General features: G+C 49.6%; 2 protein-coding genes across 6 annotated transcripts; one reads left to right on the top strand and one right to left on the bottom strand.

Annotated features, from left to right (window-relative positions):
* Nucleotides 1–68,278: 68,278 nt before the first annotated feature.
* TRIM46 (tripartite motif containing 46) lies at nt 68,279–124,202 on the bottom strand. 3 transcript variants are annotated; one of them, XM_069949342.1, is made up of 11 exons: nt 124,124–124,202; nt 113,536–113,607; nt 103,729–103,972; nt 103,306–103,649; nt 99,472–99,615; nt 81,408–81,503; nt 80,405–80,658; nt 78,835–78,956; nt 75,759–76,058; nt 71,846–72,143; nt 68,279–69,035 (listed from the first exon to the last, which is right to left on the bottom strand). In XM_069949342.1, exons 2-11 carry the CDS (start codon nt 113,596–113,598, stop codon nt 68,657–68,659), a joined length of 2,244 nt encoding a protein of 747 aa, XP_069805443.1. In that variant the 5' UTR covers nt 113,599–113,607; nt 124,124–124,202; the 3' UTR covers nt 68,279–68,656. The 3 variants fall into 3 exon arrangements, with proteins under 3 accessions (XP_069805443.1, XP_069805442.1, XP_069805444.1); XM_069949341.1 differs by lacking the exon at nt 124,124–124,202 and adding an exon at nt 121,882–122,557; XM_069949343.1 differs by lacking the exons at nt 113,536–113,607; nt 124,124–124,202 and adding an exon at nt 113,323–113,405.
* Nucleotides 124,203–125,309: 1,107 nt separating this feature from the next.
* On the top strand, nt 125,310–139,756 carry KRTCAP2 (keratinocyte associated protein 2). 3 transcript variants are annotated; one of them, XM_069949279.1, is made up of 5 exons: nt 125,310–125,478; nt 129,001–129,152; nt 138,901–138,964; nt 139,329–139,395; nt 139,584–139,756. In XM_069949279.1, exons 1-5 carry the CDS (start codon nt 125,352–125,354, stop codon nt 139,702–139,704), a joined length of 531 nt encoding a protein of 176 aa, XP_069805380.1. In that variant the 5' UTR covers nt 125,310–125,351; the 3' UTR covers nt 139,705–139,756. The 3 variants fall into 3 exon arrangements, with proteins under 3 accessions (XP_069805380.1, XP_069805379.1, XP_069805378.1); XM_069949278.1 differs by having other exon boundaries at nt 125,315–125,478; nt 128,998–129,152; XM_069949277.1 differs by lacking the exon at nt 125,310–125,478 and adding an exon at nt 125,499–125,544.
* Nucleotides 139,757–144,179: the final 4,423 nt, after the last annotated feature.

Below are 144,179 nucleotides of genomic sequence, written 5' to 3'. Positions count from 1 at the left end.
TGCCCGCTCACACTGCCATGATGACATTCTGCGGTCTCCTTCCTCGGAGGGTTGGTGAGCTGCCAGCAGCTGCTATTTTCTATAAACATCAGGGAGTGGCACCTGCACTGTCCTCGCACCTGTAGTGCAGTGTGGGGCCCAGGTGACTCTTCAGGGGCCCCTAACATGTGTCGCACTGTACAGTCAATTCTCCACTATCTGTAATGTGTATAGACGCTCTATAGACAGTAGACAGCCCGCCACAGGAGCCGCTCTACAGAGAGGAGACAGCCTGCTACAGGAGCCGCTCTACAGAGAGGAGACAGCCCGCTACAGGAGCCGCTGTACAGAGAGGAGACAGCCTGCTACAGGAGCCGCTCTACAGAGAGGAGACAGCCTGCTACAGGAGCCGCTCTACAGAGAGGAGACAGCCTGCTACAGGAGCCGCTCTACAGAGAGGAGACAGCCTGCTACAGGAGCCGCTCTACAGAGAGGAGACAGCCCGCCACAGGAGCCACTCTACAGAGAGGAGACAGCCCGCTACAGGAGCCGCTCTACAGAGAGGAGACAGCCCGCTACAGGAGCCGCTCTACAGAGAGGAGACAGCCCGCCACAGGAGCCGCTCTACAGAGAGGAGACAGCCCGCCACAGGAGCCGCTCTACAGAGAGGAGACAGCCCGCTACAGGAGCCGCTCTACAGAGAGGAGACAGCCAGCTACAGGAGCCGCTGTACAGAGAGGAGACAGCCTGCTACAGGAGCCGCTCTACAGAGAGGAGACAGCCTGCTACAGGAGCCGCTCTACAGAGAGGAGACAGCCTGCTACAGGAGCCGCTCTACAGAGAGGAGACAGCCTGCTACAGGAGCCGCTCTACAGAGAGGAGACAGCCCGCCACAGGAGCCACTCTACAGAGAGGAGACAGCCCGCTACAGGAGCCGCTCTACAGAGAGGAGACAGCCCGCTACAGGAGCCGCTCTACAGAGAGGAGACAGCCCGCCACAGGAGCCGCTCTACAGAGAGGAGACAGCCCGCTACAGGAGCCGCTCTACAGAGAGGAGACAGCCTGCTACAGGAGCCGCTCTACAGAGAGGAGACAGCCCGCTACAGGAGCCGCTCTACAGAGAGGAGACAGCCCGCCACAGGAGCCGCTCTACAGAGAGGAGACAGCCTGCTACAGGAGCCGCCCTACAGAGAGGAGACAGCCCGCTACAGGAGCCGCTCTACAGAGAGGAGACAGCCTGCTACAGGAGCCGCTCTACAGAGGGGAGACAGCCTGCTACAGGAGCCGCTCTACAGAGAGGAGACAGCCCGCTACAGGAGCTACAGAGAGGAGACAGCCCGCTACAGGAGCCGCTCTACAGAGAGGAGACAGCCTGCTACAGGATATACAGAGAGGAGACAGCCCGCTACAGGAGCTACAGAGAGGAGACAGCCCGCTACGGGAGCCGCTCTACAGAGAGGAGACAGCCCGCTACAGGAGCCGCTCTACAGAAAGGAGACAGCCCGCTACAGGAGCTACAGAGAGGAGACAGCCTGCTACAGGAGCTACAGAGAGGAGACAGCCCGCTACGGGAGCCGCTCTACAGAGAGAGGAGACAGCCCGCTACGGGAGCCGCTCTACAGAGAGGAGACAGCCCGCTACAGGAGCCGCTATACAGAGAGGGGACAGCCTGCTACAGGAGCCGCTCTACAGAGAGGAGACAGCCTGCTACATGAGCCGCTCTACAGAGAGGAGACAGCCTGCTACAGGAGCCGCTCTACAGAGAGGAGACAGCCCGCTACAGGAGCTACAGAGAGCAGACGGCCCGCTACAGGAGCCGCTCTACAGAGAGGAGACAGCCCGCTACAGGAGCTGCTCTACAGAGAGGAGACAGCCCGCCACAGGAGCCGCTTTACAGAGAGGAGACAGCCTGCTACAGGAGCCACTCTACAGAGAGGAGACAGCCCGCTACAGGAGCTACAGAGAGCAGACAGCCCGCTACAGGAGCCACTCTACAGAGAGGAGACAGCCCGCTACAGAGAGCAGACAGCCCGCTACAGGAGCCACTCTACAGAGAGGAGACAGCCCGCTACAGGAGCCACTCTACAGAGAGCAGACAGCCCGCTACAGGAGCCACTCTACGGAGAGGAGACAGCCCGCTACAGGAGCCGCTCTACAGAGAGGAGACAGCCTGCTACAGGAGCTACAGAGAGCAGACAGCCTGCTACAGGAGCCGCTCTACAGAGAGGAGACAGCCCGCTACAGGAGCCGCTCTACAGAGAGGAGACAGCCTGCTACAGGAGCCGCTCTACAGAGAGGAGACAGCCTGCTACAGGAGCCGCTCTACAGAGAGGAGACAGCCTGCTACAGGAGCCGCTCTACAGAGAGGAGACAGCCCGCTACAGGAGCTACAGAGAGGAGACAGCCCGCTACGGGAGCCGCTCTACAGAGAGGAGACAGTCTGCTACAGGAGCCGCTCTACAGAGAGGAGTCAGCCCGCTACAGGAGCCACTCTACAGAGAGGAGACAGCCCGCTACAGGAGCCGCTCTACAGAGAGGAGTCAGCCCGCTACAGGAGCCGCTCTACAGAGAGGAGTCAGCCCGCTACAGGAGCCGCTGTACAGAGAGGAGACAGCCCGCTACAGGAGCCACTCTACAGAGAGGAGACAGCCTGCTACAGGAGCCGCTCTACAGAGAGGAGACAGCCCGCTACAGGAGCCGCTCTACAGAGAGGAGACAGCCTGCTACGGGAGCCGCTCTACAGAGAGGAGACAGCCCGCTACAGGAGCCGCTCTACAGAGAGGAGACAGCCTGCTACAGGAGCCGCTCTACAGAGAGGAGACAGCCCGCTACAGGAGCCGCTCTACAGAGAGGAGACAGCCTGCTACAGGAGCCGCTCTACAGAGAGGAGACAGCCTGCTACAGGAGCCGCTCTACAGAGAGGAGACAGCCTGCTACAGGAGCCGCTCTACAGAGAGGAGACAGCCTGCTACAGGAGCCGCTCTACAGAGAGGAGACAGCCTGCTACAGGAGCCGCTCTACAGAAAGGAGACAGCCCGCCACAGGAGCCGCTCTACAGAGAGGAGACAGCCCGCTACAGGAGCCGCTCTACAGAAAGGAGACAGCCTGCTACAGGAGCCGCTCTACAGAAAGGAGACAGCCCGCAATGTGGGTTCCCGGCTGGCGGGCAGCTACTTGGCGACAGGCATGTGGGTCCCTGCCCGGTAGGCAGCTGCTTGCCGTTGGGTATGTGGGTCCCCAGCCGGCGGGCAAAAGATTGGCGTCAGGTATGTGGGTCCCCACCCAGCAGGGAGCTGCTTGGCGTTGGGTATGTGGGCTCCCTGCTGGCGGGCAGCTGCTTTCCTGGCTGGCGGACAGCTGCTTGTGTTGATGTCATCCCCAGGTACAGCGTGGCTGGTAATAATTGACTTTTAGGCACATTCTTCAGCGCTGGGCGGTCAGGTTACAGCCGACACCTTTACTTATATTTATCTGTGGAGATTATACAGCACCTGGGAGTGATAGGTGCGGCTGACACACACCTGTGATATATACTGTATGTACACACACACACCTGTGATATATACTGTATGTACACACACACCTGTGATATATACTGTATGTACACACACACCTGTGATATATACTGTATGTACACACACACCTGTGATATATACTGTATGTACACACACACACACACCTGTGATATATACTGTATGTACACACACACACCTGTGATATATACTGTATGTACACACACACACCTGTGATATATACTGTATGTACACACACACCTGTGATATATACTGTATGTACACACACACCTGTGATATATACTGTATGTACACACACACCTGTGATATATACTGTATGTACACACACACACACACCTGTGATATATACTGTATGTACACACACACACCTGTGATATATACTGTATGTACACACACACACACACCTGTGATATATACTGTATGTACACACACACACCTGTGATATATACTGTATGTACACACACACACCTGTGATATATACTGTATGTACACACACACACCTGTGATATATACTGTATGTACACACACACACACCTGTGATATATACTGTATGTACACACACACACCTGTGATATATACTGTATGTACACACACACCTGTGATATATACTGTATGTACACACACACACCTGTGATATATACTGTATGTACACACACACACCTGTGATATATACTGTATGTACACACACACCTGTGATATATACTGTATGTACACACACACCTGTGATATATACTGTATGTACACACACACCTGTGATATATACTGTATGTACACACACACCTGTGATATATACTGTATGTACACACACACCTGTGATATATACTGTATGTACACACACACACATGTGATATATACAGTATGTACACGCGCACCTGTGATCTATAAGGGTTAATTGTGTTATGCCACGTGTGTTATGCTGACCAATCAGGGGTGCTTGTTGTTTTTTGTCCTATCTCTTCTCTCTTACACACTCAGCCCCACCACTCACAGGAGGGTTTAGATATAGCCCCTGGAGGAGGAGTTGGTTCCTGGTGTGAGGAAGCTGGGGAGTTGGTAGTTTGAGGTCCAAGTGCATGGATGTGTGAGAGACTACCTCCTTACAATTGTTTTCCACTAGACACTAAAGCTAGTATGCAATGCCGTCATTTGGGGAGGAGGTGTATACGGGGTAAGGGGCAGGATTGGGGTATAATAGGGTGTACACAGTCCATGGTCTCTTATAATCCTCTCAGCCGGTGGCAGGTGGAGACATACTGGGCCGGTACTTCCATGGTGGCCTCCTCTTCCCCCAGCAGAATGTGGAGTTTCCTCTCCTCATCTATGGAGGGGAAGTCCGGGACGATGGTGGAGGGTCTCTGGAAGTAGGTGACCCTGGTGGATGATGGTGGAGAGTCTCTGGGAGTAGGTGTCCCTGGTGGATGATGGTGGAGAGTCTCTGGGAGTAGGTGACCCTGGTGGTGGATGATGGTGGAGAGTCTCTGGAAGTAGGTGACCCTGGTGGTGGATGATGGTGGAGAGTCTCTGGAAGTAGGTGACCCTGGTGGATGATGGTGGAGAGTCTCTGGAAGTAGGTGACCCTGGTGGATGATGGTGGAGAGTCTCTGGAAGTAGGTGACCCTGGTGGATGATGGTGGAGAGTCTCTGGAAGTAGGTGACCCTGGTGGATGATGGTGGAGAGTCTCTGGAAGTAGGTGACCCTGGTGGATGATGGTGGAGAGTCTCTGGAAGTAGGTGACCCTGGTGGAGAGTCTATGGAAGTAGGTGAGCCTGGTGGATGATGGTGGAGAGTCTCTGGAAGTAGGTGACCCTGGTGGATGATGGTGGAGAGTCTCTGGAAGTAGGTGACCCTGGTGGATGATGGTGGAGAGTCTCTGGAAGTAGGTGTCCCTGGTGGATGATGGTGGAGGGTCTCTGGAAGTAGGTGACCCTGGTGGATGATGGTGGAGAGTCTCTGGAAGTAGGTGACCCTGGTGGATGATGGTGGAGAGTCTCTGGAAGTGTCCCTGGTGGATGATGGTGGAGAGTCTCTGGAAGTAGGTGACCCTGGTGGATGATGGTGGAGAGTCTCTGGAAGTGTCCCTGGTGGATGATGGTGGAGAGTCTCTGGAAGTAGGTGACCCTGGTGGATGATGGTGGAGAGTCTCTGGAAGTAGGTGACCCTGGTGGATGATGGTGGAGAGTCTCTGGAAGTAGGTGACCCTGGTGGATGATGGTGGAGAGTCTCTGGGAGTAGGTGTCCCTGGTGGATGATGGTGGAGAGTCTCTGGAAGTAGGTGTCCCTGGTGGATGATGGTTGAGAGTCTCTGGAAGTGTCTCTGGTGGATGATGGTGGAGAGTCTCTGGAAGTAGGTGACCCTGGTGGATGATGGTGGAGAGTCTCTGGAAGTAGGTGACCCTGGTGGATGATGGTGGAGAGTCTCTAGAAGTAGGTGACCCTGGTGGATGATAGTGGAGAGTCTGTGGAAGTGTCTCTGGTGGATGATGGTGGAGAGTCTCTGGAAGTAGGTGTCCCTGGTGGAGAGTCTCTGGAAGTAGGTGTCCCTGGTGGATGATGGTGGAGAGTCTCTGGAAGTAGGTGTCCCTGGTGGATGATGGTGGAGAGTCTCTGGAAGTGTCCCTGGTGGATGATGGTGGAGAGTCTCTGGAAGTGTCCCTGGTGGATGATGGTGGAGAGTCTCTGGAAGTAGGTGACCCTGGTGGATGATGGTGGAGAGCCTGTGGAAGTGTCTCTGGTGGATGATGGTGGAGAGTCTCTGGAAGTAGGTGACCCTGGTGGATGATGGTGGAGAGTCTCTGGAAGTAGGTGACCCTGGTGGATGATGGTGGAGAGTCTCTGGAAGTAGGTGACCCTGGTGGATGATGGTGGAGAGTCTCTGGAAGTAGGTGACCCTGGTGGATGATGGTGGAGAGTCTCTGGAAGTAGGTGACCCTGGTGGATGATGGTGGAGAGTCTCTGGGAGTAGGTGACCCTGGTGGATGATGGTGGAGAGTCTCTGGAAGTAGGTGACCCTGGTGGATGATGGTGGAGAGTCTCTGGGAGTAGGTGTCCCTGGTGGATGATGGTGGAGAGTCTCTGGAAGTAGGTGACCCTGGTGGATGATGGTGGAGAGTCTCTGGGAGTAGGTGACCCTGGTGGATGATGGTGGAGAGTCTCTGGAAGTAGGTGACCCTGGTGGATGATGGTGGAGAGTCTCTGGAAGTAGGTGACCCTGGTGGTTAAGTATTTGCTGCAGTGTAGAAAGAAGTGGGCCTCATCCTCTAGGGCCCCCTGCTCACAGTGCCGGCACAGTCGGCTCTCCCGTGGGTCCAAACAGATTGTAGAACATACATCCGATAGATATAGACAGCTCATCAATAGAGAGTCCTATTAGATATATAGAATGGGTACTCTCTCTCCAGGGGGACTTAATGAGATGCTAGAAAACACCAGAGTCTGAACTGTGTCTTATTTGTTGATAGGTCATGTTTATGTGGTATATATATTTGATTTCATTTACTTTTTATTATTTATTTTTTATTTTATATATATTTTTTATAATTTTTTTTATTTTATTTTAACCCCTTAAAGACAGAGCCAATTTTGATTTTTGCGTTTTCGTTTTTTCCTCCTTGTGTATATAAGGCCATACATAGCAGTTGCATTTTTCCACCTAGAGACCCACATGAGCCCTTATTTTTTGCGTCACTAATTGTACTTTGCAATGACGGCTGAATTTTTGCAAGTACACTGCGAAACCAGAAAAAAATTCAATGTGTGATGAAATTGAAAAAAAAAGCATTTTGTTTATTTGGGGGAAATGTGTTTTTACGCCATTCGCCCTGGGGTAAAACTGACTTGTAACGACTTGAGGAACATATATAATGATTACAACGATATGTAACATGTATAACTTATATTGTATCTGATGGCCGGTAAAAAATTCACACCATTGTTAGCAAATATACGTTCCTTAAAATCGCTCCATTCCCGGGGTTATAGCGCTTTTATCCTTTGGTCTATGGGGCTGTGTGAGGTGTCAGTTTTTGCGCCATGATGTGATCTTTCTATCGGTACCTTGGTTGCGCATATACGACTTTTTGATCGCTTTTTATTACAATTTTTCTGGATTTGATGCGACCAAAAATGCGCAATTTTGCACTTTGGGATTTTTTGGCGTTGACGCCGTTTACCGTGCGAGATCAGGAATGTGATTAATTAATAGTTCGGGCGATTACGCACGCGGCGATACCAAACATGTTTATTTATTTACTTTTATTTATAACCTGGGAAAAGGGGGGGGGGGGTGATTCTGACTTTTATTAGGGGAGGGGGCTTTTTTTTTTAACTTTTACACTTATACTAGAAGCCCCCCTGGGGTTAGGGTTATTCCCCCCCCCCTGGGGTTAGGGTTATTCCCCCCTGGGGTTAGGGTTATTCCCCCCTGGGGTTAGGGTTATTCCCCCCTGGGGTTAGGGTTATTCCCCCCTGGGGTTAGGGTTATTCCCCCCGGGGGACTTCTAGTATAAGTGCACTGATCTCTCATAGAGATCTCCTCCTCCTCTCTGCCCCCTCCATCTCCTCTCGCCCCCCCCCCCCATCTTGTGTTAGGGCTGGCTACTACATGGGGCACTAGTGTGTGTGGGGGGGTGGCTACTACATGGGGCACTAGTGTGGGGGGGGGTGGCTACTACATGGGGCCCTAGTGTGGGGGGGCTGAGTTCTATATGGGGCACCATTGTGGGGATTTATCATGTCATTTATTGTAGTGCAAAGTGCTTGGTGATGCACTCTGACAGTGCCAGGAACGCTGCACACCACTCTGAAAGTTCCACATATGCTGCTTGTGCGTTTCAATGAATATCAAGGTTGGCCCGCGAGTTTTTAATTTCGGCCTACTGTCTATTTGAGTTTGACACCCCTGATGTAGATGTTTAAGAGTGTTGGGCTCAGGCTGCAGCCTTGTCTGACTCCTCGGCTCTGCTGGAAATATGCCGTCCTCTTGCCGTTCACCTTCACGCTGCATTGGTTCCCAGTGTATGAGCTCTTGATGACATCATACGTCCTCCCTCCTATCCCACTCTGCAGGAGTTTCAGGAACAGGCCCGGGTGCCACACTGAGTCAAACGCCTTCCTAAAGTCCACAACACAGCAGAAGATCTATCTCTATCTCTCTACACTACCGTTCAAAAGTTTGGGGTCACATTGAAATGTCCTTATTTTTGAAGGAAAAGCGCTGTACTTTTCAATGAAGATAACTGTAAACTAGTCCTAACTTTAAACCAATCCACTCTATACATTGCTAATGTGGTAAGTGACTATTCTAGCTGCAAATGTCTGGTGTTTGGTGCAATATCTACATAGGTGTATAGAGGCCCATTTCCAGCAACTATCACTCCAGTCTTCTTATGGTACAATGTGTTTGCTCATTGGCTCAGAAGGATAATTGATGATTAGAAAACCCTTGTGCAATCATGTTCACACATCTGAAAACAGTCTAGCTCGTTACAGAAGCTACAAAACTGACCTTCCTTTGAGCAGATTGAGTTTCTGGAGCATCACATTTGTGGGGTCAATTAAACGCTCAAAATGGCCAGAAAAAGAGAACTTTCATCTGAAACTCGACAAGTCTATTCTTGTTCTTAGAAATGAACGCTATTCCATGCCAGAAATTGCTAAGAAATTGAAGATTTCCTACAACGGTGTGTACTACTCCCTTCAGAGGACAGCACAAACAGGCTCTAACCAGAGTAGAAAAAGAAGTGGGAGGCCACTAGAGAAATAGACGCCTCACAGGTCCCCAACTGGCATCTTCATTACATAGTACCCGCAAAACACCAGTGTCACCATCTACAGAGAAGAGGCGGCTGCCGGATTTTGGGCTTCAGGGCAGAGTGGCAAAGAAAAAGCCAATAAAAGAAAAAGATTAAGATGGGCAAAAGAACACAGACATTGGACAGAGGAAGACTGGAAAAAAGTGTTATGGACGATGGATGAATCCAAGTCTGAGGTGTTTGGATCACAAAGAAGAAGGTTTGTGAGACGCAGAAGAAATGAGAAGATGCTGGAAGAATGCCTGACGCCATCTGTTATACATGGTGGAGGTCATGTGATGGTCTGGGGTTGGTGCTGGTTAGGTGGGAGATTTGTACAGGGTAAAAGGGATTGTGAATAAGGAAGGCTATCTGTCAGACTAACACAGACACAACCAGACAGTGGGCCCTATCTGAACCACCCACTGTCCCTGCCTAATTGCCTCAGCCGACCCTAGGCGGTCGCGGACAACCACGGAGACGTTCCCTGCGCTATATACGTGATACACAAAACAATACGGACAGACGAACACAATAAGGAATAGTAAACCAGGCCGGGTCAAACCACACGGGCAACGTAGTACAAAATCAGTAATCCAAAAGAGTAGTCACAAGTCAGGCAGGAGGTCAGAAAAACGAGTCGAGCAGTAGGAGGGATAGGACGGGGAGCGCAGGAATATACAAGGGAGAGCTGGGACCAGGAATACACCTAATTAGCCAGCGCTGGGACTCAGTCTGTGCTTAGCTTTTATGCTGACCAAGAGCCCGGTCTGGATCCTCATTGGACCGGCGCTCTGATCTTCCAGGTACAGACATGCAGAGAAACCTGTCAATCACAGCAACAACACAGGTGTAAAATCAAGACCAGGAGCTTCTCAGCTTAACTCCTGCATAGCCAGAAGCTGAGAAGCAATCGGGTGTGGTACACAAAGGAAAAACACCAGGTCCAGTTCACACAGGCTACTGCAGATTCCTGACAGTACCCCTCCTCTTATGAGGGGCCTCAGGACCCTTATTGAACGGACCTGGCTTAGACGAATTACGTGCATGAAATTGTCGAACCAGACGTGGGGCATGCATGTCTTTCCCAGAAACCCACGTCCGTTCTTCTGGGCCAAAACCCTTCCAGTGGACCAAGTACTGCAAAGACCCTTGTACCCAGCGAGAATTTAGAATTTTTTCTACCTCATACTCCAACTCCCCCTGGATGACCAGGGGAGCAGGAGAAGACGGCGCAACCGGAGGAACATACTTTTTCAGAAGTGCTTTATGGAACACATTATGTATGCGAAATGATGCAGGCAGTTTTAATCTAAAGGTAACAGGGTTAATCACTTCCACAATAGTGTATGGTCCAACATATTTAGGTGCCAGTTTACCGGATTGTACCTTTAACCTCAGATTTCTCGTAGACAACCAGACCTTTTCCCCTACTATGTATTGATGGCCAGGTATACGTCTTTTATTAGCATGTTTTTTGTATTGCTCTTGGGCTTTAACCAGGCTCTGATGAGCTTGGGCCCAAACTGTGCACAGTTTAGAGAATATGGCTTCAGCTGAAGGGTTAACTGATTCAGCAGCATGAGTAGAGGAATACCTAGGATTAAAACCAAAATTACAAAAGAAGGGCGACATACCAAGTGAGCGTTGTTCATGATTATTTAAGGCAAATTCAGCTAGAGATGTAAAGTTTTTCCATTTGTCCTGGGCATCAGTCACGAAACACCTCAGAAATTGCTCTAGAGACTGGTTAATTCTCTCGGTCTGACCATTCGTCTGCGGATGGAAGGCAGACGAGAAAGATAACGAGATACCCAACTTTTCACAGAATTCTCTCCAAAACTTTGCCACAAACTGAACACCCCTATCGGAAACAACATTCTCAGGGATGCCATGCAAACGTAGAATATGATTAATAAATAGCGTAGCTAAAGTACGAGCATTTGGTAGCTTAGACAGAGGAATAAGATGGCACATCTTGAAAAATCTATCCACAACTACCCAAATGACAGTTTTTCCCCTGGACAGGGGCAGGTCAGTAATGAAATCCATCGATATGTGTCCATGGTCTCGTAGGCACCGGTAGCGGATGTAATAATCCTTCAGGTGGCCTTCGAGGGACCTTGGACCTAGCACAAGTCTCACATGCCTCAACAAAAGCTTTCACATCTCGGGCCCAGGAAGGCCACCAGTAGTGGCGCGAGAGCAAGAACTTGGTTCCTGCCACCCCTGGGTGTCCAGCCAACACAGGGCTATGAATCTCCTCCAAGACCCGGAGACGAAGATTCGGAGGTATAAACAAGCAGGAGTCCGGAGTATTTCGGGGTGCCAAGGACTGAGACTCAGCGATCTGGGTCACCAGGTCCTGTTGTAGGACAGACACCACCACACTGGGTTTTAAAATCGTATCGGGCTGGTTCATGGGAGAATTTTCTATGTCAAAACTACGAGACAGGGCGTCAGCCTTGACATTTTTGGAACCAGGCCGGTACGTGATCTCAAAGTTAAACCTTGAGAAAAACCGGGCCCACCTGGCTTGACGCGGGGTGAGACGTTTAGCACTGTCTAAGTACATCAAGTTCTTATGGTCAGTAAGCACGACCACCTTATTTTTGGCACCCTCCAGGAAGTGTCTCCACTCATCAAACGCCAACTTGATAGCCAATAATTCTCTATTGCCAATATCATAATTACATTCAGCCTGGGAGAACTTCCTGGAGAAGTAGGCAACAGGACGAAGGTTGGTAAAAGTGCTAGATCCCTGGGATAACACTGCTCCCACACCCACCTCAGATGCGTCCACCTCCACTATGAAGGGGCGCTCAAAATCAGGCTCTGCCAGCACTGGAGCTTCTGTAAAACATCGCCGAAGTTTATCGAATGCCATGATTGCTTCTGGGGACCAGTTAACTAAGTCCGCCCCCTTCCTAGTCAAATCCGTAAGGGGTTTGGCTACCAGTGAGAAGTCTTTAATACATTTTCGATAGTAATTTACAAATCCCAAGAACCTTTGCAGGGCCTTCAGGTTATTGGGTCGCTCCCAGTTTTCAATGGCAGTAACTTTAAGGGGGTCCATACCAAACAAATTAGGGGTAATGTAGTAACCAAGAAACGAGACTTCCTGGATACCAAACTGGCATTTCGACAACTTGGCATACAGATTATTCTGCCTCAGAAGCTCCATTACTGTATGTACATGTAATATGTGAGACGCCCAATCAGGTGAAAAAATCAGAATATCATCCAAATAGACAACAAGGAATCGTCCCAAATGTTCATGAAATACATCGTTCACAAAGTGTTGGAAGACCGCCGGAGCATTACATAACCCAAAGGGCATAACAAGATACTCGAAATGGCCCTCTGGGGTATTAAAGGCGGTCTTCCACTCATCCCCCTCCCGGATCCTTATAAGATTATAAGCTCCACGTAGATCCACCTTAGAAAACCATTTGGCACCAACAATTTGGTTAAACAAATCCGGAATGAGGGGTAACGGGTGTTGATTTTTAACCGTAATTTTGTTCAACTCCCGGTAGTCAATGCAAGGCCGAAGCCCACCGTCTTTTTTGCTGACAAAAAAGAAGCCCGCCCCCAAAGGAGAGGAGGAAGGACGAATATGGCCTTTACGTAAACTATCCCTTATGTACTCTCGCATGGCCTCCCTCTCAGGACATGATAAATTAAAAATACGACCTCTAGGATATTTTACACCAGGAATTAAATCGATAGGACAATCATACGGTCTATGAGGAGGCAATACTTCTACTGCCTTTTCATCGAACACATCCGCGTAGTCAGACAGGAATTCTGGAATCTCTCCCTCCCCAGGGGAACATTCTGCCAGCGACACCGGGATACAATGGGAACTACATTCAGGACCCCACCGAGTAAGTTCCCTACTAGACCAATCAAAAACAGGGTTATGCAGTTTCACCCAAGGCAATCCCAGAATCACATCTGATGACAAATTATGCATAAGGAGAAAATCAAGATGTTCCACATGAACAGATCCCACCTTGACTTCCAAGCGTGGGGTTATGTATCGTACGTCCCCCTGGGCAAAAGGAGCCAAGTCAGCCCCAGTAACATTCACTGGGCACCTGAGCCGGAGGGGACATACCTCTAAACCGGAAAAAAACATGGGGTTAACAAAGTTCGCTGACGACCCAGAATCGATCTGGGCGTAACCTGAAACACTCCTATTCCCTATTACCAAAGAAATAGGTAACAATAATTTATTCTTGAAGGTTACCTGTGCGCCTGAGAGACCCCCTCGATAGTTTCTCAGGCGCTGAAGTTTTCCGGCGGTGATCCGGGCCTGAAGGGACACTGCCGCACCCGATGTCCTGCCTTCCCACAATACAGACATAAGTTGTTCTGTAACCGATGTGTTCGTCTGGCCTTGGCGTCAGTGGAGTCCACCTGCATCGGTTCTTCTGGTGTGGGCGTAACAGGAGGGGAAGGTTTAGGGTAGGAGCTTGGAGTCACTGGGGTTCTGGGAAGGTCTGGGGTATCTCTCTCTCTCTCTGCCTGTCTCTCAGACGTCGGTCAACCCTGATGGCTAACGTCATACTCTCCTCGAGTGAGTCAGGAGTGGGGTAAGCTACCAGCATGTCATTTAGTCGGTCACTTAACCCTGCCCAGAACTTGAATCGCGGGGCTGAGTCATTCCAAGTGGAGAGGACGCTCCACTGTCTGAACTCAGAACAATATTCTTCTACGGGTCGCCTGCCCTGCCTTAACCCTGTCAGCTGACGCTCAGCATTGGCGGCACTGTCAGGGTCGTCGTACAGTAGACCTAATGCTGCAAAAAACTGGTTGGGGGTCCGTAGGTCAGGAGAGTCAGGTGATAGGGAGAATGCCCACTCCTGGGGTGGCCCTTGGAGAAGGGACATGATAATTCCCACCCTCTGAGTCTCATCTCCTGAGGAGTGAGGGCGCAACCTAAAGAATAATTTACATCCTTCCTTGAAAGCACGGAATTTCCTCCTGTCCCCCGAAAACTTATCTGGGAGCTGAACGGGTGGCTCAGGAGGTGGCGGAGGGGTCACCGTGATTTGTCGGGGTGTCGTCTCCTGATCCTGAACCCTTACAGCAAGCTCCTGCACCATGGTGTTGAGCCGCTGCATTTGGTCCACGATGTTCGACATGGCGGTCCTATTGTCCATGGGGCAATGGCAGTATATAGGGCTGGCTAATATGTCAGACTAACACAGACACAACCAGACAGTGGGCCCTATCTGAACCACCGACTGTCCCTGCCTAATTGCCTCAGCCGACCCTAGGCGGTCGCGGACAACCACGGAGACGTTCCCTGCGCTATATACGTGATACACAAAACAATACGGACAGATGAACACAATAAGGAATAGTAAACCAGGCCGGATCAAACCACACGGGCAACGTAGTACAAAATCAGTAATCCAAAAGAGTAGTCACAAGTGAGGCAGGAGGTCAGAAAAACGAGTCGAGCAGTAGGAGGGATAGGACGTGGAGCGCAGGAATATACACGGGAGAGCTGGGACCAGGAATACACCTAATTAGCCAGCGCTGGGACTCAGTCTGTGCTTAGCTTTTATGCTGACCAAGAGCCCGGTCTGGATCCTTATTGGACCGGCGTTCTGATCTTCCAGGTACAGACAGGCAGAGAAACCTGTCAATCACAGCAACAACACAGGTGTAAAATCAAGACCAGGAGCTTCTCAGCTTAACTCCTGCATAGCCAGAAGCTGAGAAGCAATCGGGTGTGGTACACAAAGGAAAAACACCAGGTCCAGTTCACACAGACTACTGCAGATTCCTGACACTATCACTCTGCACCGCCATGCCATACCCAGTGGGCAGCGCTTGGTTGGAGCCAATTTCATCCTACAACAGGACAATGACCCTAAACACCTCCAAATTGTGCAAGAACTATTTCCAGCAGAAGCAGCAGCTGGTATTCTATCCTAGGTAATGGAGTGGCCAGCGCAGTCACCAGATCACCACCCCATTGTGGGAGCAGCTGGACCGTATGGTACGCCAGAAGTGCCCATCCAACCAATCCAACTTGTGGGAGCTGCTTCTAGAAGCGTGGGGGGCAATTTCTCCAGCTTACCCCAACAGATTAATAGCTAGAATGCCAAAGGTGGGCAATGCTGGAATTGCTGCACAAGGAGGATTCTGGGACGGAAGCAAAGTGTGATGGAAGAACAATGTTATTTCACATACAAATCATTATTTCTAACCTTGTCAATGTCTTTACTATCTCCTATCTATCTATCTCCTATCTATCTCCTATCTAGTCCCCAAATGTAATAAATACCTGCTCTGGACCCCTGAGCTAGGTAGCTGAGGGGTCCTGAGCAGGTATTTGTACATTACTCAACTGTCCCGGGGTCCTGATCGGCGTCTTCCGGGTTCGCGGCGTCCTCGTCTTCTCGTCGGGTCTTCGGCTTATTCCGTGATGTCCCGTTCGGCTTTTTTCGGCTCCAGCGTCGTCTTTTTTCGGATTTTGCGCTCTGCTGCCCTCTAGCGGCTGATAAGTGTAATACAGTTATCAGCAGCTATAGGGATGTTCAGAATGTAGTAAAAGTAGTTTGTTTGTTTTTTCCTTCCCCAATTTTTTTTTTTTCTATTTTCCGCACCCTATCGCCGCTGAATGTTGATCAGCATCCTGCTAATCAGGAACTCCTCCTTTTTGGCGTAGGGTGTTTTTTTTTTCTATATCCTACTGCCACGGTCTGCTGATAAGTGCCGCACATAAGTGCGGCATTTATCAGCAACGCCATTTTTGGCATACCCCACCCCCCATCCTCGGAGTTAGTGGGAAGATCGTTGGGGAACTGATCTTCCCACTGCTGGATAAAGGTTACCACTACCCGTACGGGGATAACTTTTATACCAGCACCCCCTCTTCCGGTCCCTCGCTGCCCGAGCTACTGTAGCTTGCGGCACGATCCGAACATATCAGAAGCAGTAATAGAGCCCTAATATTTAGCAGCCATGGAGCGGACCCAGCACTTCTGGATATGTGGTACCCCGTATCGCACCAGGGAAACATTTTCCAGGTGACGTCCCCCACACTGGAGAACGGGAGACCCCAGAAGAAGTGCAGAGTGTTGGGTAACAGGGGGATCAGGAAGGACACCATTTTCCAGTGTGACACCTGTCCTGATCCCCCCGGCCTCTGCATACTGGATCGCTTCAAGGCGCACCACACGTCATTGGGGTTCTACATTATCTAAATTCTGTCCCTTATTCCTATTTCAGGGGTCACGTTGGTCCAGGGATTATTCTGATCGCCATTATGGAGTCGGGAAGGAATTTTTCTCCTGTGATGAGGCTACTGTCGTCTGCCTCACGAGGATTTTTTGCCTTCCTCTGGATCAACACAGGTTGAATTTGATGAACACCTGTCATTTTCAACCTTATAAACTAATAATTGGCCTAATACCCCCAAATAAATTAGAATGGTCCCTTTTCCCCAGCTAAGTAGGTATGGCCGCCATTCCCATTAGAGGAGGCCATGATGCAATTACAAAGCCTCTGTGCGGCCAGGACAGTAGAAACCCCCCACAAGTGACCCCATTCTGGAAACTACACCCCATAAGGAATCTAACAAGGGGGGCAGCGGGGATATGGCCCCCTGGTGACGGGCACATTTGTGCCTTGAAAATGAAAAAAAAATTATTTTTTATTTTCACGGCACATGTTCTACATAAGTGCCCGTCACCAGTGGGGTCCATATGCTCACTGTACCCCTTGTTGGATTCCTTATGGGGTGTAGTTTCCATAATGGGGTCACTTGTGGGGGTTTCTACTGTCCTGGCCGCACAGGAGCTTTGTAATTGCGACATGGCCTCCATCCTCCATTCCAGCCTCTAAATGGCGCTCTGTCCCTTTGGTGGCTTGCCCTGTGCCCATATGGCACATTATATCCACATGTGGGGTATTTTCGTACTCAGGGGAAATTACCCTACATGTTTTGCATTTATTTTCTTTTTTTCCCCCTTGTGGAAATGGAAAAAATCAAGGCTAGACCAACATTTAGTGTAATTTTTTAACATTTTTACTCTAAATCATTGATCTTGTCATGATTTTTTTCATTTTCACAAGGGGCTAAAAGATAAAAAAAACACAATGTGTAGAGCAATTTCCCCTGAGTACGGAAATACCCCACATGTGGACATAAAGCGCCATGCGGGTGCAGGGCAAGCCTCCGAAGGGACGGAGCGCCATTTGGCTTTTGGAGACTGGATTTGGATGGAATGGATTTCGAGGGCCTTGTTGCATTTAAAAGGCCCCTGTGTTGCCAAGAAAGTTGAAACCCCCCACAAGTGACCCCATTATGGAAACTACACCCCTCAGGGAATGTAACAAGGGGTGTAGTGAGCATATGGACCCCACTGGTGACGGGCACAAATGTGGAACAATGTGGCATGAAAATGAAATATTACATTTTTTACACTGTATTTTTACAATGTTGGTTTAGCCTTAAATTTTTCATTTTCACAGAAGGTTATTAGAGAAAAAAAACACACAAAATGTGTAGAGCAATTCCCCCTGAGTCCGTAAATACCCCACATGTGGACATAAAGCGCTGTGTGGGCGCAGGGCAAGCCTCCGAAGGGAAGGAGCGCCATTTGGATTTTGGAGGCTGGATGTGGCTAGAATGGATGATGAACGCCATGTCGCATTTACAGAGCCATCGTGCTGCCAAAACACTGGAAACCCCCCACAAGTGACCCCATTCTGGAAACTGCACCCCTCAGGGAATCTAACAAGGGGGGCAGTGAGGATATGGACCCCTTGATGACGGGCACATTTGTGCCATGAAAGTGAAAAAATGAAATTTTTCCCTTTCACGTCACATTGTTCCACATTTGTGCCCGTCACCAGTGGGGTCCATATGCTCACTGCCCCCCTTGTTAGATTCCTTGAGGGGTGTAGTTTCCAGAATGGGGTCACTTGTGGGGGGTTTCCAGTGTTTTGGCAGCACGAGGGCTCTGTAAATCCATTCCAGTGAAATCCAGCTTCCAAAAGCCAATTGGCGCTCCTTCCCTTTGGAGGCTCGTCCTGCGCCCGCTTGGCACTTTATGTCCACATGTGGGGTATTTCTGTACTCGGGAGAAACTGCGCTACACATTTTGTGTTTTTTTTTCCTTTTATCCCTTTGTGAAAATGAAAAATTGAAGGCTAGAACAACGTTTTAGTGTAAAAAATAAATTTTTCTTTTTTCACGCCATATTGTTCGGAAAATCTGTGAAGCACCTGTGGGGTCCAGATGCTCACCGCACCCCTTGTTACATTCCTTGAGGGGTGCAGTTTTCTAAATGGTGTCCCTTTAGGGGTGTTTTTTAGGTTTTGGCACCCCAGAGCCTCTGCCAACCTGAAGTGGTACAGTCAGAAATGACCAAATATAACGGAGCCATTGAAATTCACTAGGCGCTCCCTTATATCTGAGGCTTGTGGTTGCGTCAAACAATGGATTAGGGCCACATATGGGGTATTTCTATAAACTGCAGAAACGGGGCAATAATTATTGGGGTGCATCTCTATGGTAATAGGTTTATAATTATGAAAAATATTGGATTACAATAAAATATCTGCACAGAAAATTAAAATTTTCAAATTTCTTACACACTTAGCTTTTATTTCTGTGACTCCCCTAAAGGGTTAAACACTTTCTGGATATGCTTTTGCAGAGTTTGGGGGGTGCAGTTTCTGAAATGGGGTGCTTTGTGGGGCTTTTGTAACACACAGTCCCCTCAAATACACTTGGCGGCTGGGTTCACACTATGTATATTTGAGGCTGTATTTGGTCCTCATGTCAGGTCCTCATAGCAACCAAAACCAGGAGTGGATTGAAAACACAGAAAGGATCTGTTCACACAATGTTGAAATTGAGTGGATGGCCGTCATATAACAGTAAATAACGGCCATTATTTCAATACCACAGCCGTTGTTTTAAAATAACAGCAAATATTTGCCATTAAATGGCGGCCATCCACTCAATTACAACATTATGTGAACAGAGCCTTTCTGTGTTTTCAATCCACTTCTGGTTTTGGTTGCAATACTGACTGTAATATACTGACTGAAATATACGTAGTGTGAACCCAGCCTAAACCTGAACAGGTCCCTAAAAATATCTGATTTTGAAATTTTACTGAAAATTTGGAAAATTGTTGCTTATGTTTTACGCTTTCTATTGTCTAAAAAAAATGAAAGATAGTTTAATAAAAGCCGCCAACATAAAGTAGACATGTTGCTAATGCTATTTAATATATAATTTATGTGGCATAACCATTTTCTGTATAAGCAAAAAAGTTTCAAAGTTTTTGTTTTTTTTTCATAAAGATTCGTTATGAGTTTCGACTCCATTTTACCAGAAATGTAAAGTACAATATGTCACGAGAAAACAATCTCAGAATCAGCCGATAGGTAAAAGCATCCCGAAGTTATTAGTGACTAAAGTGACACTGGTCATATTCATAACATTTGTCTCTGTCATTAAGGCCATTTCAGGCCCTGTCCTTAAGGGGTTAAATAGTGAGTATCTCCATACATCAACAAAATACAATTAGTGCAAAAAGTAATAAGTACAGTGCAAAGATAATCATGGTGAGGTTGTACATGACAATTTCATTCAGAGTACGAGTTCAACAGAAGTGTCATCTATATCATAAAAATCAAAGTCTGTCTGTCTGTCCTTCTGTCTGTCTGTCCTTCTGTCTGTCTGTCCTTCTGTCTGTCTGTCCTTCTGTCTGTCTGTCTGTCTGTCTGTCCTTCTGTCTGTCTGTCCTTCTGTCTGTCTGTCCTTCTGTCTGTCTGTCCTTCTGTCTGTCTGTCTGTCCTTCTGTCTGTCTGTCCTTCTGTCTGTCTGTCCTTCTGTCTGTCCTTCTGTCTGTCCTTCTGTCTGTCTGTCCTTCTGTCTGTCTGTCTGTCTGTCCTTCTGTCTGTCTGTCCTTCTGTCTGTCCTTCTGTCTGTCTGTCCTTCTGTCTGTCCTTCTGTCTGTCCTTCTGTCTGTCTGTCCTTCTGTCTGTCTGTCCTTCTGTCTGTCCTTCTGTCTGTCCTTCTGTCTGTCTGTCCTTCTGTCTGTCTGTCTGTCTGTCCTTCTGTCTGTCTGTCTGTCTGTCCTTCTGTCTGTCTGTCCTTCTGTCTGTCTGTCCTTCTGTCTGTCTGTCTGTCCTTCTGTCTGTCTGTCCGTCTGTCCTTCTGTCTGTCTGTCCTTCTGTCTGTCTGTCCTTCTGTCTGTCTGTCCTTCTGTCTGTCTGTCTGTCCTTCTGTCTGTCCTTCTGTCTGTCTGTCCTTCTGTCTGTCCTTCTGTCTGTCCTTCTGTCTGTCTGTCCTTCTGTCTGTCTGTCCTTCTGTCTGTCCTTCTGTCTGTCTGTCCTTCTGTCTGTCTGTCCTTCTGTCTGTCCTTCTGTCTGTCCTTCTGTCTGTCTGTCCTTCTGTCTGTCTGTCTGTCCTTCTGTCTGTCTGTCTGTCTGTCCTTCTGTCTGTCTGTCCTTCTGTCTGTCTGTCCTTCTGTCTGTCTGTCCTTCTGTCTGTCTGTCCTTCTGTCTGTCTGTCTGTCCTTCTGTCTGTCCTTCTGTCTGTCCTTCTGTCTGTCTGTCTGTCCTTCTGTCTGTCCTTCTGTCTGTCTGTCTGTCCTTCTGTCTGTCTGTCTGTCCTTCTGTCTGTCCTTCTGTCTGTCCTTCTGTCTGTCTGTCCTTCTGTCTGTCTGTCCTTCTGTCTGTCTGTCTGTCCTTTTGTCTGTCCTTCTGTCTGTCTGTCCTTCTGTCTGTCTGTCCTTCTGTCTGTCCTTCTGTCTGTCTGTCCTTCTGTCTGTCTGTCTGTCTGTCTGTCCTCTATAGACTTCCAAACGCCTGAACCGTTTGACCCCAAATTTGGCCCACAGATACATTGGTGCCCGGGAAGGTTACAGCGACGGTCCCGTCCCCGCCAGATGTACAGGAGGGGAGGGGGAGGGGGAAGAGCGGAACCCCATAGAGATGAATGGGAAAATCTCCTCACTGCACACACAGGTGATATAATTAGCTGCAGCAGACACGGCAGTTGGAGCCTTAGCAACCAATAGGATTACTGCTTTCATTTTCAAAGGGAGCAATGGTTGCTAGGGAAGCTGCCTCACAACATCCACAGTAATAACTGGTAGACCCCCTACTCCATCTATACAGTACATGTATACAGGACCCCCTACTCCATCTATACAGTACATGTATATACAGGACCCCCTACTCCATCTATACAGTACATGTATACAGGACCCCCTACTCCATCTATACAGTACATGTATACAGGACCCCCTACTCCATCTATACAGTACATGTATACAGGACCCCCTACTCCATCTATACAGTACATGTATACAGGACCCCCTACTCCATCTATACAGTACATGTATATACAGGGCCCCCTACTCCATCTATACAGTACATGTATATACAGGACCCCCTACTCCATCTATACAGTACATGTATATACAGGGCCCCCTGCTCCATCTATACAGTACATGTATACACAGGACCCCCTACTCCATCTATACAGTACATGTATATACAGGGCCCCCTACTCCATCTATACAGTACATGTATACAGGACCCCCTACTCCATCTATACAGGACATGTATATACAGGACCCCCTACTCCATCTATACAGTACATGTATACAGGACCCCCTACTCCATCTATACAGCACATGTATACAGGACCCCCTACTCCATCTATACAGTACATGTATACAGGGCCCCCTACTCCATCTATACAGTACATGTATATACAGGGCCCCCTACTCCATCTATACAGTACATGTATACAGGACCCCCTACTCCATCTATACAGTACATGTATACAGGACCCCCTACTCCATCTATACAGTACATGTGTACAGGACCCCCTACTCCATCTATACAGTACATGTATACAGGGCCCCCTACTCCATTTATACAGTACATGTATATACAGGACCCCCTACTCCATCTATACAGTACAGGTATACAGGACCCCCTACTCTATCTATACAGTACATGTATACAGGACCCCCTACTCCATCTATACAGTACATGTATACAGGACCCCCTACTCCATCTATACAGTACATGTATACAGGACCCCCTACTCCATCTATACAGTACATGTATATACAGGACCCCCTACTCCTTCTATACAGGACATGTATATACAGGACCCCCTACTCCATCTATACAGTACATGTATACAGGACCCCCTACTCCATCTATACAGTACATGTATACAGGACCCCCTACTCCATCTATACAGTACATGTATACAGGACCCCCTACTCCATCTATACAGTACATGTATACAGGGCCCCCTACTCCATTTATACAGTACATGTATATACAGGACCCCCTACTCCATCTATACAGTACATGTATATACAGGACCCCCTACTCCATCTATACAGTACAGGTATACAGGACCCCCTACTCCATCTATACAGTACATGTATACAGGACCCCCTACTCCATCTATACAGTACATGTATACAGGACCCCCTACTCCATCTATACAGTACATGTATATACAGGACCCCCTACTCCTTCTATACAGGGCATGTATATACAGGACCCCCTACTCCATCTATACAGTACATGTATATACAGGCCCCCCTACTCCATCTATACAGTACATGTATACAGGACCCCCTACTCCATCTATACAGTACATGTATACAGGACCCCCTACTCCATCTATACAGTACATGTATACAGGACCCCCTACTCCATCTATACAGTACATGTATATACAGGACCCTCTACTCCATCTATACAGTACATGTATATACAGGGCCCCCTACTTCATCTATACAGTACATGTATATACAGGACCCCCTACTCCATCTATACAGTACATGTATACAGGACCCCCTACTCCATCTATACAGTACATGTATATACAGGACCCTCTACTCCATCTATACAGTACATGTATATACAGGGCCCCCTACTCCATCTATACAGTACATGTATACAGGACCCCCTACTCCATCTATACAGTACATGTATACAGGACCCCCTACTCCATCTATACAGTACATGTATATACAGGACCCTCTACTCCATCTATACAGTACATGTATATACAGGGCCCCCTACTTCATCTATACAGTACATGTATATACAGGACCCCCTACTCCATCTATACAGTACATGTATACAGGACCCCCTACTCCATCTATACAGTACATGTATATACAGGACCCTCTACTCCATCTATACAGTACATGTATATACAGGGCCCCCTACTCCATCTATACAGTACATGTATATACAGGACCCCATACTCCATCTATACAGTACATGTATATACAGGACCCCCTAATCCATCTATACAGTACATGTATACAGGACCCCTACTCCATCTATACAGTACATGTATATACAGGACCCCCTACTCCATCTATACAGTACATGTATATACAGGGCACAACAGGTATACCAAACTGTCACTGGGTAACACTGCCACACCAGACCTGACCAATACTGCCATACTGTGACTGGATAACACCATCATATCAGACCTGCCCAATACCGCCATACTGTGACTGGGTAATACCGCCACACCAGACCTGACCAATACCACCATACTGTGACTGGATAACACTGCCACACCAGACCTGACCAATACCGCCATACTGTGACTGGATAACACTGTCATACCAGACCTGACCAATACCGCCATACTGTGACTGGATAACACCATCATATCAGACCTGACCAATACCGCCATACTGTGACTGGATAACACTGTCATACCAGACCTGACCAATACCACCATACCGTGACTGGATAACACCGCCAGACCTGACCAATACCGCCATACTGTGACTAGATAACACCGCCATACCAGACATGACCAATACTGACACACTGTGACTGAATAACACTGCCATATGGGTAAATACAACCCTGCAGGTATACAGGACACTACAGGTATACAGGACCCCAAAACTATACACTACAGGTGCACGGGACCTCCACAAAACTATATACTACAGGTATATAGGACCCCAAACTTTACACTACAGGTATACAGGACCCCAAAACTATATACTACAGGTATACAGGACCTCAACCAACTATATACTTTAGGTATACAGGACCCCAAATATACTACAGGTATACAGGAACTCCACCAGCTATATACTACAGGTATATAGGACCCCAAACTATACACTACAGGTATACAGGACCTCCACCAGCTCTATACTATAGTTATACAGGACCCTCAAACTATTTACTACAGGTATACAGGACCCCCGAACTATATACTACAGGTATACAAGACCTCCACCAATTATACACTACAGGTATCCAGGACCCTCAAACTATAAACTACAGGTATACAAGACCTTCACCAACTATACATTACAGGTATACAGCACCAACTATATACTACAGGTATACAGGACCCCCGAACTATACAGTACAGGTATACAGGACCACCAACTGTACACTGCAGGTATACAGGACCTCCCTCAACTATACACTACAGGTATACAGCCCCTCCCAAATACACACTACAGGTATACAGGACCCCCCCCAACTATACACTATAGGTATACAGACCCCCCCAACTATGCACTACAGATATGCGAGACCCCTAAAAACTATACATTGTGGGTATGCAGAACTCCTGCAACTATGCACTACAGGTATACACTAATTCCACTGATTAACTCAGATGAAACAATACCTTTAGCTTGGCCTCCTGGGCACCTTAGAACAAATCTAATTAACACACTGACGCTTTATACCCGGGCAGCGCCGGGTACATTTTCTAGTATAATATAAAGCATAGTGTACAGTGTATAAATGTGTTAATTATAAGATAATATACATACAGAGCAGCTGGGGAACTCACCACGCGTCATCAGTGAGGAAATAAACAACTGTTAAACATCCATGAGAGTGAGAGACCATAATGAAAAGGTGGAACGCACGCCAGTATACACCGCATTGCTCAGTGGAACGCATGCGCATTAATCACAATCATGGAGCGCATATCGCGTCTCATGTGACCAGTGAAGCGCAATGCACGCCCTACAGGGAGCGGACCAATGTTGAGCAGGCAGCTCTGGATATAGAGTAAATGGGCAGGATTATGCAGATGACCATAAGATCTCAGGCTCAATTGGTAAACAAGGTATATGGACACAAGATGTAATTAGCAGTGTAAAATAGTGAGCAACCATTCACACCTAGAGCACAAACACTAAAGCACACCAATTAACACAGGATGCAAAGGATAGCGCCAACCCACTGACTCCGGTATCCGAGAACCTCCTCAGCAGAAGTGGATTCCGGACTCCGGTTCCTGTGGGGGCTATAGGGTGATGTGTCTAGAACCTCATTCATACTACACCGCAAAGCGAGCCTTTTGGAATAGGCTTTGTGAATAAACATAATCCAAAACTCAGGTTATGGACAAAGTATCTCACAGCCAAGAATGTACATTGTGAATAACTGATGATCAATCTTGGCGATTCCCCATATTGCTGCTCCGAAGAATACGCTTGATTTAGAACTGTAAAAAATGAGAAAATATATTAATATATGATGTTGATAATGTGTTCAATAACTCCTACAGGGAAGACTAAGGCATATCATAAAACACAGGAGGGTTCACTCAGTTCTAAACACGGCAATATCTTGGTAATATTTTATAGTCAACATTGAGACCTCGAGGTCTCAGAGTCTGAACTTGGAATATCCACGATAATTCCCTCTTTTTTATCATGGAAAGACGATCCCCACCATGTGGCAAAGGTGGGATGTGGTCAACTATCATGGCCCTAAGGTCACTCGCTTTGTGTTTAAACTCAGCAAAATGCTTTGATACTGGTAAATCCATTTTTTGTTTGCGTACTGTATATCGATGCTGTGTAAAACGGGTTTTGAAGTCATATGTACTTTCGCCTACATAAAGAAGATTACAAGGACATGAGAGCACATATATCACCCACTCAATTTAGAAAGAAATTAATCTTAAATGTTTGTCCAGTCTGTGGATGTATGAAATGCTGCCCTCTTTGTATATACCTGCAATTGATACAGCCGCCACATGGGTAGCATCCTAGTTGTCGTGGTCCCAAACATGCCAATCTGGTAGTAGGAGAAGTCTTCACTTCACTGTTCTCCAGTCTATCTCTCAGATTCCTCGCCCTTTTATACGACATGAGGGGTCTATTCTATAATTCCTCTACATCGGGGTAGCTATTTTGCAAGATGGGCCAGTGCCTATTGAGGATTCTAGCGATTTTATCGCTCTGTGAATTATATGTGGACACGAATGGAATTCTCTGGCTCGTCATCCTGTCTGGTCTGGGAGTGAGAAGATCGTCCCTATTCAAAGAAGACACTGTTCTAATGTGTTCATTTATCAGCGCGTGTGGATATCCTCGTTCTGCAAAGTTACTGGCCAACTTTTTAATGGCCCTATCACGTGCCTGGTCGTCACCCACAATCCTTTTTGCGCGCATTAGTTGGCTTTTGGGGAGACTACGTACCATATTGGTGGGATGGTTGGACGTGAAATGTAAAAGTGTGTTTTTGTCTCCTTTGTGAGAAGGTCTGTCTTCAATGTTTGTCCGTCTATATAGACTAGTGTATCCAGAAAAGAAACTCGTTCCCTTGAGTGTGTGATCGTGAATTGAATGTCAGGATCAATGTTATTAAGGTATTCCCAAAAGGCAAGTAGTTCACTTTCCGTGCCTCCCCAGACGAGGAAAACGTCGTCTATGTATCTCCACCAGCCAAGCAGTTTGCTGGCATGGTGGGACACATAGGCAAAGTCCTCCTCAATCTGTTCGACAAATAGATTTGCATATGCTGGTGCCATGTTGCTACCCATGGCTGTACCGCGTAGTTGCAGAAAAAACTCAATCTCAGTCTATGGCTGGCAGTGAAGTATTGTGCTGCTATGGTCGCTGTAGTCTCTTCTTCCCCCAGCAGGATGGGCAGTCTCTCTTCCTCCTCCATGGTGGAGAAGCCTTGGAGGAGATTGGAGAGTCTCCTGAAGTGAGTGTCCCTCACTGCTGAGTATTTGGAGCAGTGTAGCAGGAAGTGGGCCTCATGCTCCATGGCCTCCTGGTCGCACTGCTGGCACAGTCAGCTCTCCCTGGGCTTGTACGTCTGTCGTGATTTCCAGTTTCAATGGCTACGTTGTGGGCGCTCAGCCTGTAGCGGCTCAGGGTTGTCCGGTCTCTTGGGTTGGTCAGTTTCTCCAGATATGGGGCCAGTCTGTACTCTGTAGTCTCTGGTATATGGTCAGTCTGTACTCTGTAGTCTCTGGTATATGGTCAGTTTCTGGGATTCTCTGATGTCGTTCCTCCAGACACTGATGTAATCCTCCTTCCTCTTGTCTTTTGTCTCCTGGATTTGGCTTTTCGTGATGATGTGCTGGTTGGCGGCTTGGTCAGGTTGGGTTTGGATGACATATTCCCGGGGTCTTTGTGTTCCTGGAGTTTCTTGGTGCAGCAAGGCCTTGTGATGGTAGGAGCTGGGACTGCTGCTGTGTAGGTGGGCCCTGAATGATAGCGCCTTCTTGTGGACAGCTAAGTATAGCGGGAACCTGCCCAGCTCTGCCTGACAGGCGCTGTTTGATGTGCTCCGATGGACCTGGAGAAGGTATTTACAGAATTCTAGGTGGAAGACTTCTGTGGGTCCGGAGTCCCACTTTGACCAGTCTGGGTATATATCGGGGCCCCAGACTTCACTGACATACAGAAGGATTGGGGCAATGATGGTGTCGAATATTTTCAGCCACATGGTCACTGGTGGTCTAAGATGGTAGAAGCGTCTTCTTATGGCATAGAAGGTTCGGCAGGCTTTGTCTTTTAGGATTTCTGTGGCTTGTTTAAAGCTCCCTGATTGGCTGATTTCCAGGCCCAGGTAAGTGTACCGGTCTGTTTCTGCGAGTGGGCGGTTGTGCAGCAGGAAGGTAAGAGGCCTGTCTGCTTTACGTTTTCTCCTCTGGAACACCATGACGTTGGTTTTCTTCGGGTTGATGGGCAGAGGCAACGTAGTGCTGAATTTCTCCAGGATGAGCAGCTGGTCTTGGAGACCTTTCTCTGTTGTGAGAGGAGGAGAAGGTCGTCTGTTTACAAGAGAAATCTCACCTGGGTGTCATGGAGGGTGAGGCCTGGTGCTGAAGAGGACTCCAGGGCTCCTGCCAGCTCATTGATGTAAATGTTAAAGAGAGTAGGACTGAGGCTGCAGCCCTGTCTGACTCCTCGGCTCTGCTGGAAATAAGCCGTTCTCTTTCCATTTACCCTCACGCTGCATCTGTTCTCAGTGTACAAGCTTCTGATTCAAAGGCCTTTTTGATGTCTACAAAGCAGGCATAGATCTTTCCGTTCTTTGTATCATGGACGTGGCTCTTGATGAGTTGTTGCAGGGTGAAGATGTGGTCGGTGGTGCGGTGATTTGGCATGAACCCTTGGCTCTTGCTGAGAACGTTGTGCTCGGTGAGGAACTGAGGATCCTCTTATTTAGGACACTATTAAAGAGTTTCCCCAGGTTGCTGCTGACGCATATCCCTCTGTAGTTGGCCGGGTCGTACCTGTCTCCACTCTTGTGTATGGGGGTTATTAGGCCGTTGTTCCAGCTCTGGGGGAAGGAGCCGGCACTCAGCACGATGTTAAAGAGCTTGGCTATGGCTGTCAGGATTACTGGCGGGCTGTATTTTATCATTTCTGGGAGGATCCCATCTGGGCCGCTGGACTTTCTCCCCTTTATTGATGGGATCCTCTTAGTTATCTCCTGCACTGTGATCGGTGTATCTAGTGGGTCCTCTCTGTAATCTCCTGCACTGTGATCGGTGTATCTAGTGGGTCCTCTCAGTTATCTCCTGCACTGTGATCGGTATATCTAATGGGTCCTCTCTGTAATCTCCTGCACTGTGATCGGTGTATCTAGTGGGTCCTCTCTGTAATCTCCTGCACTGTGATCGGTGTATCTAGTGGGTCCTCTCAGTTATCTCCTGCACTGTGATCGGTGTATCTAGTGGGTCCTCTGTTATCTCCTGCACTGTGATCGGTGTATCTAGTGGCTCCTCTCTGTAATCTCCTGCACTGTGATCGGTGTATCTAGTGGGTCCTCTCAGTTATCTCCTGCACTGTTATCGGTGTATCTAGTGGGTTTTGGAAATCTTTGATTGTCTTCTCCATGTCCTTTAGCTTTTTCTCGATCTCCTTTTGTTCTGGGCTTAGGTCTTCCTTTGGGATGTTTTTGTACAGGTCACTGAAGTATTGGAGCCAGATACCTTCATTTTGGATGTGAAGGTTGTTGTTTTTACATTGTGGGCCCGTTTGGTTCCATAATTCCCAGAACGAATTGTCTTAAATGACGTCTTGGAGTTGAAGGAGTTTGGTGGAGATGTGGCCTTGCTTTTTCCTTCTGAGGATGGCTTTGTATTGTTGTTGGAGGGTATAATAGGCCTCTCTCAGCTCGGGGTTGTTGGGGTCTCTGTGTTTTTTATTTGAGGCGGTTCTTAGGGCCTTCCTTACAGTTTTACATTCCTTGTCGAACCAGCTGTTGGGATGTTGTCTTCTTGGTCTTTTGTTAAATTTTTTCAGCTCGGCCATTTCTGCCATGGTATGGAGTATGTCGGTCAGGTTTTACCGCTAGGTTTACTCCTTCAGGGTTTGGCTCATACACATTATTGTGGAAGCTGTGGAGCATCTCTCTGATCTCTGTCCTGTTGATGGTCTCTATGTATTTCGGGCCGATATCTTGGGCCATTTGAAAGTTGGAGTCCGGTCTGTGGGGTCTGTGTGGGTGGCTTGCCTCCCGCCAGCCCAGGAGTAAGCAGCGCTGAACATGAGCTCCTAAGTTTCCAGCAAATTATACCTTATAATGGGCACCTTTTAAGACAAAACCTGGACAATACCATCTCCATAGAAGGCAGAAGTGAGCAGGAACTGAATACCATCAAGAAAAAGGCAAAATAACGACATAAAGAGGACTTAAAGCACAAGAGTAGAATCCTACCTACAGGATAGACTATAAGCCACAGGGAGCAAACACCAAGCCCACAGCTGAGCATCCAAAGGTAAGGCCACCTGGCTGCTGCTACACTACAATAGCATCCCATAGACACCGCGCCCCATAGACACCGCACCTCATAGAAAGAAGAAATATGGAGAGCCACCAGAAAATGGGATTATTAGAAAATAATAATTTGGAACAAGAAGTTCCCAACAATGCTATTGACTGTAACACAGAGCTGGGGTCCCTGGGCTCAGCAGACAGCAGGGGGTCAGACGTCCTGGAGATCACATACTGGGAGGACCAAAGAAGCAACCAAGGGAGAAAAGCCATAAAACACAACAGAATTAGAGAGAATCCAGAAACCCTCTTTGCTGACTTTACCCTCAAAGAGGAAGATAAGAGAAAAACCAATGTCCTGTTCTACAGCGAGCAGCCGGACGCCTGGCATACAGCTATATCCAATTATTATAAGAATGTCACAAAGGGCGGCATCAACAGGGGCCGACAAATAAGAGTCAAGGACCCGCAAAATGGCAACGACATTGTACTCACCTGTAACCTGTACAATAATGGCACCATTGTCATACAGGGCAGTGAGGACAGACTGGGCCAGTTTGAAGTTTATTCAGTTCAAAGAAGTCTGGGTGACAACAATGTAAACAAACAAATAGCCAAACTGAGGTGTGAACAGGAGTCAGCTCTGCAGGAAATAAGATGCAGATTTCAAGAACTGCAACAAGAGAACTCCGAGCTGAGAAGAGAGATAGCCAAGCTAAAATCCCAAATACACCCCCCAACCCAGGCAGGGGGCTCAGCATCAGGAAATAATAGGGGTGCAGAGAAAATGAAAGACCCCACCACATCAAGCACCTGCCAAATGGAGATCATAGGAAAGCACAAAACAATAGAATAATACAAGAAGGGTCAGAGCCGAGCAACACCACAACCCCAAGAGCCACACCACAACCCCAAGAGCCACACCACAACCCCAAGAGCCACACCACAACCCCAAGAGCCACACCACAACCCCAAGAGCCACACCACAATCAACAACAATATTACCAGAGAACAGCAGCCAGGACCGGGACATGAGACAGGACGGGAGCAGGAAACCATCATGTCCTGACACCGTCCTGATCATAGACGCTAATGGCAAATACCTCAAAACAAGGCGACTCTTCCCAGGAAAAAGAGTCACCAAAATCCTCCTGTCATCCCTGCTCCCAAGAAGCCGCCGACTTCCAGGCCCTGGGCAATGTCCTCCTCTATGGAGACTTCAATGTAAGAACCGGGAGAGAAAGAGACTACTGCACCACTGATATCAGACAAAAAGAGAGAGAGAAAGCGGCTAGACTAACCAGGAGTAATGCACACTCAATAGGTTAAATAATGAAAAATAGTTTATTAACAACAAACAACAGCAGATATGTTAAAACCACTTAAAAAGGCCTAATAGACCATGATGTAACTACACACGTGCCCTTACAATACACAGGGCAACAAGTAATGTGCCAGACGAGGGAAAACCCTCACAATAACTATCCTGCCAATATTGCACTACACATATTAGAAAGCATAATAGAAAAAAGGAAAAATTCTAAATATATACAACAAATGGTCAAGGAAATCAAATGATACAACAATAATCTACCCTGGCACACAGCAACTACACCCCATGCGTTCCGTTATGCCACCATAACTTCATCAGGAGTTGTGATGATAGACTGCTAGGGTCGGTATATATATATATGCTGTTACATAGTTAATTTCATGAATACCTGCTGAGGATCCCGTCCGGCCATGGAGCGCACGCCACGGTGAAACACACGGAACCGGAAGTGACGAAAGTCCAGTCACGTGAGCGCAATACCCAACATAAATATATATAAGGGTCAAAAAATGTGCGAAAGTTACGGCGCCTGCCCGGAATCAGACGGCGAAGTTATCCAATGTAATACCCTTGTGAAAAATCAAGCCAATAGACTCAGTACATGTTAATAGAGCGATCACGTGATCTCTGCGTCATGCTGCCTTGATCACAAGGGAGGCCGGTCACCAATTGTAATCACGTGACCAATGTGTCATCCGTCACGTGGTAAAAATAAAACAAAAATCCCTTACAAATGATCACCGACCGGCTGCCCAAATCATATAAATGACGATCACACAATAAACCCTGCCCCATTCGGCATAAAATAGGGATAATCACAAACTTCAAGTGTCAATTGCGCATGCGCGAAAATTATTACATCATTAAAGCAAGAAGAGTACTGATGCTAATAATTATCACAGGGCAAAAAGTCCATGTAAATAATGCAGGGAAATGGAAGCAGTCCAGGGGGAAACGTCCAAGAACAAAGTCCACAGATCCCAGGAGTGTCACGTGGCACACAACTCCCAAAGAGGGGGACCATCGATCCACCAATATAGATGTCCAAACCACAAGGAATGTAAGATCCAAAGGTCACCACATATAGTAATCCCATCAAGCGGTCGTGGCTGGAAAGAGGGCAGTGTTGCCATGAAGTGGACGAAGACGGATAGGTGAGTATACATCCCATTCCAATCAAAGCAAGTTCTCTAATAGACAGTGAGGAAATGTACAAAAGGGTAAATACGCCTAATTATTAAGGCCTGAAAACAATTGGTAAAAAAGATATATAAGTGAAGACCAAACCCCACTTGTCACCGTGATGAAAAGATCTGCAGACCATAACGGTCTGAAAAATAAGGGAACCTGTTAGACAAAGAGTAATAATGTGACAACCATTGTGTAATAATCATATAGGTGTGCAAATACAAATTAATAGAAAAACGTGAAAATGTATAAAAAGTAGTATTGTAAAAAAAACAATATGTGACATGCAAACTGCACCCGGATGAGTGCAACCTTACTAAACTAATACTAATACTACCAAGGCCATAAAATAAATACTACCCATAGTGTAACAAGAGGGGAAATACAGTTAAAAGATTATTCTCGATCTATCTCACCACACATTAGTAACCCACAAAGCCAGTGAACAACAGCTCCTCTTTCAGTCCAGAAGGTGCCTCTGAGCGCAGTTGGTAAATCCATCTCCATTCCTTCCTTAAAAGCAAGGGTTTGACATTATCACCCCTGATATCCATCTTAATCCCTTCAAGCCCCACAACCTGCAAACCAGCCAACTTACCACCGTGATACATCAAGAAATATGCTGCAACCGAGGTTGTTGATCACGTTTAGCTAGTGAAATGGTAGAGATGTGCTTTTGTACCCTCTTCCTAAGTTCTTGTGTCGTTTGGCCCATGTATACCAAATGAGCGCATAAATGACATTCCGTGTCTTACAATTAATGTATTCCTTGATAGGGAAATTTGCCGAGTCAAGTGGATTGACAAAAACTCTTGTGGGCTGTAGAAACTGGCAAATACTACCAGCACCACAGGCAAATGAGCCCGCAAACGTATTTCTGTTTGTACCACAGTTGGTCCTGGTGAAGTGGCTTATGGTCAACTTGTCACGTAAATTCGGTGCCCTTCTAGCGACCAACTAATGGGAACATCTACATACTAGGAGCAGGCAGTGACTGTGACAGCTCAATCCAGACCGAAAGAAACAGCTTTGACAGCACAGTCAATAAAAGTAGCAGAAAGCTGCTCAATCTATGTGGAAGCCTCGGACTTCGCATTCTTAATGGCCGGACAAAGGGAGACTCTTTAGAAAGACACAGCATGAACTCCCATGTAGGCAGCAGTGTGGTAGACTACGCCATCACTGACATGGATCCTACAAACATTGGCGGCTTCACAGTCACCCCTCAATCTCACCTGTCAGATCACAACCAATTGCTCCTATACATCAAATCTACAAACAAGCCACCCACACAGACCCCACAGACCGGACTCTACAGCCTACCCCCAACCTTCAAATTGCCCAAGATATCGGCCTCAAAATACATAGAGACCATCAACAGGACAGAGATCAGAGAGATGCTCTACAGCTTCCACAATAATGTGTATGAGCCAAACCCAGAAAGCGTAAACCTGGCGGTAAAAGACCTCACCGACATACTCCATACCATGGATGAAATGGCCGAGCTGAAAAAATGTAACAACAGGCGGCCAAGAAGGCAACATCCCAACAGCTGGTTAAACAAGGAATGTAAAACTGTAAGGAAGGCCCTAAGAACCGCCTCAAATAAAAAACACCGAGACCCCAACAACCCCGAGCTGAGAGAGGCCTACTATAACATCTATATCAATGAGCTGGCAGCAGCCCTGGACACCTCCTCGGCACCAGGCCTCACCCTCCTCGGCACCAGGTCTCACCCTCCATGACACCCAGGTGAGATTTCTCTTGTAAACAGACGACCTTCTCCTCCTCTCACCAACAGAGAAAGGTCTCCAAGACCAGCTCCTCATCCTGGAGAAATTCAGCACCACGTCGCCTCTGCCCATCAACCCGAAGAAAACCAGCGTCATGGTGTTCCAGAGGAGAAAACTGAAACCAACCGGGCCTCTTACCTTCCTGCTGCACAACCGCCCACTCGCAGAAACAGACCGGTACACTTACCTGGACCTCGGGAAGCTTCAAACAAGCCACACAAATCCTAAAAGACAAAGCCTGCCGAACCTTCTATGCCATAAGAAGGCGCTTCTACCATCTTAGACCACCAGTGACCGTGAAGCTGAAAATATTCGACACCATCATTGCCCCAATCCTTCTGTACGGTAGTGAAGTCTGGGGCCCCGATATATACCCAGACTGGTCAAAGTGGGACTCCGGACCCACAGAAGTCTTCCACCTAGAATTCTGTAAATACCTTCTCCAGGTCCATCGGAGCACATCAAACAGCGCCTGTCAGGCAGAGCTGGGCAGGTTCCCGCTTCACTTTGCTGTCCACAAGAAGGCGCTATCATTCAGGGCAGTGGCGTAGCTACCATGAAGGCAGGGAAGGCAGTTGCTATGGGGCCCTGCACTACAGGGGGCCCGGGAGCCCGCCTGGCCTGTCTCCCCTGTCTTCAAGGTAGCTACGCTACTGATGGTTAAGCACCCTGCCAGAGACGCAGAAGGGAGCGTCTGCAATCCCCTCTGAAACACCTCCGCACCTCCCCCTGACACAGGCTCAGAGCGACCTGCACCAGTGTCCCCCTCTCCACAAGTGGAACAGTCCCGGGATGTTCCGCTTAGCCCCGCCCCCATCGCGGCAAGCCCCGCCCCCAGCGCCCACCGCGGGTGGGATATTCTCATCGCACAGGGCCTGAGGAGGAGACACAGCAGGAAGATGGTAACTATCACTGCCAGCTGGAAGTCACTAGCTTCCCTGGCATCCTGTATAATGGGGTCACTCAGCTTCCCTGGCATCCTGTATAATGGGGTCACTCAGCTTCCCTGGCATCCTGTATAATGGGGTCACTCAGCTTCCCTGGCATCCTGTATAATGGGGTCACTCAGCTTCCCTGGCATCCTGTATAATGGGGTCACTCAGCTTCCCTGGCATCCTGTATAATGGGGTCACTCAGCTTCCCTGGCATCCTGTATAATGGGGTCACTCAGCTTCCCTGGCATCCTGTATAATGGGGTCACACAGCTTCCCTGGCATCCTGTATAATGGGGTCACACAGCTTCCCTGGCATCCTGTATAATGGGGTCACTCAGGCTCAGCTTCCCAGGCATCCTGTGTAATGGGGTCACTCAGCTTCCCTGGCATCCTGTATAATGGGGTCACTCAGCTTCCCTGGCATCCTGTATAATGGGGTCACACAGCTTCCCTGGCATCCTGTATAATGGGGTCACTCAGGCTCAGCTTCCCAGGCATCCTGTGTAATGGGGTCACTCAGCTTCCCTGGCATCCTGTATAATGGGGGTCACTCAGCTTCCCTGGCATCCTGTATAATGGGGGTCACTCAGCTTCCCTGGCATCCTGTATAATGGGGTCACTCAGCTTCCCTGGCATCCTGTATAATGGGGTCACACAGCTTCCCTGGCATCCTGTATAATGGGGTCACTCAGCTTCCCTGGCATCCTGTATAATGGGGTCACACAGCTTCCCTGGCATCCTGTATAATGGGGGGTCACACAGCTTCCCTGGCATCCTGTATAATGGGGGTCACCAGCTTCCCTGCATCCTGTATAATGGGGTCACTCAGCCTCCCTGGCATCCTGTATAATGGGGTCACACAGCTTCCCTGGCATCCTGTATAATGGGGTCACTCAGCTTCCCTGGCATCCTGTATAATGGTGTCACTCAGCTTCCCTGGCATCCTGTATAATGGGGTCACTCAGCTTCCCTGGCATCCTGTATAATGGGGTCACCAGCTTCCCTGGCATCCTGTATAATGGGGGTCACTCAGCTTCCCTGGCATCCTGTATAATGGGGTCACTCAGCTTCCCTGGCATCCTGTATAATGGGGGTCACTCAGCTTCCCTGGCATCCTGTATAATGAGGTCACTCAGCTTCCCTGCATCCTGTATAATGGGGGTCACTCAGCTTCCCTGGCATCCTGTATAATGGGGTCACTCAGCTTCCCTGGCATCCTGTATAATGGGGTCACTCAGCTTCCCTGGCATCCTGTATAATGGGGTCACTCATCCTCCCCGGCATCCTGTATAATGGGGTCACTCAGCTTCCCTGCATCCTGTATAATGGGGTCACTCAGCTTCCCTGGCATCCTGTATAATGGGGTCACTCAGCTTCCCAGGCATCCTGTATAATGGGGGTCACTCAGCTTCCCTGGCATCCTGTATAATGGGGTCACTCAGCTTCCCTGGCATCCTGTATAATGGGCTCACACAGCTTCCCTGGCATCCTGTAAAATGGGGTCACCAGCTTCCCTGGCATCCTGTATAATGGGGTCACTCAGCTTTCCTGGCATCCTGTATAATGGGGTCACTCAGCTTCCCTGGCATCCTGTATAATGGGGTCACCAGCTTCCCTGGCATCCTGTATAATGGGGGTCACTCAGCTTCCCTGGCATCCTGTATAATGGGGTCACTCAGCTTCCCTGGCATCCTGTATAATGGGGGTCACTCAGCTTCCCTGGCATCCTGTATAATGAGGTCACTCAGCTTCCCTGGCATCCTGTATAATGGGGTCACTCAGCTTCCCTGGCATCCTGTATAATGGGGTCACTCATCCTCCCCGGCATCCTGTATAATGGGGTCACTCAGCTTCCCTGCATCCTGTATAATGGGGTCACTCAGCTTCCCTGGCATCCTGTATAATGGGGTCACTCAGCTTCCCAGGCATCCTGTATAATGGGGGTCACTCAGCTTCCCTGGCATCCTGTATAATGGGGTCACTCAGCTTCCCTGGCATCCTGTATAATGGGCTCACACAGCTTCCCTGGCATCCTGTAAAATGGGGTCACCAGCTTCCCTGGCATCCTGTATAATGGGGTCACTCAGCTTTCCTGGCATCCTGTATAATGGGGTCACTCAGCTTTCCTGGCATCCTGTATAATGGGGTCACTCAGCTTTCCTGGCATCCTGTATAATGGGGGTCACTCATCCTCCCTGGCATCCTGTATAATGGGGTCACTCAGCTTTCCCAGCATCCTGTATAATGGCGGTCACTCATCCTCCCTGGCATCCTGTATAATGGGGTCACTCAGCTTCCCTGGCATCCTGTATAATGGGGTCACTCAGCTTCCCTGGCATCCTGTATAATGGGGTCACTCAGCTTCCCTGGTATCCTGTATAATGGGGTCACTCAGCTTCCCTGGCATCCTGTATAATGGGGTCACTCAGCTTCCCTGGCATCCTGTATAATGGGGTCACTCACCTTCCCTGACATCCTGTATAATGGGGTCACTCACCTTCCCTGGCATCCTGTATAATGGGGTCACTCACCTTCCCTGACATCCTGTATAATGGGGTCACTCAGCTTCCCTGGCATCCTGTATAATGGGGTCACCAGCTTCCCTGGCATCCTGTGTAATGGGGTCACTCAGCTTCCCTGGCATCCTGTATAATGGGGTAACTCAGCTTTCCCGACATCCTGTATAATGGGGTCACTCAGCTTCCCTGGCATCCTGTATAATGGGGTTCACCAGCTTCCCTGGCATCCTGTATAATGGGGATCACTCAGCCTCCCTGGCATCCTGTATAATGGGGTCACACAGCTTTCCCAGCATCCTGTATAATGGGGGTCACTCAGCTTCCCTGGCATCCTGTATAATGGGGTCACTCAGCTTCCCTGGCATCCTGTATAATGGGGTCACTCAGCTTTCCTGGCATCCTGTATAATGGGGTCAGTCAGTCTCCCTGGCATCCTGTATAATGGGGTCACTCAGCTTCCCTGGCATCCTGTAAAATGGGGTCACTCAGCTTTCCTGGCATCCTGTATAATGGGGTCACTCAGCTTCCCTGGCATCCTGTGTAATGGGGTCACTCAGCTTCCCAGGCATCCTGTATAATGGGGTCACCAGCTTCCCTGGCATCCTGTATAATGGGGTCACTCAGCTTCCCTGGCATCCTGTATAATGAGGTCACACAGCTTCCCTGGCATCCTGTATAATGGGGTCACTCAGCTTTCCTGGCATCCTGTATAATGGGGTCACTCAGCTTCCCTGGCATCCTGTATAATAGGATCACTCAGCCTCCCTGGCATCCTGTATAATGGGGTCACTCAGCTTCCCTGGCATCCTGTATAATGGGGTCACTCAGCTTCCCAGGTATCCTGTATAATGGGGGGTCACTCAGCTTCCCGGCATCCTGTATAATGGGGTCAGTCAGTCTCCCTGGTATCCTGTATAATGGGGTCAGTCAGTCTCCCTGGCATCTTGTATAATGGGGTCACTCAGCTTCCCTAGCATCTTGTATAATGGGGTCACTCAGCTTTCCTGGCATCCTGTATAATGGGGTCAGTCAGTCTCCCTGCATCCTGTATAATGGGGTCACACAGCTTTCCTGGCATCCTGTATAATGGGGTCAGTCAGTCTCCCTGCATCCTGTATAATGGGGTCACTCAGCTTCCCTAGCATCTTGTATAGTGGTCAGTATAATGGAGATCACCCCCTGAACTCAGAGCTGCCCCAACCAGCAGGGACTCCAAACGGCCTGCTACCACTCACCCCCCCCCCCCCCCCAGGGCACAGCGTCTCAGAGCTGCCAAATGCAGGGGGACAGCTCCATATCGCTGGTACAGGTAATATGTTGGGGGGGCCCCATACCAGGGCCGGGACAAAGAGTAGGCAGGGGTAGGCGATGGCCTAGGGCGCAAAACTACAGGGGGCGCAGTCTGGATGGGTAATTAATTTTCTTACCCATCCATCCTGTCCCCCGCTCGCTCGCCCGCCAGCCCACCCTGCACTGTAACCAGGGCCGCAGTGACGGGAGTGCTGTAGGGGCCAGGTGACTCACAGAGAGGGGACGGTGCTGCTGGCTGTATACTGCATTGCTTATGGCCCTATTCCACGGAACGATTATCGTTCATTTTCGGACGATATCGACCGCTACGGACGATAATCGTTCCGTGGAATAGAGTGCAACGATCAGCCGACATCGTTCATGTCGGCTGATCGTTGCAGTCGCTTGTTGTACAACATGTTGAAAAACAAGCGACTGATATAGCAGCGATCTGCTGACGTCGCTCCGTTGAATAGAAGCATCGGCAGCAGACGCTGCTATATCCTATGGGCTGCCCGGACGATCAGCGATCCCCCGGGCAGCCCCCCCGCAGCTCCCCGCCGCCCCTCCCGCACTCACCCGCTCGCTGCAGCCGCGTTGAATAGCGGCGGCAGCGAGCGGGGAACGAGGAGCAAACGAGCGCTAATAGCGCTCGTTTGCTCCTCTAAAACGGCCCGTGGAATAGGGGCATTAGTGAGAAGAACAGACTATTACAGAGCTGTCCTTCTCACTAGGATGCAGTCTGGGGTCGTGCTCCCTCCCCTGTCAGCAGTCTGTAGGTCTCACCGGCTCTCACCTCATGGCTTCAGTCTCCTGTCTGTGCAGGACAGGAGGGGGAGGGGCGGGAGAGCATAGTGCCGGGGAGGAGGACGACAGAGGAGCTGCAGGTGCTGGGAAGATAGAAGGAGATCCCTCATGAAATGTAAGTGCCTGCATGGGAATGTGTGTGTGAGAGTGGATGTATGCATGTATGTGTGAGAGTGAGTGAGTGAGTGTATGTATGTGTGAGAGTGAGTGAGTGAGTGTATGTATGTGTGAGAGTGAGTGAGTGAGTGTATGTGTGTGTATCCCTCCAGTACTTGCTGGCAGTTGTAGTGTTGTCACAGGTTAGCTGTCAGCCTGTGACAACACTACAACTCCCAGCATGTACTGACAGCTAGCCTGTGACAACACTACAACTCCCAGCATGTACTGACAGCTTGCCTGTGACAACACTACAACTCCCAGCATGTACTGACAGCTAGCCTGTGACAACACTACAACTCCCAGCATGTACTGACAGCTTGCCTGTGACAACACTACAACTCCCAGCATGTACTGACAGCTAGCCTGTGACAACACTACAACTCCCAGCATGTACTGACAGCTTGCCTGTGACAACACTACAACTCCCAGCATGTACTGACAGCTAGCCTGTGACAACACTACAACTCCCAGCATGTACTGACAGCTTGCCTGTGACAACACTACAACTCCCAGCATGTACTGACAGCTAGCCTGTGACAACACTACAACTCCCAGCATGTACTGACAGCTAGCCTGTGACAACACTACAACTCCCAGCATGTACTGACAGCTTGCCTGTGACAACACTACAACTCCCAGCATGTACTGACAGCTAGCCTGTGACAACACTACAACTCCCAGCATGTACTGACAGCTAGCCTGTGACAACACTACAACTCCCAGCATGTACTGACAGCTAGCCTGTGACAACACTACAACTCCCAGCATGTACTGACAGCTAGCCTGTGACAACACTACAACTCCCAGCATGTACTGACAGCTAGCCTGTGACAACACTACAACTCCCAGCATGTACTGACTCCCAGGATCCCAGTGCATGCTGGGATTTGTAGTGTTGCCACAGGTTTGTAGTGTTGCCACAGGTTGCCAGTACATGCTGGGAGTTGTAGTGATGTCATAGGCTGTCAGTGCATGCAAGGAGTTGTAGTGTTGTCACAGGTTAGCTGTCAGCCTGTGACAACACTGCAACTCCCAGCATGTACTGACACAACACTCATCCATACCGGTACTACTACACCCCTTATCTGTACCTGAACTATTACACCCCTTATCCACTCTACCTCCACTACTACACCCCTTATCTATACCTGAACTACTACACCCCTTATCTGTACCTGAACTACTACACCCCTTATCCACTATACCTCCACTACTACACCTCTCATCTATACCTGTACTACTACACCCCTTATCCACAATACCTCCACTACTACACCTCTCATCTATACCTGTACTACTACACCCCTTATCCACAATACCTCCACTACTACACCTCTCATCTATACCTGTACTACTACACCCCTTATCCACAATACCTCCACTACTACACCTCTCATCTATACCTGTACTACTACACCCCTTATCCACAATACCTCCACTACTACACCTCTCATCTATACCTGTACTACTACACCCCTTATCCACAATACCTCCACTACTACACCTCTCATCTATACCTGTACTACTACACCCCTTATCCACAATACCTCCACTACTACACCTCTCATCTATACCTGTACTACTACACCCCTTATCCACAATACCTCCACTACTACACCTCTCATCTATACCTGTACTACTACACCCCTTATCCACTATACCTCCACTACTACACCTCTCATCTATACCTGTACTACTACACCCCTTATCCACTATACCTCCACTACTACACTTCTCATCTATACCTGTACTACTACACCCCTTATCCACAATACCTCCACTACTACACCTCTCATCTATACCTGTACTACTACACCCCTTATCCACAATACCTCCACTACTACACCTCTCATCTATACCTGTACTACTACACCCCTTATCCACAATACCTCCACTACTACACCTCTCATCTATACCTGTACTACTACACCCCTTATCCACAATACCTCCACTACTACACCTCTCATCTATACCTGTACTACTACACCCCTTATCCACAATACCTCCACTACTACACCTCTCATCTATACCTGTACTACTACACCCCTTATCCACAATACCTCCACTACTACACCTCTCATCTATACCTGTACTACTACACCCCTTATCCACAATACCTCCACTACTACACCTCTCATCTATACCTGTACTACTACACCCCTTATCCACAATACCTCCACTACTACACCTCTCATCTATACCTGTACTACTACACCCCTTATCCACAATACCTCCACTACTAAACCCTACCTAAATGGAGGCACAAAGAAGATCTCCTATACTGTATGGGGGCACATATTTGGCAAACCAATTTATATGGGGTGCTTTGGGGGCTTGTCTACTACATGGGGGCACAGGGGGAGCACTGGCACAGTGGGAAGCAATACAGTTGCTGTCTCAAACCTTCCCCGCTGCTGTGTGATCCCGTGTCTTGCTAAAAAACATTTTTATCCCAGGGAGGTGGGTCTGTGGTGGGCAATTTGGGTCTGAGGTGGGCAATTTGCCTTCTCTGCCTAGGGCACCAAAACTCCTTGTCCCGGGCCTGCCCCATACACTTTTTTGCTATGGGGCCCCATGAATCCTAGTTACGCCCCTGATTCAGGGCCCAGCTACACAGCAGCCGTCCCAGCACAAGGCCTTGCTGCATCAAGAAACTCCAGGAAAACAAAACCCCCGGGAACAAGACACCCAAAGCCAACCTGACCAAGCCGCCAACCAGCACAGCATCACGAAAAGCCAAATACCAGAGCCTACAGAGTACAGACTGACCATATACCAGAGCCTACAGAGTACAGACTGACCATATACCAGAGCCTACAGAGTACAGACTGACCCCATATACCAGAGCCTACAGAGTACAGACTGACCATATACCAGAGCCTACAGAGTACAGACTGACCATATACCAGAGCCTACAGAGTACAGACTGACCATATACCAGAGCCTACAGAGTACAGACTGACCCCATATACCAGAGCCTACAGAGTACAGACTGACCATATACCAGAGCCTACAGAGTACAGACTGACCATATACCGGAGCCTACAGAGTACAGACTGACCATATGCCAGGGGCTACAGAGTACAGACTGACCCCATATACCAGAGCCTACAGAGTACAGACTGACCATATACCAGAGCCTACAGAGTACAGACTGACCATATACCAGAGCCTACAGAGTACAGACTGACCATATACCAGAGCCTACAGAGTACAGACTGACCATATACCAGAGCCTACAGAGTACAGACTGACCATATACCAGAGCCTACAGAGTACAGACTGACCATATACCAGAGACTACAGAGTACAGACTGACCATATACCAGAGCCTACAGAGGGAGTACAGACTGACCCCATATACCAGAGCCTACAGAGTACAGACTGACCATATACCAGAGCCTACAGAGTACAGACTGACCATATACCAGAGCCTACAGAGTACAGACTGACCATATACCAGAGCCTACAGAGTACAGACTGACCATATACCAGAGCCTACAGAGTACAGACTGACCATATACCAGAGCCTACAGAGTACAGACTGACCATATACCAGAGCCTACAGAGGGAGTATAGACTGACCATATACCAGAGCCTACAGAGGGAGTACAGACTGACCATATACCAGAGCCTACAGAGTACAGACTGACCATATACCAGAGCCTACAGGGTACAGACTGACCATATACCAGAGCCTACAGAGTACAGACTGACCATATACCAGAGCCTACAGAGTACAGACTGACCATATACCAGAGCCTACAGAGTACAGACTGACCATATGCCAGGGGCTACAGAGTACAGACTGACCATATACCAGAGCCTACAGAGTACAGACTGACCATATACCAGAGCCTACAGAGTACAGACTGACCATATGCCAGGGGCTACAGAGTACAGACTGACCATATACCAGAGCCTACAGAGTACAGACTGACCCCATATACCAGAGCCTACAGAGTACAGACTGACCATATGCCAGGGGCTACAGAGTACAGACTGACCATATGCCAGGGGCTACAGAGTACAGACTGACCATATGCCAGGGGCTACAGAGTACAGACTGACCATATGCCAGGGGCTACAGAGTACAGACTGACCATATACCAGAGCCTACAGAGTACAGACTGACCATATACCAGAGCCTACAGAGTACAGACTGACCATATGCCAGGGGCTACAGAGGGAGTACAGACTGGCCCCATATACCAGAGACTACAGAGTATAGACTGACCCCATATACCAGAGACTACAGAGGGAGTATAGACTGACCCCATATACCAGAGACTACAGAGGGAGTATAGACTGACCATATACCATAGACTACAGAGTACAGACTGACCATATACCAGAGACTACAGAGGGAGTACAGACTGACCATATACCAGAGACTACAGAGGGAGTACAGACTGACCCCATATACCAGAGACTACAGAGTACAGACTGACCATATACCAGAGCCTACAGAGTACAGACTGACCATATACCAGAGCCTACAGAGTACAGACTGACCATATGCCAGGGGCTACAGAGTACAGACTGACCATATGCCAGGGGCTACAGAGTACAGACTGACCATATACCAGAGACTACAGAGTACAGACTGACCCCATATACCAGAGACTACAGAGTACAGACTGACCATATACCAGAGCCTACAGAGTACAGACTGACCATATACCAGAGACTACAGAGTACAGACTGACCATATGCCAGGGGCTACAGAGTACAGACTGACCATATACCAGAGCCTACAGAGTACAGACTGACCATATGCCAGGGGCTACAGAGTACAGACTGACCATATGCCAGGGGCTACAGAGTACAGACTGGCCATATACCAGAGCCTACAGAGTACAGACTGACCATATACCAGAGCCTACAGAGTACAGACTGACCATATGCCAGGGGCTACAGAGTACAGACTGACCATATACCAGAGCCTACAGAGTACAGACCGACCATATGCCAGGGGCTACAGAGTACAGACTGACCATATGCCAGGGGCTACAGAGTACAGACTGACCATATGCCAGGGGCTACAGAGTACAGACTGGCCATATACCAGAGCCTACAGATTACAGACTGACCATATACCAGAGCCTACAGATTACAGACTGACCATATACCAGAGCCTACAGAGTACAGACTGACCATATACCAGAGCCTACAGAGTACAGACTGACCATATGCCATGGGCTACAGAGTACAGACTGACCATATACCAGAGCCTACAGAGTACAGACTGACCATATGCCAGGGGCTACAGAGTACAGACTGGCCATATACCAGAGACTACAGATTACAGACTGACCATATACCAGAGCCTACAGAGTACAGACTGACCATATGCCAGGGGCTACAGAGTACAGACTGACCATATACCAGAGACTACAGAGTACAGACTGACCATATACCAGAGCCTACAGATTACAGACTGACCATATACCAGAGACTACAGAGTACAGACTGACCATATGCCAGGGGCTACAGAGGGAGTACAGACTGACCCCATATACCAGAGACTACAGAGTACAGACTGACCATATAGTCCAAATAGTCTGTGCCTCGGCCCCAGTGTGTGCCTCCAAATAGTCTGTGCCTCAGCCCCAGTGTGTGCCTCCAAATAGTCTGTCCTCTGAGCCTCATATTATAGGCTTTCTCTTATAGTATAGGTCCCCCTGTGTAGCAGCCCCTATATAGTATACTAGAAAATGTACCCGGCGCTGCCCGGGTATAAAGTGTCAGTGTGTTAATAAAATTTATTCTAAGGTGCCCAGGAAGCCAATCTATGCCCTTGTTTTTTGTTTTTTTTTTTGTTTAAGGGGAAATCGCCAGTAGCCCTATATACCTGACAGTTCTGCACTGTTTATGTAAATTGTAGCTTATGCTCATTAGAAATAAACTAAAAACTTCAAACATCCGTCCTGTATACCTGTAGTGTATAGTTGAGGGGGTCCTGTATATCTATAGTGTGTAGTTGGGGGGCTGTATACCTGTAGTGTATAGTTGAGGGAGGTCCTGTATACCAGTAGTGTATAATTGGGGGGGTTGTATACCTGTACTGTATAGTTTGGGAAGTACTGTATACCTGCAGTGTATAGCTGGTAGATGTCCTGTGTACTTGTACTGTATAGTTGGGGTCCTGTATACCTGTAATATATAGTTGGTGAAGGTGCTGTATACCTGTAATGTATAGTTGGTGGAGGTCTTCTATACCTGTAGTTTATAGTTAGGGGGTCCTGTATACCTGTAGTGTATAGTTTGGGGGTCCTGTGTATCTGTAGTTTATAGTTGGTAGAGGTCTTGTATACCTGTAGTGTAAAGTTTGGGGGTCCTGCATACCTGTAGTATAAAGTTGGTGGAGGTGCTGTATACCTGTAGTATATAGTTGGTGGAGGTCCTGTATACCTGTAGTGTATAGTTTGAGGGTCCTGTATACCTGTAGTGTATAGTTTGGGGTCCTGTATACCTTTAGTATAGAGTTGATGGGGGTCCTGTATACCTGTACTATAGAGTTGGTGGAGGTCCTGTATACCTGTAGTGTATAGTTTGGGGTCCTGTATACCTGTAGTATATAGTTGATGGAGGTCCTGTATACCTGTAGTGTATAGTTTTGGGTTTCTGTATACTTGTAGTGTATAGTTTTGGGTTCCTGTATACATGTAGTGTATAGTTTGGGGTCCTTTATACCTGTAGTATATAGTTGATGGAGGTCCTGTATACCTGTAGTGTATACTTTCGGGGTCCTGTGTACCTGTAGTACAGAGTTGGTGGAGGTCCTGTATACCTGTAGTGTATAGTTTTGGGGTCCTGTATACCTGTAGTATATAGTTCGTGGAGTTTCTGTATACCTGTAGTGTATAGTTTGGGGTCCTGTATACCTGTAGTATATAGTCTGTGGAAGTCCTGTATACCTGTACTATAGAGTTGGTGGAGGTCCTGTATACCTGTAGTGTATAGTTTGGGCTCTTGTATACCTGTAGTATATAGTTGGTGGAGGGCCAGTGCACCTGTAGTGTACAGTTGGGGGTCCTGTATACCTGTAGTGTCCTGTATACCTGCAGGGTCGTATTTACCATTAGGCACTCGTGGTCTACCTAGGGGGCCCTGTATACCTGTGCTGTGTAAATGGAGTAGGGGGCCCTGTATACCTGTACTGTATAGTTGGGGTAGGGGGTCTACCAGTTATCTCTATGAATCTGTTGTGAGGCAGCCGCCCTAGCAACAACAGCTTCCTGTGAAAATGAAAGTAGTAATCCTATTGGTTGCTGGGGCTGCCATTACAGCTGGAGAGCTGCAGCTAATTATGTCACCTGTGTGTGCAGTGTAGAGATTCTCCCATTCATTTCTATGGGGCGCCTCTCTTTCCCCTCCCCCTCCCCTCCTGTACATCTGGCGGGGATGGGACCTTCACTCTAACCTTCCCGGGCACCAATGTATCTGTGGGCCAAATTTGGGGTCAAACGGTTCAGGCGTTTGGAAGTCTATAGAGGACAGACAGACAGACTTTCATTTTTATGATATAGATGTTATGCCCGGGTATAAAGTGTCAGTGTGTTAATTAGATTTGTTCCAAGGTCGCCCAGGAGGCCGATCTATACCCTTGGTTTTTTTTTTGTTTAAGTACAACATTGGTAGTGTTAGGCTTAGCCTGGTTTTTTATAACATTGGCAGTGTTATACAGTATACAGCCTGGTTATATACAACAATAGCAGGGTTATACTCAGCCTGGTTATATACAACATTGGCAGTGTTATATACAGCCTGGTTATATACAACATTGGCAGTGTTATATACAGCCTGGTTATACACAACATCGCCAGTGTTATATACAGCCTGGTTATATACAACATTGGTAGTGTTAGGCTTAGCCTGGTTTTTTATAACATTGGCAGTGTTATACAGTATACAGCCTGGTTATATACAACAATAGCAGGGTTATACTCAGCCTGTTTATATACAACATTGGCAGTGTTATATACAGCCTGGTTATATACAACATCGCCAGTGTTATATACAGCCTGGTTATACACAACATTGGTAGTGTTATATACAGCCTGGTAATATACAACATTGGCAGTGTTATATACAGCCTGGTTATACACAACATCGCCAGTGTTATATACAGCCTGGTTATATACAACATTGGTAGTGTTAGTGGAGGTCCTGTATACCTGTGGTATATAGTTGGTGGAGGTCCTGTTTACCTGTAGTGTATAGTTGTGGCATCCTGTATACCTGTAGTGTGTAGTTTGGTGGTACCCCCCGCCGACTGCAAACCATAAGTAAGGTGTGTGTGCAGAAAACCTGCAGCCTATAATAATAAGTGCATACACAATCCTGCATCATCATAATCTGTATACACTCCCCCCCCCCCCTGCAGGTAGCCTCCGTACTGTATACACTCCCCCCCCTTGCAGATACTCCTATACTGTATACACTCCCCCCCCCTTGCAGATACTCCTATACTGTATACACTCCCCCCCCTTGCAGATACTCCTATACTGTATACACTCCCTCCCTGCAGGTAGCCCCCATGTTGTATACCCCCCCCCCCCCGCAGGTAGCCCCTATACTGTGTAAACCCCCCACCACTGCGGGTAGCCCCCATACTCTATACACCCCCTTGCCCTTGCAGGTAGTCCCTATATTGTATACACTCCACCCCCGCAGGTAGCCCCCATACTCTATACACTACCCCCCTATTCTTGCAGGTTGCCCCCATACTGTATACACTCCACCCCACAGGTAGCCCCCATACTGTATACACTCCCCACCCCTGCGGGTAGCCCCCATACTGTATACACCCCCCACCCCTGCGGACCGTATACATCACCTGTTCCTTGCTCTGGCTTCCTTCAGGGATTCCCGGCATGTCCCACTCAGCCAATCAGTGCGCTGTCCCCGGCTGAGCGGGACGTGAAGACACCGGGAGCCCTGAAGTAGGCCGGAGCGGGGAGCAGGTGATGCATACGCTCTGGTGGCGGGGGGTTAACGGGGAGGGCTGCTGACAAACTCGCAGCGGGATGTACAGGGCAGAAATCTGCTGCGGATACGCCCAGTGTGTTTGTATCCTTACTGTATTTATTTCTGTGGATCTGATGTGAGGCAGCCGCCCAAGCAACCAATCAGATTCCAGCTCCCTGTGAAAATGAAAGCAGTAATCCTATTGGTTGCTAAGGCTCCCAACTGCCATTACTGCTGCAGCTAATTATATCACCTGTGTGCAGTGAGGAGATTCTCCCATTCATCTCTATGGGGCGCTCTTTCCCCTCCCCCTCCCCTCCTGTACATCTGGCGGGGGCGGGACCTTCGCAATAACCTTCCCGGGCACCCAATGTATCTGTGGGCCAAATTTGGGGTCAAACGGTTCAGGCGTTTGGAAGTCTATAGAGGACAGACAGACAGAAGGACAGACAGACAGACAGAAGGACAGACAGACAGACAGAAGGACAGACAGACAGAAGGACAGACAGACAGAAGGACAGACAAAAGGACAGACAGACAGACAGAAGGACAGACAGACAGACAGAAGGACAGACAGACAGACAGAAGGACAGACAGACAGAAGGACAGACAGACAGACAGAAGGACAGAAGGACAGACAGACAGAAGGACAGACAGACAGAAGGACAGACAGACAGAAGGACAGACAGACAGACAGAAGGACAGAAGGACAGACAGACAGAAGGACAGACAGACAGAAGGACAGACAGACAGAAGGACAGACAGACAGACAGAAGGACAGAAGGACAGACAGAAGGACAGACAGACAGAAGGACAGACAGACAGACAGAAGGACAGACAGACAGAAGGACAGACAGACAGAAGGACAGAAGGACAGACAGACAGAAGGACAGACAGACAGAAGGACAGACAGACAGACAGAAGGACAGACAGACAGAAGGACAGACAGACAGAAGGACAGACAGACAGAAGGACAGAAGGACAGACAGACAGAAGGACAGACAGACAGAAGGACAGACAGACAGACAGAAGGACAGACAGACAGAAGGACAGACAGACAGAAGGACAGACAGACAGACAGAAGGACAGAAGGACAGACAGACAGAAGGACAGACAGACAGAAGGACAGACAGACAGAAGGACAGACAGAAGGACAGACAGAAGGACAGACAGACTTTGATTTTTATTATATAGATATTTTAATATGTATAGACCCTTTAGAGTAGTATCCCCTCCATGAAGAACAGCCCCCTCTGTGTAGCATCCCTCTATGATAAATAGCCCCCCCCCCCATGTAGCATCCCCCCATGAATAGCCCCCGTGTAGCATCCCCCCATGAATAGCCCCCGTGTAGCATCCCCCCATGAATAGCCCCCGTGTAGCATCCCCCCATGAATAGCCCCCCTGTAGCATCCCTCCATGAATAACCCCCCTGTAGCATCCCTCCATGAATAACCCCCCTGTAGCATCCCTCCATGAATAGCCCCCCTGTAGCATCCCTCCATGAATAGCCCCCCTGTAGCATCCCTCCATGAATAACCCCCCTGTAGCATCCCTCCATGAATAGCCCCCCTGTAGCATCCCTCCATGAATAGCCCCCCCATGTAGCATCCCCCCATGAATAGCCCCCATGTAGCATCCCCCCATGAATAGCCCCTGTGTAGCATCCCTCTATGATAAATAGCCCCCCTGTAGCATCCCCCCATGTAGCATCCCCCCATGAATAGCCTCCCTGTATAGCATCCCCTCATAAATAGTCCCTCTGTATAGCATCCCCCATGAATAGCCCCCTGTGTAGCACCCCCATGAATAGCCCCCCTCCCCCTGTGTAGCATCCCCCCAGGAATAGCCCCCCCCCCCCCTGTATAGCATCCTCCCATAAATAGCCCCTCTGTATAGCATCCCCCATGAATAGCCCCCCTCCCCCTGTATAGCATCCCCCATGAATAGTCCCCCCCCTCCCCCTGTATAGCATCCCCCCATAAATAGCCCCTCTGCTTTGCAGCCCCCAGTGGGAAAAACAAAATAAAAATGTACTCCCCTCTCACAACGCTCCCCAGCAGCATCTCTCCTGCAGCAGCATGGTGAGGGACTCCGCTTTTGGCTCCTCTCGCTCCTCCGCGCCGGCGCCTCCAGGAAGTGACGTCAGCGGTCAGAGGACGCTCTTGCAGCTGCGCCTTTGTGCGGCACGTCTGCTGGAGCGTAGTTTAAAGGGGCAGTAAGGCTGCATGCAAATCTGGCGGCCTCGGTCCCTCAGTGCACACAGTGGACCGGGGCGGTTCCCCAGATTGCCCTCATTATAATCCGCCTATGACTGTTCTACCTGAATCATCCTGCAGTAAAGTATTATATTTTTATTTACACGCACAGGACTCTGGTCTACTGTCAGCACCTGCACCCACACACCACCGGATACTTGGGTTATCCTCTATTTTGTACCAACAACCGTGACAAGAGCCCAAGTGACCCTAAACACTCCCGGAGGTTACCGACCATTGTGGGAAGCCAAGGGCACTAACATTTAGTTTTACCGAGTAATCTAGGCTAAGGCCAAAAGGAAATGATAGGAGCCAAGTATAATCCCTCCATATAGAATGTCGCATCCCACAGCGCAGAGAGTCCCACACGGAGCAGAGAGTCCCACACGGCGCAGAGAGTCCCACACGGCGCAGAGAGTCCCACACGGCGCAGAGAGTCCCACACGGCGCAGAGTCCCACACAGCGCAGAGAGTCCCACACGGCGCAGAGAGTCCCACACGGCGCAGAGAGTCCCACACGGCGCAGAGAGTCCCACACGGCGCAGAGTCCCACACGGCGCAAAGAGTCCCACACGGCGCAGAGAGTGCCACACGGCGCAGAGAGTCCCACACGGCGCAGAGAGTCCCACACGGCGCAGAGAGTCCCACACGGCGCAGAGAATCCCACACGGCGCAGAGAGTCCCACACGGCGCAGAGTCCCACACGGCGCAGAGAGTCCCACACGGTGCAGAGAGTCCCACACGGCGCAGAGTCCCACACAGCGCAGAGTCCCACACAGCGCAGAGAGTCCCACACGGTGCAGAGAGTCCCACACGGTGCAGAGAGTCCCACACGGCGCAGAGAATCCCACACGGCGCAGAGAGTCCCACACGGCGCACAGAGTCCCACACGGCACAGAGAGTCCCACACGGCGCAGAGAATCCCACACGGCGCAGAGAGTCCCACACGGCGCAGAGAGTCCCACACAGCGCAGAGAGTCCCACACAGCGCAGAGAGTCCCACACGGCACAGAGAGTGCCACACGGCGCAGAGAGTGCCACACGGCGCAGAGAGTCCCACACGGCGCAGAGAGTCCCACACAGCGCAGAGAGTCCCACGGGGCGGTCCCACACAGCATAGAGTTGTATCCCACCACGGGTGTTGTTAAATATATACCCCAGTAAGTCATGCAGTGGTGGATGAAGTACCTTAGTTTCCCCACTAGGTGTCACTATTATTTATTTGTATTTCTATTCACAGCTGAGTTAATGGGTTAATTGTTTGTCATGTGTTTGTGTGCTGGCCACTAGTAGGTCTGTAGGAGGAGTTAGCTTCATGTGGGAGGAAGTACAGAGAGTTAGTGGTTGGAGGTCCAAGAGGACAGATGTGAGACCAGCTCAGCTAGAGATTGCTTCTACAGGAGCAACCACTATTTCTAATGTGCAGTGCTAAGTCCAAGTAGGGGAGAGCAGCCACTTAGGAATACCCTAGCCCACGCCAGGAACCTCTCAAAAATGTGCAGGGCGTTCTCCTGTTACTAGAGCCACCGATCCCAGTAGGACAAAGCTACCAGAGTGAAAATGTCTACGTATCCTACTGCACAGTGCAGGGCAACTGGGAAGTTTCGGGAACCTGCTACACCCAGATAACCGACGACTGGGCATGTGCGATCCACCTAGGATGGGTTCTACGATACTAGGGGGCAGAAGGCGGTCAGACATTGTCTAAACGTAGGTACTGGTATCACTTATCTACCTCTATACACCACAGTTCTGACAGAGTACAGGATCTACACTGGGCAAGGGCTCCTTTGTCTACTCCTCTTCTTTCTACCTCTACAAGGCACTACTACTTCTACCAAAGTTCTTACTACCTTCCAGCACCTATTCCTGAAAGTACCAAGTCTACTTCATTGTCAGCACCCAAGTTTGTGTCAAGATTTGCACTAACTGCATAGCGTGTACTGTCTATTTGCACAGTTATACAGTGAACTGTTTTATTTTTGTACGAAACACACAGGACTTCCTCTGCTTCCTCTGTTTGCACCTGCTCCTATATACACACCACCGTCTTCCCTTATCGTCGCCCGGCGTCTTCTCTCTTGTTGTCGCCTGGCAATGTCTCGTTTGTCGCCCGACGTCTTCTCCCTTATCGTCGCCCGGCGTCTTCTCCCTTATCGTCGCCCGGCGTCTTCTCCCTTATCGTCGCCCGGCGTCTTCTCCCTTATCGTCGCCCGGCGTCTTCTCCCTTATCGTCGCCCGGCGTCTTCTCCCTTATCGTCGCCCGGCGTCTTCTCCCTTATCGTCGCCCGGCGTCTTCTCCCTTATCGTCGCCCGGCGTCTTCTCCCTTATCGTCGCCCGGCGTCTTCTCCCTTATCGTCGCCCGGCGTCTTCTCCCTTCTTGTCGCCCGGCGTCTTCTCCCTTCTTGTCGCCCGGCGTCTTCTCCCTTCTTGTCGCCCGGCATCTTCTTCCTTATCGTCGCCCGGCGTCTTCTCCCTTATCGTCGCCCGGCGTCTTCTCCCTTATCGTTGCCTGGCTTCTTCTCCTTTCTCGTCGCCCGAAGTCTTCTCCCTTATCGTCGCCCGGCGTCTTCTCTCTTATTGTCGCTTGGCGACGTCTCATTTGTCGCCTGACGTCTTCTCCCATTTCGTTGCCCGGCTTCCTACTGCCTCTCCTTTCGCACAGTCAGTATGATCTAAAGGCCGCCACAGTGTGTCAATCTTGGACGGTGAATCTGCCTGATTCAGTCTTATTCCTTCTCGACGCCCGACGTCTTCTCCCTTATCGTCGCCCGGCGTCTTCTCCCTTATCGTCGCCCGGCGTCTTCTCTCTTATTGTCGCCTGGCAATGTCTCGTTTGTCGCCTGACGCCTTCTCCCTTATCGTCGCCCGGCGTCTTCTCCCTTATCGTCGCCCGGCGTCTTCTCCCTTATCGTCGCCCGGCGTCTTCTCCCTTGTCGCCCGGCGTCTTCTCCCTTATCGTCGCCCGGCGTCTTCTCTCTTGTTGTCGCCTGGCAATGTCTCGTTTGTCGCCCGACGTCTTCTCCCTTATCGTCGCCCGGCGTCTTCTCCCTTATCGTAGCCCGGAGTCTTCTCCCTTATCGTCGCCCGGCGTCTTCTCCCTTATCGTCGCCCGGCGTCTTCTCCCTTATCGTCGCCCGGCGTCTTCTCCCTTATCGTCGCCCGGCGTCTTCTCCCTTATCGTCGCCCTGTGTCTTCTCCCTTATCGTCGCCCGGCGTCTTCTCCCTTATTGTCGCCCGGCGTCTTCTCCCTTCTTGTCGCCCAGCGTCTTCTCCCTTATCGTCGCCCGGTGTCTTCTCCCTTATCGTCGCCCGGCGTCTTCTCCCTTATTGTCGCCCGGCGTCTTCTCTCTTATTGTCGCCCCCGGAGTCTTCTCCCTTATCGTCGCCCGGCGTCTTCTCCCTTATTGTCGCCCGGCGTCTTCTCCCTTATCGTCGCCCGGTGTCTTCTCCCTTATCGTCGCCCGGCGTCTTCTCCCTTATCGTGGCCTGGCATCTTCTCCTTTCTCATCGCCCGAAGTCTTCTCCCTTATCGTCGCCCGGCGTCTTCTCTCTTATTGTCGCTTGGCGACGTCTCATTTGTCGCCTGACGTCTTCTCCCGTTTCGTTGCCCGGCGTCCTACTGCCTCTCCTTGCGCACAGTCAGTATGATCTACAGGCCGCCCCAGTGTGTCAATCTTGGACGGTGAATCTGCCTGATTCAGTCTTATTCCTTCTCGACGCCCGACGTCTTCTCCCTTATCGTCGCCCGGCGTCTTCTCCCTTATCGTCGCCCGGCGTCTTCTCTCTTATTGTCGCCTGGCAATGTCTCGTTTGTCGCCTGACGTCTTCTCCCTTATCGTCGCCTGGCGTCTTCTCCCTTATCGTCGCCCGGCGTCTTCTCCCTTATCGTCGCCCGGCGTCTTCTCCCTTATCGTCGCCCGGCGTCTTCTCCCTTATCGTCGCCCGGCGTCTTCTCCTTTCTCATCGCCCGGCGTCTTCTTCCTTATCGTCGCCCGGCGTCTTCTCCCTTGTCGCCCCGGCGTCTTCTCCCTTATCGTCGCCCGGCGTCTTCTGCTTTTTCGTCGCCCGGCGTCTTCTCCCTTATCGTCGCCCGGCGTCTTCTCCCTTGTCGCTCGCCGTCTTCTCCCTTATCGTCGCCCGGCGTCTTCTGCCTTATCGTCGCCCGGCGTCTTCTCCCTTCTTGTCGCCCGGCGTCTTCTCCCTTCTTGTCGCCCGGCGTCTTCTCCCTTCTTGTCGCCCGGCATCTTCTTCCTTATCGTCGCCCGGCGTCTTCTCCCTTATCGTCGCCCGGCGTCTTCTCCCTTATCGTTGCCTGGCATCTTCTCCTTTCTCGTCGCCCGAAGTCTTCTCCCTTATCGTCGCCCGGCGTCTTCTCTCTTATTGTCGCTTGGCGACGTCTCATTTGTCGCCTGACGTCTTCTCCCATTTCGTTGCCCGGCTTCCTACTGCCTCTCCTTTCGCACAGTCAGTATGATCTAAAGGCCGCCACAGTGTGTCAATCTTGGACGGTGAATCTGCCTGATTCAGTCTTATTCCTTCTCGACGCCCGACGTCTTCTCCCTTATCGTCGCCCGGCGTCTTCTCCCTTATCGTCGCCCGGCGTCTTCTCTCTTATTGTCGCCTGGCAATGTCTCGTTTGTCGCCTGACGCCTTCTCCCTTATCGTCGCCCGGCGTCTTCTCCCTTATCGTCGCCCGGCGTCTTCTCCCTTATCGTCGCCCGGCGTCTTCTCCCTTATCGTCGCCCGGCGTCTTCTCCCTTGTCGCCCGGCGTCTTCTCCCTTATCGTCGCCCGGCGTCTTCTCTCTTGTTGTCGCCTGGCAATGTCTCGTTTGTCGCCCGACGTCTTCTCCCTTATCGTCGCCCGGCGTCTTCTCCCTTATCGTAGCCCGGCGTCTTCTCCCTTATCGTAGCCCGGCGTCTTCTCCCTTATCGTCGCCCGGCGTCTTCTCCCTTATCGTCGCCCGGCGTCTTCTCCCTTATCGTCGCCCGGCGTCTTCTCCCTTATCGTCGCCCTGTGTCTTCTCCCTTATCGTCGCCCGGCGTCTTCTCCCTTCTTGTCGCCCGGCGTCTTCTCCCTTCTTGTCGCCCAGCGTCTTCTCCCTTATCGTCGCCCGGTGTCTTCTCCCTTATCGTCGCCCGGCGTCTTCTCCCTTATTGTCGCCCGGCGTCTTCTCTCTTATTGTCGCCCCCGGCGTCTTCTCCCTTATCGTCGCCCGGCGTCTTCTCCCTTATTGTCGCCCGGCGTCTTCTCCCTTATCGTCGCCCGGTGTCTTCTCCCTTATCGTCGCCCGGCGTCTTCTCCCTTATCGTGGCCTGGCATCTTCTCCTTTCTCATCGCCCGAAGTCTTCTCCCTTATCGTCGCCCGGCGTCTTCTCTCTTATTGTCGCTTGGCGACGTCTCATTTGTCGCCTGACGTCTTCTCCCGTTTCGTTGCCCGGCGTCCTACTGCCTCTCCTTGCGCACAGTCAGTATGATCTACAGGCCGCCCCAGTGTGTCAATCTTGGACGGTGAATCTGCCTGATTCAGTCTTATTCCTTCTCGACGCCCGACGTCTTCTCCCTTATCGTCGCCCGGCGTCTTCTCCCTTATCGTCGCCCGGCGTCTTCTCTCTTATTGTCGCCTGGCAATGTCTCGTTTGTCGCCTGACGTCTTCTCCCTTATCGTCGCCTGGCGTCTTCTCCCTTATCGTCGCCCGGCGTCTTCTCCCTTATCGTCGCCCGGCGTCTTCTCCCTTATCGTCGCCCGGCGTCTTCTCCCTTATCGTCGCCCGGCGTCTTCTCCTTTCTCATCGCCCGGCGTCTTCTTCCTTATCGTCGCCCGGCGTCTTCTCCCTTGTCGCCCCGGCGTCTTCTCCCTTATCGTCGCCCGGCGTCTTCTGCTTTTTCGTCGCCCGGCGTCTTCTCCCTTATCGTCGCCCGGCGTCTTCTCCCTTGTCGCTCGCCGTCTTCTCCCTTATCGTCGCCCGGCGTCTTCTGCCTTATCGTCGCCCGGCGTCTTCTCCCTTATCGTCGCCCGGCATCTTCTCCCTTATCGTCGCCCGGCGTCTTCTCCCTTATCGTCGCCCGGCGTCTTCTCCTTTCTCGTCGCCCGGCGTCTTCTCCCTTATCGTTGCCCGGCGTCTTCTCACTTGTCGCCCGGCGTCTTCTCCCTTATCGCTCGGCGTCTTCTCCCTTATCGTCTCCCGGCGTCTTCTCCCTTATCGTCGCCCGGCATCTTCTCCCTTGTCGCCTGCCGTCTTCTCCCTTATCGTCGCCCGGCGTCTTCTCCCTTGTCGCCTGCCGTCTTCTCCCTTATCGTTGCCCGGCGTCTTCTCTCTTATTGTCGCCTGGCAATGTGTTGTCTGTCGCCCGACGTCTTCTCCCTTATCGTCGCCCGGCGTCTTCTCCCTTATCGTCGCCCGGCGTCTTCTCCCTTATCGTCGCCCGGCGTCTTCTCCCCTATCGTCGCCCGGCGTCTTCTTCCTTATCATCGCCCGGCGTCTTCTCCCTTATCGTCGCCCGGCGTCTTCTTCCTTATCATCGCCCGGCGTCTTCTCCTTTCTCGTCGCCCGGCGTCTTCTCCCTTATCGTCGCCCGGCGTCTTCTCCCTTATCGTCGCCCGGCGTCTTCTCCCTTATCGTCGCCCGGCGTCTTCTCCCTTATCGTCGCCCGGCGTCTTCTCCCTTATCGTCGCCCGGCGTCTTCTCCTTTTTCGTCGCCCGGCGTCTTCTCCCTTATCGTCGCCCGGCGTCTTCTCCCTTGTCGCTCGCCGTCTTCTCCCTTATCGTCGCCCGGCGTCTTCTCCCTTGTCGCTCGCCGTCTTCTCCCTTATCGTCGCCCGGCGTCTTCTCCCTTATCGTCGCCCAGCGTCTTCTGCCTTAGGCTACGTTCACACAGAGCAAAAGGAGCAAGGAAATATTTCCGCCTGAAATCAACTGACGCTGAATTCCGAGCAGAATATAAGCAGAATGTAAGCAGAATCCCTGCGTATTCTGCTAGGAAAGTGTTCAGCTCGTAATCAGCTCTTGACAAATTCAGCGCGGAATACTCGAGGAATCCGCGCTGAATTCGCATGCATTCAGCGCTGAAATTCAGCGAGTATTTGGTGAGTAAACTAGACTATACCAGAATATATACTAGAATCCTCCTCCCCCCCCCCTTTTCCCCATTTCCGCGCTGATTCAGCGAGTAATTTTCGCTTGTATTCCGCGCTGAAACAGAAAATCAGAGCCCCATTGATTTGTATAGGCTTCCGCTAGCGGAAGAATGAACATGATCATTCTTCTGGCGGAAAGCGGATTAGTTCAGTGTGGAAATTCCACTGTGTGAACTGCAGAGCAGAATTTCCATTCAACACAATAGAAATTAGCTCTGCACCTATTTTAACGGCTGAAATTTCAGCGCTGATTCAGCGCAGAAATTCAGCTGCTTTTGCTCAGTGGGAACGAGCCCTTATCGTCGCCCGGCGTCTTCTCCCTTATTGTCGCCTGGCAACGTCTCGTTTGTCGCCTGACGTCTTCTCCCGTTTCGTCGCCCGGCGTCCTCCTGCTTCTCCTTGCGCACAGTCAGTATGATCTACAGGCCGCCCCACTGTGTCCATCTTGGACGGTGAATCTGCCTGATCAGTTTGCAGTAAAGCGGATGAGGCCTGTATAGACTGCTGTATATTAGTGACTAGTCTCCAGGATACGTACACCTATCGGATGTAATTACGTGGCCAGTATGTAGAGAGCTCTGTGGACTCCACATCGGGCCGTGTCAGGGGCTCGCCCAGCATCTTCCCTGTGGTGCAGGAGGCCCACGGTAAGGAGATGGTGGCAGGTACATGGGGGAGGAGGGTGGGAGCTCCATCGCTGCATCCTGGGACTTTTGGTTGCCGTGGAGGAGATATAGGAACCCCCACATGGTAGGTTACTTCTGTAGACCCTGCTGGCAGGATTTGTTGTGGCAGGGATAAAATGTCAGTCTGTCGGGGGGCGGCAGGTGCTGGATTGTAATACTCACGGCCCACCAAGTCAGCGCCGTAACTGGAAGTTTGAGAGGGATGGATGAATGCTTCTGGAGCAATGATTACAGCCTGTAGTTCACACTTCTGCCACCAGACGGCGCTATAAATGTAAGGATCTGTGCAGGGTGTGAAAAAGTAGTCTACCATAGTGGCTTCTATCCTCCTGCAGTAACGAAAGCTCCGAAACATGGGGTATCGGGGTTATAGTTATTGCCCCAGGGAGTTTCCCAGGTGGTCTCTATCAGGAGGGAGATGGGACAGAGGTTATAAGCACAGTCCAATATACACAGTCTATTATGGTATACACAGTCCAGTATGGTATACATAGTCTAGTATACACAGTCCAGTATACACAGTCCAGTATGGTATACATAGTCCGGTATACACAGTCCAGTATGGTATACACAGTCCAGTATACACAGTCTAGTGTGGTATACATAGTCCAGTATGGTATACATAGTCCGGTATACACAGTCCAGTATGGTATACACAGTCCAGTATACACAGTCTAGTGTGGTATACATTGTCCAGTATGGTATACATAGTCCGGTATACACAGTCCAGTATGGTATACACAGTCCAGTATACACAGTCTAGTGTGGTATACATAGTCCAGTATGGTATACATAGTCCAGTATGGTATACATAGTCCAGTATACACAGTCCAGTATGGCATACATAGTCCGGTATACACAGTCCAGTATGGTATACATAGTCCAGTATACACAGTCCAGTATGGCATACATAGTCCGGTATACACAGTCCAGTATGGTATACACAGTCCAGTATGGTATACACAGTCCAGTATACACAGTCCAGTATGGTATACATAGTCCGGTATACACAGTCCAGTATGGTATACATAGTCCAGTATACACAGTCCAGTATGGTATACACAGTCCAGTATACACAGTCTAGTGTGGTATACATAGTCCAGTATGGTATACATAGTCCAGTATACACAGTCCAGTATGGCATACATAGTCCGGTATACACAGTCCAGTATGGTATACATAGTCCGGTATACACAGTCCAGTATGACATACATAGTCCGGTATACACAGTTGAGTATGGTATACATAGTCCAGTATACACAGTCCAGTATGGTATACATAGTCCGGTATACACAGTCCAGTATGGCATACATAGTCTGGTATACACAGTCCAGTATGGCATACATAGTCCGGTATACACAGTCCAGTATGGTATACATAGTCCGGTATACACAGTCCAGTATGGTATACATAGTCCGGTATACACAGTCCAGTATGGTAAACATAGTCCGGTATACACAGTCCAGTATGGTATACATAGTCCAGTATACACAGTCTAGTGTGGTATACATAGTCCAGTATGGTATACATAGTCCAGTATACACAGTCCAGTATGGCATACATAGTCCGGTATACACAGTCCAGTATGGTATACATAGTCCAGTATACACAGTCCAGTATGGCATACATAGTCTGGTATACACAGTTGAGTATGGTATACATAGTCCAGTATACACAGTCCAGTATGGTATACATAGTCTGGTATACACAGTCCAGTATGGTATACATAGTCCGGTATACACAGTCCAGTATGGCATACATAGTCTGGTATACACAGTTGAGTATGGTATACATAGTCCAGTATACACAGTCCAGTATGGTATACATAGTCCGGTATACACAGTCCAGTATGGTATACATAGTCCGGTATACACAGTCCAGTATGGTATACATAGTCCGGTATACACAGTCCAGTATGGTATACACAGTCTAGTATGGTATACACAGTCCAGTATGGTATACATAGTTCAGTATACACAGACCAGTATGGTATTACATAGTCCAGTATACACAGTCCAGTATGGTATACACAGTCCAGTATGGTATACACAGTCTAGTATGGTATACACAGTCCAGTATGGTATACATAGTTCAGTATACACAGACCAGTATGGTATACATAGTCCAGTATACACAGTCCAGTATGGTATACATAGTCCGGTATACACAGTCCAGTATGGTATACATAGTCCAGTATACACAGTTCAGTATGGTATACATAGTCCAGTATGGTATACATAGTTCAGTATACACAGACCAGTATGGCATACATAGTCCAGTATACACAGTCCAGTATGGTATACATAGTCCGGTATACACAGTCCAGTATGGCATACATAGTCCGGTATACACAGTCCAGTATGGCATGCATAGTCCGGTATACACAGTTCAGTATGGTATACACAGTCCAGTATGGCATACATAGTCCGGTATACACAGTCCAGTATGGCATACATAGTCCGGTATACACAGTCCAGTATGGTATACACAGTCCAGTATGGCATGCATAGTCCAGTATGGTATACACAGTCCAGTATGGTATACATAGTCCGGTATACACAGTCCAGTATGGTATACACAGTCCAGTATGGTATACATAGTCCGGTATACACAGTCCAGTATGGTATACACAGTCCAGTATGGTATACATAGTCCGGTATACACAGTCCAGTATGGTATACACAGTCCAGTATGGTATACATAGTCCGGTATACACAGTCCAGTATGGTATACACAGTCCAGTATGGTATACATAGTTCGGTATACACAGACCAGTATGGTATACACAGTCCAGTATGGTATACATAGTTCGGTATACGCAGTCCAGTATGGTATACACAGTCCAGTATGGTATACACAGTCCAGTATGGTATACATAGTTCGGTATACACAGACCAGTATGGTATTACATAGTCCACTATACATAGTCCAGTATACACTGGCCTGTTCTGCTGGTGCTGTATGGGCTGGAGCTCCAGGCTTCTCCTCACAAGACCAGGTCCTGGGGTTCCCTGTAAGATTGGGCGTCCAGGGCTATGTGGGTGCAGTGTCCCAGCACAGAGGTTCTTTCTCTTTATACAGATATCCTGCTTGGTGTACTGCTGGAAAAGTTTAATGGCCACTGCAAAAGCTTGTTTTATGTTACCCCCCAGTGTTTAAAGGGGTATTCCCCCCAAGAGCTAAAAAAATAAAATGCTCCCAAACCTAGCTCGTCCTACTCACCAAGTCCCCCTGAGTATTTTGAGCCGTCTCCCGTCTTTCTAGCTGCTTCCGTTCCATAGTTACAAGTTTTTAAAAAAGCTGATCTATATCCAACATGGCGCCGGCCAGAAAGCTACATTTCCCATCATGCAATGCTTATGTCTAACTGGTACATGATGTAGCAGAGCTAATATGCAGTAGATATATCAGAGTTGAATGAGCGGCATAGCAGAGTTGAGCGAACGGCATAGTAGAGTTGAATGAGCGAAATAGCAGAGTTGAATGAGCGATACAGCAGAGTTGAATGAGCGGCACAGCAGAGTTGAGTGTGCGACCTAGCAGAGTTGAATGATCGGCATAGCAGAGTTGAGCGAGTGGCATAGTAGAGCTGAATGAGCAGCATAGTAGAGCTGAGTGAGCGACATAGCAGAGTTAAATGAGCGGCATAGCAGAGTTGAGTGTGCAGCATAGCAGAGTTGAGTGTGCAGCATAGCAGAGTTGAGTGTGCAGCATAGCAGAGTTGAGTGTGCAGCATAGCAGAGTTGAGTGCGCGGCATAGCAGAGTTGAGTGAACGACATAGCAGAGTTGAGTGAGCGGCATAGCAGAGTTGAGTGAGCGGCATAGCAGAGTTGAGTGAGCGGCATAGCAGAGTTGAGCGAGCGGCATAGTAGAGTTGAATGAGCAGCATAGTAGAGTTGAATGAGCAGCATAGTAGAGCTGAATGAGCGACATAGCAGAGTTGAGTGAGCGACATAGAGTTGAGTTAGCGGCATAGCAGAGTTGAGTGAACGACATAGCAGAGTTGAGTGTGCAGCATAGTATAGCTGAATGAACAGCAGGGGGCGTATGGATGTCGGGTGCTGCGGGTGATGACTTGGAGGGGGGGGGAGTGTCGGGTGCTCCGGGCGGCCACAGCTCATCAGTTCAGGGGGGGGGAGGGGGGATGTCGGGTGCTGTGGGCGGCCACCACTCATCAGTTCAGAGCTGGGGGGGTGCTTTCGGAGAGGGAGACAGTGATCAGCAGCAGCTGTCACTGTGTCACTGTCCTCCCTCTTTTCAATGTGCTGGGTTAGAAGCGATATCCCGGCCCATTGAAGAGACTGAGGACATGTGATGCCGTCTCGGAGGGTGGGGGCCAGGAGCAGGGAGTGTGTCGGAGTGGACTGAGAGCTGATGATTCTATGCAATCCGTGGGGGTGAATGCATCTAGATAACAGCAAAACTGTGCAGAATCCATAATAACTTTATATTGGAAAGATGGAAAGCTTCGGGTGGGCAATGTATTAATGCAAAAATAATTTTGGGGGGGAATACCCCTTTAAGTCTAGTATTGCATCTTATATTATCATAATGCTGTTATGTATATTGATTTGTTGGCCATGTGGTGTGGTGATGCAAGAGGCCTAGTATCTTAGTGTTCCTCCCTAGTCTTCCAGGGAGAAGGTCGCTTTCTCTCTGTGTAGAGAAGGTCCGGTGCCGCCAGCCTCTTGGTGCGGACGCTTCGCTACCTCTCCTCTGTCAGATATCCCTAAACTCATTCCGGTTCAGTCCAGACCTGGCGTATTCTTCAGGATTCCTGTATATTCTAAGATCTGGGTTCATCTTCTAAGTCTCCATATTCTCCCCATCGCTAACTGCAAGTATTCTCCTCCTCATTACTACACCCAGCATCATTATCTCAAGGGAACTACTACTCCCATCCTCAAGAAAGATTTGTTCTAACTAAAGAGACATTTATAGATATATGCGGCCTATTACCCCCCCATCACCTCAGTTATCACCAGTTCTGCTCATCACCGAGTTGACTATACCCGGTCGCATCCAGAGACTGTTACTACTCGTGTTGCTGTTCCAATAAACATACAACTCCCGTTGTTTCCGAACCCTGGCATTGGTCTCATGGTGGCCCATGTGGGCCGTGACCATACCATCTGGCATAGTGCTAACACGGGGCCTGTTTCCTCCCCGCGTGGCCTACCGCATGGGGACCCATTGGGGTGGATGAGTGCTGGAGGTTGCTAGAGGCTGGGTGGCATGAAAATCCAGACCCTGGCTTCTGCAGATGCACTAGGCCTCAATTCTCAAAGTTTTCAGATCAGACGATTTGGGTCCTGGCCGTTCAGGGGGAAACGGAGCTTCTGCACCAAAGATGACGGATGATTAGGGGCGCCCCCGGGTCATGTGACATCACTAGAGTGTAATAGCTGACACGATGGCCCCCGGGTCATGTGACATCACTAGAGTGTAATAGCTGACACGATGGCCCCGGGGTCATGTGACATCACTGGAGTGTAATAGCTGACACGATGGCCCCGGGGTCATGTGACATCACTGGAGTGTAATAGCTGACACGATGGCCCGGGGTCATGTGACATCACTGGAGTGTAATAGCTGACACGATGGCCCCGGGGTCATGTGACATCACTGGAGTGTAATAGCTGACACGATGGCCCCGGGGTCATGTGACATCACTGGAGTGTAATAGCTGACACAATGGCCCCCGGGGTCATGTGACATCACTGGAGTGTAATAGCTGAGATGATGGCCCCGGGGTCATGTGACATCACTGGAGTGTAAAAGCTGACTCGATGGCCCCGGGGTCATGTGACATCACTGCAGTGTAATAGCTGAGATAATGGCCCCGGGGTCATGTGACATCACTGGAGTGTAATAGCTGAGATGATGGCCCCGGGGTCATGTGACATCACTGGAGTGTAATAGCTGACACGATGGCCCCGGGGTCATGTGACATCACTGGAGTGTAATAGCTGACACGATGGCCCCGGGGTCATGTGACATCACTGCAGTGTAATAGCTGAGATGATGGCCCCGGGGTCATGTGACATCACTGGAGTGTAATAGCTGAGATGATGGCCCCGGGGTCATGTGACATCACTGCAGTGTAATAGCTGACACGATGGCCCCGGGGTCATGTGACATCACTGGAGTGTAATAGCTGACACGATGGCCCCGGGGTCATGTGACATCACTGGAGTGTAATAGCTGAGATGATGGCCCCGGGGTCATGTGACATCACTGCAGTGTAATAGCTGACACAATGGCCCCCGGGGTCATGTGACATCACTGGAGTGTAATAGCTGAGATGATGGCCCCGGGGTCATGTGACATCACTGGAGTGTAAAAGCTGACTCGATGGCCCCGGGGTCATGTGACATCACTGCAGTGTAATAGCTGAGATAATGGCCCCGGGGTCATGTGACATCACTGGAGTGTAATAGCTGAGATGATGGCCCCGGGGTCATGTGACATCACTGGAGTGTAATAGCTGAGATGATGGCCCCGGGGTCATGTGACATCACTGGAGTGTAATAGCTGACACAATGGCCCCCGGGGTCATGTGACATCACTGGAGTGTAATAGCTGACACGATGGCCCCTATCATGTGTGATACTTTCAGCTGAGCTGCTGTATCTAATCCTATCATGTGTGATACTTTCAGCTGAGCTGCTGTATCTAATCCTATCATGTGTGATACTTTCTGCTGAGCTGCTGTATCTAATCCTATCATGTGTGATACTTTCAGCTGAGCTGCTGTATCTAATCCTATCATGTGTGATTCTGTCTATCCATATGTGTGGTACTGTCTGCTGTGTATCTAAGCCTCGCATGTGTGGTCCAGTCTGTAGCTAAGCTCTCCGCAGGGAATGACCAGACAACTGCAGTTCCTCTTTACTTTTTTCTTTCTTTATTATTATCAGATTATGTAATTAGTGAATGTTGAGCCTGGCCCCGCCCCCTCAAAGTGGGTGTGTAGACTCCTCCACACAGCCCCGCCCCCTAAAATGGGTGTGTAGACTCCTCCACACAGCCCCGCCCCCTCAGAGTGGGTGTGTAGACTCCTCGACACAGCCCCGCCCCCTCAAAGTGGGTGTGTAGACTCCTCGACACAGCCCCGCCCCCTCAGAGTGTGTAGTTTTCTCCACATCACCTGGCCCCTGCTCAGCAGACATCTGATCTCCTCCACCCCGCCCCACTCAGCAGACACATGATCTCTCCCACATGGCCCCGCCCCCACTAAGTAGGCATGTGATCTCCCCCGTGCAGCAGATACGTGATCTGCCCCCATCACCCCACCCCCGCTGAGCAGGCATGTGATCTCCCCCAGACAACCCCGCCCCCGCTCAGCAGACGTGTGATCTCTCTCATCACCCTGCCCCCGCTCAGCAGACGTGTGATCTCTCTCATCACCCCGCCCCCGCTCAGCAGACATGTGATCTCTCTCATCACCCCGCCCTCGCTCAGCAGGTATGTGATCTCTCTCATCACCCCGCCCTCGCTCAGCAGGTATGTGATCTGCCCCCATCACCCCGCCCCCGCTCAGCAGACGTGTGATCTCTCTCATCACCCTGCCCTCGCTCATCAGACGTGTGATCTCTCTCATCACCCCGCCCCCCCTCAGCAGGTATGTGATCTCTCTCATCACCCCGCCCCCGCTCAGCAGACATGTGATCTCTCTCATCACCCTGCCCTCGCTCATCAGACGTGTGATCTCTCTCATCACCCCGCCCCCCCTCAGCAGGTATGTGATCTCTCTCATCACCCCGCCCCCGCTCAGCAGACATGTGATCTCTCTCATCACCCCGCCCCCGCTCAGCAGACGTGTGATCTCTCTCATCACCCCGCCCCCGCTCAGCAGACGTGTGATCTCTCTCATCATCCCGCCCCTGCTCAGCAGACGTGTGATCTCTCTCATCCCCCCGCCCCCGCTCAGCAGGTATGTGATCTCTCTCATCACCCCGCCCCCGCTCAGCAGACATGTGATCTCTCTCATCACCCCGCCCCCGCTCAGCAGACATGTGATCTCTCTCATCACCCCGCCCCCGCTCAGCAGACGTGTGATCTCTCTCATCATCCCGCCCCTGCTCAGCAGACATGTGATCTCTCTCATCACCCCGCCCCCTCTCGGCAGGTATGTGATCTCTCTCATCACCCCGCCCCCTCTCGGCAGGTATGTGGTCTCTCTCATCACCCCGCCCCCTCTCAGCAGACGTGTGATCTCTCTCATCACCCCGCCCCCGCTCAGCAGACATGTGATCTCTCTCATCACCCCGCCCCAGCTCAGCAGACGTGTGATCTATCTCATCACCCCACGCTCGCTCAGCAGGTATGTGATCTCTCTCATCACCCCGCCCTCGCTCAGAAGGCATGTGATCTCCCTCATCACCCCGCCCCCGCTCAGCAGGCGTGTGATCTCCCTCATTGCCCCGCCCCCTCTCAGAAGGCGTGTGATCTCCCTCATCGCCCCGTCCCCTCTCAGTAGGCGTGTGATCTCCCACACACAGCCCCCCCCCACTCAGTAGGCGTGTGATCTCCCTCATCGCCCCGTCCCCTCTCAGTAGGCATGTGATCTCCCACACACAGCCCCACCCCCGCTCAGTAGGCGTGTGATCTCCCTCATCGCCCCGTCCCCTCTCAGTAGGCATGTGATCTCCCACACACAGCCCCACCCCCGCTCAGTAGGCATGTGATCTCCCACACACAGCCCCACCCCCGCTCAGTAGGCGTGTGATCTCCCTCATCGCCCCGTCCCCTCTCAGTAGGCATGTGATCTCCCACACACAGCCCCACCCCCGCTCAGTAGGCGTGTGATCTCCCCCACATCACCCCGCAGGCGTGTGTCATAGCCCCGCTCCCGCTCAGCAGGTGTGGGATAGTTGGCTGGTTAAGCTCTTCAGAGACAGGAGCATGCAGGGGCCCCGCCGGCTCTATGTACATGCGTGTGTTCATGCGTGTTGTGTGCATCTTGTGTCGTCCTCTGAGGTTCACATGTATAAAAAGGAAGACGGGCGTTCACCCTAAACACAAAGAAGAGTGCATAAAAAGTGTACTGTGCACGGACAGGATGTCCCCGGGGGAGGGGAGGAGACAGTGGGTCCAGCCCGGATGGAAGGAAACAGAGGATGAAGAGACAAGAACACCGGTCCCGGGGGCCCCATGAGTCCAGGTGATGGCGGGAGCCTTCCGCAGGTCCAGCCTCCGGGCAGAGTCACTCCGCTTTGGTGAATCCCCCGATGGTGACCCTGCGCTCATGCTTGATAGACACCAGCTCCTGTAACTGAAGGGCCCCTCCCCCGATAAAGCAGAAGGCGGGGCACACCGGGCCCGAACAGTCCACACTGCCCTCCCACAGGCTGCGGTGCGACACCGCATCAAAGAAACCTACACGCCCCTTCTCATAGTCAAGGCAGACGCCCAGCCGCGGCGGCAGAGGAACAGTGCAGCCCGAGGGGTCCCGCGAGGTCGGAGTCGTTCCATGAGGCTGAAGGATCTTCCCCATCCCGATGGTCAAGAAGCAGAAGGACGGAGACATGTCCATGGTCGCATCTTCTGCCCCCGAGTCATGGCCGCTGTCCGGGTCATACCTACTGCACACAAGAAGGAGAAGATGGGACCCAAACACCATCATGGGGGCCACACTACCACAGCACAACACACTGACCACTACCACAGCACGACACACTGACCACTACCACAGCACGACACACTGACCACCACCACAGCACAACACACTGACCACCACCACAGCAAGACCGGACACACTGACCACCACCACAGCACAACACACTGACCACTACCACAGCACGACACACTGACCACTACCACAGCACGACACACTGACCACTACCACAGCACGACACACTGACCATTACCACAGCACGACCGGACACACTGACCACTACCTCAGCACGACACACTGACCACTACCACAGCACGACACACTGACCACTACCACAGCACGACACACTGACCACTACCACAGCACGACACACTGACCACTACCACAGCACGACACACTGACCACTACCACAGCACGACACACTGACCACTACCACAGCACGACACACTGACCACTACCACAGCACGACACACTGACCACTACCACAGCACGACACACTGACCACCACCACAGCAAGACCGGACACACTGACCACCACCACAGCACGACACACTGACCACTACCACAGCAAGACCGGACACACTGACCACCACCACAGCACAACACACTGACCACTACCACAGCACGACCGGACACACTGACCACTACCACAGCACGACACACTGACCACTACCACAGCACGACACACTGACCACTACCACAGCACGACACACTGACCACCACCACAGCACGACACGCTTATTACTACCACAGCACGAGACACTGACCACTACCACAGCACGACACACTGACCACCACCACAGCACGACACACTGACCACTACCACAGCATGACCGGACACACTGACCACTACCACAGCACGACACACTGACCACTACCACAGCACGACACACTGACCACTACCACAGCACGACACACTGACCACTACCACAGCACGACACACTGACCACCACCACAGCAAGACCGGACACACTGACCACCACCACAGCACGACACACTGACCACTACCACAGCAAGACCGGACACACTGACCACCACCACAGCACAACACACTGACCACTACCACAGCACGACCGGACACACTGACCACTACCACAGCACGACACACTGACCACTACCACAGCACGACACACTGACCACTACCACAGCACGACACACTGACCACCACCACAGCACGACACGCTTATTACTACCACAGCACGAGACACTGACCACTACCACAGCACGACACACTGACCACCACCACAGCACGACACACTGACCACTACCACAGCATGACCGGACACACTGACCACCACCACAGCACGACACGCTTATTACTACCACAGCACGACACACTGACCACTACCACAGCACGACACACTGACCACTACCTCAGCACGACACACTGACCACTACCACAGCACGACACACTGACCACTACCACAGCACGACCGGACTCACTGACCACTACCACAGCACGACACACTGACCACTACCACAGCACGACACACTGACCACTACCACAGCACGACACACTGACCACTACCACAGCACGACACACTGACCACCACCACAGCAAGACCGGACACACTGACCACCACCACAGCACGACACACTGACCACTACCACAGCACGACACACTGACCACCACCACAGCAAGACCGGACACACTGACCACCACCACAGCACAACACACTGACCACTACCACAGCACGACCGGACTCACTGACCACTACCACAGCACGACACACTGACCACTACCACAGCACGACACACTGACCACTACCACAGCACGACACACTGACCACTACCACAGCACGACACACTGACCACTACCACAGCACGACCGGACTCACTGACCACTACCACAGCACGACCGGACACACTGACCACTACCTCAGCATGACACACTGACCACTACCACAGCATGACACACTGACCACTACCACAGCACGACACACTGACCACTACCACAGCACAACACACTGACCACTACCACAGCACGACACACTGACCACTACCACAGCACGACACACTGACCACTACCACAGCACGACACGCTTATTACTACCACAGCACGACACACTGACCACTACCACAGCACGACACACTGACCACTACCACAGCACGACGGGACTCACTGACCACTACCACAGCACGACACACTGACCACTACCACAGCACGACACACTGACCACTACCACAGCACGACACACTGACCACTACCACAGCACGACACACTGACCATTACCACAGCACGACCGGACACACTGACCACTACCTCAGCACGACACACTGACCACTACCACAGCACGACACACTGACCACTACCACAGCACGACACACTGACCACTACCACAGCACGACACACTGACCACTACCACAGCACGACACACTGACCACTACCACAGCACGACACACTGACCACTACCACAGGACGACACACTGACTACCACCACAGCACGACACACTGACCACTACCACAGCACGACACACTGACCACTACCACAGCACGACTGGACACACTGACCACTACCACAGCACAACACACTGACCACTACCACGGCACGGCCGGACACACTGACCACTACCACAGCACGACACACTGACCACTACCACAGCACGACACACTGACCACTACCACAGCACGACCGGACTCACTGACCACTACCACAGCACAACACACTGACCACTACCACACTATGACCGGACACACTGACCTCTAACCCGGCAGCAGGACTGGACACACTGACCACTACCACAGCACGGCCGGACACACTGCATGCTTCCTCTCACCTGGGACTGATCACGTCCTGGGGCATCTGGAACAGTTCCTGCAGCTTACTCTCTTGCCCCACGCCCACTTTGACCACGTAGGAGCTGGGATCCACGGAGCACTCCCAGTAGTATCGCCCCTGTGTGATGGCAACGTCCCCCAGCACAAGCTCCATGGACACGTGACAGCTGGTCATCAGCCGCTCCGCAGCAAAGAGCATGGGCACCCCGGGCACGCTACGCACCGCCCTGCGATCCTTACTGACCACCAGCCGATCCCGGGGAAAACCACAACTGCTGTCCAGGAAGAAGTTCAGCACTGGAGGGAGAAGAAGACCACAGTCAACACAAGTGCACAGGAGCAACATACAGTACCAAGTGACCTGCTGACATGTGTACAGGAGGATACCATGTGACCTGCTGGCATCTGGTGTCCCACTATTAGTGTTATTTGCACCTGTCATAAAGCTTTCTGTCAGGTTAAGTGGTGGATGAGGTATTTACAGTTTTCCAAGAGGTGTCAGTGTTTCTTTTACTTATATGTATTATAATAATAATAATTATGCTGTTATTTGTATAGCGCACACAGATTCCGCAGCACTTTACATAGTTTTTGCCAATTATTGCTCCCTGTCCCCATTAGGGCTCACAATCTAAATTCATCTATCTGTATGTTTTGGGTGTGGGAGGAAACCGGAGTACCAGGAGGAAAACCACGCAAACACGGAGAGAACATACAAACTCTTTGCAGTTGAGGAAAGTTAGGGGTTACTGTCTGTTGTGTACCATGTGATTTATGCTGACCAATAGGAAGTGCTCTCTCTCAACCTATCCTGGCTCTCTACACACATTCACCCCCTGTAGGAGGAGTTAGCTCCGTGTGGGAGGAAGTACGCAGTTGAGTTGAGTCTAGCCACGAGTGTGAACAGATGCAGTTAGAGACTAACAGTTCTTCTACCACTACTATGATATATACTATGCAGTGCTAAGCACACAGCAGGGAGAGTAGTCACCAAGAAACACCCTGACCCACACCAGGAACAAGTCTAAACAGAGCAGGGCAGTGTTCTAAACAAGATAGGAACTAACTTCAGTAGGACAAAGCAACCAGTATATAAAGGTCTACGTATCCTACTGTGCAGTGAAGGTAACTAGGAAGACTTGGACACCCAGATAAGCACAGCTGGGGCTCATGCTACCCTACTGGAACAGGTTTTACGCTCCCAGGGGACAGAAAGCGGTCAGACAGTGTCTATACGCAAGTAACACTTCACTCAAGATACATCTACTAAAAGTCCTGGCAGAGTAGAAGGCTACACTTGGTTGGGGCTCGTCTGGCAAACTCCTCTCAAAGTACCGCTACAACTACCTCTATTACTTCTCTCAAGCACTTCCTACAAGCATTAAAGCGTACCTGTCATTTCAGGGTAATTTTTCTGAAAACAATAAATATCTATAGTACACGCGATTTTAAGAAACTCTGTAATAGGTTTTATTTACCAAAAGAGTTTCCTTCTGAAATGAAAAAGCTGTTTTTCTAGCTCCCCCCCCCCTTCAGAAGAAGCAGGATTTCTGTGTCCATTATGCTCTATGGAGAGGGGAGGGGCTGAGAGAAGTGAGTGAGCACGGAGCAGTCCTGCACAGCACAACACCCTGCAATCTTCTCTCAGTAAGTTCATAGATAAGCACTGACCTTTCTGACCCCTGAATCCAGCATTTTAGGTGCCCAGACAGTCTACAAACAGCTGACCTTCATGTCTCTTCTGTCTGCTCACTCATCTCCCTTGGCCCCTCCCCCTCCATAGGATATAATGGACACAGCAGAACCTGTCTTCACTGGCTTCTCTGTAATGAAGACGGCTTTGCCTGATACTGCAGAGATAAGAAGTGAGGGGGGAGGCTGGGAAATTGCTTTTTGAGTACAGAAAGAGGCTTTTTTGCCTAATAAACCCTATTATAGAGTTTCTTAAAATCGCTTATACTACTGATTTCTGCAAAAAAAAAAAAAAAAAAAGACAGTTCCACTTTAAAGTGAAGTGTACCAAGATTTCTTTTATTATTTGTGAAACCGTGTACGGTTATACTGAGAAGCCTGACAGTAAAGCTGTTGTGTTTCTATCACTGGTCATCTTCTGTCCACACCAGCACCTGTACACACACAGCACCGCACACCGTGGGTTATCATTAGAGATGAGCGAACCGTCCGGGGTTCGGGTTTGTATGAACCTGAGCTCTTGGCTTCTGATTCCCGCTGTCTGCCCGCTCCGTGGAGAGGGGGATACAGCCTAAGGACCGCCTAGAAAACTGGGATACAGCCATAGCCATAGGCATAGAGCCATAGGCTGTATCCCAGTATTCCAGGCGGTCCTCAGGCTGTATCCCCCCTCTCTACGGAGCGGGCAGACAGCGGGAATCAGAAGACAAGAGTTCAAGTTCATACAAACCCGAACCCTGGCCGGTTTGCTCATCTCTAGTTATCATCCCCTTTCTGTTGGTGGTGGCACCCATGGTCCAGGTGGGTCAGCTGCCACTCAGGACTACAGTGACAAGAGCCCAAGGACCCATCACAGCCCGACAGGTCACCGACCAATTGGGGAACAGTACAGCCAGCCACCGAAACAAGCAGCTACCAACATCCTAGCACTGGCGTCACCACTAAACCATCAGCAGCTGAGCGGTCACAATCACCCACCACACTGACAGGAGGATCCCATGTGACCTGCCGACGTGTGTACAGGAGGATCCCATGTGACCTGCCGACGTGTGTACAGGAGGATTTCATGGGACCTGCCGACGTGTGTACAGGAGGATCCCATGTGACCTGCCGACGTGTGTACAGGAGGATCCCATGGGACCTGCCGACGTGTGTACAGGAGGATCCCATGGGACCTGCCGACGTGTGTACAGGAGGATCCCATGGGACCTGCCGACGTGTGTACAGGAGGATCCCATGGGACCTGCCGACGTGTGTACAGGAGGATCCCATGGGACCTGCCGACGTGTGTACAGGAGGATCCCATGGGACCTGCCGACGTGTGTACAGGAGGATCCCATGGGACCTGCCGACGTGTGTACAGGAGGATCCCATGGGACCTGCCGACGTGTGTACAGGAGGATCCCATGGGACCTGCCGACGTGTGTACAGGAGGATCCCATGGGACCTGCCGACGTGTGTACAGGAGGATCCCATGTGACCTCCCGCGGTGTGTACAGGAGGATCCCATGTGACCTGCCGCGGTGTGTACAGGAGGATCCCATGGGACCTGCCGACGTGTGTACAGGAGGATCCCATGTGACCTGCCGACGTGTGTACAGGAGGATCCCATGTGACCTGCCGACGTGTGTACAGGAGGATCCCATGGGAGCTGCCGACGTGTGTACAGGAGGATCCCATGGGAGCTGCCGACGTGTGTACAGGAGGATCCCATGTGACCTGCCGACGTGTGTACAGGAGGATCCCATGGGACCTGCCGACGTGTGTACAGGAGGATCCCATGGGACCTGCCGACGTGTGTACAGGAGGATCCCATGTGACCTGCCGACGTGTGTACAGGAGGATCCCATGGGAGCTGCCGACGTGTGTACAGGAGGATCCCATGGGAGCTGCCGACGTGTGTACAGGAGGATCCCATGGGAGCTGCCGACGTGTGTACAGGAGGATCCCATGGGAGCTGCCGACGTGTGTACAGGAGGATCCCATGTGACCTGCCGACGTGTGTACAGGAGGATCCCATGGGACCTGCCGACGTGTGTACAGGAGGATCCCATGTGACCTGCCGACGTGTGTACACCATCACCAGCAGCATCCACCACAACCATGACCATCATCCACCACCCCCCTCATCATCATCATCCAGCCCTGTCCCCTCAGTATAATCTCTCCTGCCCCTTGGATATGTTTGCCCCCTCCTGCCCCATGATGGGGGGCACTCACCTGGTGCTGGGGGTGTCTGGAGGTAGATGTCCTCGCTGTACTCCCCGTATCCGGCCTTGTTGTAGCCCCTCACCCTCAGCACATACACGCTGTCTATGTCGGGACCCTCTAAGATGGTGCTGAGGTTCCACACCTCCTCCCGCCGCTGCCACAGCTTGAGGGTCTTGTGCTTGGGGTCTATTCTCCGGTACTCTATGGTGTAGTGCCAGGCGGGTGCTGAGTCCTGGGGGAGGCGCCAGCTCAGGAAGATCTGATCATAGGCGTACGTCCTCTGCGTGTCAATGACCGGAGCGTCTGGAGCTGCAGTACAAGAAACGAGGGTCAAAGAGGAAGATGGGAGGACCGAGGAAAGAGGAGGGACGCGGGGGGCTTCCATGCTAAGAGAGAGGGAAGAGAGAGACCCCCAAGCTGCAGATCAGAGAGCGAGCAGGAGGAGGACGAGGCAGAGGAGGATGGAGGGATGAAGAGGCAGGAGGGACAGGCGCTGGTCCCAGCACAGGGGGCACACAGATGGGGGAGGGGGGCTCCGGGCAGGAGGGCGGGTGGTCACTTGCCTCTGCTATCTCCTGGACAGCCCTACAAACAGAGAGAGGGACGTGTGGGTGTGAGGAGGGCCGGGCGGCTATGAGAGACCCTCCAGGAGCTCGCCGGGTCTCCACTACTACAGACATGGAGGCTCCGCGCGTCGACATCAAACACCTTGAAATGAATGGAAGTGAATGACAAAGCGTTAACATTCAGCACATGCAGCAGAACTCCTGCCCCTCCGGGCCCAGCGGCCCACCAGGTGAGACCAAAGGGACGCACCCCCGGCCAGGAGGCGGCCCACCAGGTGAGACCAAAGGGACACACCACCGGCCAGGAGGCGGCCCACCAGGTGAGACCAAAGGGACGCACCGCCGGCCAGGAGGCGGCCCACCAGGTGAGACCAAAGGGGCGCACCGCCGGCCACGAGGCGGCCCACCAGGTGAGACCAGAGGGACGCACCGCCAGCCAGGAGGCGGCCCACCAGGTGAGACCAAAGGGACGCACCGCCGGCCAGGAGGCGGCCCACCAGGTGAGACCAAAGGGACGCACCGCCGGCCAGGAGGCGGCCCACCAGGTGAGACCAAAGGGACGCACCGCCGGCCAGGAGGCGGCCCACCAGGTGAGACCAAAGGGACGCACCGCCGGCCAGGAGGCGGTCCACCAGGTGAGACCAGAGGGACGCACCGCCGGCCAGGAGGTGGCCCACCAGGTGAGACCAAAGGGACGCACCGCCGGCCAGGAGGCGGCCCACCAGGTGAGACCAAAGGGACGCACCGCCGGCCAGGAGGCGGCCCACCAGGTGAGACCAAAGGGACGCACCGCCGGCCAGGAGGCGGCCCACCAGGTGAGACCAAAGGGACGCACCGCCGGCCAGGAGGCGGCCCACCAGGTGAGACCAAAGGGACGCACCGCCGGCCAGGAGGCGGCCCACCAGGTGAGACCAAAGGGACGCACCGCCGGCCAGGAGGCGGCCCACCAGGTGAGACCAAAGGGACGCACCGCCGGCCAGGAGGCGGCCCACCAGGTGAGACCAGAGGGACGCACCGCCGGCCAGGAGGCGGCCCACCAGATGAGACCAAAGGGACGCACCGCCGGCCAGGAGGCGGCCCACCAGGTGAGACCAGAGGGACGCACCGCCGGCCAGGAGGCGGCCCACCAGGTGAGACCAAAGGGACGCACCGCCGGCCAGGAGGCGGCCCACCAGGTGAGACCAGAGGGACGCACCGCCGGCCAGGAGGCGGCCCACCAGGTGAGACCAGAGGGACGCACCGCCGGCCAGGAGGTGGCCCACCAGGTGAGACCAAAGGGACGCACCGCCGGCCAGGAGGCGGCCCACCAGGTGAGACCAGAGGGACGCACCGCCGGCTAGGAGGCGGCCCACCAGGTGAGACCAAAGGGACGCACCGCCGGCCAGGAGGCGGCCCACCAGGTGAGACCAGAGGGACGCACCACCGGCCAGGAGGCGGCCCACCAGGTGAGACCAGAGGGACGCACCGCCGGCCTGGAGGCGCCCCACCAGGTGAGACCAGAGGGACGCACCGCCGGCCAGGAGGCGGCCCACCAGGTGAGACCAAAGGGACGCACCGCCGGCCAGGAGGCGGCCCACCAGGTGAGACCAGAGGGGCGCACCGCCGGCCAGGAGGCGGCCCACCAGGTGAGACCAAAGGGACGCACCGCCGGCCAGTAGGCGGCCCACCAGGTGAGACCAGAGGGGCGCACCGCCGGCCAGGAGGCGGCCCACCAGGTGAGACCAAAGGGACGCACCGCCGGCCAGTAGGCGGCCCACCAGGTGAGACCAAAGGGACGCACCGCCGGCCAGGAGGCGGCCCACCAGGTGAGACCAGAGGGACGCACCGCCAGCCAGGAGGCGGCCCACCAGGTGAGACCAAAGGGACGCACCGCCGGCCAGGAGGCGGCCCACCAGGTGAGACCAAAGGGACGCACCACTGGCCAGGAGGCGGCCCACCAGGTGAGACCAGAGGGACGCATCGCCGGCCAGGAGGCGGCCCACCAGGTGAGACCAAAGGGACGCACCGCCGGCCAGGAGGCGGCCCACCAGGTGAGACCAAAGGGACGCACCGCCGGCCAGGAGGCGGCCCACCAGGTGAGACCAGAGGGACGCACCGCCAGCCAGGAGGCGGCCCACCAGGTGAGACCAAAGGGACGCACCACCGGCCAGGAGGCGGCCCACCAGGTGAGACCAAAGGGACGCACCACCGGCCAGGAGGCGGCCCACCAGGTGAGACCAGAGGGACAGCAGAACTCCAGGCCCAGCCAGGAGGCGGCCCACCGGGTGAAGCTAAAGAGACAGCAGAACTCCTGCCCCTTCAGGCCCAGGAACCCACTGCCAACCAGGAGGCGACCAACTGAGTCAGGCAGTGGGAAAGCAGAGTTCCAACCCCCCAGGCTCAGTGACCCACCGTGAGCCAGGAGGCAGCCCACCAGGTGAGGCCAGGGGGACAGCAGTGCCACTGTCGGCGGGAGGGATGGGCTGCCATGATGAAGATGACCCTGGAGATGAGGAAGACCCCCCACACAACACATTTACCTCTGACAAAGTTCAGCTCTGTGAGAAGCTTCAGTTCTCTACTGACGTCCAGCTTGACCGGGGGTAGAGGGGCGCAGGCTGCAGACCGGAACCCCTGGACAGAGTCTATAGCACGTATGATGCTGGGGGTAAATAATGGTGAAGATTACTGACAGGCCCTCTACCTAACACCCCCTGTATGGGCCAACATCCGGGGTCTCCACATATCTCTACAGACCCTCCCCATCCCCCATCCATGGCTAGTACCCTCTGTATGACCCTAAATACCACCAGAGGTCTCCACATGTCCCTCCCGAGCCCACCCCCCGTCCATGGCTCGTACCCCCTGTATGACCCTACAGATACCACCAGAGGTCTCCACATCTCCCTCTACACACCCCCATCAATGGCTCGTACCCTCTGTATGACCCTACATACCACCAGAGGTCTCCACATGTCACTCCACACACCCCCATCAATGGCTCGTACCCTCTGTATGACCCTACATACCACCAGAGGTCTCCACATGTCACTCCACACACCTCCATCCATGGCTCGTACCCCCTGTATGACCCTTCAGATACCACCAGGGGTCTCCACATGTCCCTCCACACCCCCTTCCCCACCTATCCATGGCTCGTACCCCCTGTATGACCCTACAGATACCACCAGAGGTGTCCACATGTCCCTTCCCAACCCGTCCATAGCTCGTACCCCCTGTATGACCCTACAGATAGCACCAGGGGTCTCCACACCCCCTCCCCCACCCATCTATGGCTCGTACCCCCTGTATGACCCTTCAGATACCACCAGGGATCTCCACATGTCCCTACACACCCCCTCCCCCACCTATCCATGGCTCGTACCCTCTGTATGACCCTACTTACCACCATGGGTCTCATCATGTCCCTACAGACACTCTACCCCCTCTGTCCATGGCTCGTACCCCCTGTATGACCCTACAGATACCCCCAGGGGTCTCCTCATGTCCCTCCACACCCCCCGTCCATGGCTCGTACCCCCTGTATGACCCTACAGATACCACCAGGGACTCCACATGTCCCTCCCAACCCCACCCCCCATCCATGGCTCGTACCCCCTGTATGACCCTACAGATACCATTAGGGGTCTCCACATGTCCCTCCTGACCCCACCCCCCATTAAAGGCTCATATCCCCTGTATGACCCTACAGATACCACCAGGGACTCCACATGTCCCTCCCGACCCCATCCCCCGTCCATGGCTTGTACCCCCTCCATGACCCTACAGATACCACCAGAGGTCTCCACATGTCCCTCCCCAACCCGTCCATCGCTAGTACCCCCTGCATGTCCCTCCTGAGCCCATCCCCCGTCCATGGTTCGTACCCCCTGTATGACCCAACAGATACCACCAGGGGTCTCCACATATCCCTCCCGACCCCACCCACTGTCCATGGCTCGTACCCCCCGTATGACCCTACAGATACCACCAGGGGTCTCCACATGTCCCTCCCGACCCCATCCCCCGTCCATGGCTTGTACCCCCTCCATGACCCTACAGATACCCCCAGGGGTCTCCACATGTTCCTCAACATCCCCCGTCTCTTACCGCTCATGTAGCTGTTTCGCTGCGAGGACAAAACATGGCTGCTCGGTTTCCTTCATCACCTCGTGGGCGTAGCTGACCAGTCCCGAATTCTCTAACAAGGACTGTCGCTCCCACACCTGAGCCTCCAGGAGGCAGCGGCGCTCACGTTGTCGCTCGGTGATGTCCCGCGTTAGTGCCACCTGCTTCTCATCCAGGGCGGAGCGCAGTGCACCGATCAACTGCAGAACCTCCTCCTGAGCTTTGGCTCCATTCAGCTGTGGGCAGGATTATGGGGGATGACCTCAATGACTCTGTGGGGTATCGGGCTGTCAGCTAAGGGGCGGAGTCACTGTGTAACTAAGTGAGGAACCTAGGGTTGGAGAGTCAAGATGTGGGAGGGGCCTAGAGTCAGGAGGTGGGAGGGGCCTAGAGTCAGGAGGAGGGAAAGGGGGCTAGAGTCAGGAGGTGGGAGGGTATAGAGAGAGGAGGTGGGAGGGGGCCTAGAGTCAGGAGGTGGGAGGGGCCTAGAGTCAGGAGGTGGGAGGGGCCTAGAGTCAGGAGGTGTGAGGGGCCTAGAGTCAGGAGGTGTGAGGGGCCTAGAGTCAGGAGGTGGGAGGGTATAGAGAGAGGAGGTGGGAGGGGTTACAGTCAGGAGGTGGGATGGAATAGAGAGGAGGTGGGAGGGGTTACAGTCAGGAGGTGGGATAGGATAGAGCGAGGAGGTGGGAGGGGCTAGAGTCAGGTGGTGGAAGGGGATAGAGTGAGGGGGTGGAGGGGTTACAGTCAGGAGGTGGTAGGGGTTACAGTCAGGAGGTGGGAGGGGATAGATTGTGGGGGTGGGTGGGGTCACAGTGAAGAGGTTGGAGGGGTTACAGTCAGGAGATGGGAGGGGTCACAGTCAGGAGGTGGGAGGATTTACAATCAGGAGGTAGCAGGCGATAGAGTGAGGGAGTGGGAGGGGTCACAGTCAGGAAGTGGGAGGGGTTATAGTAAGTGGGTGGGCTGGGTTATGGCTGTTTCTCACCTCCGTGTGTTTCATGCTCTCCTCCAGTTCACTGATTTGTCCCTGGATGAGGTGCTGGCTGCCCAGGATATAGGCGATGCTTCTACTCAGCTTATCCTGCAAGCACAGCGCAAGGGAGGAGATTACCCAGAGCGGGCACATTATAGCAGCTGCAGTGTGTATAGCTGAGCGTAAGTGCAGGCACATTAAAGCAGCAGTGTGTATAGCTGAGTGTGAGTGCAGGCATATTATAGCAGCTGCAGTGTGTATAGCTGAGCGTAAGTGCAGGCACATTAAAGCTGCAGTGTGTATAGCTGAGTGTAAGTGCAGGGACATTATAGCAGCATGTATAGGGTGAGCACTGTATAGCAGCACTCTCTGTCTGGGGAGAGAGGGGTTACAGCTCTGGAGGGATTACCTTTACAGTCCTGTCCCCTGATGTAAGCCCCAGCCTGAAGTGGATCTGCTATGATTTGGAAGGTGAGGGAGACTTCCTGGGTCAGAGTACAGGGTTAGGGTTAGACCCCGCTATGCAGATGCCCCTCCCCCACAGTACAGGGAGCTCTTACACCAAAGCAATTACTATTTTTTCCAACTGTATATATATATATATATATATATATATATAATGTGTCGTATATATATATATATATATATATATATATATACAGTTGTACCTTGGTTTAAGAGTAACTTGGTTTAAGAGCATTTTGGTTTAAGAGCTCACAGTTTTTCAAAATTGTGACTTGGTGTAAGAGCATTGCTTTGGTGTAAGAGCTCCCTGTACTGGGTGGGAGCGCGAGTGGGGGAGGGGCATGGTCTGCATAGTGGGGTATACAGCTCTGTACTCTGACCCAGGAAGTCTCCCTCACCTTACAAATCATAGCAGATCCACCTCAGGCTGGGGCTTACATCAGGGGACAGGACTGTGGAGGTAATCTCTCCATAGCTGTAACCCCTCTCTCCCCGGACAGAGAGCGCTGCATGTATGTGCCCACATCTGCCCTGCTCATTTCTACCTGCTCCCTGCAGTCTCTCCGCCCGTGTGTTTCCCATCCTCTCCATTCCTGTAAAGTAACTTATAATATCACAGATTCTGCTGTTTCTTATTGTTTCATCTGTTTTACTTGTTATTCAGAATAATAATCAGTATTTTTGGGGCGTGGAACCAATTGTCTGCATTTTAATGATTTCTTATGGGAAAATTTGCTTTGGTTTAAGAGTGGATTTGGATTACAAGCACGGACCCGGAACAAATTATGCTCGTAATCCAAGGCACCACTGTATATAGATATATATATATATATATATATATATATATATATATACACACACACACACACACACACATATATATACATACACACACACCCATACACACACCAAACAAACACACCACAGCCCTTGTGTTTCCCGTTCTCTATAACTCTGCTATAATGTGCCTGCACTTACACTCAGCTATACACACTGCTGCTATAATGTGTCAGCACTTACACTCAGCTATACACTCTGCTGCTATAATGTGCCTGCACTCACACTCAGCTATACACACTGCTGCTATAATGTGCCTGCACTTACACTCAGCTATACACACTGATGCTATAATGTGCCTGCACTTACACTCAGCTATACACTCTGCTACTATAATGTGCCTGCACTTTCACTCAGCTATACATGCTGCTACAATGTGCCTGCACTTACACTCAGCTATACACACTGCTGCTATAATGTGCCTGCACTCACACTCAGCTATACACACTGCTGCTATAACGTGCCTGCACTTACACTCAGCTATACACACTGCTGCTATAATGTGCCTGCACTCACACTCAGCTATACACACTGCTGCTATAATGTGCCTGCACTCACACTCAGCTATACACACTGCTGCTATAACGTGCCTGCACTTACACTCAGCTATACACACTGCTGCTATAATGTGCCTACACTTAGGGTACTATTACACGGAACGATAATCGGCCAAATTGGCCCGATGCGGCCGATTATCGCTCCGTGTAATAAATGCAACGATCAGCCGATGACAACGATCATCGGCTGATCGTTGATATAGGTTAGACCCTATTTTTGTCGGGCGCCGTCCGCGCACCGCTGCGTGTAATAGCGGTGCGTGGCCGGCGACTAACGATATACATTACCCATCCACGTTCCAGGGCTGCTCCTGCCGTCCGCTTCTCCCTGGGTCCCGCGCGCCCTCTAGCTTCACAGCGGCCTGTCAGCTGATAGGCCGCTCAGCCAATGACAGGCCGCGGCGGTCCCGGCCTGTGATTGGCCTGTGAGCAGCCTACCAGCTGACAGGCTGCTGTGAAGCTAGAGCGCGCACGGGACCCCGGGGAAGCGGACGGCAGGAGCAGCCCTGGAACATGGATGGGTAATGTATGCCATTTTAGCAAGGGCTGCAAGGACATCGGTAACGATCGGTATTCCCTCCCATCGGCCCATGTAATACCACCCTTACACTCAGCTATACACACTGCTGCTATTATGTGTCTGCACTCACACTCAGTGATACACACACTCCTGTATAGGAAAATTTCTGTCACTGTCCTCCTGCACAGCTCTATGATTCTTACTTCCTGATTGGTCCATGCTATACACACCCCCTTCCCCACTGCTGTCATGTGACCACACAGACCTCTGACAGCAGCCCTGCTTTTCTATTCTAGCCTGTTGTACTACACTACTGCATTATGGGGATCAGCAGCTCCATCCTGTACCTACAAGCTGCTGCTGCTGTGCTATCAGGGTTATACAATTACTATACATTATACACCACATGCTGCTATATTGTACAGTAACTTATATATCACATATCCAGCTGCTGCTGTGTTATCAGGGTTATACAGTTACTATACATTATATAGCACATGCTACTATACTATACAGTAACGTATATATCACATATCCGGCTGCTGTGTTATCAGGGTTATACAGTTACTATACATTATACACCACATGCTGCTATACTGTACAGTAACTTATATATCACATATCCAGCTGCTGTGTAATCAGGGTTATACAGTTACTATACATTATATAGCACATGCTACTATACTATACAGTAACGTATATATCACATATCCAGCTGCTGCAGTGTTATCAGGGTTACACAGTTACTATACATTATACACCACATGCTGATTGCTATACTGTACAGTAACTTATATATCACATATCCAGCTGCTGTGTTATCAGGGTTATACAGTTACTATACATTATATACCACATGCTGCTATACTGGACAGTAACTTGTATATCACATATCCAGCTGCAGTGTTATCAGGGTTATACAGTTACTATACATTATACACCACATGCTGCTATACTGTACAGTAACTTATAGATCACATATCCAGCTGCTGCTGTGTTATCAGGGTTATACAGTTACTATACATTATATACCACATGCTGCTATACTGTACAGTAACTTATATATCACATATCCAGCTGCTGTGTTATCAGGGTTATACAGTTACTATACATTATATACCACATGCTGCTATACTGTACAGTAACTTATATATCACATATCCAGCTGCTGTGTTATCAGGGTTATACGGTTACTATATATTATATACCACATGCTGCTATACTGTACAGTAACTTATATTTCACATATCCAGCTGCTGCTGTGTTATCAGGGTTATACAGTTACTATACATTATACACCACATGCTGCTATACTATACAGTAACTTATATTTCACATATCCAGCTGCTGCAGTGTTATCAGGGTTATACAGTTACTATACATTATACACCACATGCTGATTGCTATACTGTACAGTAACTTATATATCACATATCCAGCTGCTGTGTTATCAGGGTTATACAGTTACTATACATTATATACCACATGCTGCTGTACTGTACAGTAACTTATATATCACATATCCAGCTGCTGTGCTATCAGGGTTATACAGTTACTATACATTATACACCACATGCTGCTATACTGTACAGTAACTTATATATCACATATCCAGCTGCTGCTGTGTTATCAGGGTTATACAGTTACTATACATTATATACCACATGCTGCTATACTATACAGTAACATATATCACATATCCAGCTGCTGTGCTATCAGGGTTATACAGTTACTATACATTATATACCACATGCTGATTGCTATACTGTACAGTAACTTATATATCACATATCCAGCTGCTGCTGTGTTATCAGGGTTATACAGTTACTATACATGATATACCACATGCTGATTGCTATAATGTACAGTAACTTATATATCACATATCCAGCTGCTGTGTTATCAGGGTTATACAGTTACTATACATTATATACCACATGCTGCTATACTGTACAGTAACTTATATATTACATATCCAGCTGCTGTGTTATCAGGGTTATACAGTTACTATACATTATATACCACATGCTGCTGTACTGTACAGTAACTTATATATCACATATCCAGCTGCTGCAGTGTTATCAGGGTTATACAGTTACTATGCATTATACACCACATGCTGATTGCTATACTGTACAGTAACTTATATATCACATATCCAGCTGCTGCTGTGTTATCAGGGTTATACAGTTACTATACATTATATACCACATGCTGCTATACTATACAGTAACATATATCACATATCCAGCTGCTGTGCTATCAGGGTTATACAGTTACTATACATTATATACCACATGCTGCTATACTGTACAGTAACTTATATATCACATATCCAGCTGCTATGTTATCAGGGTTATACAGTTACTATACATTATATACCACATGCTGCTATACTGTACAGTAACTTATATATCACATATCCAGCTGCTGCAGTGTTATCAGGGTTATACAGTTACTATACATTATACACCACATGCTGATTGCTATACTGTACAGTAACTTATATATCACATATCCAGCTGCTGTGTTATCAGGGTTATACAGTTACTATACATTATATACCACATGCTGATTGCTATACTGTACAGTAACTTATAGATCACATATCCAGCTGCTGTGTTATCAGGGTTATGCAGTTACTATACATTATATACCACATGCTGCTATACTGCACAGTAACTTATATATCACATATCCAGCTGCTGTGTTATCAGGGTTATACAGTTACTATACATTATATACCACATGCTGCTAGACTGTACAGTAACTTATATATCACATATCCAGCTGCTGTGTTATCTGGGTTATACAGTTACTATACATTATACACCACATGCTGATTGCTATACTGTACAGTAACTTATATATCACATATCCAGCTGCTGTGTTATCAGGGTTATACAGTTACTATACATTATATACCACATGCTGCTATACTGTACAGTAACTTATATATCACATATCCAGCTGCTGTGTTATCAGGGTTATACAGTTACTATACATTATATACCACATGCTGCTATACTGTACAGTAACTTATATATCACATATCCAGCTGCTGCTTTGTTATCAGGGTTATACAGTTACTATACATTATATACCACATGCTGCTATACTGTACAGTAACTTATATATCACATATCCAGCTGCTGCTTTGTTATCAGGGTTATACAGTTACTATACATTATATACCACATGCTGCTATACTGTACAGTAACTTATATATCACATATCCAGCTGCTGTGTTATCAGGGTTATACAGTTACTATACATTATATACCACATGCTGCTATACTGTACAGTAACTTATATATCACATATCCAGCTGCTGTGTTATCAGGGTTATACAGTTACTATACATTATATACCACATGCTGCTATACTGTACAGTAACTTATATATCACATATCCAGCTGCTGTGTTATCAGGGTTATACAGTTACTATACATTATATACCACATGCTGCTGTACTGTACAGTAACTTATATATCACATATCCAGCTGCTGTGTTATCAGGGTTATACAGTTACTATACATTATATACCACATGCTGCTGTACTGTACAGTAACTTATATATCACATATCCAGCTGCTGTGTTATCAGGGTTATACAGTTACTATACATTATATACCACATGCTGCTATACTGTACAGTAACTTATATATCACATATCCAGCTGCTGTGTTATCAGGGTTATACAGTTACTATACATTATATACCACATGCTGCTATACTGTACAGTAACTTATATATCACATATCCAGCTGCTGTGTTATCAGGGTTATACAGTTACTATACATTATATACCACATGCTGCTGTACTGTACAGTAACTTATATATCACATATCCAGCTGCTGTGTTATCAGGGTTATACAGTTACTATACATTATATACCACATGCTGCTATACTGTACAGTAACTTATATATCACATATCCAGCTGCTGTGTTATCAGGGTTATACAGTTACTATACATTATATACCACATGCTGCTGTACTGTACAGTAACTTATATATCACATATCCAGCTGCTGCTGTGTTATCAGGGTTATACAGTTACTATACATTATATACCACATGCTGCTATACTATACAGTAACTTATAATATCACAGATTCTGCTGCTTCTCATTGTTTCATCTCTTCTACATGTTATTCAGGATAATAATCAGTATATTTGGGGGGGTGGAACCAATTGTCTGCAGATCAGTGATTTCTTATGGGAACATTTGCTTTGGTGTAAGAGTGATTTGGATTACAAGATCCGTCCCGGAACGGATTATACTCCTAATCCAAGGCACCACTGTGTATGTATGTATCTATCTCCTATCTATCTCCTATCTATCTATCTATCTATCTATCTATCTATCTATCTCCTATCTATCTATCTATCTATCTATCTATCTATCTATCTATCTCCTATCTATCTATCTATCTATCTATCTATCTATCTCCTATCTCCTATCTATCTATCTCCTATCTATCTATCTATCTATCTATCTATCTATCTATCTCCTATCTATCTATCTATCTATCTATCTATCTATCTATATATCTCCTATCTATCTATCTATCTATCTATCTATCTATCTATCTATCTATCTATCTCCTATCTATCTATCTATCTATCTATCTATCTATCTATATATCTCCTATCTATCTATCTCCTACCTATCTATTTATCTATCTATCTCCTATCTATCTATCTCCTATCTATCTATCTATCTCCTATATATCTATCTATCTACTATCTATCTATCTATCTATCTATCTATCTATCTATCTATCTATCTCCTATCTATCTATCTATCTATCTATCTATCTATCTATCTATCTATCTCCTATATATCTATCTCCTATATATCTATCTATCTACTATCTATCTATCTATCTATCTATCTATCTATCTATCTATCTATCTATCTATCTCCTATCTATCTATCTCCTATCTATCTATCTATCTATCTATCTATCTCCTATCTATCTATCTATCTATCTATCTATCTATCTTCTATCTATCTATCTATCTATCTATCTATCTATCTATCTATCTCCTATCTATCTATCTATCTATCTATCTATCTATCTATCTTCTATCTATCTATCTCCTATCTATCTATCTATCTATCTATCTATCTCCTATCTATCTATCTATCTATCTATCTATCTATCTATCTATCTATCTATCTCCTATCTATCTATCTATCTATCTATCTATCTATCTATCTATCTATAAAGAAGCAAATTGAGCAGCACAGCAATAGAATTTGGCGGTGCCAGCGGAGGGTCCTGACCAAGGATTCCAACGATATATAACGGTAAACTCCACAGCACTCAGGTTCAAGGTGAACAAAAAGGTGAATTTATTTGTGCATAAATACAGCAATCCAGACGCAACGTTTCGGAGGCTTCACGCCGCCATTCTCACGCTTGAGAATGGCGGCGTGAAGCCTCCGAAACGTTGCGTCTGGATTGCTGTATTTATGCACAAATAAATTCACCTTTTTGTTCACCTTGAACCTGAGTGCTGTGGAGTTTACCGTTATATATCTATCTATCTATCTATCTATCTATCTATTTATCTATCTATCTCCTATCTATCTATCTATCTATCTATCTATCTATCTATCTATCTATCTATCTATCTCCTATCTATCTCCTATCTATCTATCTATCTATCTCCTATCTATCTATCTATCTATCTATCTATCTATCTCCTATCTATCTATCTATCTATCTATCTATCTATCTATCTATCTATCTCCTATCTATCTATCTATCTCAGGCAAGGAAAGCCATAAAAGATGCCACCATCAGACAGAATCCAGAGACCCTCTATGCCGACTTTACTTATAAAGAGCCAATTAGGAGGAAAACGGATGTGGTCTTCTTCACCGAGCAGCCCAATGCCTGGAACAAAGCCTTCTGCAACCATTATGATAACATCTCAAAGTGTGGCATCAACCGGGGCCGGCAGATCAGGGTAAAGGAAACTGGGGATGAGGAGGACACAGTACTCACCATAACCCTCTATAACACTGGCACCATCATGGTACAAGGAACTGAGGATAACCTCTATAACACTGGCACCATCATGGTACAAGGAACTGAGGATAACCTCTATAACACTGGCACCATCATGGTACAAAGAACTGAGGATAACCTCTATAACACTGGCACCATCATGGTACACGGTACTCACCATAAACCTCTATAACACTGGCACCATCATGGTACAAGGCACTGAGGATAACCTCTATAACACTGGCACCATCATGGTACAAAGAACTGAGGATAACCTCTATAACACTGGCACCATCATAGTACAAAGAACTGAGGATAACCTCTATAACACTGGCACCATCATGGTACACGGTACTCACCATAAACCTCTATAACACTGGCACCATCATGGTACAAGGCACTGAGGATAACCTCTATAACACTGGCACCATCATGGTACACGGTACTCACCATAAACCTCTATAACACTGGCACCATCATGGTACAAGGCACTGAGGATAACCTCTATAACACTGGCACCATCATGGTACAAGGCACTGAGGATAACCTCTATAACACTGGCACCATCATGGTACAAGGCACTGAGGATAACCTCTATAACACTGGCACCATCATGGTACAAGGCACTGAGGATAACCTCTATAACACTGGCACCATCATGGTACATGGTACTCACCATAAACCTCTATAACACTGGCACCATCATGGTACACGGTACTCACCATAAACCTCTATAACACTGGCACCATCATGGTACAAGGCACTGAGGATAACCTCTGTAACACTGGCACCATCATGGTACAAGGCACTGAGGATAACCTCTATAACACTGGCACCATCATGGTACACGGTACTCACCATAAACCTCTATAACACTGGCACCATCATGGTACAAGGCACTGAGGATAACCTCTATAACACTGGCACCATCATGGTACACGGTACTCACCATAAACCTCTATAACACTGGCACCATCATGGTACAAGGCACTGAGGATAACCTCTATAACAGTGGCACCATCATGGTACAAGGCACTGAGGATAACCTCTATAACACTGGCACCATCATGGTACAAGGCACTGAGGATAACCTCTATAACACTGGCACCATCATGGTACAAGGCACTGAGGATAACCTCTATAACACTGGCACCATCATGGTACAAGGCACTGAGGATAACCTCTATAACACTGGCACCATCATGGTACAAGGCACTGAGGATAACCTCTATAACACTGGCACCATCATGGTACAAGGCACTGAGGATAACCTCTATAACACTGGCACCATCATGGTACAAGGCACTGAGGATAACCTCTATAACACTGGCACCATCATGGTACAAGGCACTGAGGATAACCTCTATAACACTGGCACCATCATGGTACAAGGCACTGAGGATAACCTCTATAACACTGGCACCATCATGGTACAAGGCACTGAGGATAACCTCTATAACACTGGCACCATCATGGTACAAGGCACTGAGGATAACCTCTATAACACTGGCACCATCATGGTACAAGGCACTGAGGATAACCTCTATAACACTGGCACCATCATGGTACAAGGCACTGAGGATAACCTCTATAACACTGGCACCATCATGGTACAAGGCACTGAGGATAACCTCTATAACACTGGCACCATCATGGTACAAGGCACTGAGGATAACCTCTATAACACTGGTACCATCATGGTACAAGGCACTGAGGATAACCTCACTCAGTTTGAAAGAACATTTCCTGATATTAAAAACGAAGCTCAAAAACAGAAGCAAGAGCAAAAACCAGAGACAGTCCCCAAGGACCCCCCTGTGTCTGTAGGTGAGGATGCTTCCCACCCAACACCCAACATTCTCAGAGACTGCTTATCTCAATTGGAGAGAGACTTTGTACAGTTCAAGGAGGAACTTCAAAGAAACCAAAGTGACAAAAATGCAAACGACAAAGCACTTAATGAAATAAACAAAGTGAAATGTGAATTCACAGCAGCTCTAGGAGAAATGCAATGTAAAGTACAAGCCCTCCAACAAGAAAACATCAAGCTACAACAGGAGATAACAGATCTAAAGAGACAAATCCAGAACCAGGACGGGGGCCCAGGGGGGAGCACAGGCACAATGGCAGCCAGCATCCAGGACTTTATATCAGAGATCCGGAACAGACCAACAACACCAGAAATAAATGTGACCAACCAACGGCGGACTGATCCAGATGGAGACACACCAACAACACCAGAAATAAATGTGACCATACCAACCAACGGCGGACTGATCCAGATGGGGACAGAGCCAACAACTATCAGACATAAATGTAACCACACCAACCAACGGCGGACTGATCTAGATGGGGACAGAGCCAACAACTATCAGACATAAATGTAACCATACCAACCAACGGCGGACTGATCCAGATGGAGACAGAGCCAACATCAGACATAAATGTGACCATACCAACCAACGGCGGACTGATCCAGATGGAGACAGAGCCAACATCAGACATAAATGTGACCATACCAACCAACGGCGGACTGATCCAGATGGAGACAGAGCCAACATCAAACATAAATGTGACCACACCAACCAACAGCGGACTGATCCAGATGGAGACAGAGCCAACAACTATCAGAGCCGCTAGCACAGACCAGCACAAAGACCAAGTGGCACCCAGGAAACCATACAGCAAGCAGCCCGTAAGCCCCAACGCGGGGACACTGATACCGTACTAATCATAGACTCTAATGGGAAATACCTTAACATGAGGCGACTTTTCCCCAAAATTAGGGTTAAGAAAATTAATTGTGCAACCATCTTACAAGTCACAGCAGTTATCAATGAACCCCACTTTACCAACCCAACCAATCTAGTCATACATACAGGTACAAACAATCTCCAAGACCAGCAGCAACAAATTGCTGAACAGCTGACCCAGCTGGCAAAAACTGCACAAAAGAAGTTCCCGACCAGTAAAATAATAGTGTCCACCCTGCTGCCTAGAAAGGATGTGGCCAGCGATACCATCCAGACCATTAACAACGACCTAGCAGCTAAGATCAGCTCAGTGCCAAACATCACCCTGGCACAACACCCCAACATCAACCACCGCCACCTATACGACAGCAAACACCTCAACAAGCAAGGGGTCAGCCTCCTGGCCAAAGAAATCAAGGACATTGTACTAAACAGAACCCCCCGTCCTAGACCCCACACAGGCCAAACCAGAGACAACAGGGAAACGCCACCAACAACCCAAACACCTCAAGCATCATGTGCTACACCACAAACTGGAAACATGGCCCCATACCCCAAATCAGACCACCAAAGGCAAAAACCATGGAGAAAACCACCTGCCTCACACCGAGAAATAAAGAGCAGAGACCTAGACGAGATAAAGACCCTGCTCAGAACCCTTAGTAGGATACTCATGTGACTGGACAACACAAGCCTTGTCTACCATGCCAGAACCAGTCAGACCCCCAGCCCGCCCTACACATCCAGCTCATTACAAGGTATACAGACCCCCTATGACATCCTTTATTATCAGCAGTTGGAACATCCAAGGTCTGAACGCTTCAGCCTTTTGATGTAAAGTAAACGATCCGGACTTCACCCAGAGTCTGGAAAATAGTGACATCCAAATCCTCCTAGAAACCTGGACTAAAGCAGAGAGTGAGTCCCTGGTGCCCACTGGATACAGGGAAATCTCCGTCCCGGCCCTAAAAAACAAAACCACCAAACTAGGCCGCTGTTCAGGAGGAATACTAGTGTGGTACAAAGCGGAGTTCCATCAGCAGATCAGACCGGTGAAGCGAGGAGACAGCCACATCTGGATTAGAATAGACCGCTCCATCCTCACCGCCCAATCTGACATCTACCTATGCGCTGCCTACATACCACCGCCAGAGTCCCCTTACCACAACCCTGAAACCTTCGAAATCCTGCAAAGGGAAGCCGCCCACTATCAAACCCGCGGAAAAGTCCTCATCATTGGAGATCTCAATGCCAGAACAGGTAGGGAAAGAGACTACCTGACCGCAGACGGAAACATCTATATATATGGGGCAGAGACTGAATGTGATAGCTCAGTACACATGGAGAGGAACAGCTATGACAGCACAGTGAACAAGAGCGGCAAAAAATTGTTGAATCTCTGCCGAAGTTTGGGGCTCCACATCCTCAATGGTCGCACCAAGGGAGACTCCCTAGGAAGGACTACCTTAAACTCCCATGTGGGCAGCAGTGTAGTGGACTACGCCATCACAGACATGGACCATTCAGACATTGGGGCCTTCATAGTCAATCCACAATCACACCTGTCGGACCATAACCAGATAGTCCTTTATATTAAGTCCACAAACAAACCACCGGGACAAAAACCCCATCAGGCCGGACTTTTCCCATTACATCCATCCTACAAGTGGTCCAAGAGGTCGGCTCTCAAGTATAAAGAGATACACACTGAACCACAAATCCAAGGGATGCTCAACAACCTTAACAACAAGGTGTACCAGAGTAACCCAGAAGGAGTGGACCAAGCGGTAAGGGATCTTAATAATATATTCTACACCATGGCAGAAATGGCTGACCTGCAAAAGAGTAGCCACAAGAAGACAAAAGAAAAAAATCCTAGCGCTTGGTTTGATAAGGAGTGCAAAGGTGTACGGAAGACCCTAAGATCGGCCTCAAATAAAAAGCACAGGGACCCCAACAACACCAAACTGCGGGAGGCCTATGACACAATACAAAGGCAATACAAAACCCTTCTCAGAAGGAAAAAACAGGAGTACACCTTAACCAAGCTCACCCAGCTCCAAGACGCCCTCCAAGAAAACTCCTTCTGGGAACTATGGAACCACCTGGGCACAAAGGGGAAGAAAAACACCCTCCACATTCAGAGTGGCAACATCTGGCTCCAATATTTCAAAAACCTCTATGGAGACATCCCGAAAGAGGAACGGAACCCGGACCAAGAACAAATTATATCAAAACTGAAGACCATGGAGGAGATACTGAAGGACTTCCAAAACCCTCTGGATTCACCTATAACACCGCAGGAGATTTCAGAGAGACTATCAACTATAAGGTGTAAGAAAGCCAGCGGTACTGACGGCATCCCCCCCGAAATGATCAAGTACAGCCCACCAGCAATACAGGCGGCCATAGCAAAACTGTACAACATTGTGCTGAGCTCTGGCTACTTCCCTCGTGCCTGGAACCAAGGTGTCATAACCCCAATACACAAGAGCGGGGACAGGTACGACCCGGCCAACTATCGGGGGGTATGTGTCAGCAGCAACCTGGGGAAACTCTTCAACAACATCCTGAACCAGAGAATCCTCAGCTTCCTCACCCAGCACAATATCCTCAGCAAAAGCCAAGCAGGGTTCATGCCGAACCACCGCACCACGGACCATGTCTATACCCTGCACCGCCTGATCCAGAGCCACGTCCACACCCTGCATCACCGCACCACGGACCATGTCTATACCCTGCACCGCCTCATCCAAAGCCACGTCCACACCTTGCATCACCGCACCATGGACCATGTCTATACCCTGCACCCCCTCATCCAGAGCCACGTCCACACCCTGCATCACCGCACCACGGACCATGTCTATACCCTGCACCGCCTCATCCAGAGCCACGTCCACACCCTGCATCACCGCACCACGGACCATGTCTATACCCTGCACCGCCTCATCCAGAGCCACGTCCACAACACAAAGAAAGGAAAAATATACGCCTGTTTTGTGGACTTCAAAAAGGCTTTCGATTCGGTGTGGCACCCAGGATTGCTTCTAAAATTGCTGGAGAGTGGAATAGGGGGAAAGACCTATGATGTTATCAAAAGTTCCTACACTGGGAACCAATGCTGCGTGAAGGTAAATGGGAAGAGAACGGCTTATTTCCAGCAGAGCCGAGGAGTCAGGCAGGGCTGCTGCCTCAGCCCAACACTCTTCAACATTTATATCAATGAGCTAGCAGTAGCCCTGGAGTCCTCCCCAACACCAGGTCTCACCCTCCATGACACCGAGGTGAAATTCCTTCTGTATGCGGATGACCTTCTCCTCCTATCATCATCTGAGAAAGGTCTCCAAGACAAACTAGCCATCCTGGAGAAGTTCAGCACCACATGGGCTCTACCCATCAACCTCAAAAAGACCAACACTGTGGTGTTCCAGAGAAGGAAAACAAAGTCAGCCGGGTCCCCTCCCTTCACGCTACACAACCAGCCCCTTACAGCCACCAGCAGCTACACCTACCTGGGCCCCCACCTATATACTACACAACCAGCCCCTTACAGCCACCAGCAGCTACACCTACCTGGGCCCCCACCTATATACTACACAACCAGCCCCTTACAGCCACCAGCAGCTACACCTACCTGGGCCTGATAATAGAACAGACGGGGAGCTTCAAATCTGCCATCGAGATGCTGAGAGACAAAGCCTGCAAAACCTTCTACACCATCAGAAGACAATTCTACCACCTTAAGCCACCTGTCAGGGTTTGGCTTAAAATCTTTGACTCCATTATTGCACCAATTCTCCTGTATGGCAGCGAGGTCTGGGGTCCTCACACATACCCCGACTGGTCAAAATGGGATTCCAGCCCAACGGAAATCTTCCATCTGGAGTTCTGTAAGCATCTCCTCCAGGTCCATCGGAGCACCTCTAACTGTGCCTGTAGAGCAGAGCTGGGCAGATTCCCCCTACACCTAACTATCCAGAAGAGGGCGCTGTCATTCTGGGGTCACCTACATGGTAGTAGTGAAGGTTCCTATCACCATAAAGCCTTGCTACACCAAGGGGCCCCAGGCAAAGCAGAGCCCCAAAACATACCCTCTGGAACCCAGCCCAACCAGACAATCCCACCATACCAGCTCACAAAAGCCGGGATCAGGAACACAATAACCAGGAGACAAGAAGACTACGTCCAAGAATGGAGGGAGGAGGTCAGGGCATCCCAGAAGCTGGCCGTGTACCAGAGCCTGCAGAGGGAATACAGACTGGCCCCATATCTGGAGGAGCTTCCCAACCCCAGAGACCGGAAGATCCTGAGCCGCTACAGACTGAGCGCCCACAACCTGGCCATTGAAACTGGGCGGCACCGACAGAGCTACATCCCCAGGGAGAGCCGACTGTGCCAGCAGTGCGACCAGGAGGCCATGGAGGACGAGGCCCACTTCCTGCTACACTGCTCCAAATACTCAGCAGTGAGGGACACTCACTATAGGAGACTCTCCAACCTCCTCCCAGGCTTCTCCACCATGGAGGAGGAAGAGAAACTACCCATCCTGCTGGGGGAAGAAGAGACCACAGCGACTATAGTGGCACAATACGTCACTGCCTGCCATAGACTGAGAGGAGCGTGATACGTCATGGACTCCAATACCCCAACCCCGATAGGTCATGGACTCCGATACCCCGACCCTGAATGTATCCCCCCCCCCACCACCACCATGATACATCATGAACCCCTGTACACCGACCCCGGGTGAATCCCATTTCCTCAACCCCCTATTCTCCCCATGCTTTGGCAATGCTAATGTGTAACTTGGACCTGCCAATAAAGCTTTTTTGATTTGATTTGATTTGATTTATCTATCTCCTATCTATCTATCTATCTATCTATCTATCTATCTATCTATCTATCTCCTATCTATCTATCTATCTATCTCCTATCTATCTATCTATCTATCTATCTATCTATCTATCTATCTATCTATCTCCTATCTATCTATCTCCTATCTATCTCCTATCTATCTATCTATCTATCTATCTATCTATCTATCTATCTATCTATCTATCTATCTATCTATCTCCTATCTCCTATCTATCTATCTATCTATCTATCTATCTATCTCCTATCTATCTCCTATCTATCTATCTATCTCCTATCTATCTCCTATCTATCTATCTATCTATCTATCTATCTATCTCCTATCTATCTATCTCCTATCTATCTATCTCCTATCTATCTTCTATCTATCTATCTATCTATCTATCTATCTATCTATCTCCTATCTATCTATCTCCTATCTATCTCCTATCTATCTCCTATCTATTCTATCTCCTATCTATCTATCTCCTATCTATCTCCTATCTATCTATCTATCTCCTATCTATCTATCTCCTATCTATCTCCTATCTATCTATCTCCTATCTATCTATCTCCTATCTATCTCCTATCTATCTATCTATCTATCTATCTATCTATCTCCTATCTATCTTCTATCTATCCATCTTCTATCTGTCTCCTATCTATCTATCTCCTATCTATCTATCTTCTATCTATCTCCTATCTATCTATCTATCTATCTATCTATCTATCTATCTCCTATCTATCTCCTATCTATCTATCTCCTATCTATCTCCTATCTATCTATCTATCTATCTATCTATCTATCTATCTATCTATCTATCTATCTATCTATCTCCTATCTATCTATCTATCTATTTCCTATCTATCTATCTATCTCCTATCTATCTATCTATCTATCTATCTAACTATCTATCTCCTATCTATCTATCTATCTATCTATCTATCTCCTATCTATCTATCTCCTATCTATCTCCTATCTATCTATCTATCTATCTATCTATCTATCTATCTATCTATCTATCTCCTATCTATCTATCTCCTATCTATCTCCTATCTATCTATCTATCTATCTATCTATCTATCTATCTATCTATCTCCTATCTATCTATCTCCTATCTATCTCCTATCTATCTATCTATCTATCTTCTATCTATCTATCTTCTATCTATCTTCTATCTATCTATCTTCTATCTATCTCCTATCTATCAATATCCTATCTATCTATCTATCTTCTATCTATCTCCTATCTATCAATATCCTATCTATCTATCTCCTATCTATCTCCTATCTATCTATCTATCTATGTATCTATCTATCTTTCTATCTATCTCCTATCTATCTATCTATCTATCTATCTATCTATCTATCTACCTACCTATCTCCTATCTATCTATCTATCTCCTATCTATCTATCTATCTATCTATCTATCTATCTATCTCCTATCTATCTATCTCCTATCTATCTATCTCCTATCTATCTATCTATCTCCTATCTATCTATCTCCTATCTATCTATCTATCTCCTATCTATCTATCTATCTCCTATCTATCTATCTCCTATCTATCTATCTCCTATCTATCTATCTATCTCCTATCTATCTATCTCCTATCTATCTATCTATCTATCTATCTATCTATCTATCTCCCATTTTAGTGTAATGTCGCCATCCAGTGGTGGTTTGCGGTGACACGGTTATGACCTTATAATTATGTTAGTGTTATGTCGCCATCCAGTGGTGGTTTGCGGTGACACGGTTATGACCTTATAATTATGTTAGTGTTATGTCGCCATCTAGTGGTGGTTTGCGGTGACACGGTTATGACCTTATAATTATGTTAGTGTAATGTCGCCATCCAGTGGTGGTTTGCGGTGACACGGTTATGACCTTATAATTATGTTAGTGTTATGTCGCCATCCAGTGGTGGTTTGCGGTGACACGGTTATGACCTTATAATTATGTTAGTGTTATGTCGCCATCCAGTGGTGGTTTGTGGTTATGATCACCTACATGCGGCAATGATGGGGGGTTTTCCTGCATCTTTATTATCATATAGTCGCTCACCTTTAGGGCCTGGTAGGCGCTGATAATCGGAGTGATCTTGTGCCCGCTGTGGGTCCGTCGCACCCGACAGATCTGACATACCAATCGCTGACAGGTCTTACAGTAAAGCATCACCTCCTCCTTGTGATCTGGACACATCAGACCCTGCAGAAATGCAAGAGGTCAAGGTTTCCCTCAGGGTTAGGCTCTCAATCAAGGTCAGGGTCTTTTCCCTATGGTCAGGGTCTTCACCCCTTGGTACAGGTGTCAGGGATTCCCCAGGGTCAGGTGGTCAGGGTCTTTTCCACCAGGGTCTGGTAGTCAGGGATTCCCCAGGGGCAGGCGGTCAGGGTCCTCTCCCCAGGGTCTGGTAGTCAGGGATTCCCCAGGGGCAGGAGGTCATGGTCCTCTCCCCTGGGTCAGGCAGTCAGGGTCCTCTTCCCCCGGTAAGCCGGTCAGAGTCTTATCCCTTGGGGTCCAGCAGTCAGGGTCCTCTCCCCTGGGTCAGGTGGTCAGGGATTCCCCCAGGTCACGAGGTCAGGGTCCCCTCCCCCCAGTAAGCTGGTCAGAGTTTTATCCCTCGGGTCCGGCGATCAGGGTCCTCTCCCCTGGGTCAGGCGCTAAGGGATTCCCCCAGGTCAGGCTGTCAGGATCCCCTCCCCTGGGTCAGGCGGTCAGGGATTCCCCCGGGTCAGGAGGTCAGGGTTCCCCGCATGGGACAGGCAGTCAGGGATTCCCCCAGGTCAGGCGGTCAGGGTCCCCTCCCCCGGTAAGCTGGTCAGAGTCTTAACCCCTGGGTACGGAGGTCGGGGTCCCCTCCCCTGCGTCTAGTGGTCAGGGTCCTTTTTCCTGGGTCAGGAGGTCAGGGATTCCTCCAGGTCAGGTGGTATGTAGGTATGTATATATATATATATATATATATATATATATATGTATATTTATATATATTTATATGTGTGTGTTCACAACAAGGGTCCCCTCCCCTGGGTCAGGTGGTTGGGGTCCCCTCGCCTGTGTCAGGTGCTCAGGGTCCCCTCCCCCGGTAAGCAGGTCAGAGTCTTATCCCTCAAGTCCAGAGGTCGGGGTTCCCTCCCTTAGGTCAGGGTCCCTTCTCCTGGGTCAGGAGGTCAGGGATTCCCCCAGGTCAGGTGGTCGGTCCTCTCCCCTGTGTCAGGTGCTCAGTAGTGATGAGCGAGTAGGAGCAGGAGCAACAGTAACCAACATGGAGGCCAGGCAGGAGCAACAGTAACCAACATGGAGGCCAGGCAGGAGCAACAGTAACCAACATGGAGGCAAGGGCAGGCACACCAGTAGTCTACATGGAGGCAAGGGCAGGCACACCAGTAGTCAACATGGAGGCAAGGGCAGGCACACCAGTAGTCAACATGGAGGCAAGGGCAGGCACACCAGTAGTCAACATGGAGGCAAGGGCAGGCACACCAGTAGTCAACATGGAGGCAAGGGCAGGCACACCAGTAGTCTACATGGATGCCAGTTAAGGCCCAGCAGTAGTCAACATGGAAGCTAGTAAAGGCCCAGCAGTAGTCAACATGGATGCCAGTTAAGGCCCAGCAAAAAGGAGGCAAGGGCAGGCCCAGCAGTAGTCAACATGGATGCCAGTTAAGGCCCAGTAAAAAGGAGGCAAGGACAGGCACACCTAGTGAGGCTCCCCAAAACTAGGCCAGACACTGCAGGGCCTTGAACACACAGAGAACCATTACAAGTGAGTGAGGAAGCTAGTGAGCCTCCCAAAAATTAGGCCAGACACTGCATGGCATTCAGCACACAGAGAACCATTACAAGTGAGTGAGGAAGCAAGTGAGCCCACCCAAAAATTGGAGTGAGTCCAGGGGCTGGGATATGTAGTGGACATGAACCCGGGTGCTGACAGCTAACTGGCTAGGCCTGTTGTCAGTCAGCACTCACCATCAAGAGTACACTTGATGCCTCTCAACCAGGGGATGGTGAGGCCCCGGCCATGGCTACACAAAAAAAATAAAATAAAACATCAGGCTGGTTGGCGGGGGCGCGATTGGCGGGCCCCCGCCAACCAGTCCCGCTCCTCCGCAGACGTAGTGTGACGTCAGAGCATGGCAGTGAGGACACAGAGAACAACGAGGCAAGGGCAGGCACACCAGTAGTCTACATGGATGCCAGTTAAGGCCCAGCAACAACGAGGCAAGGGCAGGCACACCAGTAGTCTACATGGATGCCAGTAAAGGCCCAGCAGTAGCCAACATGGAGGCAAGGGACAGTTGCTGCAGGGACAGTTGAACGCTGCGCTTGGACACCTTGCTGGAGGGTGTGGAGCATAGTGGAGGTGAAGGGGTGCGTGTAGGGTGGGAGGCCCTTGTGCCTGGGCGGGGGGACTGACAGAGCCAGCACAGGACACAGGGGAAGGAGCAGGGGTGCGACTTGCAGTTACTGAACGGCCTTGGTTCCACTGAGTGGGGTGTTCAGCACTCATATGCCTGCGCATGCTGGTAGTGGTTAGGCTGGTAGTGGTGGCTCCCCTGCTGATCCTGGCGTGGCACACGTTGCACACTACAGTCCGTCGGTCATCCGCACTTTCTTCCTCCAGACTTGGGAACATCTAGGCCTGGCCACGGGAGTTTGACTCGTGAAACAGTTGCTGATGTACTCGCTCTGCCCCTGCCTCTCCCTCTGCCCACCCCTCTTCCTCTTCCAACCGGTCCTGCGGGTGAACTTGCCTCCCCCTCAGAAGCACGGTCTTCACTAGGCTTATCCACCCAGCTCGGGTCAGTCACCTCCTCCTCATCCACCAGCTCCTCACTCTCTGGTATGGGCACCAACTCTACACACTTTCTGTCACCCCAATACAATGAGCAGTGAAGTTGTATGCAGGATGCACTACAAATCCCAGCAATACAGTGTAGTACACACTAGTTTAGGTGGTGCTATCTGGTATGGGCACCAACTGTATGGTCACCACAGTGTGCTGGTTACATCGTGGTAGCAGCACTACAACTCCCAGCCAGCAGTCTGTAGTAATAGTATTAATAAAAGGTCTGTGTGTTTGTATTGCTGGTATATACCCGGCCTACTGGAAGGCTATATCCTACACTGACACTCTCCCTGACCAGCAGCAGCTCTCTCCCTGATCTCTCACAGCATGCGTCTGAAGCCAGCACTGCCGGCGCCGAATTTTATATGGCAGGGTCATGTGATCTGGCCGACCAATCGCTGCTATCGACATGTATGGGTCCCACGTCATCGCAGGATGTACCAAAGAGTCTCCTGCATGTTTATTGGCTGCAAAATAGCGCCCTAACGTACAGGAAACGGATGATGAGATTTCCTTGAGTATCGCGAGATGCTCGTCCGAGTAACGAGTACCATGGAGTACCCTAATACTAGATCGAGTACCAAGCTCGGACCAGCACGTTCGCTCATCTCTAGTGCTCAGGGTCCCCTCCCCCCAGTAAGCCGGTCAGAGTCTTATCCCTCAGGTCCAGAGGTCGGGGTCCCCTCCCCTGGGTCTGGTGGTCGGGGTCCCCTCCCCTGGGTCTGGCGGTCAAGGTCTTCTCCATTGGGTCTGGTGGTCGGGGTCCCCTTCCCTGGGTCTGGCGGTCAGAGTCCTATCCCTCGGTCCGGAGGTCGGGTTCCCCTCCCCTGGGTCTGGCGGTCAGGGTTTTCTCCCTTGGGTCTGGCAGTCAGGGTCTTCTCCCTTGGGTCCGGAGGTCGGGGTCCCCTCCCCTGGGTCTGGTGGTCGGGGTCCCCTCCATTGGGTCTGGTGGTCGGGGTCCCCTCCCCTGGGTTCTGGCGGTCAGGGTCTTTTCCCTTGGGTCCAGAGGTCGGGGTCCCCTCCCCTGGGTCTGGCGGTCAGGGTCTCACCTTGGGCTTGAAGGTGAGGGTGGGGGGTGTGGGCTCGTGCTGGGCCTTCTGGGTGCCCCATGGGTGGTAGAGCTTGAAGCACTCGTTGCAGAAGCTGGCCCTACACTCGGTGCAGCCCTTGCTGGCCTCCTGCTGTGGCGGTTTACAGAACTGGCACATGATGGCGGTGCTGATGTTCACCGTCTGGCGGTAGCGCTCCACCACTCGCTCCAGTGTCAGGTTCCGGAAGAGGTTCCCCAGTCCCCGTTCCCCAAGGTCCACGTCGTGCTGACAGGAGGGGCACGGGAAGAGGATGCTCGGGGGGTGGGCCGCACAACGCTTCCTGCCCGGGTAAGTGCCAAAACCTGAAAGAGAGAGGAGCCCTGCTGGTGAGGCGAGCTGAGCTGAGGGGGCGCCCGTCCTGCCAGCCCGGGGGGCACTCACCTGACTTCAGCAGCCGCTCCGGCTTGGGCACTGCTCTCCTGCCCATACGGGGGCTGCGGGTGGAGGGCGAGGTGGAGGGCGAGTTGGGCTCAGAGTTGGGGTCACAAACGTAGCCCCTCTGCAGCAGGAGCTCGCTGGCACACACCTGGCACACATTGTGCCGACACGGCAGGATCACCGGCTGCTTATACATCTCCTTACACACCGGGCACAAGAGCTCACGCTCCATGTTCTTCATACTGGTCTGTGGGGAGAGAAGAGGCAGAAGCGTGAGCCCAGCCAGACCCCTCCCCCATCTACTGTCTACTGTATACCACCTGTGTACTATATACTATATACCACCTGTGTACTATATACCACCTGTGTACTATATACCACCTGTGTACTATATACTATATACCACCTGTGTACTATATACCACCTGTATACTATATACCACCTGTGTACTATATACCACCTGTATACTATATACCACCTGTGTACTATATACTATATACCACCTGTGTACTATATACCACCTGTATACTATATACCACCTGTGTACTATATACCACCTGTATACTATATACCACCTGTATACTATATACTATATACCACCTGTGTACTATATACCACCTGTATACTATATACCACCTGTGTACTATATACCACCTGTATACTATATACCACCTGTGTACTATATACCACCTGTATACTATATACCACCTGTGTACTATATACCACCTGTGTACTATATACCACCTGTATACTATATACCACCTGTGTACTGTATACCACCTGTATACTATATACCACCTGTATACTATATACCAACTGTATACTATATACCACCTGTATACTATATACCACCTGTGTACTATATACCACCTGTGTACTATATACCACCTGTATACTATATACCACCTGTGTACTGTATACCACCTGTATACTATATACCACCTGTGTACTATATACCACCTGTATACTATATACCACCTGTGTACTATATACCAACTGTATACTATATACCACCTGTGTACTATATACCACCTGTATACTATATACCACCTGTATACTATATACTATATACCACCTGTGTACTATATACCACCTGTATACTATATACCACCTGTGTACTATATACCACCTGTGTACTACATACCACCTGTATACTATATACCACCTGTGTACTATATACCACCTGTATACTATATACCACCTGTGTACTATATACCACCTGTGTACTATATACTATATACCACCTGTGTACTATATACCACCTGTATACTATATACCACCTGTGTACTATATACCACCTGTATACTATATACCACCTGTGTACTATATACCACCTGTATACTATATACCACCTGTACACTATATACTATATACCACCTGTGTACTATATACCACCTGTATACTATATACCACCTGTGTACTATATACCACCTGTATACTATATACCACCTGTGTACTATATACCACCTGTATACTATATACTATATACCACCTGTGTACTATATACCACCTGTATACTATATACCACCTGTATACTATATACCAACTGTATACTATATACCACCTGTATACTATATACCACCTGTGTACTATATACCACCTGTGTACTATATACCACCTGTATACTATATACCACCTGTGTACTGTATACCACCTGTATACTATATACCACCTGTGTACTATATACCACCTGTATACTATATACCACCTGTGTACTATATACCAACTGTATACTATATACCACCTGTGTACTATATACCACCTGTATACTATATACCACCTGTATACTATATACTATATACCACCTGTGTACTATATACCACCTGTATACTATATACCACCTGTGTACTATATACCACCTGTGTACTATATACCACCTGTATACTATATACCACCTGTGTACTATATACCACCTGTATACTATATACCACCTGTGTACTATATACCACCTGTGTACTATATACTATATACCACCTGTGTACTATATACCACCTGTATACTATATACCACCTGTGTACTATATACCACCTGTATACTATATACCACCTGTGTACTATATACCACCTGTATACTATATACCACCTGTACACTATATACTATATACCACCTGTGTACTATATACCACCTGTATACTATATACCACCTGTGTACTATATACCACCTGTATACTATATACCACCTGTGTACTATATACCACCTGTATACTATATACTATATACCACCTGTGTACTATATACCACCTGTATACTATATACCACCTGTATACTATATACCACCTGTGTACTATATACCACCTGTATACTATATACTATATACCACCTGTGTACTATATACCACCTGTATACTATATACCACCTGTGTACTATATACCACCTGTGTACTATATACTATATACCACCTGTATACTATATACCACCTGTGTACTATATACCACCTGTGTACTATATACCACCTGTATACTATATACCACCTGTATACTATATACTATATATCACCTGTGTACTATTTACCACCTGTATACTATATACCACCTGTGTACTATATACCACCTGTATACTATATACCACCTGTATACTATATACTATATACCACCTGTATACTATATACCACCTGTATACTATATACCACCTGTGTACTATATACCACCTGTATACTATATACTATAGACCACCTGTATACTATATACCACCTGTGTACTATATACCACCTGTATACTATATACTATAGACCACCTGTATACTATATACCACCTGTGTACTATATACCACCTGTGTACTATAAACCTGTATACTATATACCACCTGTATACTATATACCACCTGTATACTATATACACCTATATACCACCTGTATACTATATACACCTATATACCACCTGTATACTATATACACCTATATACCACCTGTATACTATATACCACCTGTGTACTATATACCACCTATGTTCTATATACCACCTGTATACTATATACCACCTGTATACTATATACCACCTGTATACTATATACACCTATATACCACCTGTATACTATATACCACCTGTGTACTATATATCTGTATACTATATACCACCTGTATACTATATACCACCTGTGTACTATATACCACCTGTGTACTATATACCTGTATACTATATACCACCTGTGTACTATATACCACCTGTATACTATATACTATACACCACCTGTATACTATATACCACCTGTGTACTATATACTATATACCACCTGTATACTATATACCACCTGTATACTATATTCTATATACCACCTGTGTACTATATACCACCTGTATACTATATACCACCTGTGTACTATATACCACCTGTATACTATATTCTATATACTACATGTATACTATATACCACCTGTGTACTATATACCACTTGTATACTATATACCACCTGTATACTATATACCACCTGTATACTATATTCTATATACCACCTGTGTACTATATACACCCTGTATACTATATACCACCTGTGTACTATATACCAGCTGTATACTATATACTATATACCACCTGTGTATATACAGGTGCAGTGTAGTATATAGGTATATACAGGAGCAATGTAGTATATAGGTGCAGTGTAGTATATAGGTGCAGTGTAGTATATAGGTATATACAGGGCAGTGTAGTATATAGGTGCAGTGTAGTAAACAGGTATATACAGGTGCAGTGTTGTATGTAGGTATATACAAGGGAAGTGTAGTATATAGGTGCAGTGTAGTATACATGTGCAGTGTATTTTACAGGTATGTACAGGTACAGTGTAGTATACAGGTATATACAGGTGCAGTGTAGTATGTAGGTGCAGTGTAGTATACAGGTATATACAGGTGCAGTGTAGTATATAGGTATATACAGGTGCAGTGTAGTATATAGGTATATACAGGTGCAGTGTAGTGTACATAGGTATATACAGGTGCAGTGTAGTATATAGGTACAAAGAGGTGCAGTGTAGTATATAGGTGCAGTGTAGTATAAAGGTATATACAGGTGCAGTGTAGTATATAGGTATATACAGGTGCAGTGTAGTATATAGGAATATACAGGGCAGTGTAGTATATAGGTGCAGTGTAGTATATAGGTATATACAGGTGCAGTGTAGTATACAGGTGCAGTGCAGTATATAGGTGCAGTGTAATATATAGGTATATACAGGTGTATACAGGTGCAGTGTAGTATATAGGTATATACAGGTGCAGTGTAGTATATAGGGGCAGTGTAGTATATATGTATATACAGGTGCAGTGTAGTATATAGGTATATACAAGTGCAGTGTATATATAGGTATATACAGGTGCAGTGTAGTATATATAGGTATATACAGGTGCAGTGTAGTATACAGGTGCAGTGTAGTATATATAGGTATATACAGGTGCAGTGAAGTATATAGGTATATACAGGTGCAGTGTAGTATATAGGTATATACAGGTGCAGTGTAGTATATAGGTATATACAGGTGCAGTGTAGTATATAGGTATATACAGGTGCAGTGTATATATAGGTATATACAGGTGCAGTGTAGTATATATAGGTATATACAGGTGCAGTGTAGTATATAGGTATATACAGGTGCAGTGTAGTATATAGGTATATACAGGTGCAGTGTAGTATATAGGTATATAGAGGTGGAGTGTAGTATATTGGTGCAGTGTAGAATATAGGTATATAAAGGTGCAGTGTTGTATACAGGTATATACAAGTGCAGTGTAGTATACAGGTATATACAGGTGCAGTGTAGTATATAGGTGCAGTGAAGTGTAGTATATAGGTATATACAGGTGCAGTGTAGTATATAGGTGCCGTGAAGTGTAGTATATAGGTATATACAGGTGCAGTGTAGTATACAGGTGCAGTGAAGTATACAGGTATATACAGGCCAGTGTAGTATACAGGTATATACAGGCACAGTGTAGTATATAGGTGCAGTGTAGTATATAGGTGCAGTGTAGTATATAGGTGCTGTGTAGTATATAGGTGCAGTATATAGGTATATACAGGTGCAGTGTAGTATATGGGTACAAACACACACAGCAGATACGCAGCAGATACGCAGCAGATACGCAGCAGATACGCAGCAGATACGCAGCAGATTTGATACTGTGTTCAGTTATTTAGATCTAATCTGCTGCGTATCTGCTGCGTATCGCAGCAGTAAATACGCAGCATATAAGCCGTGTGTGTTTGTACCCAAAAGGTGTATATACAGGGACAGTGTAGTATATAGGTAGATACAGGTGCAGTGTAGTTTAAGGTAGATACAGGTGCAGTGTAGTATATAGGTATACACAGGTGCAGTGTAGTATACAGGTGCAGTGTAGTATACAGATGCAGTGTAGTATATAGGAATATACAGGTGCAGTGTAGTATACAGGTGCAGTGTAGTATATAGGTATATATAGGTGCAGTGTAGTATATAGGTATATACAGGTGCAGTGTAGTATATAGGAATATACAGGTGCAGTGTAGTATATAGGTATATACAGGTGCAGTGTAGTATACAGGTGCAGTGTAGTATATAGGTATATACAGGTGCAGTGTAGTATACAGGTGCAGTGTAGTATATAGGTATATATAGGTGCAGTGTAGTATATAGGTATATACAGGTGCAGTGTAGTATATAGGAATATACAGGTGCAGTGTAGTATACAGGTGCAGTGTAGTAAATAGGTATATATAGGTGCAGTGTAGTATATAGGTATATACAGGTGCAGTGTAGTATATAGGTATATACAGGTGCAGTGTAGTATACAGGTGCAGTGTAGTATACATGTATATACAGGTGCAGTGTAGTATATAGGTATATACAGGTGCAGTGCAGTATATAGGTATATACAGGTGCAGTGTAGTATATAGGTCGAGTGCAGTATATAGGTATATAAAGGGGGAATGTATATTGGTGCAGTGTAGTATATAGGTAAATACAGGTGCAGTGTAGTATATAGGTAAATACAGGTGCAGTGTAGTATACAGGTATATACAGGTGCAGTGTAGTATATAGGTATATACAGGTGCAGTGTAGTATATAGGTATATACAGGTGCAGTGTAGTATGTAGGTGCAGTGTAGTATATAGGTATATACAGGTGCAGTGTAGTATACAGGTTCAGTGTAGTATATAGGTATATACAGGTGCAGTGTAGTATATAGGTATATACAGATGCAGTGTAGTATACAGGTATATACAGGGGCACTGTAGTATATAGGTGCAGTGTAGTATATAGGTATATACAGGTGCAGTGTAGTATACAGGTTCAGTGTAGTATATAGGTATATACAGGTGCAGTGTAGTATATAGGTATATACAGATGCAGTGTAGTATACAGGTATATACAGGGGCAGTGTAGTATACAGGTGCAGTGTAGTATACAGGTATATACAGGTGCAGTGTAGTATATAGGTATATACAGGTGCAGTGCAGTATATAGGTATATACAGGTGCAGTGTAGTATATAGGTCGAGTGCAGTATATAGGTATATAAAGGAGGAATGTATATTGGTGCAGTGTAGTATATAGGTATATACAGGTGCAGTGTATATATAGGTATATACAGGTGCAGTGTAGTATATATAGGTATATACAGGTGCAGTGAAGTATATAGGTAAATACAGGTGCAGTGTAGTATACAGGTATATACAGGTGCAGTGTAGTATATAGGTATATACAGGTGCAGTGTAGTATATAGGTATATACAGGTGCAGTGTAGTATGTAGGTGCAGTGTAGTATATAGGTATATACAGGTGCAGTGTAGTATACAGGTTCAGTGTAGTATATAGGTATATACAGGTGCAGTGTAGTATATAGGTATATACAGATGCAGTGTAGTATACAGGTATATACAGGGGCACTGTAGTATACAGGTGCAGTGTAGTATACAGGTTCAGTGTAGTATATAGGTATATACAGGTGCAGTGTAGTATATAGGTATATACAGGTGCAGTGTAGTATACAGGTGCAGTGTAGTATACAGGTATATACAGGTGCAGTGTAGTATATAGGTATATACAGGTGCAGTGCAGTATATAGGTATATACAGGTGCAGTGTAGTATATAGGTCGAGTGCAGTATATAGGTATATAAAGGGGGAATGTATATTGGTGCAGTGTAGTATATAGGTAAATACAGGTGCAGTGTAGTATATAGGTAAATACAGGTGCAGTGTAGTATACAGGTATATACAGGTGCAGTGTAGTATATAGGTGCAGTGTAGTATACAGGTATATACAGGTGCAGTGTAGTATATAGGTCGAGTGCAGTATATAGGTATATAAAGGGGGAATGTATATTGGTGCAGTGTAGTATATAGGTAAATACAGGTGCAGTGTAGTATATAGGTGCAGTGTAGTATATAGGTGCAGTGTAGTATATAGGTAAATACAGGTGCAGTGTAGTATATAGGTGCAGTGTAGTATATAGGTAAATACAGGTGCAGTGTAGTATATAGGTAAATACAGGTGCAGTGTAGTATACAGGTATATACAGGTGCAGTGTAGTATATAGGTATATACAGGTGCAGTGTAGTATATAGGTCGAGTGCAGTATATAGGTATATAAAGGGGGAATGTATATTGGTGCAGTGTAGTATATAGGTAAATACAGGTGCAGTGTAGTATACAGGTATATACAGGTGCAGTGTAGTATATAGGTATATACAGGTGCAGTGTAGTATATAGGTATATACAGGTGCAGTGTAGTATGTAGGTGCAGTGTAGTATATAGGTATATACAGGTGCAGTGTAGTATACAGGTTCAGTGTAGTATATAGGTATATACAGGTGCAGTGTAGTATATAGGTATATACAGATGCAGTGTAGTATACAGGTATATACAGGGGCAGTGTAGTATATAGGTATATACAGATGCAGTGTAGTATACAGGTATATACAGGGGCAGTGTAGTATATAGGTATATACAGGTGCAGTGTAGTATATACAGGGGCAGTGTAGTATATAGGTATATACAGATGCAGTGTAGTATACAGGTATATACAGGGGCAGTGTAGTATATAGGTGTATATACAGGGGCAGTGTAGTATATAGGTGCAGTGTAGTATATAGGTGTATATACAGGGGCAGTGTAGTATATAGGTATATACAGATGCAGTGTAGTATACAGGTATATACAGGGGCAGTGTAGTATATAGGTGTATATACAGGGGCAGTGTAGTATATACAGGGGCAGTGTAGTATATAGGTGTATATACAGGGGCAGTGTAGTATATACAGGGGCAGTGTAGTATATACAAGGGCAGTGTAGTATATAGGTGTATATACAGGGGCAGTGTAGTATATACAGGGGCAGTGTAGTATATAGGTGTATATACAGGGGCAGTGTAGTATATACAGGGGCAGTGTAGTATATAGGTATATACAAGGGCAGTGTAGTATATAGGTGTATATACAGGGGCAGTGTAGTATATAGGTGCAGTGTAGTATATAGGTGTATATACAGGGGCAGTGTAGTATATAGGTATATACAGATGCAGTGTAGTATACAGGTATATACAGGGGCAGTGTAGTATATAGGTATATACAGGGGCAGTGTAGTATATAGGTGTATATACAGGGGAAGTGTAGTATATAGGTGCAGTGTAGTATATAGGTGTATATACAGGGGCAGTGTAGTATATAGGTATATACAGATGCAGTGTAGTATACAGGTATATACAGGGGCAGTGTAGTATATAGGTATATACAGGGGCAGTGTATATATAGGTATATACAGATGCAGTGTAGTATACAGGTATATACAGGGGCAGTGTAGTATATAGGTGTATATACAGGGGCAGTGTAGTATATACAGGGGCAGTGTAGTATATACAGGGGCAGTGTAGTATATAGGTGTATATACAGGGGCAGTGTAGTATATACAGGGGCAGTGTAGTATATAGGTATATACAAGGGCAGTGTAGTATATAGGTGTATATACAGGTGCAGTGTAGTATATACAGGGGCAGTGTAGTATATAGGTATATACAAGGGCAGTGTAGTATATAGGTGTATATACAGGTGCAGTGTAGTATATAGGTATATACAGGGGCAGTGTAGTATATAGGTGTATACAGGGGCAGTGTAGTATATAGGTATATACAGGGGCAGTGTAGTATATAGGTGTATACAGGTGCAGTGTAGTATATAGGTATATACAGGGGCAGTGTAGTATATAGGTGTATACAGGGGCAGTGTAGTATATAGGTATATACAGATGCAGTGTAGTATACAGGTATATACAGGGGCAGTGTAGTATATAGGTGTATATACAGGGGCAGTGTAGTATATACAGGGGCAGTGTAGTATATAGGTATATACAAGGGCAGTGTAGTATATAGGTGTATATACAGGTGCAGTGTAGTATATAGGTATATACAGATGCAGTGTAGTATATAGGTGTATACAGGGGCAGTGTAGTATATAGGTATATACAGATGCAGTGTAGTATATAGGTGTATACAGGGGCAGTGTAGTATATAGGTATATACAGATGCAGTGTAGTATATAGGTATATACAGATGAAGTGTAGTATATAGGTGCAGTATACAGGCGTGCAGTGGATGGCGCAGTATTCGGCCCCCCTCCGGCCCCCATCACCTTGCTCCCTCTCCCGGCAGCCATGTCCTCCTAGGTGACGGGGGAGGGAGGGATTCCGGCTGCAGGAAGATGGAGGATGCAGTTGTCATGGTGACGGCAGATTGTGCTGCAGCTCTGGCTGCTCCGGCATCCTCCCCTCCCCCGGAATCTCCACATCTCATAGACATGACAGAAAGATGACTACAACCCCCATCATCCTCACCGCACACTTACACTGATCCGCACCAGAGCGTCCATGATAGAGGTGAAGGCCTGGAGCTCGTCTCCTTCAGCCATACTGCTCCGCTGCAGGACGATGAAGACGAAGAGGAGGAGAGAGAGGAGGACGGAGCATGAGCAATGTGCATGAGGGGAGGGGGAGAGGAGACCCCCACCATCCCACCCCTCCACCTCATAGGGAATATACATAACTACTACCACCCCCACCATCCCACCTCCTCCTCCTCATAGGGAATATACATAACTACTACCACCCCCACCATCCCACCCCCTCCACCTCATAGGGAATATACATAACTACTACCACCCCCACCATCCCACCTCCTCCTCATAGGGAATATACATAACTACTACCACCCCCACCATCCCACCCCCTCCACCTCATAGGGAATATACATAACTACTACCACCCCCACCATCCCACCTCCTCCTCCTCATAGGGAATATACATAACTACTACCACCCCCACCATCCCACCCCCTCCACCTCATAGGGAATATACATAACTACTACCACCCCCACCATCCCACCCCTCCACCTCATAGGGAATATACATAACTACTACCACCCCCACCATCCCACCTCCTCCTCCCCATAGGGAATATACATAACCACTACCACCCCCACCATCCCACCCCTCCACCTCATAGGGAATATACATAACTACTACCACCCCCACCATCCCACCTCCTCCTCCTCATAGGGAATATACATAACTACTACCACCCCCACCATCCCACCCCCTCCACCTCATAGGGAATATACATAACTACTACCACCCCCACCATCCCACCCCTCCACCTCATAGGGAATATACATAACTACTACCACCCCCACCATCCCACCCCTCCACATCATAGGGAATATACATAACTACTACCACCCCCACCATCCCACTTCCTCCACATCATAGGGAATATACATAACTACTACCACCCCCACCATCCCACCTCCTCCTCCTCCTCATAGGGAATATACATAACTACTACCACCCCCACCATCCCACCTCCTCCTCATAGGGAATATACATAACTACTACCACCCCCACCATCCCACCCCCTCCACCTCAAAGGGAATATACATAACTACTACCACCCCCACCATCCCACCTCCTCCTCATAGGGAATATACATAACTACTACCACCCCCACCATCCCACCTCCTCCTCCTCATAGGGAATATACATAACTACTACCACCCCCACCATCCCACCCCCTCCACCTCAAAGGGAATATACATAACTACTACCACCAACATCCCACCCCCTCCTCCCCATAGGGAATATACATAACTACTACCACCCCCACCATCCCACCTCCTCCACCTCCTCATAGGGAATATACATAACTACTACCACCCCCACCATCCCACCTCCTCCTCCTCCTCATAGGGAATATACATAACTACTACCACCCCCACCATCCCACCCCTCCACCTCATAGGGAATATACATAACTACTACCACCCCCACCATCCCACCTCCTCCTCCTCATAGGGAATATACATAACTACTAACACCCCCACCATCCCACCACCTCCTCCTCCTCCTCATAGGGAATATACATAACTACTACCACCCCCACCATCCCACCTCCTCCTCCTCCCCATAGGGAATATACATAACTACTACCACCCCCACCATCCCACCCCCTCCACCTCATAGGGAATATACATAACTACTACCACCACCAACATCCCACCTCCTCCTCCTCATAGGGAATATACATAACTACTACCACCCCCACCATCCCACCTCCTCCTCCTCCTCATAGGGAATATACATAACTACTACCACCCCCACCATCCCACCTCCTCCTCCTCATAGGGAATATACATAACTACTACCACCCCCACCATCCCACCTCCTCCTCATAGGGAATATACATAACTACTACCACCCCCACCATCCCACCTCCTCCTCATAGGGAATATACATAACTACTACCACCCCCACCATCACACCTCCTCCTCATAGGGAATATACATAACTAATACCACCCCCACCATCCCACCTCCTCCTCCTCATCATAGGGAATATACATAACTACTACCACCCCCACCATCCCACCTCCTCCTCCTCATAGGGAATATACATAACTACTACCACCCCCACCATCCCACCTCCTCCACCTCATAGGGAATATACATAACTACTACCACCCCCACCATCCCACCTCCTCCTCCTCATAGGGAATATACATAACTACTAACACCCCCACCATCCCACCTCCTCCACATCATAGGGAATATACATAACTACTACCACCCCCACCATCCCACCTCCTCCTCCTCATAGGGAATATACATAACTACTACCACCCCCACCATCCCACCTCCTCCACATCATAGGGAATATACATAACTACTACCACCCCCACCATCCCACCCCCTCCACCTCATAGGGAATATACATAACTACTACCACCCCCACCATCCCACCTCCTCCACATCATAGGGAATATACATAACTACTACCACCCCCACCATCCCACCTCCTACTCCTCATCATAGGGAATATACATAACTACTACCACCCCCACCATCCCACCTCCTACTCCTCATCATAGGGAATATACATAACTACTACCACCCCCACCATCCCACCTCCTCCACCTCATAGGGAATATACATAACTACTACCACCCCAACCATCCCACCCCCTCCACCTCATAGGGAATATACATAACTACTACCACCCCCACCATCCCACCTCCTCCTCATAGGGAATATACATAACTACTACCACCCCCACCATCCCACCCCCTCCTCCTCATAGGGAATATACATAACTACTACCACCCCCACCATCCCACCTCCTCCTCCTCATAGGGAATATACATAACTACTACGACCCCCCACCATCCCACCCCCCTCCTCCTCATAGGGAATATACATAACTACTACCACCCCCACCATCCCACCCCCTCCACCTCATAGGGAATATACATAACTACTACCACCCCCACCATCCCACCCCCTCCACCTCATAGGGAATATACATAACTACTACCACCCCCACCATCCCACCTCCTCCTCCTCATAGGGAATATACATAACTACTACCACCCCCACCATCCCACCTCCTCCACCTCATAGGGAATATACATAACTACTACCACCCCCACCATCCCACCTCCTCCTCCTCATAGGGAATATACATAACTACTACGACCCCCACCATCCCACCCCCTCCTCCTCATAGGGAATATACATAACTACTACCACCCCCACCATCCCACCTCCTCCACCTCATAGGGAATATACATAACTACTACCACCCCCACCATCCCACCCCCTCCACCTCATAGGGAATATACTTAACTACTACCACCCCCACCATCCCACCCCCTCCACCTCATAGGGAATATACATAACTACTACCACCCCCACCATCCCACCTCCTCCTCCTTATAGGGAATATACATAACTACTACCACCCCCACCATCCCACCCCCTCCACCTCATAGGGAATATACATAACTACTACCACCCCCACCATCCCACCTCCTCCTCCTCATAGGGAATATACATAACTACTACCACCCCCACCATCCCACCTCCTCCTCCTCCTCATAGGGAATATACATAACTACTACCACCCCCACCATCCCACCCCCTCCACATCATAGGGAATATACATAACTACTACCACCCCCACCATCCCACCACCTCCTCCTCCTCATAGGGAATATACATAACTACTACCACCCCCACCATCCCACCTCCTACTCCTCATCATAGGGAATATACATAACTACTACCACCCCCACCATCCCACCTCCTCCTCATAGGGAATATACATAACTACTACCACCCCCACCATCCCACCTCCTCCTCCTCATAGGGAATATACATAACTACTACCACCCCCACCATCCCACCTCCTACTCCTCATCATAGGGAATATACATAACTACTACCACCCCCACCATCCCACCTCCTCTTCCTCATAAGAAATATACATAACTACTACCACCCCCACCATCCCACCACCTCCTCCTCCTCCTCATAGGGAATATACATAACTACTACCACCCCCACCATCCCACCTCCTCCTCCTCCCATAGGGAATATACATAACTACTACCACCCCCACCATCCCACCCCCTCCACCTCATAGGGAATATACATAACTACTACCACCCCCACCATCCCACCCCCTCCTCCTCATAGGGAATATACATAACTACTACCACCCCCACCATCCCACCTCCTCCTCATAGGGAATATACATAACTACTACCACCCCCACCATCCCACCTCCTCCTCATCATTATAGGGAATATACATAACTACTACCACCCCCACCATCCCACCTCCTCCTCCTCATAGGGAATATACATAACTACTACCACCCCCACCATCCCACCTCCTCCTCCTCATAGGGAATATACATAACTACTACCACCCCCACCATCCCACCCCCTCCTCCTCATAGGGAATATACATAACTACTACCACCCCCACCATCCCACCTCCTCCTCCTCATAGGGAATATACATAACTACTACCACCCCCACCATCCCACCTCCTCCTCATCATTATAGGGAATATACATAACTACTACCACCCCCACCATCCCACCTCCTCCACATCATAGGGAATATACATAACTACTACCACCCCCACCATCCCACCTCCTCCACCTCATAGGGAATATACATAACTACTACCACCCCCACCATCCCACCCCCTCCACCTCATAGGGAATATACATAACTACTACCACCCCCACCATCCCACCTCCTCCTCCTCATAGGGAATATACATAACTACTACCACCCCCACCATCCCACCTCCTCCTCCTCATAGGGAATATACATAACTACTACAACCCCCACCATCCCACCCCCTCCACATCATAGGGAATATACATAACTACTACCACCCCCACCATCCCACCTCCTCCTCCTCATAGGGAATATACATAACAACTACAACCCCCACCATCCCACCTCCTCCTCCTCATAGGGAATATACATAACTACTACCACCCCCACCATCCCACCCCCTCCTCCTCCTCATAGGGAATATACATAACTACTACCACCCCACCATCTCCTCCTCATAGGGAATATACATAACTACTACCACCCCCACCATCCCACCCCCTCCTCCTCCTCATAGGGAATATACATAACTACTACCACCCCCACTATCCCACCTCCTCCTCCTCATAGGGAATATACATAACTACTACCACCCCCACCATCCCACCTCCTTATAGGGAATATACATAACTACTACCACCCCCACCATCCCACCTCCTCCTCCTCATCATAGGGAATATACATAACTACTACCACCCCCACCATCCCACCTCCTCCTCCTCATCATAGGGAATATACATAACTACTACCACCCCCACCATCCCACCTCCTCCTCCTCCTCATAGGGAATATACATAACTACTACCACCCCCACCATCCCACCTCCTCCTCCTCATAGGGAATATACATAACTACTACCACCCCCACCATCCCACCTCCTCCTCCTCCTCATAGGGCATATACATAACTACTACCACCCCCACCATCCCACCTCCTCCTCCTCATAGGGAATATACATAACTCCTACCACCCCCACCATCCCACCCCCTCCACCTCATAGGGAATATACATAACTACTACCACCCCCACCATCCCACCTCCTCCTCCTCATAGGGAATATACATAACTACTACCACCCCCACCATCCCACCTCCTCCTCCTCATAGGGAATATACATAACTACTACCACCCCCACCATGCCACCCCCTCCACCTCATAGGGAATATACATAACTACTACCACCCCCACCATCACACCTCCTCCTCCTCCTCATAGGGAATATACATAACTACTACCACCCCCACCATCCCACCTCCTCCTCCTCATAGGGAATATACATAACTACTACCACCCCCACCATCACACCTCCTCCTCCTCCTCATAGGGAATATACATAACTACTACCACCCCCACCATCCTACCTCCTCATAAGAAATATACATAACTACTACCACCCCCACCATCCCACCTCCTCCTCCTCATAGGAAATATACATAACTACTACCACCCCCACCATCCCACCCCCTCCTCCTCATAGGGAATATACATAACTACTACCACCCCCACCATCCCACCCCCTCCACCTCATAGGGAATATACATAACTACTACCACCCCCACCATCCCACCTCCTCCACCTCATAGGGAATATACATAACTACTACCACCCCCACCATCCCACCTCCTCCTCATAGGGAATATACATAACTACTACCACCCCCACCATCCCACCTCCTCCTCATAGGGAATATACATAACTACTACCACCCCCACCATCCCACCTCCTCCTCCTCATAGGGAATATACATAACTACCACCACCCCCACCATCCCACCTCCTCCTCATCATTATAGGGAATATACATAACTACTACCACCCCCACCATCCCACCTCCTCCTCCTCATAGGGAATATACATAACTACTACCACCCCCACCATCCCACCCCCTCCACCTCATAGGGAATATACATAACTACTACCACCCCCACCATCCCACCTCCTCCTCATCATTATAGGGAATATACATAACTACTACCACCCCCACCATCTCCTCCTCATAGGGAATATACATAACTACTACCACCCCCACCATCCCACCCCCTCTTCCTCCTCATAGGGAATATACATAACTACTACCACCCCCACCATCCCACCTCCTCATAGGGAATATACATAACTACTACCACCCCCACCATCCTACCTCCTCATAAGAAATATACATAACTACTACCACCCCCACCATCCCACCTCCTCCTCCTCATAGGGAATATACATAACTACTACCACCCCCACCATCCCACCCCCTCCACCTCATAGGGAATATACTTAACTACTACCACCCCCACCATCCCACCCCCTCCACCTCATAGGGAATATACATAACTACTACCACCCCCACCATCCCACCCCCTCCTCCTCATAGGGAATATACATAACTACTACCACCCCCACCATCCCACCTCCTCCTCATAGGGAATATACATAACTACTACCACCCCCACCATCCCACCTCCTCCTCCTCATCATAGGGAATATACATAACTACTACCACCCCCACCATCCCACCTCCTCCACCTCATAGGGAATATACATAACTACTACCACCCCCACCATCCCACCTCCTCCTCCTCATAGGGAATATACATAACTACTACCACCCCCACCATCCCACCTCCTCCTCCTCATAGGGAATATACATAACTACTACCCCCCACCATCCCACCCCCTCCACCTCATAGGGAATATGCATAACTACTACCACCCCCACCATCCCACCTCCTCCTCCTCATAAGGAATATACATAACTACTACCACCCCCACCATCCCACCTCCTCCTCCTCCTCATAGGGAATATACATAACTACTACCACCCCCACCATCCCACCTCCTCATCATCATAGGGAATATACATAACTACTACCACCCCCACCATCCCACCCCCTCCACCTCATAGGGAATATACATAACTACTACCACCCCCACCATCCCACCTCCTCCTCCTCCTCATAAGGAATATACATAACTACTACCACCCCCACCATCCCACCTCCTCCTCCTCCTCATAGGGAATATACATAACTACTACCACCCCCACCATCCCACCCCCTCCTCCCCATAGGGAATATACATAACTACTACAACCCCCACCATCCCACCTCCTCCACCTCATAGGGAATATACATAACTACTACCACCCCCACCATCCCACCTCCTCCTCATCATAGGGAATATACATAACTACTACCACCCCCACCATCCCACCCCCTCCTCCCCATAGGGAATATACATAACTACTACAACCCCCACCATCCCACCTCCTCCACCTCATAGGGAATATACATAACTACTACCACCCCCACCATCCCACCTCCTCCTCCTCATAGGGAATATACATAACTACTACCACCCCCACCATCCCACCTCCTCCTCCTCATAGGGAATATACATAACTACTACCACCCCCACCATCCCACCTCCTCCTCATAGGGAATATACATAACTACTACCACCCCCACCATCCCACCTCCTCCTCCTCATAGGGAATATACATAACTACTACCACCCCCACCATCCCACCTCCTCCTCCTCCTCATAGGGAATATACATAACTACTACCACCCCCACCATCCCACCCCCTCCTCCTCATAGGGAATATACATAACTACTACCACCCCCACCATCCCACCTCCTCCTCATAGGGAATATACATAACTACTACCACCCCCACCATCCCACCTCCTCCTCCTCATCATAGGGAATATACATAACTACTACCACCCCCACCATCCCACCTCCTCCACCATCCGCAGTAGTGGCGGTTCCTGCCCGCTAGGTGTCGCTGTTCCCCGCTCTGTATGTGGGCGGGGCTCTGTGAAGTAGAGGCAGTAGTGGCGGTTCCTGCCCGCTAGGTGTCGCTGTTCCCCGCTCTGTATGTGGGCGGGGCTCTGTGACGTAGAGGCAGTAGTGGCGGTTCCTGCCTGCTAGGTGTCACTGTTCCCCGCTCTGTATGTGGGCGGGGCTCTGTGACATGCGCCTGTAGTGGCGGTTCCTGCCCGCTAGGTGTTGCTGTTCTCCGCTCTGTATGTGGGCGGGGCTCTGTGATGTGCCGCAGTAGTGGCGGTTCCTGCCCGCTAGGTGTTGCTGTTCTCCGCTCTGTATGTGGGCGGGGCTCTGTGACGTAGAGGCACTAGTGGCGGTTCCTGCCCGCTAGGTGTCGCTGTTCTCCGCTCTGTATGTGGGCGGGGCTCTGTGACGTGCCGTAGTAGTGTCGGTTCCTGCCCGCTAGGTGTCGCTGTTCTCCGCTCTGTATGTGGGCGGGGCTCTGTGACGTGCTGCTGTAGTAGTGGCGGTTCCTGCCCGCTAGGTGTCGCTGTTCCCCGCTCTGTATGTGGGCGGGGCTCTGTGACGTGCCGCAGTAGTGGCGGTTCCTGCCCGCTAGGTGTCACTGTTCTCCGCTCTGTATGTGGGCGGGGCTCTGTGACGTGCCGTAGTAGTGGCGGTTCCTCCCCGCTAGGTGTCGCTGTTCCCCGCTTTGTATGTGGGCGGGGCTCTGTGATGTGCCGTAGTAGTGGCGGTTCCTGCCCGCTAGGTGTCGCTGTTCTCCGCTCTGTATGTGGGCGGGGCTCTGTGACGTAGAGGCAGTAGTGGCGGTTCCTGCCCGCTGTCGCTGTTCCCCGCTCTGTATGTGGGCGGGGCTCTGTGACGTGCCGCAGTAGTGGCGGTTCCTCCCTGGTAGGCAGTAGTGGACTACAATAGGGGCGTTTTGGGCGGTAGCCCGGGGCCCTGAGCTCCTGGGGGGCCCTTGACCACCCAAAAAGACTTATACTTTCAGTGGTGTACTGTCTCCTGGCTACACTTCCGCCATGATGTGCAAAAAATCACAGTTTTTTTATGGCAATTTTGCACAAATCAGGACATCATGACATTATCTATCCTGTACTATGAACGCCAGGCTAGTGCTGCCATAGTTACAGTGGGGTGGGGGGGGGGCCCAGGCTAGTGCTGCCATAGTTACAGTGGGGTGGGGGGGGGGGGCCCAGGCTAGTGCTGCCATAGTTACAGTGGGGTGGGGGGGGGGGCCCAGGCTAGTGCTGCCATAGTTACAGTGGGGTGGGGGGGCCCAGAACTGGTGAACAGCCCGGGGCCTATGGTAAAGTTAATCCGCCCCTGCCGCTAGGTGTCGCTGTTCTCCGCTCTGTATGTGGGCGGGGCTCTGTGATGTAGGGGCGGTACTGGTGGTTCCTGCCCGCTAGGTGTCGCTGTTCCCCGCTCTCTATGTGGGCGGGGCTCTGTGACGTGGGGGCAGTAGTGGCGGTTCCTGCCTGCTAGGTGTCGCTGTTCCCCGCTCTGTATGTGGGCGGGGCTCTGTGACGTGGCGGCAGTAGTGGCGGTTCCTGCCCGCTAGGTGTCGCTGTTCCCCGCTCTGTATGTATATGGGGCTCTGTGACCTCCTCCCCATAGGGAATATACATAACTACTACCACCCCCACCATCCCACCCCCTCCACCTCATAGGGAATATACATAACTACTACCACCCCCACCATACCACCCCCTCCACCTCATAGGGAATATACATAACTACTACCACCCCCACCATCCCACCTCCTCCTCCTCATAGGGAATATACATAACTACTACCACCCCCACCATCCCACCCCCTCCACCTCATAGGGAATATACATAACTACTACCACCCCCACCATCCCACCACCTCCTCCTCCTCCTCATAGGGAATATACATAACTACTACCACCCCCACCATCCCACCTTCTCCACCTCATAGGGAATATACATAACTACTACCACCCCCACCATCCCACCCCCTCCACCTCATAGGGAATATACATAACTACTACCACCCCCACCATCCCACCCCCTCCACCTCATAGGGAATATACATAACTACTACCACCCCCACCATCCCACCCCCTCCACCTCATAGGGAATATACATAACTACTACCACCCCCACCATCCCACCTCCTCCTCCTCATAGGGAATATACATAACTACTACCACCCCCACCATCCCACCTCCTCCTCATCATCATCATCATAGGGAATATGATGAGGAGGTTCCTCCCCGCTAGGTGTCGCTGTTCCCCGCTCTGTATGTGGGCGGGGCTCTGTGACGTGCTGCTGTAGTAGTGGCGGTTCCTCCCCGCTAGGTGTCGCTGTTCTCCGCTCTGTATGTGGGCGGGGCTCTGTGACGTGCTGCTGTAGTAGTGGCGGTTCCTCCCCGCTAGGTGTCGCTGTTCCCCGCTCTGTATGTGGGCGGGGCTCTGTGACGTAGAGGCAGTAGTGGTGGTTCCTGCCCGCTAGGTGTCTCTGTTCCCCGCTCTGTATGTGGGCGGGGCTCTGTGACGTGCTGCTGTAGTAGTGGCGGTTCCTCCCCGCTAGGTGTCGCTGTTCTCCGCTCTGTATGTGGGCGGGGCTCTGTGACGTGCTGCTGTAGTAGTGGCGGTTCCTCCCCGCTAGGTGTCGCTGTTCCCCGCTCTGTATGTGGGCGGGGCTCTGTGACGTAGAGGCAGTAGTGGCGGTTCCTGCCCGCTAGGTGTCTCTGTTCCCCGCTCTGTATGTGGGCGGGGCTCTGTGACGTGCTGCTGTAGTAGTGGCGGTTCCTGCCCGCTTGGTGTCGCTGTTCCCCGCTCTCTATGTGGGCGGGGCTTCGTGACGTGGCCGCAGTAGTGGCGGTTCCTGCCCGCTAGGTGTCGCTGTTCCCCGCTCTGTATGTGGGCGGGGCTCTGTGACGTGTCGGCAGTAGTGGCGGTTCCTCCCGACCAGGTGGCGCTTCTCCCCGCTCTGTATGTGGGCGGGGCTCTGTGACGTGTCGGCAGTAGGGGCGGTTCCTGCCCGCTAGGTGTCGCTGTTCCCCGCTCTGTATGTGGGCGGGGCTCTGTGACGTGTCGGCAGTAGTGACGGTTCCTGCCCGCTAGGTGTCGCTGTTCCCCGCTCTGTATGTGGGCGGGGCTCTGTGACGTGTCGGCAGTAGTGGCGGTTCCTGCCCGCTAGGTGTCGCTGTTCCCCGCTCTGTATGTGGGCGGGGCTCTGTGACGTGGCCGCAGTAGTGGCGGTTCCTGCCCGCTAGGTGTCGCTGTTCCCCGCTCTGTATGTGGGCGGGGCTCTGTGACGTGTCGGCAGTAGTGGCGGTTCCTGCCCGCTAGGTGTCGCTGTTCCCCGCTCTGTATGTGGGCGGGGCTCTGTGACGTGGCCGCAGTAGTGGCGGTTCCTGCCCGCTAGGTGTCGCTGTTCCCCGCTCTCTATGTGGGCGGGGCTCTGTGACGTGTCGGCAGTAGTGGCGGTTCCTCCCGACCAGGTGGCGCTTCTCCCCCTCTTCTCCGGTTTTGCAGTCTCCGGTGTGAGGTGTCGGTTCCTTGGAGCAGTGATGGGTGAGCACCGGGTGAGGGGCGGCTGTGGCCTGTGGATGGCGGGAGCTGGGGGAGAGGAGACAGGAGGTGATGAGCCGCCGGCAGGAGGATGACGTGTCCTAAACCAGAGGAGCCTGACTATACTATAACCGACCTACAGTATACTATACCTACCTACTGACTGACTGTGTAACCACCGACCTATACTAACTGACTGACTGTGTAACCACCGACCTACAGTATACTATACCTACTGACTGACTGTGTAACCACCGACCTATACTAACTGACTGACTGACTGTGTAACCACCGACCTACAGTATACTATACCTACCTACTGACTGACTGTGTAACCACCGACCTATACTAACTGACTGACTGTGTAACCACCGACCTACAGTATACTATACCTACTGACTGACTGTGTAACCACCGACCTATACTAACTGACTGACTGTGTAACCACCGACCTACAGTATACTATACCTACTGACTGACTGTGTAACCACCGACCTATACTAACTAACTGACTGACTGTAACCACCGACCTATACTAACTAACTGACTGACTGTGTAACCACCGACCTATACTAACTGACTGTGTAACCACCGACCTACAGTATACTATACCTACTGACTGACTGTGTAACCACCGACCTATACTAACTAACTAACTGACTGACTGTGTAACCACCGACCTATACTAACTGACTGACTGTGTAACCACCGACCTATACTAACTGACTGACTGTGTAACCACCGACCTACAGTATACTATACCTACTGACTGACTGACTGTGTAACCACCGACCTATACTAACTAACTGACTGATAGTGTAACCACCAACCTATACTGTACTATACCTACTGACTGTGTAACCACTGACCTATACTGTACTATACCTACTGACTGACTGTAACCACCGACCTATACTAACTGACTGACTGTGTAACCACCAACCTATACTGTACTATACCTACTGACTGACTGTGTAACCACCGACCTATACTAACTGACTGATAGTGTAACCACCGACCTATACTGTACTATACCTACTCACTGACTGTGTAACCACTGACCTATACTAACTGACTGACTGATGGTGTAACCACCGACCTATACTGTACTATACCTACTCACTGACTGACTGTACTAACTGACTGAATGTGCAACCACCGACCTATACTATACTAACTGATAGTGTAACCACCGACCTATACTATACCTACTGATAGTCTAACCACCGACCTATACTTTACCTACTGACTGATAGTCTAACCACCGACCTATACTTATAGTCTAACCACCGACCTATACTATACCTACTGACTGATAGTCTAACCACCGACCTATACTATACCTACTGACTGATAGTCTAACCACCGACCTATACTTTACCTACTGACTGATAGTCTAACCACCGACCTATACTTTACCTACTGACTGATAGTCTAACCACCGACCTATACTTTACCTACTGACTGATAGTCTAACCACCGACCTATACTTTACCTACTGACTGATAGTCTAACCACCGACCTATACTTTACCTACTGACTGATAGTCTAACCACCGACCTATACTTTACCTACTGACTGATAGTCTAACCACCGACCTATACTTTACCTACTGACTGATAGTCTAACCACCGACCTATACTTTACCTACTGACTGATAGTCTAACCACCGACCTATACTTTACCTACTGACTGATAGTCTAACCACCGACCTATACTTTACCTACTGACTGATAGTCTAACCACCGACCTATACTTTACCTACTGACTGATAGTCTAACCACCGACCTATACTTTACCTACTGACTGATAGTCTAACCACCGACCTATACTTTACCTACTGACTGATAGTCTAACCACCGACCTATACTTTACCTACTGACTGATAGTCTAACCACCGACCTATACTTTACCTACTGACTGATAGTCTAACCACCGACCTATACTTTACCTACTGACTGATAGTCTAACCACCGACCTATACTTTACCTACTGACTGATAGTCTAACCACCGACCTATACTTTACCTACTGACTGATAGTCTAACCACCGACCTATACTTTACCTACTGACTGATAGTCTAACCACCGACCTATACTTTACCTACTGACTGATAGTCTAACCACCGACCTATACTTTACCTACTGACTGATAGTCTAACCACCGACCTATACTTTACCTACTGACTGATAGTCTAACCACCGACCTATACTTTACCTACTGACTGATAGTCTAACCACCGACCTATACTTTACCTACTGACTGATAGTCTAACCACCGACCTATACTTTACCTACTGACTGATAGTCTAACCACCGACCTATACTTTACCTACTGACTGATAGTCTAACCACCGACCTATACTTTACCTACTGACTGATAGTCTAACCACCGACCTATACTTTACCTACTGACTGATAGTCTAACCACCGACCTATACTTTACCTACTGACTGATAGTCTAACCACCGACCTATACTTTACCTACTGACTGATAGTCTAACCACCGACCTATACTTTACCTACTGACTGATAGTCTAACCACCGACCTATACTTTACCTACTGACTGATAGTCTAACCACCGACCTATACTTTACCTACTGACTGATAGTCTAACCACCGACCTATACTTTACCTACTGACTGATAGTCTAACCACCGACCTATACTTTACCTACTGACTGATAGTCTAACCACCGACCTATACTTTACCTACTGACTGATAGTCTAACCACCGACCTATACTTTACCTACTGACTGATAGTCTAACCACCGACCTATACTTTACCTACTGACTGATAGTCTAACCACCGACCTATACTTTACCTACTGACTGATAGTCTAACCACCGACCTATACTTTACCTACTGACTGATAGTCTAACCACCGACCTATACTTTACCTACTGACTGATAGTCTAACCACCGACCTATACTTTACCTACTGACTGATAGTCTAACCACCGACCTATACTTTACCTACTGACTGATAGTCTAACCACCGACCTATACTTTACCTACTGACTGATAGTCTAACCACCGACCTATACTTTACCTACTGACTGATAGTCTAACCACCGACCTATACTTTACCTACTGACTGATAGTCTAACCACCGACCTATACTTTACCTACTGACTGATAGTCTAACCACCGACCTATACTTTACCTACTGACTGATAGTCTAACCACCGACCTATACTTTACCTACTGACTGATAGTCTAACCACCGACCTATACTTTACCTACTGACTGATAGTCTAACCACCGACCTATACTTTACCTACTGACTGATAGTCTAACCACCGACCTATACTTTACCTACTGACTGATAGTCTAACCACCGACCTATACTTTACCTACTGACTGATAGTCTAACCACCGACCTATACTTTACCTACTGACTGATAGTCTAACCACCGACCTATACTTTACCTACTGACTGATAGTCTAACCACCGACCTATACTGTACTATACCTACTGACTGACTCGCCCTTAATCCTGTCATGTGACTTTCTTGCAGCAGTCAGTACGGGGATCTCTCTGGCGCTCTCCTCGTTGGTGGCGCTTCTCCTGTTTGCTGGGATGCAGATGTACAGCCGTCACTTGGCCTCCTCTGAGTGGCTGACCATCCTGGGCGGTCTCTTGGGCTCCGGAATCTTCTTCTTTTCACTCACTGTATCCTTATGTATGGACACCGGCTGTAGTAACACCCTTCCAACTACTCACAGACACAACCATAATAATTTCCCGCCAACTACCCCTGGATGCTGACCCTAATGACACCCGTCAACTACCCCTGGATGCTGACCCTAATGACACCCGCCAACTACCCCTGGATGCTGACCCTAATGACACCCGCCAACTACCCCTGGATGCTGACCCTAATGACGCCCGCCAACTACCCCTGGATGCTGACCCTAATGACGCCCGCCAACTACCCCTGAATGCTGACCCTAATGACGCCCGCCAACTACCCCTGAAAGCTGACCCTAATGACGCCCGCCAACTACCCCTGAAAACTGACCCTAATGACACCCGCCAACTACCCCTGGACGCTGACCCTAATGACACCCGCCAACTACCCCTGGATGCTGACCCTAATGACACCCGCCAACTACCCCTGGATGCTGACCCTAATGACACCCGCCAACTACCCCTGAAAACTGACAATAATGACACCCGCCAACTACCCCTGGACGCTGACCCTAATAACACCCGCCAACTACCCCTGGACGCTGACCCTAATAACACCCGCCAACTACCCCTGGACGCTGACCCTAATAACACCCGCCAACTACCCCTGGATGCTGACCCTAATGACACCCGCCAACTACCCCTGAAAACTGACAATAATGACACCCGCCAACTACCCCTGGACGCTGACCCTAATAACACCCGCCAACTACCCCTGGACGCTGACCCTAATAACACCCGCCAACTACCCCTGGACGCTGACCCTAATAACACCCGCCAACTACCCCTGGATGCTGACCCTAATAACACCCGCCAACTACCCCTGGACGCTGACCCTAATAACACCCGCCAACTACCCCTGGATGCTGACCCTAATGACACCCGCCAACTACCCCTGAAAACTGACCCTAATGACACCCGCCAACTACCCCTGGACGCTGACCCTAATGACACCCGCTAACTACCCCTGGACGCTGACCCTAATAACACCCGCTAACTACCCCTGGACGCTGACCCTAATAACACCCGCTAACTACCCCTGAACACTGACCCTAATGACACCCGCTAACTACCCTGGACGCTGACGCTAATAACACCCGCCAACTACCCCTGGATGCCGACCTTAATAACACCCGCCAACTACCCCTGAACACTGACCCTAATAACACCCGCCAACTACCCCTGAACGCTGACCCTAATGACACCCGCCAACTACCCCTGAACGCTGACCCTAATGACACCGCCAACTACCCCTGGACGCCGACCCTAATAACACCTGACTAACTCCACCTGGACACCAACCATATTAACCCCTTGCCGCAAAATGACCTTCTAGGAAGGTCATCCTCTCCCTGCCTCCCCCTGCTGTTTCTAGCTGCGATCGGGCAGCGGGAGGTGGTTATTTCACACTGCCTCCTCCCACTGCCCAGAGGGGAGCCACACTGCAGCCCCCACCCCCGGCGGGTTAAACCCATAGGCAATGCCGTCAATGGAGAAGAGGGAGATCAGCTCCCTCTGACTGTCTGGGCTGCTATGGTTTATAACGATCAGGCACTGAGGCAGGGGTCTGATCGTTGTATGAGCGGTCAGTGTATCCCCTATAAATGAGATACTGTACATATATGTGGTATCGCCACGTCCATAATGACCCAATCTATTAACCTGTTACATTAATTATCCCGACCGATTAACGCCAAAAATAAAAAACCAAAATGACTTTTATTTGTTAACCCCTTCAAGACCAAGCCTATTTGGGCCTTAATGACCAGGCTCATTTTTCACAATCTGACCTGTCTCACTTTATGCGCTTGTAGCTCAGTGATGCTGTAACGTATGCTAGCCATTCTGAGATTGGTTTTTCCTAACATATGGCACTTTAAATAAGTGGCAAAATTTGGTCACTACTTTGTGTGTTTTTTGTGAAAAACATCAAAATATGATGAAAAATTTAGAAAATTTGCATTTTATGAACTTTAAATTCTCTGATTCTGTTACGGGGCTTAGAAATTTATCAGCAAATTATCACATTTTCGTGAAAGTTTCCAAAACTGATTTTTTAGGTTCTTTTTTTAAGTTGATTTAGGAGGTTTGTATACTGGAAACCCCCATAAGTGACCCCATTTTGGAAACTACACACCTTTAAAGAATTAATCTAGGGGTATAATGAGCATTTTAACCCTACAGGGGCTGGAGGAAAGTATTCACCATTAGGCCGTAAAAAATTGAAAAATTAAAATTTTACAATAATATATACGTTTAGATTAAAGTTTCTCATTTTCAAAAGGAACATGAGAGAAAAAGCACCCCAAAATTTGTAACACATGTTCTCTTGAGTACTACAGTACCCCATATGTGGGCGTAAACCACTGCATGGGCACACAGCCGGGCTCAGAAGGGAAGGAGCGCCAATTAGCTTTTCCATTGCAGATTTTGCTGAAGAAGTTTCTGAGCGCCAGGTGCGTTTGCAGAGCCCCTGTAGTGCCAGCAGAGTAAAATCTCGCCATAAGTCACCCCATTTTGGAAAGTGCACCCCTCAAAGAATTCATCTTGGGGTAGGATGAGCATTTTGACCCCACAGGTATTAGAGGAAAGTATTCAAAAGTAGACAGTAAAAATGAAAAACTCGAATTTTTCCAATAATTTGTTCCTTTAGTTTGAAATTTCTCAATTTCACAAGGAACAGGACAGAAAATTCACCCCAAAATCTGAGCGCCGGGTGCGTTTGCAGTGCCCCTGTAATGTCTACAGAATAGAAACCCCCCCCCCCCCCCCGCCCCCCCCCACCCCCCCCAAAGTCACCCCATTTTGGAAAGTACACCCCTCAGAGAATTCATCCTGGGGTAGGATGAGCATTTTGACCCCACAGGTATTAGAGGAAAGTATTCAAAATTGGCCAGTAATAATGAAAAACTCGATTTTTTCCAATAATATGTTGGTTTAGTTTGACATTTCAAAATTTCACAAGGAACAGGAGGAAAAATGTACCCCCAAATCTGTAACGCAGGTTCTCCCGAGTACAACGGTGCCCCATATGTGGGTATAAACCACTGTATGGACACCCAGCCGGGCTCAGAAGGGAAGGAGCGCCAATTTGCTGGAGCAAAACCGCAGCAAGTAATAGTTATTAGAATAGCGCAGTTACAAAAATAAAAAAAATAAAAAAATAAGATTACAGGTAATGTGGGGTGGTTACGGGCAACATGGGGTGGTCACGCGCAACTTGCTGTGGTTACGGCAACCTGGGGTAGTTACAGACAACCTGGGGTGGTTAGAGGCAACCTGGGCTGGTTACGGGCAACATGGGGTGGACACGGACAACCTGCTGTGGTTACGGGCAACGTGGGGTGGACACGGACAACCTGCTGTGGTTACGGGCAACGTGGGGTGGACACGGACAACCTGCTGTGGTTACAGACAATTTAGGGTGGGTACCTGTAATCTGGTGTGGTTACGGGCAATCTGGAGGGGGTCATCAGTAATTTGAGGTGGTCAGTGGCAAGGTGCGGTGGTCAGAGGCGACGTGCAGTGGTCAGAGGCAACCTGCAGTGGTTGCGTGCAATCTGGGGGGTTACCTGTAATCTGGCATGATTACGGGCAACCTAGGGTGGTTATGCCAACCTGCGGTGGTTACGGGCAACCTGGAGGGGTTACAGACAATCTAGGATTGTTACGGATAAACTGAAGTGCTTATAGGTAATCTGGGGTGGGTACATGTAATTTGGGGTAGTAACTGGCAACGTGCGGTGGTTAGTTGCAATCTGTCGTGATTACAGGGCAACCTGCGGTGGTTACGAGTAATCGGGGGGGTTAGGGGTAATTTGGGAGTAAACTGCAATTATTACTATAATAAAAAGTGTGTTTTATTTTTTTGTATGTTTGTCACTTTTTGTACTTTATCATTCATTTTCACTATATTACTATATTTTCTATCACAGTAATCATAGATCAGTGACAGAGACCAAATTGGTCTCTGTCACTTTACATTTTCAGAGTTGGCTGGTTGTGGAGCGCATGCGCACTTCATAACCAGCCAGGACGCCAAGGAGGAAGGAGCTCCCAGGATCAGGTGAGTATATGGGGAAGGGGGGGGGGGTGACTGGGGGGGTGTGGGGCGACTTGGGGGACAGGACACTTCACTTTTTATCCCCTGTCACCAATCATTTATGGTGACGGGGTAAAAAGTGCCAGCGACACATGGCACAAGCGATCAGCGGCATATAGTATATACACACAGGGGGTCCCCGATCACTGCCCCATGCTCTCCGCTACTTCCGGTGACTGAAAGCATGGGTGTTTCATTTTTACTACGAGATCACTGTGAACAGACATTAGTCTGTTCACAGTGATGGCGGCGGCCATCTTGGATCTGATGGCCGCCGCAAGGAGAGGGGGTTAGTGACTGGGGCACTAGGGGGGCTGATCTGGGGTCTGATTTTACTTATTTCATCTCCCCCCACCGTGGATTCACGGTGGGGGGAGATGAAATGCAGCGCGGCACCGGCCCATTAGTGACCGCCGTTTCGGCGATCACTAAGGGGTTAATGAGGGTCAGGTGCGGGATCGCAGCTAAATCTCATTACCTCCAGTGCTTCACTCAGATGAGAGCGGGACCGCTATCTCTGCAGCGATCCCGCTCTTATCATAAAGCCCCCCTCAGTCAGGAACATATATATACATTCCTACTGCACGGGGTATGTGCAATAGGAACGTATATATACATGTTACTGACGTGAAGGGGTTAATCACGTCCCCTAAAAAATATAGTAAAGAACTATGAAAACGTCACATGTACCGAAAAGGTGTACTGCTAAAAATGTCAGCTCATGCCGCAAAAAAGCCCTCACATATCTCCACTGGCGAAAAAATCTAAATATTACTGCTCTTACACTATGCAAGACACAAACGGATGGTGTAAATGCCATAAACTGTAACAAAAGCCATAGAAATCTATATGTCATATGTAACGTATAGTAACCGCTATATAACATGTCATATGTAACGTATAGTAACCGCTATATAACGTCATATGTAACGTATAGTAACCGCTATATAACATCATATGTAACGTATAGTAACCGATATATAACGTCATATGTAACGTATAGTAACCGCTATATAACATGTCATATGTAACGTATAGTAACCGCTATATAACATGTCATATGTAACGTATAGTAACCGCTATATAACGTGCCATATGTAACGTATAGTAACCGCTATATAACGTCATATGTAACGTATAGTAACCGCTATATAACGTCATATGTAACGTATAGTAACCGCTATATAACATGTCATATGTAACGTATAGTAACCGATATATAACGTCATATGTAACGTATAGAAACCGCTATATAACATGTCATATGTAACGTATAGTAACCGCTATATAACATGTCATATGTAATGTATAGTAACCGCTATATAACATGTCATATGTAACGTATAGTAACCGCTATATAACATGTCTTATGTAACGTATAGTAACCGCTATATAACGTGCCATATGTAACGTATAGTAACCGCTATATAACGTGCCATATGTAACGTATAGTAACCGCTATATAACGTCATATGTAACGTATAGTAACCGCTATATAACATGTCATATGTAACGTATAGTAACCGCTATATAACGTCATATGTAACGTATAGTAACCGCTATATAACGTCATATGTAACGTATAGTAACCGCTATATAACATGTCATATGTAACGTATAGTAACCGCTATATAACATGTCATATGTAACGTATAGTAACCGCTATATAACGTGCCATATGTAACGTATAGTAACCGCTATATAACGTGCCATATGTAACGTATAGTAACCGCTATATAACGTGTCATATGTAACGTATAGTAACTGCTATATAACGTCATATGTAACGTATAGTAACCGCTATATAACATGTCATATGTAACGTATAGTAACCGCTATATAACATGTCATATGTAACGTATAGTAACCGCTATATAACGTGCCATATGTAACGTATAGTAACCGCTATATAACGTGCCATATGTAACGTATAGTAACCGCTATATAACATGTCATATGTAACGTATAGTAACCGCTATATAACATGTCATATGTAACGTATAGTAACCGCTATATAACATGTCATATGTAACGTATAGTAACAGCTATATAACATGTCATATGTAACGTATAGTAACCGCTATATAACATGTCATATGTAACGTATAGTAACCGGAAAAAATGGAAAATCTGCCAAAAAATGTAATTTTAAAATTTCCCCTCCAACTAGGTTAAAGGTTTAATAAACTTATGAAATGTTATTTGAATACTTTGAGGGGTGCAGTTTTTACAGTGGAGGGATTTATGGGGGTAACATACAGGCCCCACAAATCCACTTCAGAACTGAACTGCTCCCTAATAAAATCAGAATTTGAAATTTTCCTGAAAATTTAAAAAATCGCTGCAAAATTTTGAAGCCCTCTAACATCCTAAAAAGTAAAAGGACGTTCACCAAATGACGTCCTCATGAAGCAGATATGTTGTAGTAATAAGTTCATGTGACATGACTATCTTTCTTAGAACAAGAGAATTTTGAATATACAGAAACATTTTTTACATTTTTGCACAAATGTGTTGTTTACAAAAAACTCCTGAGTGTATCAACCAAAGTATACCACAAACATAAAGAGGAGTGTGTCACGATAAAACGGTTTTTATCTAAATAAGTGAACACACCATCAAATCTGCTGCAGATCCTGTACGTGTGAACGCACCCTGAAAGGAGACAGGTTAGGTTTGAAAAATATACTGTGCCACCAGGCCCAGGCTGAAGCACTGGAGGCGGCCGACCCACCCTTAGTGGGAGGAAACCCCAGCCCCTCCATGATAGGGTTCCATTGATTCTAATGGAGTCACGTCATGGAGGCGCTGGGGTTTCTTCCTACTGGGGGTGGGTGGGTCGGCCTGCCTCCAGTGCTTCAGCCTGGGCCTGGTGCTACAGTCACTTTAAAGCTGTGCGGGCTGTAGCTGCTGGAGAGGATGATGGCAGGGGGACCCTGAGGGACACCGGACACTGAGGGACACCGGGCACTGGAGGTACACTGAGGGACACCGGGCACTGGAGGTACACTGAGGGACACCGGGCACTGGAGGTACACTGAGGGACACCGGGCACTGGAGGTACACTGAGGGACACCGGGCACTGGAGGTACACTGAGCTTCCCCCTAGACACTGACTGTAATAACACCCGCCAACTACTCCCCAGGACACTGACTGTAATAACAGCCGCCAACTACTCCTCAGGACACTGACTGTAATAACACCCCCGCCAACTACTCCTCAGGACACTGACTGTAATAACACCCCCGCCAACTACTCCTCAGGACACTGACTGTAATAACACCCCCGCCAACTACTCCTCAGGACACTGACTGTAATAACACCCCCGCCAACTACTCCCCAGGACACTGACTGTAATAACACCCCCGCCAACTACTCCTCAGGACACTGACTGTAATAACACCCCCGCCAACTACTCCTCAGGACACTGACTGTAATAACACCCCCGCCAACTACTCCTCAGGACACTGACTGTAATAACAGCCCGCCAACTACTCCTCAGGACACTGACTGTAATAACAGCCCGCCAACTACTCCCCAGGACACTGACTGTAATAACAGCCCGCCAACTACTCCTCAGGACACTGACTGTAATAACACCCCCGCCAACTACTCCTCAGGACACTGACTGTAATAACACCCCCGCCAACTACTCCTCAGGACACTGACTGTAATAACACCCCCGCCAACTACTCCCCAGGACACTGACTGTAATAACACCCGCCAACTACTCCCCAGGACACTGACTGTAATAACAGCCGCCAACTACTCCTCAGGACACTGACTGTAATAACAGCCCGCCAACTACTCCCCAGGACACTGACTGTAATAACAGCCCGCCAACTACTCCCCAGGACACTGACTGTAATAACAGCCCGCCAACTACTCCCCAGGACACTGACTGTAATAACACCCCCGCCAACTACTCCTCAGGACACTGACTGTAATAACACCCCCGCCAACTACTCTCCAGGATACCGACTGTAATAACAGCCGCCAACTACTCCCCAGGACACTGACTGTAATAACAGCCGCCAACTACTCCTCAGGACACTGACTGTAATAACAGCCGCCAACTACTCCTCAGGACACTGACTGTAATAACACCCCCGCCAACTACTCCTCAGGACACTGACTGTAATAACACCCCCGCCAACTACTCCCCAGGACACTGACTGTAATAACACCCCCGCCAACTACTCCTCAGGACACTGACTGTAATAACACCCCCGCCAACTACTCCTCAGGACACTGACTGTAATAACACCCCCGCCAACTACTCCTCAGGACACTGACTGTAATAACAGCCCGCCAACTACTCCCCAGGACACTGACTGTAATAACAGCCCGCCAACTACTCCCCAGGACACTGACTGTAATAACAGCCCGCCAACTACTCCCCAGGACACTGACTGTAATAACAGCCGGCCAACTACTCCCCAGGACACTGACTGTAATAACAGCCGGCCAACTACTCCCTAGGACACTGACTGTAATAACAGCCCGCCAACTACTCCCCAGGACACTGACTGTAATAACAGCCCGCCAACTACTCCCCAGGACACTGACTGTAATAACAGCCCGCCAACTACTCCCCAGGACACTGACTGTAATAACAGCCCGCCAACTACTCCCCAGGACACTGACTGTAATAACAGCCGCCAACTACTCCTCAGGACACTGACTGTAATAACACCCCCGCCAACTACTCCCCAGGACACTGACTGTAATAACAGCCCCGCCAACTACTCCCCAGGACACTGACTGTAATAACAGCCCCGCCAACTACTCCTCAGGACACTGACTGTAATAACACCCCCGCCAACTACTCCTCAGGACACTGACTGTAATAACAGCCCGCCAACTACTCCCCAGGACACTGACTGTAATAACAGCCCGCCAACTACTCCCCAGGACACTGACTGTAATAACAGCCCGCCAACTACTCCCCAGGACACTGACTGTAATAACAGCCCCGCCAACTACTCCCCAGGACACTGACTGTAATAACAGCCGCCAACTACTCCTCAGGACACTGACTGTAATAACAGCCGGCCAACTACTCCCCAGGACACTGACTGTAATAACAGCCGGCCAACTACTCCCCAGGACACTGACTGTAATAACAGCCCGCCAACTACTCCCCAGGACACTGACTGTAATAACAGCCCGCCAACTACTCCCCAGGACACTGACTATAATAACACTCGCCAACTACTCCCCAGGACACTGACTGTAATAACAGCCCCGCCAACTACTCCCCAGGACACTGACTGTAATAACACCCCCGCCAACTACTCCCCAGGACACTGACTGTAATAACAGCCCGCCAACTACTCCCCAGGACACTGACTGTAATAACAGCCCGCCAACTACTCCCCAGGACACTGACTGTAATAACAGCCCGCCAACTACTCCCCAGGACACTGACTGTAATAACAGCCCCGCCAACTACTCCCCAGGACACTGACTGTAATAACAGCCGCCAACTACTCCTCAGGACACTGACTGTAATAACAGCCCGCCAACTACTCCCCAGGACACTGACTGTAATAACAGCCGCCAACTACTGTGCAGAACACTTAAGAGGCATTGTAAGAATGTTGACTCCTTATCCAGGACCTTAGGCCTTCAACAACCTAGAGAATCTGGTGTTCGGTAAAGGCTTCCAGGCCAAGGTGTTTCCGGAAGGTAAGATGCATTGGTGTGTATATGGTAATCCCCATTGTGCTGGGGGGATATAGTCTAGTTAGGGTGATGGGTACCCGACTGAGGGTGATGCTAGTAAGGTGGGTCCTTTTAGTGAGTGGGGTGTGAGGGTAGTAAGGGGGAGTCTCCAGGTGTGACAGTATTAAGGGGGGGTCCTGGACAGAGGGCAGGGGTGACAATAGTGGGTGAGGTCCTGGGCGGGATAGTCATAGTGAGAGGAGTGACGGTAGTGAGTGCAGAGCCTTGTGGAGGGCGGGGGTTATAGTTCAGCGGCATTCTGTTGGCCCAGGGATTGGGGGGGTATGTCCTGGAGTTGGCTTCATGTCTCCTCGTGTTTCTTTTACAGTCCTTGTCTGCCTTTTCATTGCCCTCTTTGCCTCTGGATTGGTCCACAGAGTCTGCGTCACCACATGGTCAGTATGTGCGGGGGAATGTTATTGTGGGTGCATGCAGAGAGTATGAAAGTCACCTCATAGTATGTGATGGGGGAAGGTTATTATGGGTGCATGCAGAGAGTATGAAAGTCACCTCATAGTATGTGATGGGGGAAGGTTATTATGGGTGCACTAAGTCATTTTGCTTGTCCCTCGGTGTCTTGCAGCTTCATCTTTTCCTTGGTGGACCTCTACTATGTGAACAAGATCTCATCAGGTCTGTACCAGACTGTGACCCCAGCCGTGACCCCTGGGAAGGTGGTCGGGAAGAGCAAGAAGAGGACATAACTCCCCCCCATGTATTTTGTTTCCTGTCAAATAAAGAACTGTCACTTTGTAACACTGTGGTGGTGCTATTTTGTGTTGTGATGTCGGTTCCACGCCCTGTATTTGTGCTGTGTGGCCGTAAACCAGATCATTACTGCTAAATGGGACCCCCATAAACCAGATGCCTTCATGGTTCCTCTATAGTCTGGGGCCAGCATCTGTCTTTACTCTGCTCTCGGGGGCGCTCCCCTCCTGTTCCTCCTCTCTCTGGGGCGCTCCCCTCCTGTTCCTCCTCTCTCGGGTGCGCTCCCCTCTCCCCTCCTGTTCCTCCTCTCTCGGGTGCGCTCCCCCCCTGTTCCTCCTCTCTCGGGTGCGCTCCCCTCCTGTTCCTCCTCTCTCGGGTGCGCTCCCCTCCTGTTCCTCCTCTCTCGGGTGCGCTCCCCTCCTGTTCCTCCTCTCTCGGGGGCGCTCCCCTCCTGTTCCTCCTCTCTCGGGGGCGCTCCCCTCCTGTTCCTCCTCTCTCGGGGGCGCTCCCCTCTCGTTGCTCCTCTCTCGGGGGCGCTCCCCTCTCGTTGCTCCTCTCTCAGGGGCGCTCCCCTCCTGTTCCTCCTCTCTCGGGGGCGCTCCCCTCCTGTTCCTCCTCTCTCGGGGGCGCTCCCCTCTCGTTGCTCCTCTCTCGGGGGCGCTCCCCTCTCGTTGCTCCTCTCTCAGGGGCGCTCCCCTCCTGTTCCTCCTCTCTCGGGGGCGCTCCCCTCCTGTTCCTCCTCTCTCGGGGGCGCTCCCCTCCTGTTGCTCCTCTCTCGGGGGCGCTCCCCTCCTGTTCCTCCTCTCTCGGGGGCGCTCCCCTCCTGTTCCTCCTCTCTCGGGTGCGCTCCCCTCCTGTTCCTCCTCTCTCGGGTGCGCTCCCCTCCTGTTCCTCCTCTCTCGGGTGCGCTCCCCTCCTGTTCCTCCTCTCTCGGGGGCGCTCCCCTCCTGTTCCTCCTCTCTCGGGGGCGCTCCCCTCCTGTTCCTCCTCTCTCGGGGGCGCTCCCCTCTCGTTGCTCCTCTCTCGGGGGCGCTCCCCTCTCGTTGCTCCTCTCTCGGGGGCGCTCCCCTCCTGTTCCTCCTCTCTCGGGGGCGCTCCCCTCCTGTTGCTCCTCTCTCGGGGGCGCTCCCCTCCTGTTGCTCCTCTCTCGGGGGCGCTCCCCTCCTGTTGCTCCTCTCTCGGGGGCGCTCCCCTCCTGTTCCTCCTCTCTCGGGGGCGCTCCCCTCCTGTTCCTCCTCTCTCGGGGGCGCTCCCCTCCTGTTCCTCCTCTCTCGGGGGCGCTCCCCTCGGTTGTAGGACTCTCATTATATGAAGCTGAGTAATGCAGCCGTGTACATTGTTCAGGTTTCACCATAATCCAGCAGTGCTGCATGTGGCCTGCAGGGGGCAGGCGTGGATTATAGATTTATGTTCTGGTTCTGCATATTGTCCCAGGGCCGTGTGGTGTAACGTGCTACAGCGGCAGATTTCACTGCACCTCAAGAGCTGACACTTCTCACAGGTATCGCACATGAGCCAACTAAGGTAGTGCCAAAATATTGTGGGGCCCCGCAGAGCTGTACAGTAGGCACAGGGCTCTTTTCATGTGTGTGTGTGTGTGGGGGGGGGTAATGTGACATCACTGGTGCTCTCCCTGTGGGGGGGAGGGGTAATGTGACATCACTGGTGCTCTCCCTGTGGGGGGGGGGGGGGGTAATGTGACATCACTGGTGCTCTCCCTGTGGGGGGGGAGGGGTAATGTGACATCACTGGTGCTCTCCCTGTGGGGGGGGGGAGGGGTAATGTGACATCACTGGTGCTCTCCCTGTGGGGGGGGGGGAGGGGTAATGTGACATCACTGGTGCTCTCCCTGTGGGGGGGGGGGAGGGGTAATGTGACATCACTGGTGCTCTCCCTGTGGGGGGGGGGAGGGGTAATGTGACATCACTGGTGCTCTCCCTGTGGGGGGGGGGGGTAATGTGACATCACTGGTGCTCTCCCTGTGGGGGGGGGGGGTAATGTTACATCACTGGTGCTCTCCCTGTGGGGGGGGGGAGGGGTAATGTGACATCACTGGTGCTCTCCCTGTGGGGGGGGGGGAGGGGTAATGTGACATCACTGGTGCTCTCCCTGTGGGGGGGGGGGGGAGGGGTAATGTGACATCACTGGTGCTCTCCCTGTGGGGGGGAGGGGTAATGTGACATCACTGGTGCTCTCCCTGTGGGGGGGGGGGGTAATGTGACATCACTGGTGCTCTCCCTGTGGGGGGGGGGAGGGGTAATGTGACATCACTGGTGCTCTCCCTGTGGGGGGGGGGGGAGGGGTAATGTGACATCACTGGTGCTCTCCCTGTGGGGGGGGGGGGGTAATGTGACATCACTGGTGCTCTCCCTGTGGGGGGGGGGGGGGTAATGTGACATCACTGGTGCTCTCCCTGTGGGGGGGGGGGTAATGTGACATCACTGGTGCTCTCCCTGTGGGGGGGGGGGGTAATGTGACATCACTGGTGCTCTCACTGTGGGGGGGGGAAGGGGTAATGTGACATCACTGGTGCTCTCCCTGTGGGGGGGGGGAAGGGGTAATGTGACATCACTGGTGCTCTCCCTGTGGGGGGGGGGGAGGGGTACTGTGACATCACTGGTGCTCTCACTGTGGGGGGGGGTAATGTGACATCACTGGTGCTCTCCCTGTGTGTGTGTGTGTGGGGGGTAATGTGACATCACTGGTGCTCTCCCTGTGGGGGGGGGGGGGGGAGGGGTAATGTGACATCACTGGTGCTCTCCCTGTGGGGGGGAGGCCTCCTGTATGTTATATTCCCACCATGTGTCCACTAACCACAAGAGCTGACACTCTACACTCCTCCCAGGTGTCTAGACTGAAAACCATGGAACACCTGGTGATCATGTGACTGGAGTGTCAGCTCTGTGGTCCAGACACTTCTGTATTGATGTACAGTCATCATAACTCCCAGGTGTCCCTCTTTGCCCCTTACACGTCCCTCTGTCCCTCTTTGCCCCTTACACGTCCCTCTTTGCCCCTCACACGTCCCTCTTTGCCCCTCACACGTCCCTCTGTCCCTCTTTGCCCCTCACACGTCCCTGCTGTCCCTCTTTGCCCCTCACACGTCCCTCTTTGCCCTCTCACACGTCCCTGCTGTCCCTCTTTGCCCCTTACACGTCCCTGCTGTCCCTCTTTGCCCCCTCACACGTCCCTGCTGTCCCTCTTTGCCCCCTCACACGTCCCTGCTGTCCCTCTTTGCCCCCTCACACGTCCCTGCTGTCCCTCTTTGCCCCATCACACGTCCCTGCTGTCCCTCTTTGCCCCCTCACACGTCCCTGCTGTCCCTCTTTGCCCCCTCACACGTCCCTGCTGTCCCTCTTTGCCCCCTCACACGTCCCTGCTGTCCCTCTTTGCCCCCTCACACGTCCCTGCTGTCCCTCTTTGCCCCCTCACACGTCTCTGCTGTCCCTCTTTGCCCCCCCCCTCCCCTGATGGGAGAAGCTGCAGCCGGCAGTTCTCACGCCTGGGATGTTGTTGGGGAATTGTTGGTGTCCAGGAGGTGGGAGCTGTCCGCTGTGTACCGTCTCACCTGTCCCCCCAGAGATAGCGCAGGGCGGGGGGGGGGGGGAACTCCGCCTCCAGAGAAACTGCTGGATGTTGTGAAGAAAGAAGGAGTAGAAATGTGCTGGGAACCTGCAGGGATCGGAAACCGGCTGCATCCTCCCCGAGCCTGTGACCGGGGCGCCTCCATAACAACAGGAAGGGGGCGGGGCACCACCATGACAACAGGGAGGGGGGAGGAGTGGGGCACCACCATAATAACAGGGAGGGGGGAGGAGCAGGGCACCACCATAACAACAGGGAGGGGGGAGGAGCGGAGCACCACCATAACAACAGGGAGGGGGAGGAGCGGGGCACCACCATAATAACAAAGAGGGGGGAGGAGCGGGGCACCACCATAATAACAGGGAGGGGGGAGGAGTGGGGCACCACCATAATAACAGGGAGGGGGGAGGAGCGGGGCACCACCATAACAACATGGAACAACATGGAGGGGAAGAAGCGGGGCACCACCATAACAACAGGAAGGGGGGGAGGAGCGGGGCACCACCATGACAACAGGGAGGAGCGGGGTACCACCATAACAACAGGGAGGGGGAGGAGCGGGGCACCACCATAACAACAGGGAGGGGGGAGGAGCGGGGCACCACCATAACAACAGGAAGGGGGGAGGAGCGGGGCACCACCATGACAACAGGGAGGAGCGGGGCACCACCATAACAACAGGGAGGGGGGAGGAGCGGGGTACTACCGTAACAACAGGGAGGGGGGAGGAGCGGGGCACCACCATAACAACAGGGAGGGGGGAGGAGCGGGGCACCACCATAATAACGGAGGGGGGAGGAGCGGGGCACCACCATGACAACAGGGAGGAGCGGGGCACCACCATAATAACAGGGAGGGGGGAGGAGCGGGGCACCACTATAACAAC

Source organism: Dendropsophus ebraccatus, chromosome 13 (genome assembly GCF_027789765.1).
Source record: "Dendropsophus ebraccatus isolate aDenEbr1 chromosome 13, aDenEbr1.pat, whole genome shotgun sequence".
Lineage (NCBI taxonomy): Eukaryota > Metazoa > Chordata > Amphibia > Anura > Hylidae > Dendropsophus > Dendropsophus ebraccatus.
Note: the sequence above shows the minus strand (reverse complement) of the source record. Positions and strands in the feature narration are given on the sequence as shown.

What these genes read in the sequence shown, in the direction of transcription:
- TRIM46 (XM_069949341.1), bottom strand. An exon ending in CCCTCACCTTCAAGCCCAAG is followed by an intron (nt 99,616 to 103,305) that starts GTGAGACCCTGA and finishes GCATTTCTGCAG; the next exon opens with GGTCTGATGTGTCCAGATCA. An exon ending in CAGGACGTGATCAGTCCCAG is followed by an intron (nt 69,036 to 71,845) that starts GTGAGAGGAAGC and finishes TCTTGTGTGCAG; the next exon opens with TAGGTATGACCCGGACAGCG.
- KRTCAP2 (XM_069949278.1), top strand. Translation starts at nt 125,352, where the DNA reads ATGTGGGCGGGGCTCTGTGACGTGTCGGCAGTAGTGGCGGTTCCTCCC. An exon ending in GTTCCTTGGAGCAGTGATGG is followed by an intron (nt 125,479 to 128,997) that starts GTGAGCACCGGG and finishes ACTTTCTTGCAG; the next exon opens with CAGTCAGTACGGGGATCTCT. An exon ending in TCTTCTTCTTTTCACTCACT is followed by an intron (nt 129,153 to 138,900) that starts GTATCCTTATGT and finishes CCAGGACCTTAG; the next exon opens with GCCTTCAACAACCTAGAGAA.